Below are 144,179 nucleotides of genomic sequence, written 5' to 3'. Positions count from 1 at the left end.
TTTTTCTCGAAATTTGTGCATCCATTGATCACAATTTTTCTATGGGAGGTGCATAATGATGATAGGAACATGCTCAGCAAGTTTCAGATCAATCCGGTTCACCGTTTGGAAGCAATGGTGAAAACAAATTTTGGTCCGGTGAAAATTCAGCAGCAGCAGCTTGAAGGTGCAGATTTGAACGTGGAAACAAATGCCTGCAGCTTAGATCTGGTCAGAGGACACCTGCACAAAGAAAAACAACCAAAAATCATCAGCCAAGCCCTCATGCAACCAAAGGATCCAGGCATGCAGCAACAAAAAGCACTTCATAGCAGCCATTTGACTTCAGGAACACAATGCCAAAAGGGGGCCTCCCAACAGAAGCAGAAGGGTCCCTACCAAGTTCCTAGGAATCCTCACATCCATCCCCTCCATGAACACTCATTTTTCAGGGTTCGGTCAGAATTTAGTCATGGTTCAACCTTCTACAGGATGCTACAGGACTTTCTACATGAAGTTCTGTATTTTTACCAGAAACATCCTGTAGACGCCTTTGGGCAGGCCAGAATCAATTATGGAGAGGGATTTGAAGCTTGAAGTCTGTTGAGGAGGCATGCAACCACTCTTTTCTTCCATCCTCCACTGGTTTCATCTCCTTTCACCACCATTTCTGCCATCAGATTGAATATACTTGCACAATCATACCAATGCTGAGAATTCTCTAGAAAAAGGAGCAAGTAGTGGGAAGAAGCAAAGAGAAAAGCATGGTTTCATGACAGAGAAGAGGAAATCACTTCAGAAGCTTGGCATGAAAAGGGGGCCACCAAGGCCATCAAAGATGAGGAGATAGATTGGTTGCTCAGAGGATGAGCAACACTTTCAGTAGGGGGGTGATGATGAGCCCCAAAAATGGATAATTATTTGGGCTCATTCAACCTCCTAATTCGACTTAATCCACCATTCTCATTGGTTTATTGCATGTTTTTTATTATATTTATGCTAATAGAGTGAATTGGGTTAGTCATTATGCCAACAATTCTAATGGGTGCTTTGTGTAGCCTTTTTGGTCAATTTGGAGACAAAATTGAAGGTTTTAATGAGCACTTGGCAGCCAAATTCGTCTGAGAACAAGGGAGAGGATTTGTAGGATGGTGTCCCCTTCATTTATGGGCCCTTACCTCAAATTATCCACCATCATCTCGGAGTTCAAGGGCCATCAAATCAATTAACACAAGGGCAGCCAAGCAAGTCAAGTACGACTACTATTAACTACAAGTTTTGGGCAGCCGAGTCCCTAAAGTTTAGGAGGACTATTGGGGTCCTCAATTTGTGTAAATAAGAAGGCTTAGGGCCTCATTTTGGTTAGCTGGTGGTTAGTCATTTGGTAGCCAGTAGTTAGTCATTTTTGTATTCATTTTGTAGTTCGACTTTTAGGCAGTAGATTAGCTTTGCTTTCAGCACATTTTCAAGTTTCCCTTGTGGGCAGTTTTGATGTAACTCTTCTTTTCTTGCTCAATAAAGATGAATCCAGCTTTGCACCAGCTATAAATCTCTCTTAGGAGGCTATAGCTCTTGGGGTTGGGCCCATCTCAAGCGCCCAATACCTCCTTTGATTACTTTCATGTGTCTTTGCTGCATTCTTAGAATAAAATCTGCTATTTAGATTTAAATGTTGTGTTGTTATTTAAGTTTCTCTTGATGATTAAAAAGGTTCTTCATGTTCAGATTTACATGATTGGTTAATCACAGGGAATATATTCAGAAAAACGCTACCAAGTAATTTGGATCTCACCTCCCCCTCAGTGGAATCATGAGCTGGGACCAGTGTGACTTTGTTGCCAACAAAAACACTGTCTTTTTTGCTTCACCATGCAATTAGTAGTGTTGGATTTTTAGTTGTCGAACTTGATATCAGTTTTGATTGCATGCTTCAGTTTATGATTGCTTAGTTGCATAGTTATTTCACGTATTTCATTTCGAATAAACTTCTGTTGATTTCCTTTTGCTGTTAGGTCAGATTAGAGTGAAGTAACTAGGTCGTAGGTTTTATAAGTGTTTGTTTGTTCAGTTTGAAAAACTGCTTGCAGAGTACCTGTTATCCTTCCTTACCTGCCCATACTCCATCCAACCCAGTTTCTTCACCCTTCACTTATAACCCTTACCTTACATTTGCCTCATCCGCTTACTTTGCCATGATTCTCATATTCTTGTGCAACATCATTTCATCCCTCCTTGAACAGATCTCACCATCTACACCACTCCTCAACTCCATCCTCCAAGTCTTGAACTCCCCTACACCCCTATTTCACCTCCATACTCATTCCTCCACCTTTTTTCCTCCATCCATGCTTCAAAACCCCATTTCTGAACATCCTGTAGAAAAATTACAGAACATCCTGTAGAAATCCTAAACATCCTGTAGAACCCCTACAGACTTCCTGTAGAAGCTCACGAATGAGGTTTCTTGATAGCCAAACTCTGTGAAACTCTCTAGAAGGGTGTTGGGGACTCCTTAGACCCTCTCTGAACCTTCCCGACCTCTTCCAAGCATTTCTCCTCCTTGATCCACCTCTGCACAGTCAAAAATAGTTAAAAGCACATGCATGATAATTCCAACAACTTAATCAAAAATACAAAAATATGTTTTCTTCAGATAGAGGTAGTCTAGACACATGTATTTTGCCTTCATAGAAGTAATGGCATCTATTTCAGTAGTTTTCATGCTCTCCTTTACGTCAGTAGGACTAGCTGGTAGAATTAGGGTTTTCTAGGGTTTGCGTTTCTTTTTGGCTTTCAGTTTCTTTTTGCAATTAGATTAGCTTCCTTCGAGTTAGCTTTCATCCATCAATTAAAAAGCTTCTTCTAAGAGCTCATAGAAGTCGACTTAAGCTCCTAGTGGACTTGTTCCAGCTGACCAAGTGACAGTTGCGGCAAGAGCTAGTACTTATGCGTACAGCACCGTTGCTTCCAAGTTTGTTATGAACTACCGGGTTGATAAAATTAAAGAAGGGAGTTCCAGGAGTTGTAGCATTATTGCTACAATACTGGAGCCCACCAGCAACCTCAGGCAAATCACTTCAGCTGTCGCCGTTATTATTTACTTTATGTCTTATGGCCTTCATTGTGTTATGATTAGTAGAAAAGGGAGGTCGAAGAGATGGTGAAACACAAGTAGGTTGCACATGATGATTACACTAGAGAAGGGGACTATGGAATTATTAGGACCCTGAGGGTGTGTTCAAGGAGAAAAAGTGTAATCATTGAAGGGCTTCTCCTTGACACTATACTCGGGAGGGGAAAAGGGCTCATACCTACTTAAGATTATGTGACTAGGGGCAAGGGCATCACTTGATGAAGACTTAAGATGATGACTAATAGGAAAAAGGAAGAACAAAATATTGTACTGTTTGTGCCTTTCCAAAATCATAATCTAAAGGCTCAGGTGATCTGAACATCTGAACATAGAATCGTACTCAAGAGAAGTGGGAGCCCTATCTATTTCCTTAGTACCAAATATTAGGTCTCTTCTTAAAGGAAAATGTATCACTTCCAATTGTTCCTTTTTATGCAAAGGAAAATGAAGATTCTCCTTCCCAAGGGTATCAATGGGTATGTCATCATAAGTAGTGCCTAAGGGGAAAGTAAGATCAATATCATCCTCATCCTCCTTGTCAGTGTTGTAAATGGAAGCACAATCAAATTGAGGACCACAAATTTACCATTTCTCCTTTTCAATGTGGATATAATCTTCAATTTCATATTCCAAGGGGCTAATGAGATCATCTCTCTCAAGGTTTTCAAAAGAAGTTTCATCGGGAGTAATAACCTTGAGAAAGGTGGGGTTGGCCTCAATTCCATTTTACATATATTCATCCTTCCCAGCACAAGTGTCCTCAAAATCATCATTTTCATCATGTGGAGCCAAGGAGGACTCGTCTTCTTTCTCATTACCTAGATTCTTAATGTCTTTATGATGCGCGATGAGGGCTTCCTCTTGGATGCTTAATGCACGGTGTACTTGAAAATTCCTAAGGAAGCCATCAACAAACTCTTCAATAGATGAGATGCTTCTAGGTTTGTGATTTCTAAACCATGAGTTATGACCATAGAGATAACTAAAGAATAACAACATACGGACATCTTGGTGGGCAACCTTCTCTCTTGAATCATGTGTATTAAATATTTCTACGTGGTTAATTACGGAGAGTGGATCGCCATCAAACACGTGCATCCCACGCAACATCCTTGTCGTGATATGATTATGATGTCCAGGGATACTACCAATGTCCAAAGAGGGAAATTTATGAAAGAATGACAACCTATCTGAAGTATACATGAGACATAAGTAGTAGTCGTCAGGGTGAAATTAAAGATGCTTATAACATGCTTGCTTCACCCCATAAGCATTGACCTTAAAGTTCAATGAAGAACTAGGGCTTCGTTCTTCCAATGGAGTCACCATTAATCATATGTCAATATGTTTTATGTGGAACAAAACACATGATTCATTCCCCGAAAGTGGCGCCAGAAATGTTACCACTCAAACCAACAAGGGACCTAAAAGGGGTTCCTAAGAGGGCAACTGTTAGGTCAAGGATAATGGTGGAGGCTTAGCCCACTGTCACCACAGTTGAGTCTCCCTGCTCTTTACAAAATTTCATCAATGGGAGGAGTCCCAGTAGTGTAGGGATCAGTTTTTAAATTAGATGAGGTGAGGAGTGACCTTGAAAACCCTTTCCCAAGGATGGAGTGATGAATGGAACTTGCTTTCTCTTTAAGCGAGGTACTTGGTCCACCAGGGGTAAGGGGTGAGGATTGGAGGGTTGAGGGAGAAAGGATAGGATTATAAAGAAGTTTCTCAATGCCTATAATCCTTATAAACTTGGACTCCTAGATGGTCTTTGACAAATAGTCTTGTTGAGAAGTAGGACCACACAGGGCCAAGTGGACCCAACCCAAGTTCGGGTATGGAATGTAGCAGCCAATGATGTTCCTATCCTGTACAAGGTGAGGGAAAAAATCAAACAAAAATATTTACTTCAAAAGGGTGAATTTATCTTATTAGTTTCTAGCCTTATCGATGCCTAGGCAAATTTCGGTCCTAGAGCTAGAGCTTGGGATTCAAGAAGATTCCACCGTCAGAATGGCCCCAAATTTGGAGGAAAGGGAGGGGACCCACGAGCGTAGTAGCCTAGAGGAGATGAATTTTTTTTCCTTGGGACAATTAGTAGGAAATTAATGCCCTAGTTGGCCCACTGGGGCTAGACTTCGGAAAAATGGTAAAAATGGTGAAAAGAAGTTTAATATGATCACCCTTTTTATGGAACCAATGCCTAATTTACCTGGGGATATGGAGTCAAGGATGGTAATGAGTAAGAACTTGGATTGTTGATCAAGGAGGCCCAAAACGTTAACTTCATATAATGTAGATAATAAGAAAAGAAAAACGACTTTAAAACATTTATGCTTTAAATAAAATGATGTAAGCTTATTGAGATAGATAATATCTAGGACATTTCATTCATATAACATTGGCCCATACATTTAATAACTAAAACATTTCTCAATTCCACATTATAATAATGCAACAACTAGCTCTAATTTTAGCAATGTGCAACAACAAGAATAGCGACGATAAAAGGAACTTACAACTTTATAGAGTATATCCAACTGACAATTTGTTTGCATAATAAAGCTCCAAGATAAGATAAATATCCCACATCCATACATCAAAATTCATCTATCTCCAAAATTATCTTCCAAGGAAAAAGTGCAAAAAATCTCTAAGACTAGAGAGATCCAAATTCAAGTGATGATACGAATGAATGTATCTAACATCAATATATATCCTCCTAAGGAATTCGAATTAGTCTATGGCCCCCTAAAGATATAATAATCTGCAAATAATAACCCTGTTGGTGACAAGCCCACCAAACTAGCTCATAAATGTAAAAATCAGCCTCACAAGGGGACAAATAATAATATTGGCATGTCGTAGGGCCCTCCAAAGGCTCAATAACATCTTGAAGAGCCATATTGAGGAATAAATTCCTCGGAATATGATGGAAAAGGGGGTGGCCCCTTATTTTCCAAGTAGTAGACTTGTGGTTCACTTAGTGGGTCTGAGCGCACATTAATGACCCCATGGGTCTCCATATGAATTGGAAATGCCTATAGATCTCTTGAAATGGTCTAAGTGGTGTAATGAATGCTACCATGACATCATACAAGTGATAGGACACTTGCCAAGAGTGTGGGGCTCCTGTGGGGGCTTGCTAGGCATAGTGTACTAAGCATATAACCATCATCCCGAAAGTGAATCGCTAGTTGTCTTTTAACATCCATGAGGATCTGTGGAGTATTGTCTACTGTTGTCAAGGGCCATGGCCCTCTATGCACACCTTAGATGTGTCAATGTAGATATCTAGGGATAAGGATCCCATATAGGGAAACCAAACCAAAATGGAAACTATTTGCAATCTTGTATAAGATCCAATGTGTCCCCTAGGCCTCAAGTACAACCAGTCATTAAAATAATCGGGTAAAAGAGCTTACAAATCATGGATAGCAAAGTGGGCACTTCATAATAGCATGCCCTTCCATAGCAGGCTTTGGCATTTTTTAGCGTCTCCAAGCTTCAAAGGGGGTTAGCCAAGTACCTTATTAGGTGGTTTCAGTCTTTAGAGGGGATAGTAAGTCCAAGGTACATCCCTCTAATGGGGGTGGAAAGTGGCAAATAAGTGAGATGGAATAGGAAATAAGAGGGGCATCCTTGGGCCACATAGTGGGGCATTGGGGTAGCTAGATAAGGGAAGCCCACACATGGGTGTGTAATGTATAGGAGGGAGTAGTGTGGTACATGAGGTGCCCCGAACTTGATTTTTGCACCCTTCTTTATATGCCTTTTTCCTTTTATGAATTTTCTTTAATAACTGCTTGGGGCTCAAAGGAAAATACTACATGATGTCTAAGATATAAAGGTGGTTACCCCTTTTAAGGTAGGTCAGTTCATTGCCATCCAGGGGTTGGGACAATCATGGGTTCTTGAATGATAAATGATACTCATCTAGGGCTTATGGAACTAGAGTGATGGCCATGGATCAAGTAGAGCTCATGTATTGGCTTTTGCCCATGTGCTAATTATTTTTGTCTCGACCATCTTTTGCATTTTGTGGTACAATTTTATGTTAAATGTGACCAATTATGCTTTTTCTTTTTCTTTTAATTGCTTCAACCTCTAGGCCATAATTTTAGGCCTAACCCAAGGTGGGGGCAAGGGGATAGGGAGGCTAGCCCTATGTGGACCCAAAATGGGAGTGTGGGCCCATGTCAGAGAAATGATGAATGGGGGTATAGTGAGTGGAAAGAGAGTAATATGTGTGGGTAAAGGAGCGGGACCACTCACCCAAAGTTGGGGTTTCCCAAGTAGTACCACCCTAGAACCAATGGTCAATAAAGGAGATCCCACGGGACTAAGATCCAAGGGTAACAACTAGAAGAGATCTAGGAGACAAGATTACAAATTAAGTCCACTCTTTCCACCAAATCCCCCTATCAATCCATACCCAAAAGTATCCATGTTAAGTAAACCCAATACTCAATCATCAAATGGAAAGACATACCTTTAGATTCGGGAGGCCCACCTTCAAGCATACAATCAATATAGGTGGGTGAGGAATCACATGGCTGGCTTAGGTGGCAGAGAAGTGGCACAATGAGCTAGTAAGAGGCATCAAGGGGTTGTTGAATGTCGTTTGGGGCTCATCATGGAGAAAAAAAATCTCTTGGGGATATCACCCATAAAGTGGTGGGTAACGCGACCCATATATGTGTTGAGTCAAATTATAGACTTATAATTTGTCAACATAAATCATCAACCCAGGGCAGTAAACTTGTGATATGCTGTGTAAAATATATGCAGGATTAATACCTCGAGTGCTTACTAATCAAACCAGTCAATCATACACATAACTAATGCCTCTTTTTTGCATCAACATTTGGCAACAAAAGGCCATGGAGTGGATTTAAACATCCCTCTACAACTCTTAGTATTGCTGATGTTGATTAGAAAAGATAAGAAATCAAACTTACAACAATAAAGAAATCAATTTAACAATGTAAATCAAATCTTTGATTAAATGAAATCAACACATTAACATAGAAACTTAATCATTCAATCAATGGAAAATTGTTGCTGAAATTTCAGAAAGAGTACATCAGTTGTGTAAACAAATTATTACTGCATAAAGGAATTTAAAATGCACACACACTACAACTAAGGGAGTTGTGAGCAAAGGGGGCCCTCCCTCAATCACAACCCCTTCAAGATTAAAAGGGTTTACTCGATAGAATGGACACAACATAAAGTATTATATTAATCTGAAGATATTACAACCAAGTACAATCTGATATGTGATATCAACAAAACCCAACCCAACCCCCTACAATATGAAACATAATCAAATTTATACAGTTCAAAAGCCCATATTTGGCTCGAATGAGAAAAAATACTAAATTGAGCTATTATCTATCAATACTGGTACAGAATATCAAAATTAACTCTACCGAGTTTAATCCATGATTGAAAGCATGGATTAGACAAAATTCATTACATAGCTGGAGTTTCTCCTCATGTGGCCAACGAGAAGAGGTCTGCAAATATGGGTAGTTTCGACGGTGGATTTGAAACTACCAATAGGAAATCATCCATTTATGATGAATTGCCCAGAAAACCCATGTTCTCATTTTATAAGTGAGTGGAACATAGCTAACCACTGATTTTGTTACAAGAAATCTGGGCGGTTGCAAGAAATCCGCATTTGTAGGAATTTCGGAGCATCTGCCGGAAATGTGACCGCACGAGCTGTTTACAAGAAATTGCAGGACTATTTCGAGCCAAAGCAAATATGCATAAGATTTCTATATTATTTGGCATGATAATTCAATAAGGAAATAAATAGCTTAAGGAATGCTTAATATTAAGGTAAAATGACACTTTTTATGTTAATTTGCATACCACAAGAATATAACACCCTTTTGGCCAAAACCTAGATGATATAACTGAAATAAGCACAATTAGGGTTCAAGGAGAGTTCAAAATGGGAGAGGTAAAGTCTAGGAAAGATTTCAAAATTAGGAAAAAATTGGGTTTCAACATCTCCCCCACACCTAGCTTCTTGCATGTCCCTTCTCTAAGCAAAAATGTTGCACCCTCCGAAAAAAAATCAAATTAGTCTTGGCCCTGGGCTGTAGCTACTACAACCAATTGATCCAATTAGGTCCCACTGGATTTTGCATGAATCTGATCCATGTATATCTCATTTTATTTCTTTAGATGATCAATCTGAGCCTGCTTATTATTCATGATTCGGGACGCCCTCTGATGCCATTCCTCGTGTTCTTTCTGCATGTGTAGGTTGTTTTCTTTTAGAGTTTCATTCTCCTTATTCAAAGGCCATTCTGAAATAGTGAGCTCAATGATAATCTCCTCTATTTCCTATAGAGACTACTTTTCCTAGGGAGTTACTTCCCCTTCATGATGTCCTTGTAAAGATTGGGGCATACTAAGGTCTTCGTGTCTTCGTTATTCTTTTGTTGTTTCATTTCCACTTTCATGCAGCCAGGGATCCTGGAAGGAAATGAATTCAGCTATCTCTACCTTCTCTTTTTCTTTAGGCGGGCCATGAAGCTTTTCTTTCTTTTTATCAGATTTCTTGGGCAATACCCCCCTTCTGCAGTGTCCTTTATATCCAGCTTGACAACTTGGCTCCTTATGAATCTCTTAGTAGGGGTGGAAGTGCCCTTCAACTTAGGCTTTTTACCTGTAGTCTCCCTAGTCACCACCACTTCTTCATATTTTTTGTCCTCCTTTGTCTGTGACCCACGGGTTTGCGACTTCTTCCTTGGTTTTTCTGCAGGATTTTCTTCCTTGGGCTCTGAAGGGTCAGAGTCTTCATCTGTCATGAAATAATTCTAGGCCAAAAAATCCTCCCACATCTTCTTCTTATCCTTCAGAACCTCCATTCAGATGATTTTTACCAGCCCATGGTGATAGAGGTTTTCCTCCAAACGGGCTGCCCTTTCCTTAGCAGTCGTAGACAATTTCATTAGAGACATCTTCAAATAATGTGGAAAATTCAAAGGCTTATCTTGAAAATGTCTAAGATGTCGAATGTGAAATAAAAACATGAGCACAAAGCGACCTTCGCATGTTATATACTTCTACAGGGAACATAACAGGTGTTGATACTTATGTCTGAGGAATTACTGCGGAATCCCTTTGCTCGTGTCAGGGTTTGAATGCTCCTTCCAGAGAAAGGACATGAAAATTCCCTTATTGAAACGTTGATTCTTCAACCAACTTTCCCCCTCCTGTGGAATTTCACATGTTCAAGCCACAAAATCCTCTGTTATTCTGAACTGGAGATTCTCGACTTATGCTTTGTCACCATTCAAATTCAGGGCGAACGACTTCATAACCTATGAATTGTGGCCACTGAATTTTTGAAACAATGGTAACCACTCTACTTTCTTGAGTATCACTTTACTTCAAGGGTCGACTTCCAATAGTGTCGGGCCTTGCGGCTTGAATTGAATAGGGGCACACAGTTTTGACATAATGAAGGACGAGAGAGACAGGATGAATGCAACTCACAAAAATGTTGTGCTAAGAATTGCAATGGATCGCTCGACAAGGGAGGGTTAAACTAAAAATATTGAAGAGCACAGAGATTTTGAGAAAAAGGTCGTGATCATGATTATCATCAATATATGACCTGTGGAGTGATATCGAGAGTACAACCACTATTCATTTCAAGGTCATGATAATCGAACATGAAGCTTAATTTATGATGCAATGGTTTACGACCTTGTTTTTCTGCAAGGGTTACCATATCCTAAATCACACAAATTTTTAAAATTAAAGCATCAACTACCTCTTACCTTAAGTGTCTTGTCTTGGCTGTACCTTACTGAGCTTAACTTCCAATGGTCGAGTCCTTGGATGACGTTTGCTTGATTCTTGAAATGATAACCCACTTAAAAATTACATCAGATGTATAATATCACAATTCATGACCTCGAACAATAATAAAAATGTTAGTACTTTATCAAATAATTTAAACTAATGTTATGTCTATGACTTTTGTTCTTTAGGAAATTGAGGGCGTTGCTGCAGGAAATGGAACTGTGACTGCTAAACATTCTGCAGGAAATTCTTCTACAAGAAAAACCGTTTCTCCCCTATTTATGTATAGTTCATTGCACATGAGTGAAGGTGTTGATGTCGAATGTGAAATGATCTCATTGGATTACCAGTGATTAAGGCCAACTTTAACCAATGTGAGGCCCATCACCATTAATGAGAGTGAGGACCAAGGTACCCTAATGCATCCTATTAGGTGTGAATTTATGAGCTATTTTCGAACCCCCTATAGGATCCAACAACCAAGGAGCTATAGTGATTCCCTGTTGCTTCTGGCAAAATAGTTTGTCAATAGGGCATACAAGCTTCAAGGCATCATAAGACTCTGATCATACACCTAGATAATTTGTTGATGTCGATGGGCCAAGATTGTTGGAAGGTGTCACACGGAATCTGTCAAGGGTGCGGACACGACTGACCTTCCTAGAAGTCTAAGACATTCTAATGACAAACAAGACAAAATGGAGTGATCTTTCTCTAAATACACCTTTTACAACATGAAAACTACAAGTGTTTAGGCTTACCTTATTCCAAAACGCTGTTGTTGAAGTCCGTTCTTGACGATCCGGATGAGCTCCTCCTTCAAGTCAATTCCTGCAACCACAAACAATCAAACAATTACCAAGCACTTGCATTTCATATAATAAAACATATATTCAACATGCAGACCAAGGAACACATGAAATAACTCATTAACATAAGCTATTGAGAAAAATAAACCAGTTTGTATTAATAACGAAACAAAGAAACTCTTACAACCTGGCCTTGGTGTTGTGCAAGTTCCTCCCAGGGTCCATCAAGGGTTTTCCTCTACTTTGACAAAGCTCACCCTCTCCCAAGTAGAATCAAGTGAAGACAATCTCTCCTCACAAAGGCTCTAATGGAAGACCTAAATCCTGCAGCATTTACCCAAAGAAAATGTATAGCTCCAACCTCTCCTCCTTCTGGCTCAATGCCTTTATTTATAGTGCTGTAAAGAGGTTATTCAGGTCCACTATCAATGGGATCATCCCCCTCTATGGGTGGGATAGCTCCCTTATTGATGGGATAGGTTCCCCCTTAATAGAGATACATGAACCAACTGGAGGCGCATCCATTTCATCAAACCGACCTCTAGAATGTTCTAGAAGTAACCACAAGTAACTTTTTCAAGATAAAACTCGCGCATTTTGCCTTTTACAGAGGGACGCACCTGTCCCTTAACATACAGAGCGTCCATGGACGCATATTTTGTGAACATGATCAGCGTCCCCGCAGGTAAGGCTAGAGAGAACCTGCGACCCCAGAGATAAACATGATTTTTACAAGACTTTCTCTCTTCTTTGAGTTTGAGATGGATAACAGAGGCATGAGACTTGCCTAAGAGGGTAGCATGACTTGTTGATTGGAGCCATACTAACTGTAAGTAGTCAAGGTGACATTTTTTAGTGTAACAGATTGCCCCCTAAAGTGCGAAGCCTGGAATAGAATAGGGTTTTGTAATTCTAGGAAGGGTGAAGCGCTTTATCATTTCAAGGATTGCCTTGTGGATGGCCTGGTTGGAACCTGCAATTTTCAACACAAAATACATGGATAAGATTATATCATCACTGAGGTAGGCATTCCCATACTCAGATTCAAAACTTTAACTAATGGACTAACTATTCTGATATAGGAATGATCTTGCAGTACATCATTTTTATAGACTTTTGTAGACACAGTATGGACGCAGCCATCTGTTTATGATTAGTCTACATAGATAATGAATACAAAACTCCTCGCAGCCTGGATGGTAGAAACTAGATCCAGGGTCTTCACTTCTACTTCCCGAATTGGTACGATTCTAGCCATGTGATTAAATGATTCGATGTCGAACATGGTAGAAACCACTTGATTACCAGTCAATGATGTAAACTGTTAACAAGCGTGAGAGAAACCACCAGTAATGTCAATGGTCCTCAAAGTACCAAGCACAACCCGTGAAATGTGAATAGATGTTTTGATGTCGAACACTTCACGGAATCCTTTGATCGAAAGTCAATGATGTAAACTGACGTCAAAGGCGAGAAACCTGCCATTGATGCATGCAGACTTCAAGGTACTGTCGATTCCTAAGTCATCTTTCTAGATAATGTGTCGATGTCGATAGAAAGCGACCCGTTGCAGGCAAGCCTGCAACACGAAATCATTGTTCAAGTTGAAGAAATGTTGCTGTAAGGACTGACTCAGGGATGGTCAATGGATGACAAGTATTTTGCAGATGAAAGTTTTGCTTGCAGACCTCTTGAACACATAACGACACAACAGATGGTTTGGTGACGAATAACTCAAAGTTGATCCCTGAACCCGGTTAAAGATTTTCAAAGTGATTTAGTCAACTGTGAGGTAAAAGATTTCCCAACCCAGGTGAATGAAAAGTGTCGTGTTCAAGAGCGGTAATAAAGTTTCTTCTGAGGCAAAAGGTGACAAATAGGTTCATTCTTCTCTTTTTTCCCCCACCATTTCTGGCAAGTACCTCTTTATTTTTAACAAGCTTGAGGAGGATAACATATGCTTGATTATAAGCTCATCCTTCGGACGAGTCCAACCTAGTTTAAATGCGAACCCTAGGAAGGAGTGGTTCGTTCCTGTTTGTAATTGAACAGGTCCTTTACTGTAAAAGTTTAACGAGCCCAGTATAGGAGAAACTCGGCGTTTTTCAATTTTAGAGAGTCTGAAAAACTTAAGGAAACTCCACGTTGAACTTTTTCGTATATTTGTGTCCCTCAAGCCCGAAAAAGTATAAAATAATACCTGGGGGAACCGCTTGATCTTGCGACCAAGGAGTACTTTCATAATAGAATCGTTGACCTGAAAAGTAAAAAGCGATCAAAGACACGTCGTTTTATTTCCTTATCGAGTTTGAAACGACAAAAACCCGGCAATCTTTTCCTGATTTTACGGTCAGAAAAGAGCTAAAAGGGGACCGTCTTTTAATTCCGTTTTAACGAGTGAAAAAGAAACACTCGGCGATCTTTTCATGTTTTAGGAGTCAGAAAAGGGCTTAAAAGATGACTCTGAAATTTTGTTTGTGAAAAATTATAATTTCCCTTGAAATCCCTTCGTCCTGCACAAAAGCGACACATTACTCATACCTGTTTAAAATAGGCAAAAAATACATTTGAAAACATCTTTTCATGGTAAAAAATGAACTAATTCATCCAAAAAACCTATAAAAAGACCTTTTACCATGTCATTTTTACCGTTTCACTGTTGAGGTTGAAAAAGGAGCTTTTGACAAGAAACTTCCCGTGGTTGCTGCGGAAAATCTGACCGTCGGAATCGAACGCCACTTCACCGAGGTATTTTACACATCCCACTCTTCATTTTTATCCGTTTAGTTTTTTGTTTTTGGTCTCTGTTTCATTTTTTGGGGGGGTTTTGGGTTCAAAATGCGCCCCTCGGCGGACGCAGGTGCCCTTCGGGTGGGCCGCGTCCCCCGACTTTTTCTCACACGGGAAAAAGGTCTGGGGACGCGGTCCGCCTTCAGGCGAGCTGCGTCCGGACGCCCTGTGCTAAAAAGCCGGGGTGCGTCTTCCGCAAAGGGCGCATTTTAAAACCCTAACTCTCTCAAAAAACCACCAAATTTTCTCAAATTAATTTCTAATTGACTCTTTTGATGTGCAGGGGCCAAAACATGTTAGACTGGAGAGAGAGAGAGCACGTAGAAGACGATGAAGCTGCGATTAACCACCAACCCTCTCTGGATGCCTTAAGAACATGTGGATTGTACAAATATTGGACCATACCGGGCATGAGGGGCCAGGTAAGATTTTTGGAATGGCTAGTTGAGCGATGGAACGTTCAAGATCAATGCTTTTACATTGGAGGGCACCAGCTCGAGATAGAGCCCTCGGATGTATACTTTCTCACTGGCTTGCCAAACAGAGGTGAGCAACTCAACCTTGCGGGGACCAGGCCGGGTGGCCAATCCCTTGATGATCTCCGCGAGGAGTGGTGCAGACCAGGGACTCGCCATAAAAAGGGCGTGGAGATAAAGCACATCGCTCTGGCGGAACTTAGAGTTATTGCATTTACGGTCACTAGGATTTGTGGCGCGGCCGCCTTGCACATTGCTTCCGGATCCCAAATGCGGATGGCAGTTGACTGTTACCAAGGCACCATCTTCAACTGGTGCGAAGCTGTGTCGGCTCATATGAAGAGCCAACTAACCAAGGCAAAGAACGGACGACTAAAGACTTTTGGATATGGGCCTCTAGTCGTGAGCTTTGCCTTGGAGAGAGTTCCTATGCTGATCCCTCAGCAACTCACAGTTGATGACTTGGGTCCTCGGGAGCCAAAGCTTGTTCGATGGGTTGCGGTGATGGCCCGGCATCCTGACGAGGGTGCTGCAGTGGTTCGATTCTCTGACAGTTACTTCGACTGGCTAGAGGGCCAGCTTTTTGTGATACAAGACTTTCCATATGCCGGAATGGATTTCAGAGGTGATCCGGACATGGTTCTTCCACAGGGAGAACAATGGGATGACAGAGGTACTTTCATTTTCACAAGTTTTCTAATTATGTATTTTTTTATTTTTCATATATATCGTCTCAAAGTAACAGTAAAATTTTAAAAATGCAGATGTTGGACCACAGCGTCCAGCCAATCTCCGTCCTTACGACAGACGACATCCAGCTGCACCGGCACCGGCCTTACAGGATGCGACAGCAGAAGTACTAGCCGATTTGGAGCATGATCTAGAGCGTCTCACGGCAGATATACCTGAGACTACTATGGATGACATTCCAATGAGGCTTCAGCGCTTCGTGGTTGCAGTCCCTGGACCGTTTAGGAGATTTCTGCGCAAGATAGCCCGCGCAGTGGTGTCGTACAGAGAGCACCACCAGTGATTGACTAGTCACTTTTGTAGTCACATGTGACATTTTTGACTTTTTGCACTATCATTTTGCCGATCATAAGGTGTGTTAAACCTATGGTCGAAGACGATGTATATATTTTTGGACACACTTCTATCTATATCTATATATCACTATTATCGGCTTATCTTGTTTAACATGTATGATGAAATGTCTTTAAATTTACTTGCATGATTATTATAAATGTCTGTCCAACACTTGAGAAGCAATTGCATCTGCTAATGTATTCAAAGACCTTGGAATATGTTGATATTCAATGTAATCAAATTCACGTTCCAAGAGACGCACTCTCAAAAACAACCTTAATAACACAGGATTTCTAATGGCATAAACTCTATTAAGCTGTAATACAACAAGTTCAGAATCTAACCTCACTATCAAACGTCGAATTCCAAATGAAATAGATTCGGATAATAATTCAACCACTGCACTGTATTCTGCAATGTTATTCGTTGTTTGACCGAGGCTTACCCCATGCATAGAAACTAACTCGTCAGAGGGCGAATAGATAACCCAAGCTGCGGAAGAGATATTCCGTGTACTACGACAAGCACCATCAGCAAATCCAATGTATGTTTGGAGAGGCGTCGACATCTACAATATCAAGAGTAAAACCAAGATGAGCCAAAATAATGACGAAAAACCACACTTGCTAAGCTAAGCACACTGACTAAACTAACACACTTGCTAGCTAGAAAGGAAATCTAACCTATCTAAAAATTTCTCCATCCACCATTTTAAGCATAATACCTCTTTAGGTAAAGTCCATTTCTGGGTTTGCCCAAAGAGTCCCCATCAAAATCAACTAACTCATAAGCCCCTTTTGCTAGCTTTCGCTTTACAATGTAGGGCCCATGCCACATGGGAACGAATTTTCCAGCACCTAGCTTATCGTTTGCTTGATCATATAATAGTACTAGGTCTCCTTCCGAAAAACTTCGAGGGGTTACATTTTTATCGTACTGAGCTTTCATTCGTTTCGCGTGAGTCTCGATAGCTAAAGTAGCGTCACGTCGAGTCTCATCTAATTTAGCTAAGTATAACAACCGTTTCTCCTCTTCGGAAGTAGCTGGAAGTAATTCGACAGCCATTTGAAGTGATGGGATTTCGCACTCAATAGGTAACACAGCTTCTAAGCCATAAACTAGCTGAAAAGGGGTGAAACCTGTTGAATTTTTCACTGAAGTTCGATATGCCCATAGTGCCGAAAATAACATGTTATGCCAATTCGTTCGATGGATACCAATGATCCGTCGAATCATGACGACTAGAACTTTGTTGATTGACTCAACCAAACCGTTGGCTTGCGGATAATAAGGTGTAGAGCTATCGTGGCGCAAACCAAGCTGGCTTGTAAGTTCAGTCATCATGACATTTCGAAAATGGCTTCCATGGTCCGTAATGATTGCTTGTGGGACACCAAACCTAGTTATGATATGATTGAATACGAAAAGTGCAGCTGTCTTGCCGCTTGCGTCGAATGTAGGCATCGCCTCGGCCCACTTAGTAAAATAATCAACCGCAAGGATGATATACGCATGCCCCCCGGCCGAGTGAGGGTTACAAGTAATAAAGTCAATGCCCCATTTGGCGAATGGACCAGCGGCAATTATAGGGTGGAGAGGAGCAGGTGGAGCGCGCATCTTGCGATCAAACACTTGACAGTTGTGGCATTTTCTGACGGCAAGGATACAATCTTTAAACATAGACGGCCAGAAATAGCCAGCGCGCAACACCTTCTGAGCTGTGGCATACCCAGACATATGACCGCCACATGCTCCAGAGTGACAATCATTCAAAACTCTCTCAGCCTCATCGTGAGTTAAACAACGTCGAAAAACTAAGTCTGCCCCCAGGCGATAAAGTGTATCTCCAATAATTCTGTATTGCTGGGATTGAAACCGAATTTTTCGACGGTTTTCCTTGGAAGTTTCAGGCCGAAAGGTTTGGGTTTGGAGATAGATGATTATATCCCCATACCACGGATCTACAGTGCTAATAAGAAACAAAGATTCGTCCGCAATGGACTCCTCTGCCACAGTCTCTGTGTCAGCACTCGGGAAATCACACATCAATTCCGCAAAGACTAAAGATTTCTTAGACTTGGACTTCTCAAACTCCAAGTCGAACTCTTGCAGGATGACGATCCATTTAGAGTACTTGCCCCCTAGCAGTTGTTTTGTCAAGATATAAATCATAGGGTTGCAATCTGAAATAACAGTAGTTTTGCGGAGAAGAATGTAGTGACGAAAACGCTGGACAGCTTGAACGGCTGCCAGGGCCAATTTCTCCACATGTGAATATTTTAACTCAGTTGGATTTAAGGTTCTGCTAAGGTAATATATCACATGCTCTGCGTTGAATTCATCTTCTTGAACTAACACCATTCCAATGGTGGAATGCGAAGCCGCGAGGTATAAGAAGTAGTCCTGGTTGTAGTTGGGAGGATGCAATAACGGTGCATGGGTCAACGCGTGTTTCAGTGCATCAAAAGATTGTTGAGCAATCTCATCCCAAAAGAATTGTACATTCTGTTTCAACAACCGTGTAAAACCTTTAGTGACCTCGGCGTAGTTAGGGATGAATCGGCGTAAAAAGTTTGCTTTCCCTTGCAAGCTTTGGAGTTGGCGCAAACTCGAAGGAGGAGACAATTGGATGATAGCCTCGACTTTCGAGGGATCGACGCGAATGCCGGTTTTGGAAACAACAAATCCCAGCAATCGACCTGTTTCTATACAGAAAACACACTTGTGGGGATTCAACCGAATTCGATAATGCCTACACCTCATAAAGATTGCTCGTAGGTGGACAAGGTGATCAGCTCGGTGTAAAGAATGAGCAGGCAAATCATCGAGATAGGGTTGCACAATGTGCTTGATGTCATGAAACGCATAAGACATGGCCCGTTGAAAAGTAGCACCGGCATTCTTAAGGCCAAAAGGTAATTTGCAATAAGCAAATGTCCCCCATGGACAAATGAATGCCGTTTTTGGTTGATCGGCAGGTAGAATATTGATTTGATTATAACCCGAGAAACCATCCATGAAGGAAAACATCTCACTTCCGGCACAATCATCAATAATTTGATCGATATAAGGCGTAGGATAGTTGTCTTTTGGACAAGCTCGATTGATATCCCTATAATCGATACAGATTCTTATTGTTCCTTGTTTTTTATTGACGGGAACAATATTCGATACCCAATCCGTTAACGGGATCGGATAAATGAAACCTGCTTTCAACAGCTTTTCGACTTCGGCTTTGATTGCAGCTGCTTTTCGAGGGTGAATCTGACGCAACCGTTGCCGAATGGGTTTAGCATCCGGGTAGGTTTTGATTTCATGAACAACAATGGCAGGATCGATTCCTGGCATTTCTTTGTAGGACCAGGCAAACACGTCGCGGAATTCTTGGAATAGGGCCTTGTAAGTTTCAATTTCTTCGTCAGTACATGCGGCACCTATATGAATGTTCTCCTTGATTCCGGGCTTCACTGAAATGTCAATGGGAATAGTACGAGAAATATTCCCTAAATTCAGCTCTGAATCAGAATGTTTCGTTGGATCCTGAGCGTCTTTGACATATTCAGCGGTAAAGATAGATGAAAAATCATTTTCAAAGACATCATCCTTAGGTAAAAACGAAGATCTGTGATGGAGATCGTCCCATGGTAGATCATCTACACTGAGGATTTCGCGAAGTTGTTCGTCAGATGACACTTCTTCGGGAAACGTTATCCGTTCTAAGGGTGAGGTGAAAAGTGACTCTTCACTGACCACATTCATTTGGTCGGTTGAATGAAAGTCGGTAAAAGACATAAGAGCTTCATAAGCAATCTCATACGGACTCAACGGCATAACATTACCGAGTGAGTCTAGCTCAGAGTCAGAGGGAACATACCAAGGATCATCATAAATAATGTTTTCTGACGTGATCATATGAATTGTTGCGAATGAAGGGTCTGCATTGAGTGGAGGGAGAGGAAAAGTTCCCAGTAAACCGGAATCCTTAACTAAACCTACACCAATGTCCCTATAAGGGATCGTTGTTTTACCAACATGCTGGATAGTTTCTAAAGAGGTTGGGTCGGATGAAAAGTATGTCAGCTGATCAATAGTCACGATCTTACCGTTATGTGGAAACTTAATGACTCTGAAGACCGATGAAACGACCGCTGTCATAGCATATGACCAACTTCGACCCAAAAGAAGGTTGTAGTCTAGAGGGGCATCAACCACTTCCACATCCAGACTAACGGTTTTACCTTCGACCCCTATAGGCAATTCTTGTAGAATACCAAACGGACGGAAACCACGGCCATCAAAGGCCTTAAGGATGGTGGGGGATTGGTTCAACGAAGGAGAACCAAGCGATCTCCAACATTGAATCGACATAATACACGTAGAAGCTCCCTCATCAATCACAGTCCGATGAATAGGCCTGTTTTTGACTATCACTGGAATTTGGAAAGCCATTTGATGGGGGAGACGCGGTGTACTACTTTCTAGATCAAAGATCATTAGGTTCGGGTCCTGAACATCGACAGCTCCAATAGCCGACAAAAGCAATTTTCGTTGCGCTGGACATGATTGCAGCACTTCGAGTGCCGACATTGCTGAAGGTGAAACAGCTAAATCTTCAACAATGTTGTAATTCTGGGCTGCTCTCGCATGTGGATTGAAAGCGGACCTTCGAAGTACACCCTTGGCGGGCGGCTTAATCACTAAGTCTGGGTTAGGTTTTTCGATCTGTAGTGGATCGGAACCAGGAGCTGAGGTTGATGGGTTAGAGTTAGAAGATTCTGCTTCTTTACCATCAATAGGAGCCTTACTACCATAATCTTGCGATCGAGTCGCAATCCTGACATGAGACATCATCAAAATGGGTTCTTCACTGGCATTCGAAGAAGAACCTATCATCTTATTTTCCTGCTCGGGGAATGGATTCTTTAACACAGCAGGAGTCGGAGAACCTTTAACTATTTTCACTACCTCGGCCCGATGAGGGCAGTCTCTCGTAAAATGATCTTCTTCACAAATGAGACAAGGATAACGAGGTTTGCGCTTTTCGTCATTAGTTTCCGACTTTTCCGTTTTCTCCTTTGGAGCCTTGTCTGCTTTAGCCTTCTTCTTTCCTTTCTTCTTTCCACCGTTTTTGGATTTGGCCGTAGATGACTCTACAGCGTGAATGTCGGCGGTAAGTTCAGGAGGAGAAGACTCTCCTGTCGGAGAATCAGGCAAAGTGATAATTGGAGTATTGGAGGTCTTGGAAGACTTCTTCTTACTCTTCGTAGTCACGATACCGATCATACCATCAGCGGCATGAGATCCCGAAGGAGCAGCAGCGATTTGGTTTGACTTGGGAAGATCCGGTATTTTCTCGTGTAAAGTACCCGACTGAGTATAAACTAAGTCAAGGTACTGTGCCTGAGCAATGACTTGCTCCTCAGTAACTACGCCGGCCTTAGCTACATCTTCAGTAATTCTTGGTAATAATGATTTTACAAACCATTCAGCTAAAATTTGGTCCGGGATAAAACATATATTCAACATGCAGACCAAGGAACACATGAAATAACTCATTAACATAAGCTATTGAGAAAAATAAACCAGTTTGTATTAATAACGAAACAAAGAAACTCTTACAACCTGGCCTTGGTGTTGTGCAAGTTCCTCCCAGGGTCCATCAAGGGTTTTCCTCTACTTTGACAAAGCTCACCCTCTCCCAAGTAGAATCAAGTGAAGACAATCTCTCCTCACAAAGGCTCTAATGGAAGACCTAAATCCTGCAGCATTTACCCAAAGAAAATGTATAGCTCCAACCTCTCCTCCTTCTGGCTCAATGCCTTTATTTATAGTGCTGTAAAGAGGTTATTCAGGTCCACTATCAATGGGATCATCCCCCTCTATGGGTGGGATAGCTCCCTTATTGATGGGATAGGTTCCCCCTTAATAGAGATACATGAACCAACTGGAGGCGCATCCATTTCATCAAACCGACCTCTAGAATGTTCTAGAAGTAACCACAAGTAACTTTTTCAAGATAAAACTCGCGCATTTTGCCTTTTACAGAGGGACGCACCTGTCCCTTAACATACAGAGCGTCCATGGACGCATATTTTGTGAACATGATCAGCGTCCCCGCAGGTAAGGCTAGAGAGAACCTGCGACCCCAGAGATAAACATGATTTTTACAAGACTTTCTCTCTTCTTTGAGTTTGAGATGGATAACAGAGGCATGAGACTTGCCTAAGAGGGTAGCATGACTTGTTGATTGGAGCCATACTAACTGTAAGTAGTCAAGGTGACATTTTTTAGTGTAACAGAAGGAGGGCCTTAAGAAATCCCACATCAGTCCAACACGAGCAATCCAAAAATTGACTAAGAAACAAAATTTATTGAGAGGATCCCAGAGGATCTATTGACCTGTAGTTTTAGCGAGCCCAGGGTAGTCCATGCTCACCAGATGTCAATTTTAGAGAGTCTGAAATACTTGGAAAAGAAGAATCTAAGGGGGCACCTTTTCCGTAACTAGTCCAGTGGGCCTAGAAAAAGGGATAAACCTATACCCAATGGACATTCCTCTCATGGTTTACTGAGAATGAGGAGTAACAAAGTGAGCTCATTGTATCACCAGGAAATAAAGAAGAGATAGTGGAAGGAATGACTCCTTCTCCCACCATTTCCAGTTCTTTTTTCTTCACAATTTCTTCCACAAATTCCTCCTTAGATTAGGGTTTTTGATATAGCTTGAGTATGTGCCCATTCACCAAGAAGGTAACATTCCCATCATCAATTGTTTTAACCTGAAAAAATTCAATATCAAAAGCTTTCTCAATTTCATAGGGGCCTAGCCAATGTGTGTTGAATTTCCCTTTAAAGTTCTTAAATTTTGAATCATACAACAAAGCCCAGTCTCCCTCTTTGAATTGCTTCTTTTTAATGTATCTTTCATTACATTTAGCTCATTGTTGTTGGATCAAGTCAGTATGCTAAAAATAATCCTGCCTAATCTCATCCAACTCATTGAGCTACAAGATTCTTTGTTGCTGAGCTTCATCGAGGTCTATACCCAAATATGCTACCATCTTGAAAGTTCTGATTTGAAATTCAATGGGCAATAAAACTTGTTTTCCATACACTTATTCATACTGCTAGAAGCCAGTGGTATTTCTCCATGTGATCTTGTACGACCACAATGCTTCAGGAAGTTGGTCAAACCAATCTTTCTTATGTAATTGTATTGTCTTGGTAAGGATTGTTGAAAATAACAACAAGAAATGCTAAAAATAACATTGCTATAGATAGCATTTCAGGATATTCCAATTTTAATTTTTCCTTTAATTAAAATTGAGAATTAAAATTCGAATTTAGTCTCACCGGTTGTTTGAATAATAATTAATTAATTCATTATGGATTAATTAGTTGGAGAAATTCAAACATGAAGTCTTTGTGAAGTCATGAGAACTTGTGGTTGCAAAGGCATCTCGTCTGATTGTGCAGGCCGCCCCATTCTCTGGCAGCTATCACACTTCTAGACATACTCTTTTGCATCTTTAAAAAGACTTGGCCAATAGTAACATGAACGGAGGATCTTATAGGATGTTCGCTTGTCTGCAATGTGTCCTCCACAAGGTTCATCATAACAGGCTCTCAAGATGTCATAGATCTCATCTTCCTTGATACACTTGCGAATAATCAAATTAGATCTAGTGAAAAAGAGATCTCCCCTAATCCCAGAGTAATCAACACTTTTCCTAATAATTCTGTTTTTCTGATTAGATGAAAAGTAAGGTTGCAACTTTCTTGTAGTAAGGTAGTTGGCCATGTATGAAAACCAAGGTGTTTTGACAGAAATAACAGACAAATTTTCATGAGGAAAGCTATCATTAATAGGAATGTCCTCACCTGCATGGTTGAGCCTAGATAAGAAATCAGCTACCTCATTTTCTTTTCTTGGTCTATCTAATACTGTGATGTCAAATTCTCGCAGCAACAAAAGCCACCTAGTAATCCTTCCATTAGTGACTGGTTTTTTCATGAGATATCGAATGGTAGAATGATCGGTGTGTATAAAAATTTCATAGCTTGTGATGTAATGTCTAAACTTATTAATAGTGTAAATTACAGCAAGGAATTATTTTTTCAGTTACCGTGTAATTCATTTATGCAGGAGTTAAATTTTATCAACAAAATAAATAGCATGGGTTACAGAATCCTCCTTTTGACCCAATATTGCTCCTATGGCTGAATTAGAGGCATCAATGGAAATATGAAAGGATAATTTCCAATCTAAGCATCTCAAGAAAGGTGCTAAAGAAAGCTTTTCCTTGAGTGTATCAAATGCAGCTTAACACTCATCATTTCAATGAAATTCAAATTCTTTAGTCAATAATTTGAACAATGGCGAGGCTACTTTTTAAACTTTTCAACAAACCTTCTGTAGTTGCCTGCATATCCAAGGAAACTTCAAACTCCCTTTTGACTAGTTGGTGGGGGGAGCTTTACAATAACTTCAATCTTTTCTGAATCAATTTAATTCTTGCATAAAAAACATGATGACCCAAAACAATACCTTCAGTGATAATCATAAAACATTTTTCATTACTTAATGAAATATTAGTTTCTCTACATCTCTGCAAAACTTTCTCAAGGTTATGTAAAGCCTCTTCAAAAGTATCACCCATTACTGTAAAATCATCCATATAGACCTCTATGCAATCATGCAAAAGGTCAAAGAAAATACTAAGGACCGCCTATTGGAATGTGGTTGGTGTGTTGCATAGACCAAATGGTAATACCGTATATGCATAAGTACCCCAGGGACATGTGCATGTTGTGTTTTCTTGATCCTTTAGAGCTATCCTAATCTGATTATATCCACTGAACCCATCTAGGAAGGAAAAATAAATTTTCCTTGCTAAAGTGTCCAGCACTTGATCTATAAAAGGCAAGGGAAAGTGATCTTTTAAGGTAGCTTTGTTTAGTTCCTATAATATACACACACTCGCCATTTACCATTCTTTTTGGGAACAATAACCAGTGGAGATACCCACTGTCTATCTTAGATATGGTAAGTGAACTCTACATTTAACAATTTTTGTAATTCATCTTTCACAATTTCCCTTAAAGCAGGGTTCATCCTCCTTTGTGGTTGTCTCACAGGCCTAGAATTTTCTTCTATATAGATATGATGAATGCATGTGTATAGGTGAATTCCTCTCATGTCTGTATATTCCCAAGAAAATGTGTCTGAAAAGTTTTTCAATGCTTGAATTAATTGTTTTTCTTGTTCAGGGGTTAAGGCAGAATTAATGTTTAAATATTTTTCAGGAAAAATTTCAACTACCTTACTCCCCCATTTAGTCAAGGAATATGCAGGAAATGCAGATAAGAGGGTTGAATGTAGTTTAGTTACTGTACTATGTTCATGAAAATCCTACAGATCAGTAATGATATCCAAATTATGACTAGACTTCCCTTCTAATTGCTGTGGAAAATCAGGATTAGAAATACAACAATTTATCAAATTTTCTTCTGAATTTTCTTTAAGGCTCATGGCTTGGGCTATTGTCAAAACTAGTCGGGTACATTCTGAATCATGCTCCTCTTCTTCAACCCAATGTGTAAATTTTGATCTTGAGAGGGGCTTAACAGGGGGATACAAATTAATGTGCTTTGTTTTAGCTCCATGAGTGATGGTCATGTTTCCAGACCTACACCCTATGTAGGCATCTTCTGTGGCTAACCACAACCTTCCCAAGATCAAAGGATGCCCTCCCAAGTTGGTTTTAGGTTGAAGAACATAAAAGTATGTAGGGTACTCCCAAGAATCTAATGAGATGACAATGTCTTCTTGTTACACAAAATATTGTCACCATGACTATTTTCAGTCAGTATGGGTCTATCATCATTCATACTATCCTCCTTAGCAAGTCTCAAACCTCAGCTCTTCATGTCAAGCTTTGAAAATGAGAGAAAGACCTTAAAAATCAATAAAGCTTTGGTTCCGCACTTTCTCTCACTGTTGCCTGCGGTCCTGCACCCCCTGTTCATGTTACCTGCGGGCCTGCCCACTCTGTGTGTAAAGGAGTGGGTGCGAAACCCTGTGAAAGTAAAAAAGGCACAAGTTTATTCTTAAAAACTCACTTTGGGTTAATTATAGATGATTCTAGAAGGAATCTTGACGTGGATGGTTCGCTCCTAGGTGGTTCATGCATCCCAAAAGTGAAGGAGTTAATCCCTTGATGAGAGGAGCTTATCCCTTTAAAGGAGGGCTTTATCCCTTTGAAGGTGGACCTAGTAACTTCCCTCCATTGCACTATAAATTAAGGAATTGGGCTGGTTGCTAGGGAGGTTAGAAGTTGAACATTTTTTCGGGTAAATGCTGGTGGAATTGAGACTTCCTAGTTAAGCTTGAGAGGAGAGATCACATACCTTTTGGATTCATTGGGAAGAGAGTGAAACTTGTCAAAGTAGAGGAGACTTCTTGCTGGACCTTGGGAGGAGCTTGTATAGCATCAAGGCATAGGTTGTAAAGTTCTTCTTTGATTTGAATTAATACAATCGGATTCATTTTTCTCAACAAATTGTCTTATGTCATTTGTTTCGTGAATTCCTTGATCATCATGTTAAGTATGCTTTATTACATTGGCTTTTCAAGTGCTATTTAATTTGTGTGCTTGTTTGTGTTTGCAGATTCGCGACGAGGGAGCTCATTTGGACCAAAGGAGCGAGGCTTCCACAAACTTGCATTGGACCCAAGGTAGGCATAAAACACTTGTTTGCCTTTGTTTATAAATTGCATATTTAGAGAAACATAGGACTTGATTGGCTTTCTTGTCACTAGATATCTTTAGATACTAGGGAGGTCGATCTTGTCCACAAGAACGACTCATTCCATGTGGCAAAATGGTGACTCCGCTGGGGACGTGAATTTTTGTTTTTTCCTTTGCTTTTACTTTGACTTGAGAAACTATGTCTTTGTTTCTAGTTTTTGGCTTGATGTGTGTGGGATTGGGTAGGAGTAGATCTTGAATTATTTTTTGTTTTTCATACTTTTGGAAGAGGACCGCACCCTATGCTTGTAACACAGTGCGGACATACTCACACTTTTGCTTTACACACAAAGCGGTCCCGCACCTGGGTAAACTGGGAGCCTGCGGACCCTGTCAAAATTTTGAAAAACTTAAGATTTTCTCTTTCAGTCAGCTTAGGATTTGTTTATGTGTTTTTAGCCTCTACCCAGATCTGCACGTGACTTGTCAGGAACTTTTCTTAGGTTAATTCCATTGGCATTCATGTCTTAAGATTTTATCAATTGGGTGTTTTGAGTCTCTTTTTTGAGAAATTCTTAATTTGATTTCCTTTGGTCATTACTTGGAGGTTTGTCTCAGTCTTTTAACAATTTTTGCATCTTTTTTCTTCTTTTTTTTGCAAAACAATTTCTCCCTCATTCGCCGGGGGGGGGCTAAATTGTGTATGAGTGTTAATCGCCTTTGAGTGTTTTTATTTTTTGATCTTTGGAACTCTCTCCCAATTTTCTTGACTTGCACTTGATTGGTTCTTAGATTATATTAGAATCATCTTGTGTTTGAGAATTCTCTTGCATAGATCACATTTGCATAATTAGAATTCTCATTTTCAAAATATGAATGAAAATGTGCATATATTACATTTGCATACTTTTCAAGTGAATTGTGCATATATTACAATTGCATAGTTTACATTCTGAAAAATCAATCATAGATTTAGATCAACTTTCTTTGATTTGAATTTACATATTTTTATTCTTGTTTCAAACACACAAAAATAAAAATAAAAACTGTTTTGGAATTTATTTGCATTAGTTTTTCTTGATGGAATTAGTGCATTAGAAAATTTGTTATATTTTCTCTTAATGATCAATTTTTTGCATTATTGGAAGTGAATGGAAACTCTCTCCTTACTTTAGTTAGGATTCATCAAATTGAAAAGATTACATTATCATATTCGATTGCATTCAGTTTTGGGTCGGGTCATAACACCATTGGTTTCATATCCATTTACCCTTTTAAGTAATTACAGCCTAAATAACACAGTGCAAGTTAATTAAAATTCATCTAGTAATTTTTAGATTTTTAGGGCTCTTTCCACCAATCTAGCTTAGGCTAGTATCTTGGAGTAGGGAGTAATTAACTCTCCAAGATAGTAAAATAAATAAGTAGTTGTATCTTACGGTAGGAGATAAATTCCAATTGTTACATCTATGCTCTGGGAAAGCTCCTCTTAAAGGAGAAGCACGAGATCATATCTGAACCAGTGTGGGAATCAATCCTTCCTCATTGGGAACAATAGAAGATATTCACGTATTAAAAACGGTAAACCTTGGATTGACCATTGTCGAGGAGCCTGGGGTCACTTCTTGGTAAACCTTGGATTATGTCAAGGAGCCTTCAAGGGGATTGAGCTTGTTACTCTGCCCTTGCGTGCGTATCAGATCACAGACTATTCCCCTAGGTATATTTGTTTTTGTTGGTAACCACAGTGACCATAATCTATAGGATTCTTTCCTAAGGTGACGGTGGAGGGAAGATCCCACTATAATTGGAGTAGACGTCGATTAGACTCACTTTGATTTTCTGGGGGGTTCTCTTCACTCGAGACGGTTTAGTGGAGAAACTTGTGCCAGTCTATTCATTAAGTAGGTTGTCAGGGTAACTGTTTCAACTGCCATTTCTGTATTGAATTCTGCGACGTTGGATTTCATCACCAACTAGTGTTTTCGGTACGGAAAGTTACTGTTTGTGTGTGGTTTGACTCCTAGATTTGATAGCACGTGTTAATTTGTTTGTTTTTACTTTTAGAGACCATAGGTTTGAATTGTGAATTGTTAATTTTAGTTTTAAATTGTTAATAAAATTCACTGAAGTTGAATATAATGGCAAATGTTCCGGAATTTACCAACCAAGGAACCCCTCTTAATGAGAATCCTAGTAGTTTTCCTTACTTTGGAAATGTTGGTCCTCCTTATATGGCTACTTTGTCATTACCTAGATTTACAATAGGATTACCAATATGGTTATTTTCAACTTCGTTGGCCCCAAATACTCCAATTGTTCTACCTCAACTGAATGCTTCACCTCAACAGATTTCACCATCTCAACATCACCATCCTTCTGTTGACCCTTTACCTTCTTCGCCTAATTTTTCTTCCTCCATTTATTCCTCTTCGCTTGGTAAAAGCCTTGATGCTAGTAACCAGGTAGCTAAGAAGAAGAAGAAGAAGAAGCAAGATAAGAAATAAGTCAACCAACCAACCATGGCTGTAAGTGTCAGTTGTGTTGAGGAAACCTCCGACATGCATCATAAACCCAAATACCCTTGCAGGCTTTGTAAGGGTGACCACTTCCTTATCAATTGTCTTGGTATTCCAAAGGTCTTGGAAGTATGGTCAGAAAAATCTCATCAACTTTCCACTGATCCATCAACCAGTGATAGTCAGGTTCATGGGAAAAAGGGTAAAGTTAGGTTTCCTTGTAAGTTATGTAAAGGGAGTCATCAAACTCACATTTGCCCTCACATGGATGAAGCCTCAAAATTATTGGAAAACCTTACTGTTCCACAGAAAGAATTTCCAACTGGTTACCATAAACTTTCTCCCAACCTACCGTCAATTGACAGAGTGATTGATCTAATTTCAAGTACAATCGATCCCACTCTTCCATTGGAGAGTGAAACTCATATCGCTCAGGTTGATGATCCATTAGTTGATCAAGTGGTCGATTCAATATCACGTTCAGTCGATCCCACTCTCCCTTTAGAGACTGAACTTCATACCACTCAGGTTCTTCTTGTTACATCAGATTTTTCTATGCCGGGGGGCATTTCACCTGCTCCAAGTATTGAGGTCTTTTCCTTTGATTGGAATAGACTGACAGAACCTCATCTTCCTTCCTCCATCCCTTTCCAAATCATTGTCAAGGCTGGTAGTAAGGACATGCACCGCACACAGGTAGATGAAGTTGCTTCTGTTAGTATTTTATCCTCAACTACTTGGAAAGCTTTGGGTTCCCCTCAGCTTGCACCTATTACGCAGAATCTGAAGGCTTTTAACATAATCATTAGTGAACCTTTAGGGATCCTTCCTAAGTTTTCTATTACCTTGGAAGGTAAAACTGTCTATATTGATCTTATTGTAGTTTTAGGTCCCTTGGATTTCAATTTACTCCTTGGGCGAGACTATGTTTATGCAATGAAAGTTGTCGTATCAACACTCTTTCGCATGATGTCTTTCCCTCACAATGGCAATATTGTGACTGTAGACCAGCTTTCGTTCCCTAGTCTTGTTTCAAATACCAATAATATGACACCCCTAAATGTTCCTGATTCTAAAGTCTTACCTACCTCGCCACGGGTTAATTATGTGGCAACTGGTCCCATGTTTTCAGTTACCGATGTAAGTGAGCCTCTCACTGTTTTTTCATCTTCCTTTGATTTATATCTGGTAATTGACATGGAAAACTCTATGGGATTACTTGAACGCGATGTTCTTATCCCTTTTGATACCCTTGATGTGATTTCCTTCCAAAGAACTATTCTTCCTTCTGATGAAGATCTCTTGGAAGCCATGATCAAGGTGTGTCCATTGACATGTCATTCTTCCAGTTGGAAGCCATAATCAATTAGTTCGAGGACAGTTCTTTTCCTTTGTCAACCTCGTTAAAAAATGAATCAGTTAGTTCAAGGAAAGTTCATTTTACTGTTTCAACCTCGTTAAAAAATGAATCAGTGAGTTCGAGGAAAGTTCCTTTTACTGTGTCGACCTCATTAAAAAACGAATCAGTGAGTATGAGGACAGTTCTTTTCCTGTGTCAACCTCGTTAAAAAATGAATCAGTTGGTCAGAGGATAGTTCCTGTTACTGAGTCAACCTCGTTAAAAAATGAATCAGGTATGAGGACAATTCTTTTCCTGTGTCAACCTCGTTAAAAAATGAATTAGTTAGTCCGAGGAAAGTTCCTTTTACTGAGTCAACCTCGTTAAAAAATGAATCAAGTATGAGGACAGTTCTTTTCCTGTGTCAACCTCGTTAAAAAATGAATCAGTTGGTTCGAGGAAAGTTCCTTTTACTGTGTCAACCTCTTTAAAAAAATGAATCAGTGAGCACGAGAATAGTTTTTTCCCGTATCAACCTCGTTAAAAAATGAAACAGGCTATCATGAGGACAATTCTTTTCCTGTGTCAACCTCGTTAAAAAATGAATCAGTTGGTCAGAGGATAGTTCATGTTACTGAGTCAACCTCGTTAAAAAATGAATCAAGTATGAGGATAGTTCCTTGTCTTGTGTCAACCTCGTTAAAAAATGAATCAGTTAGTCTCAAGGAAAGTTCCTGTTACTGAGTCAACCTCGTTAAAAAATGAATCAGGTTCGAGTATAGTTCCTTGTCTTGTGTCAACCTCGTTAAAAAATGAAACAGGGATAGGTTATATAGGTAGATTGTAGAGAGTAGTCATGAGCATAGTTCCTTGTCTTGTGTCAAGCTTGTTAAAAAATGAATCAAGGATTTTAGAGCATAGTTCCTTGTCTTGTGTCAAGCTCGTTAAAAAATGAATCAAGGTTTTTAGAGTATAATTCCTTTTTAGGTAGATTGTAGAGAGTAGTTATGAGCATAGTTCCTTATCTTGTGTCAAGCTCGCTTAAAAAATGAAACAAGGGTTTTTAGGATAGTTCTTTTCCTATGTCAACCTCACTAAAAAATGAAACAACTCCCACGAGTCTTTCCAAGATCTCGAAAGTAAACCTTCATTCCATACACTTCGTTGAATGTAATGAAGCTTGGGGGGCATGTACCTTGATTTGCGTCATTACGCTGGGGGCATGCGAACTTATAACAAGCATAGTTTTTCGTTTCAAGCTTGCGTAAACATGAAACCGAATCTGAGCATAGTTCCTTTCTTATGTCAAGCTCGTTAAAAAATGAAACAAATCCTCCTCTAATTGAGTCTAGAGTTTGACTAGATCTCATAAATGTTAAGTTGTATATTTAGGTTAGTTATTTCATCTTTTTGCATAATTTTCTACAGTTTTAGGTCAAGTCTTTCAAATGATCTCATAACTGAACCTTCATTACATCCAGCTATTAATTACTTAGTTGAATGAAATGAAGCTGGGGGGGCATGCGCTCTAGTAGTTATGCTTAGGGGGCATCAAGCACAATTTTCTCTCTGTTTCAAGATTGTGTAAAAATGAAACTACTTTGAAGCATAGTTTTTCTCTGTTTCAAGCTTTTGTAAAAATGAAACCCATCTCGAGTCAATTTCAGTTATTTTCAAGACTCGTTAAACTCATGAAAATCCCGAGATTATTTTGCTATCTTTCATTCTCGTAAAACAAATGAAAATGCCGAGTTCTTTCCGCCTTTTCCTGCTCGTAAATTAAATTGAAAGTCGGCCATATGAGTACATTTTTATCATTTTTTCGAACTCATTAAAACTTACGAAAAATGAAAACCATGAGTACATTTTTATCATTTTTTCGAACTCGTTAAAACTTATGAAAAAGTGAAACCTCATAATCACCTTTAAGCTCTTTTCAGACTCTCAAAATATGAAAAGATTGTTGAGTTTTTCTTTTTAAACTTATTAAAATGGAATTAAAAAGACGGTCCACTTACAGCGCTTTTCTGACCATATAAACATGAAAATATTGTCGGACTTTTGTCATTTCAAGTTCAATATTGGTAATAAAATGACGTGTCTTTGCTTACTTTTTTACTTTTTCAGATCAAAGGCACTAATTATGAAAAGTACTCCTTGGTCGTAATGATCGAGCGGTTCTCTCAAGTATTATTTTATACTTTTTCGGGCTTGGGAGACACAAATTTACGAAAAAGGACAACCATGGAGTCTTCTTAAGTTTTTTCAGACTCTCTAAAATTGAAAAACGCCGAGTTTCTCCTATACTGGTCTCGTTAAAATTTAACAGTAAAGGACCTGTTCAATTACAAACAGGAATAGACCACTCATTCTTAGGGTTCGAATTTAAACTAAGTTGGACTCATTCGAAGGATGAGCTTATAATCGAGCAAATGTTATCCTCCTCAAGCTTGCTAAAAATAACGAGGTACTTGCCAGAAATGGTGGGGGAAAAGAGAGAAAAATGAGCCTGTTTGTCATACTTTGTAACCACTCTTGAACATGACACTTTTTATTCACCTGGGTTGGGAAATCCTTTGCCTAACAGTTGATCAAACCATATTGAAAGTCTTCGGCCGATTTCTGGGTATTAACTTTGGGTCAATGTCACCAAACCATCTGCTGTGTCATTATGTGTTCAAGAGGTCAGTGAAAATAAACCATTCATTTGTGAAATATCTGTCAACCATCTTGACCATCCCTGAGTCAGTCCTTGCAACTAAATTTCTTCAAACTTGATCTATGATTTCATGTTGTGGGCTTGCCTATGATGGATCTCTTTCTATCGACTTCAGCTCATTATCTAGAAAGATGATCTAGAAATCATCAGTACCTTGGGATCTGCATGCCTCAATGGCATGTTTCTCACCTTCGACGATAGGTTCCATCATTGACCTTCGATCAGAGGATTTCGTGACATGTTCGACATCAACACATCTATTCACATCTCATGGATTGTACTGAGTACTTTAAGAGCCATTGACATTAATGATGGTTTCTCTCACACTTGTTAACAGTTTACATCATTGACTGGTAATCAAGTGGTTTCTACCATGTTCGACTTCGACACATTCATTCACATGGATAGAATCGTACTATTTCAAGAAATAGAAATCAAGACCCTAGATCTAGTTTCCACCATCCAGGCTGCGAGGAATTTTGTATTCATTATACAGTAGACTATTCATAAACAAATGGCTACGTCCATACTGTGTCTACATGTGTCTATACTTGTGATGTATTACAAGATCATTCCTATATCAGAGCAGTAGTTAGTTTTCTAGTCAGTTTTGATCTGAGTATGGGAATGCCTACCTCAGCGCTGACATGATCTCATATATATATTTTGTATTGAATGGTTTTACAAGTTCCAACCGAGCTCTCCACAAGATGATCCTCGAAATGATAAAGTACTTCACTCTTCTTAGATGATAAATGAAATCCTCATCTACTACAGACTTCGCACTTTAGGGGGCAATCTGTTATCATTCATATTATCCTCCTTAGCAAGTCTCAAACCTCAGCTCTTCATGTCAAGCTTTGAAAATGAGAGAAAGACCTTAAAAATCAATAAAGCTCTGGTTCTGCACTTTCTCTCACTGTTGCCTACGGTCCCGCACCCCTTGTTCATGTTACCTGCGGACCTACCCGCTCTATGTGTAAAGGAGTGGGTGCGGACCCCTGTGAAAGTCAAAAAGGCACAAGTTTATTCTTAAAAACTCACGTTGGGTTAATTCTAGATGATTCTAGAAGGAATCTTGACGTGGATGGTTCACTCCTAGGTGGTTCATGCATCCCAAAAGTGAAGGAGCTAATCCCTTGATGAGAGGAGCTTATCCCTTTGAAGGAGGGCTTTATCCCTTTGAAGATGGACCTAGTAACTTCCCTCCATTGCACTATAAATTAAGGCATTGGGCTGGTTGCTAGGGAGGTTAGAAGCTGAACATTTTTTAGGGTAAATGCTGGTGGAATTGAGACTTCCTAGTTAAGCTTGAGAGGAGAGATCACATACCTTTTGGCTTCATTGGGAAGAGAGTGAAACTTGTCAAACTAGAGGAGACTTCTTGCTGGACCCTGGGAGGAGCTTGTACAGCATCAAGGCATAGGCTGTAAAGTTCTTCTTTGATTTGAATTAATACAATCGGATTCATTTTTCTCAACAAATTGTCTTATGTCATTTGTTCCATGAATTCCTTGATCATCATGTTAAGTATGCTTTATTACATTGGCTTTTCAGGTGCTATTTAATTTGTGTGCTTGTTTGTGTTTGCAGATTTGCGACGAGGGAGCTCATTTGGACCAAAGGAGTGAGGCTTCCACAAACTTGCATTGGACCCAAGGTAGGCCTAAAACACTTGTTTGCCTTTGTTTATAAATTGCATATTTAGAGAAAGATAGGATTTGATTGGCTTTCTTGTCACTAGATATCTTTAGATATTAGGGAGGTCGATCTTGTCCGCAAGAACGACTCATTCCATGTGACACTTCTAATAACCCCTCTGGCTTTACCTTAGACCTGTCTACTAGTTCTTACATGGTGGGAGTAGGTAATAAGTCAAAGGATCCTATATGAGATAAAGTCTCCATAATCATCCCATTAATGGCTGCACCTAAATCAATTAAAGTGTTATTTATGGGATATCCATTGATAAAGGTGGTAACCACATGGATTCCGGGGTTTGGATATTTTTCAGTAACAAATCTGGTAGACATTAAACTTGCAAGCTTTCCACCTACTTGAATTGTAGAAAGTTCTCTCTTTTGTCTTCATGGTTTCTCAGTACATAGCTCCCTGAATATTTTGGAGTAAATTGGGATATACTTAATTGCTTGCAGTAACAATATCTTAGTTCAGACACATTTCTTAGTTCGGACACAAGATCAAACTCGGGCTGCTTTAATTTCATTTCCGACCTCTCTAGAAAAAGGAGGTTAGACCGTATGGGATGAGGAAGGTTCTTGTGGCCTTGAAGTAGGTTGATCGGCTAGTTTAGTTGTGGTTTTATCTTTAGGCATTTCTAGAGTATCTTCCTCTACAATCCTCCCGGGCTAAGTCACCACTTTTCCCAATCTAAGCTCAAATTTCTTGCAGCAACACAAGAAATTGTTATAGCAAGGGAATAGAAATTGATCTAGGTGGATCTCCAGACACTAGTGGCCTCAAAAAGACTAAAAAGTCAATTAACTTGACATTAGATCGAAGTTCTCATCACCCTGATTCCAATGGTGCGAACGACACTCCAATATGAGTCCATATGAAGAAGATAGAAGCTGTCAAAGTTCAGGGTTGACTTACTCATGTGGCAGGCTTAAGGAGGGCGCAATTGGGCAAGAATTTGACACCACAATCTGGTTAGTTTTCCAAGAGAAATTGTGGGACTATTAATTTGTCTAATATTTTCTAAGGTTAGAGAAAATGTTCAAATAGGGCGGCAGGCCATAACCCTCGCTACCCTCGGTGGAACCGTGACTTGATATTTTGTTTAAAAAAAAAAATACAAAATAGGGCTAGCGATCATGACCTTGCCACCCCTAAGAACCACAAAACAAAAATCGCAAGGGAGCAAGCAGCCATGACCCCACCACCCCGAAACCGTCGTTGTATATATATCATATATGGCGTTGGGGGGCCGACTGTCAACCCCACCACCCCTCCACGCCATCCCACCAAACACAAACAACAAGCGGAGATGGGGGAGCGGGCCACCAGACCGGCGAACCTGCTTCCCAATAATGAAATAATTGTATGTTAAATTGGGAGGGGTGGGTTTTGATCCCTCGACCCCTCCTCAATTACTGCATATTTTTAACCAGCGTGCCACTGACCTTCATTGGTAGATCCACCCGCATAACCATATATCAACCTTTTTGCACAGTGTGCCTGGGGAGAGAAAGCGTTGCCTTTTCTTGAGGTAGGGAATTGTAGGAGGAAAAACCATGAGTAGGTCTGTGATAGGGGGCAGAACCTTGCCTAAGCACAAGGGTCAATTTTGGTCCAGTGTCAGAATTGGGCAAGTTTTATATCGATTTTTCACCTCTCAGTGATAAGAAGTCAATGGTGATTCCAGTTTTTGCAACAAAGCTCTCCATTTTTCGGCCATTTTCTAGATTGGAGGTATAAGACTCCTTTTTTAAATGTTGATTGTACTTCTTTCTCATGCCACTTAATGAATGAAGGCCTCCCCATTGATCGAGCAGGGCTCGGAGAGGTAGTCCAAATTGGATGAACTCTGTTATCAAGTCTCTTGTCTTCTGTTCATGCTTTTATGTGTTTATCCTCTTCGTCATGTGCACATTAAATTTTTATGGTTAAGCTACAATTTATCCATGTAATTCTTTAATACATCTATAAGGAAAAGATCTTGGATCAAGTGGTATCAGAGTAGGTTTTTGTAGATGTGAATTTCATTTTTGTATGCTAAAAAGAAACATGCTCCAAAGAGGCGAAGGGAAGCTAAAGTATTTTGATCCCGAAGTGAGGTGTGCACATCGAAGGAGAAACATGGCAGATGAAGAGGCTCCTTATGAAGAGGAACACAATTATTGAAAAACCTTCTATACAATGGACGAAAAGGTGGATCAGTTGATTTCAAGACTGGAGAAATCAGAAGAGAGAAAGCTAGAAGAACAAGGTTCATTGCATGGAAATGGTGGAGAAGAACCCCCTCCTTCTCCTTCCACGAGTGAAAGTTCTTCCTCTCATCACCATCATCATAGGAATTCAAGGGATGCATCTAAGAAACCTTTCTTTAAATTAGATGTCAAATTTGATCTTCCCGTGTATAACGTTGAAAGCAATGCATAAAAGCATAATAACTGGATTACGCAGATTGAAATCTACTACAGGATTCAGCAAATCGAAGAACAGAAGGCAAATATCCAGCTGGCCTCTCTTTGGCTGAGTGGCACCGCTCTCTTTTGATGGGAGAGCAAATTGCGAAGCAGTAAGAGTGTGGGTAATATTCTTTCCTCATGGCCTAATTTTATTTCCGCATTAAAGGAAAAATTTTATCCCTTGGGTTATAAGCAAAAAGCCTTAATGGATTGGCAATACTTAAGGCAAGGCAGAGGTCAGGATGTTCAAAGCTTTACCAAGGAGTTTAGAAAACAAGCACTTAATTTGGGCATTGCATTTGACTCACCTGAAGTAGTAACTAAGTATATTGGATCATTACATAGTTACATTAGGCATTCATTATTATTCTTTTAACCAACTATTATTGACTTGGCCAATTTAAAGGCCATTCACCTTGACAACATGGGAAAAAATGAAAGAGATGATCATTCCAAGAAACCACCTTTCAAACCTCCAAATGGAAAATCCAAAATGAAAGGAAAGGGAAAGGAGAAGAGGACGACATCAACCAAGGAAGATGAAGGAGAAAGGCCTTATTTCACTCACTGCAAAAAGGAAGGTCATGAAGACGATCATCGTTGGAAATTGAATCGAGAAAAGAGACCAAAGAAGTATGGAGAAAAAGGCAAGCAGAAGATAGTGGCAACTATGCAGTAACACCTTGGATTCGATTCCAGAGATGAATCATTGATCACGGTAGCAGGAACGAAAGGTACTCTTACATGTCATGTTAATTCTGAATCACATGAAAGCACTAGTTCAACATATGAGTCTCTTCCGAATGAACGAAAGAGAATTGAGTTATTTCATATTAGAGTTATCATAAATCATACAAAAGTGGAAACTCTATTTGATATTAGATCCCAAGCAAATTTAATTTCAAATTCCTTGGTAAAGAAGCTAGGCTTAGAAACCAAACCACATCCAAAACCTTACCCTCTTGGATGGATACATGATAAAGAAAAATTGAATGTAACTAAGCAGTGCAAAGTTAAATTTGTGATCGCTTCTAAGTTAGTGGATGAGGTAGAACTTGATGTGATACCATTGGATATCTATGGCATGGTGTTAGGGAGTCCATACTTATATGATAGAAAAGTAGTATTCTTCCCTCATGAAAGCAAATACCAAATCACAAAAGATGGGGTAGAATATATTGTAAGGGCTCATCAAACTAAATTCAATGCCAGCCTTGTAAGTACGGGACAAATGAAGAGGTTGGTGAATTCCAGTAAGGGTTGCATGCTTATGGTTGTAAGGGGGAAAGATGAAGAATTATCCGATGATTTCCATGGTTGTGATCATGTGCATAAAAAGGAATTATGTGAATTAATTTCTAACTATGGTGAGATATTTCAAGAACCAAGGGGATTACCTTCGAAGAGGGAAATCCAACATGAGATCCATTTGCAACATGACGCTCCTTTACCAAACATTGACATGTACAAGATGTCGATTATTGAGATGGAGGAGATCAAAATGCAGGTGTAGGAACTATTGAACCAAGGGGTCATCAGACCGAGCACTTCTCCGTGCGGCTCACCAATTGTCTTAGTGCCAAAGAAAGATGGCACATGGAGGATGTGCATGGATTACCAAGCACTAAACAAAATCATGGTGAAAAATCATTACCCTCTTCCGCACATTGATGATTTACTAGATCAATTAAAGAATGCTATCTATTTCACCAAATTGGATTTTCGTAGTGGTTATCACCAGGTCTGAATTACAAAGTAGGATGTGTGGAAAACCACCTTCAAGACCAAACAAGGGTTGTTTGAATGGATGGTGATGCCATTCAGACTTTGCAATTCTCCAACCACTTTCATGAGGGTCATGAATGATCTCTTTAGGCCTTTCATTGATGAATTTGTTCTTGTATATATTGACGATATTCTTGTCTTTAGTAGTCTCTCACTTGTTGTTTTCTTTCCACAAGGAGCCACAAGAGAGCTTAGTCATTTATCCAACCCTGCAATTCCCATTGTTTCTCTACACCAAGGGAACTTCTCAGAGCTCACAGATTTTCTCAATGCATCTGAAATATTCTTCAAAATGTCCACCTTTACTAGCAACACCTTCTTGTCTTCTATCATATCCCTCACAAAGTGATACTAAACATCAATGTGCTTTGTCATTGAATGATATGGAGGGTTCTTTGCCAAGAAAATTGCACTTTTGTTGTCATAGTCTATCCTTATAGCTCCCTGTACTAACCCCATACTTGAAAACAATCTCTGCAACCAAACTACCTTGCTTGCATGAGTGGCTGCCATGTATTTTGCCTCTGTAGTTGATAGTGCTACTACAAATTATTTCTTACTCATCCAACTGACTGCACCTCCAAATAGGTTAAACACATACCCACTTGTAGATCTTCTTTGATCTAGATCTCCAACCCAATCTGCATCAACAAAGGCACGAATATCCAACACTCTATCCAATCCTGGTCTTCCTTGGTAGCACAAACCATAATCACTAGTGCCACACAAATACCTGAAAACCCGCTTCACTGCTGTCTAGTGCTCCTTCCCTAGTTTTGACATAAACCTGCTCTATACTCCCACTGCATGTGAAATGTTTGGTCTAGTACAGACCATTACATACATCAGGTTATCGACTGCACTTGCATATGGAACATGAGACATGTCCTCTTCCTCTTCTTGTGTCTTGGGACACTGTTTAGAAGATAACCTCACACCTACAGGAATAAGAATCTTCACCAGTTTACTATATTGAATATTAAACCTCTGCAGTATTGTGTCAACATACTTCCTCTGGTTTAACCAGAGCTTCCTCTCTCTTTTAATTTCCATGCCCTAAATTTAGTTTGCAGTACCAAGATCTTTCATGTCGAATTTGGAGGACAATTGATTCTTCAAATCCTGGATAATTTCTTTTTCATTTCCAACCAACAACATATCATACACATACAAGGCCAGATAAATAACACGGTCACCAATTAATTTAAAAAACATAATGATCTTCTTTGCTTCTAGTGAAGCCAAGTCCCTGTATAAATTTATCAAATTTTTAATACCACATCCTTGGTGACTATTTTAACCCATACAGAGACTTCTTTAACTTGCATAACAATTCTTTCTTACCCTTCACCACAAAGCCTTCAGGTTGCTTCATGTAGATTTCCTCTTCCATATCCCGTGAAGAAATGTTGTCTTCACATCCATCTGTTCTACCTCAAAATCAAAAGCAGCAGCAACAGATAAAAATAATCTAATAGAAGTGACCTTGGCAACAGGAGAAAAAATATCACCAAAATCAATTCCAAGAACCTGGGAATAACCTTTTGCTACCAACCGAGCTTTGTATTACTCCATCTTTCCTTATGCATTTGTCTTCTTTTTGAACACCCATTAACTGCCAATGGGTTTCCTTCCAACCAGAAACTCCACTAGATCCCAAGCCTCATTTTTGTGCAAAGATCCCATTTCATCAACCATGGCCTCTTTCCATAGTTTGCCATCCTTTGAATCTACTGCTTCCTTCACAGTTATAGGATCATCGTTAGTAATAGATAAAGAAAAATTACAGAAAGAAGATGGACTATACCTTTTTGGTTGCCTTCTTTCTCAAACTAATCTTATCACACCTGGAGTTTGTGGCTCTTCATCTTCTGGTTCCTCCTTTATTGTAGAGTCTGATTCTTCCTCCTTAAGCTCAAACTCTATCTTCTCAGGTTCCTTTGGTTGGAATTCATGTTTAATAAAATATTTTACCTCTCTGAACACCACATCTTGGCTGTACACAACCTTCCTTGTTATTGGGTTCCAAAGCTTATAACCCTTTAAACTATCCTTATACCCAATAAAGATTCACTTTTCAGATTTACTATCCAACTTGGTTCTTTTATCCTTTGGAACATGTACATATGCATCACATCCAAATACCCTCAGATGTGAAAGAGAGGGTTTCTTACTAGTCCATACCTCTTGTGGAGTCTTATCCTCGAACGCTGATGAAGGTGGTCTGTTGACCAGGTAACACGCAGTATCCACTACCTTTGCCTAAAATTCTTGTCCTAACCCGACACCACTGAGCATGCTTCTTGCCCTTTCCATCAACATCTTGTTCATTCTTTCTGCAACTCCATTTTGTTGAGGTGTATATGGAGTAGTCTTCTATCATGCTATACCAAACTTCTTGCAAAATTCTTCAAATTTCTTACTGCAAAACTCTCCACCGTTATCTGTCCTCAGCACCTTTATCTTCTTCTCTAATTGGTTTTCCACCAGAGCCTTAAATTCTTTAAAAACGTTAAAGACTTTAGATTTCTTCTTAAGGTAATATATCCATGTATTCCTTGAGAAGTCATCTATAAATAATACATAGTACACAGACTTACCCAGTGATGGAACCTTCACAGGTCCAAACACATCATTGTGCACAAGCTCTAATATTTGTTTCACCCTCTTACCACTAGAGAGGAAACTCACCCGATTCTACTTCCCATATACACAATTTTCATAGAAATCAAAATCCAGAGAGCTACTAATCATACCTTATACCATACCTTTACCATGAAGTATTCGAAGGCCCTTCTCTCCAATATGTCTAAGACTTTGATGCCACAACATGGTCTTCTCTCTAGAGACCACTAGATTTTTTGCTCCAACCACGGAACTGTTGCACCCATCAACAATAGTGCTACCTTGCAGCTTGTACAGAGTTCCAATTAGAACTCCTTGCATTAATACTAGTGCTCCAACCATATTGTAGATATCCTTCTCAAACACTATTTTTACACCTGGATCATCTAGCGTGCTTACGGAAATCAAATTTCTAGCCAATGCAGGAATATGTTGAACACCCAAAAGCGTTATAACCCTTCCACCTTGCAACTTCAACTTTACTTTTCCACGACCAACAATTCTAGCCTTTCTATCATCCCCCAAGAAGACATCACCACCATCATATTTCTCATACTCGCAAAACCACTCTCTATGGGGAGTGAAGTGAAAGGATGCACTTGAGTCAATCAACCATGCCTCATGATATACATGTGTACTTGAAGAAGCCAAGTACACATCCCCACCTTCATCTCAAGTAGTTTTCGCCTCTACAGAAGGAGCATCATCAGATCCCTTTCCTTTGTCAGGAGCTTTATATTTACAATCCCTTTTTTAGTGCCCTTCCTTTCCACATTTCCAACAAACCACCTTTACAGGTTTTCCTGGAGATTTAGATCTCCCACTCAATGACTTATTTTTGTTTCTGTTCTGGGACCGTCTTCGTACAGACAAGGCATCACCATTCTGGCTCTCCATATTTTTCTGTCTCATCTCCTCCATAAGCAAGGATGAGACTATTTCATCAAACTGCAAGGTAGTTGCATTGCTACCTATTGCAATAACCAGACTATCCCACGAATCTAGTAGAGAACACAAAAAACTGATGCACTTATCTTCATCTGAAATTTTAACATCAACAGAAAATAACTGACTTACCATAGTATTAAATGTGTTCAGATGCTCTGTCATTTAGTCTCCATCTTTCATCCTTAGGTTATACAACTTTTTCCGTAGGAACAGTTTATGCACCAGAGACTTAGATTGGTACAAAGTCCCTAACTTGTCCCACAAAGCCTTCGGTGTAGCTTCCCCTGATACATTCAACAACACAGAATTTGAGACACACAAGCATATTGTGTTCTTTGCCTTATGATCCAACTTCTTCCATTCTTCATTAGACACTCAAATTAGTTTAGTACTCAGATCTACTGCGATCCACTGATCTTTATCCACCAACAGATCCTCCATCTTGAGTTTCCACAACTCAAAGCTCTGACCATTAAATTTCTCAATCTCTATCTTTCCACTGCTCGCCATCTTCTTTCACCACCAGAATTGATCTCGCAGATCTCCCACTGAACATGTTCTACCACAAGCTCAAGCGAAACCCCTTAGCAACAAATGCATATGCATCCCCTTGAAGCCAAAACAACTATGATACCAAATGTAGGTTTTAACCTCATACAGAAATTACCTGCATATGAATTCTAAAACACAGAAAATAAACAATGCGATAGCATAATACATAAAACACATATACACAGAGATTTTCCCCTCGATCCCAAAACCGGGACTGCCAGCTTGATTTTTCATTATGTTCCTTTCAATTTTACAATACATATTTATACATGCCGAAGCATCCAATACCATGGACCGAAAACCATCGTGTCCAAAACCATGGACCGAAAACCATCACGTCGAAAACCATGTGCGAATAATCATGGACAAAACCATAGGTAGGTCTGCCCAACCTAATATAGGGTTCAAAAACAAAATTTTCCCGGGTGCTGCCCTAGACCCCATAGAGTGGGGTTACCTACACCCCTCAAACCCCCTGTGACCCCCTTGCTACACAATCGGAACAACGAAGGGGGGGCTTCACGCCCCTTCTAACCCCCTGGTTAACTACGTGGGCTAGTCATGGAAAGAATATAACACAACCCAACAAGTAGAAATTGGAATGAACATGTATGCCATGTAAAGAAAGTGCTTGATGTACTAAAAAAAGAAAAACTCTATGTAAAATTGTCAAAGTGTAAGTTTGGGAAAACCTCTTTGGTTTACTTAGGTCATATTGTTGGTCATGGTAGGTTAGAAATCGATCCTTCTAAAGTTGAAGCAATTGTAAATTGGCCTAAGCCTACTAGAGTAACCGAGGTTCACATCTTTTTGGGTGCAGTACAATATTGGAGGAGATTTATTGCCAATTTCTCTATTATTGTAGCACCTCTACACACATTGACAAGTGTAAAGTAAGTCTTTCAATGGGGAGGAAAGCAACAAAATTCCTTCGAAGCATTGAAACAAAATATCAGCACTGCACCAGTCTTGGCCTTACCAGATCTCCAGTAGCCATTCGAGATCGAGACAGACGCCAACGTATATGCCATGGGAGCTATACTGATGCAACAAAAGAAGCTGATATGTTACCATTCAGAGAAATTATCTCAGGCTGTGATAAACTATCCCACTTATGACAAGGAATTATATGCCTTGGTCTAAAATGTGAAAAAGTGGAAACACTACCTAATTAGCAAGGAGACCATCATCCATACATATCATCAACCCTTGCAGTATCTTCAGTCACAAACCAAGTTGCCACAAGCTCGTCATTTCAGGTGGATGGGTTTTCTTCAACAATTTCACCTGGTAATAAAGTATAAGAAGGGAACTAGCAACAAAGTGACCAATATGCTATCTTGCCCTCCTATTTCTGCTTCTATTATTTTGCATAATGCTTCATTATCTTTTCAAAATTATGCTGAACAATATGCTAACGATGATGACTTTAAGGAGATTTATGTAAAACTAACGCATGGTTCATAGATGGAAAAATATCACTTGCAAGGGAAACTGTTGTATCACCTTGGTAAATTGTGCATATCCATAGGGGAAAGGGTACATGTAATTCGGGAGGCCCACACCTCCCTTGTGTCTGGTCATTTTGGTGTTGAAAAAACCTTGTTTCATGTACAAAGATTTTTCTTTTGGCCTCATATGAAGAACATTGTAACTCACTATGTAAAGGGATGTGTGATGTGTTCTGTTTCAAAGCCCTCTAATAAAAAACTCAGGCTCTACACACCACTACCTATTTCGAGTCATTCATGGGAAAGTGTGTCGATGGACTTTGTAGGAGGTTTGCCTTTGTCTAGAAAAGGTCACGACTATTTGTATGTCGTCGTTGACCATTTTAGTAAAATGTGTATTTTAATACCTTGTAAAAAGTAGATCAGTGTAGAGCAGACTACTTATCTTTTATTTTATCATGTTTAGGTCCATTTTGGGTTGCCCACATCGATTTTCTCAGATCGAGACTCTCACATTCTCAGAGAGTTTTGGACCAGGTTGTGGAGGATGATGGACACCAAGTTGAAAAGAAGCACAACCTTTCATCCACAGACTGGCAGACAGACAGAGGTTATCAATCCCACTGTGGTACACTTGTTACGAGGATATTGTGGAAAACATCCTAAGTTGTGGGATGAGCATCTTCCATATGTGCAGTATTCCTACAATCGAGCAGTGCACTCATCTACGCATCGTTCACCATTTGAGACATGTTTTCCCAAAGATACTTTTGATATGGTCTTTGGAAGGGAACATGACTCCAGTGGACATGATGATAGGGACAAAGCACAATGGTTCATTTAGCGGATCCAGTTGATTCACCAAGTAGTACAAAAGCAGTTGGAGAAAATCCAAGCCCAGTACAAGGCTCAACATGACAAACACCAAGTCGATCATCAATTTCAAGTGGGAGACAAAGTGTGGTTCCATATCAGCAAGGAAAAAATGAAGGGAGAAGGGAAGAAGTTGTGACTAATCCGGTATGGTCCATTCACCATCTTGGAGAAGATTGGAGACAATGCCTTTCGTCTTGATTTGCCGACATATATGCAAATGTACTCCATAGTGAATGTGGAAAACTTAAAGCTTTATGAGCCACCATTGATTATGGACACCGAAGAGGTGGGATCAGTTCCTATAGTTGATGATTTTGCACCAGAGTATCTCGATGAGTTGCCTGAAGATATCATCCTTGACAGAAGAACCAGGACTTCACGATGGGGAGATGTGGAATACCTTCGAGTTGGTTTCAAAGGGATACACCCTAGCAAGGCAAAATGGCTGGAAAATAAAGAGTGAGGGAATAATTCCCTCACTTTCCAATTGAATGATAAAGCTTTTGGCAGTCAAAAAGTTCCTTAATGGGGAGGATTGATCCAAGTGGATCTCCGGACACCAATGGCATGAAAAAGGCTCAAAATTCAAAGTGGTTGAAAGTCGATTAACTTGACATCAGACCAAAGTGCTTGTCGCCCTAATTCCAACGGTGCGAATGACACTCCAATACGATTCCTTATGAAGAAGATAGAAGAAATCAAAGTTCATGGTTGACTTACCCATGTGGCAGGGTTAAGAAGGGCGCAATTTGGCAAGAATATGGCACAGGAATCCAGCCAATTTTCCAGGCAAAATTGTGGGTCTGTTAATTTGTCTAATATTCTCTAAGGTTCAAGAAATTGTTCAAATGGGGCGGTAGACCATAACCCCTACCGCCCTTGGTGGAACCGTGACTTGATATTTTGTTTTAAAAACCAAAAAAAAATACAAAATAGGGCGGGCGGCCATGACCTTGTCGCCCCTGGGAATCACACAACAAAAATTGCAAGGGAGCAAGCGGCCATGACCTCGTTGCCCCAGAACCACCATTGTATATATATCATATATGGTGTTGGGGGGCGGGCTGTTAACCCTGCCACCCTTCCACGCCATCCCACCAAACACAAACAACAAGCGGATATAGGGGAAGCAGGCCACCAGACCGAAGGACCCACCACCCAAAATAAATAATGAAATAATTGTATGTTAAATTGGGAGGGGTGGGATTTGATCCCCCGACCCCGCCTCAATTACTACATATTTTTAACTAGCGAACCACCGACCTTCATTGGTAGATCCACCCGCAAAACCATATATCAACCTTTTTGCACAGTGCGCCTGGGGAGAGAGAGTGTGGCCCATTTTTCAAGGTAGATGAATTGCTAGAGGCAGAACCACGAGTAGGCTTGTGACAGGGGGTGGAACCTTACCTGAGCACATTTTCCAGGGGGTCAGTTTTGGTCCAGTGTCAGAATTGGGCAAGTTTTGTATCGATTTTGCACCTCTCAGCGACATGAACTTAATGGTGATGCTAGTTTCTGCAACAAATATTTCCATTTTTTGGTAATTGTTGGGTTGTGTTATATTCTTTCCACGTAGTAAATAGAGGGTTTGAAGGGCGCCCGTAACCCCACTTTATGGGGTCCGGGGCAGTGCCCCGAAAAATTTTGGTTTTCGACTATATGTTATGTTGGGCGGACCCACCTATGGTTTTGTGCATGATTTTCGCACATGTTTTTTTTGGACGCGATGGTTTTTGGTCCATGGTATTGGACGCAATGGTTTTTGGTCCATGGTATTGGATGCTTCGGCATGTATAAATATGTATTGTAACATTGAAAGGAACATAATGAAAAATCAAGCTGGTAGTCTCGGTTTTGGGATCCAGGGAAAAATCCCTGTGCATATGTGTTTTATGGGTTATGCTCTCGCATTATTTATTTTCTTCGTTTAAGAATTCGTATGCAGGTAATTTCTGTACAGGATTAAAACCTACATTTGGTATCAGAGCTGTTTTGGCTTCAAGGGGATGCCTTTGTTGCTGAAGGGTTTCGCTCGGGCCTGTGGTAGACCATGTTCAGTGAGAGATCTGCGAGGTCGATTCTGGTGGTGAAAGAAGATGGCGAGCAGTGGAAAGATAGAGATTGAGAATTTCAATGGTCAGAATTTTGAGTTGTGGAAACTCAAGATGGAGGATATGTTGGTGAATAAAGATCAGTGGATCACGGTAGATCCGAGTACTAAACCATCGGGAGTGACCGATGAAGAATGGAAGAAGTTGGATCGGAAGGCAAAGAGTACAATACGATTGTGTGTCTCAGATTCAGTATTGTTGAATGTATCAGGGGAAGCTACGGCAAAGGCTTTGTGGGTCAAGTTAGGGACTTTGTATCAATCTAAGTCTCTGGTGAATAAACTGTTCCTGCGGAAAAAGTTGTATAACCTGAGGATGAAAGATGGAGACTCGGTGACAAAGCATCTGAATGCATTTAATACTGTGGTAAGTCAGTTATTATCTGTTGATATTAAAATTTCATATGAAGATAAGTGCATCAGTCTGTTGTGTTCTCTACCAGATTCGTGGGATAGTCTGGTTATTGCAATAGGTAGAAATGCAACTGCTTTGCAGTTTGATGAAATAGTCTCAGCCTTGCTGACGGAGGAGATGAGACGAAAAAATATGGACAACCAGAATGGTGATGCCTTGTCTGTATGAGGATGGTCCCAGAACAGAAACAAAAATAAGTCATCGAGTGGGAGATCTAAATCTAGAGGGAGATCTAAATCTCCAGGAAAACCTACAAAGGTGGTGTGTTGGAAATGCGGAAAGGAAGGGCACTTCAGAAGGGATTGTAAATCTAAAGCTCCTGATAAAGGAAAGGGATCTGATGATGCTCCTTCTGCAGAGGTGAAAACCACCTCAGATGAAGGTGGGGATGTGTACTTGGCTTCTTCAAGTACACATGTAGATCATGAGGCATGTTTGATTGACTCAGGTGCATCCTTTCACTTCACTCCCCATAGAGAGTGGTTCTGCGAGTATGAGAAATACGATGGTGGTGATGTCTTCTTAGGAGATGATAGGAAGGCTAGAATCATTGGTCGGGGAAAAGTAAAGTTGAAGTTGCAAGGTGGAAGGGTTAGAACACTTTCAGGTGTTTTGCATATTCCTGCATTGGCCAGAAATCTGATTTCTGTAAGCAAGTTGGATGATGCAGGTGTAAAGACGGTGTTCAAGAAAGATACCTGCAAGATGGTTCGAGGAGCACTGATATTAATGCAGGGAGTTTGGATTGGAACTCTGTACAAGCTACAAGGTAGCACTATTGTTGATGGGTGCAATAGTTCTATGGTTCCTGAAAATGGAGTAGAGAATCTAGTGGTCTCTGGAGAGAAGACCATGTTGTGGCATCAAAGGCTTGGACATATTGGAGAGAAGGGCCTTCGAATACTTCATGGTAAAGGTATGGTAGAAGGTATGAATAATAGCTCTCTGGATTTTGATTTCTGTGAAAATTGTGTATATGGGAAGCAGAATCGGGTGAGTTTCCCCTCTGGTGGTAAGAGGACGAAACAGATATTAGAGCTTGTGCACAGTGATGTGTTTGGACCTGTGAAGGTTCCATCACTGGGTAAGTTTGTGTACTATGTATCATTCATAGATGACTTCTCAAGGAATACATGGATATATTTTCTTAAGAAGAAATCTGAAGTCTTTGACAGGTTTAAAGAATTTAAGGCTCTGGTGGAAAATCAGACAGAGAAGAAGATAAAGGTGCTGAGGACAGATAATGGTGGAGAATTTTGCAGCAAGGAATTTGAAGAATTAAGTAAGAAGTGTGGTATAGCATGGCAGAAGACTACTCCATATACACCTCAGCAAAATGGAGTCGCAGAAAGAATGAACAAGACGTTGATGGAAAGGGCAAGAAGCATGCTCAGTGGTGCTGGGTTAGGACAGGAATTCTGGGCAGAGGCGGTGGATACTTCATGTTACCTGATCAACAGATCACCTTCATCAGCGTTGGAGGATAAGACTCCACAAGAAGTATGGACTGGTAAGAAACCCTCTCTTTCACATCTAAGGGTATTTGGATGTGATTCATATGTACATGTTCCAAAGGAGAAACGAACCAAGTTGGATAGTAAATCTGAAAAGTGCATCTTCATTGGGTATAAGGATGGTTTAAAGGGTTATAAGCTTTGGAACCCAGTCACAAGGAAGGTTTTGTACAGCCGAGATGTGTTGTTCAGAGAGGTAAAAGATGTTATTCAACCTGAAGTCCAACCAAAGGAACCTGAGAAGATAGAGTTTGAGCCAAAGGAGGAAGAATCAGACTCTGCAGCAGAGGAGGAATCAGAAGATGAAGAGCCACAAAATCCGGCTCTGAGAAGATCAGTTCAAGAAAGAAGGCAGCCAGAAAGGTATAGTCCATCTGCTTTTAGTTCAAATTTTGCTTTGTCTGTTACTGATAATGATCCCAGAACTGTGAAGGAAGCAGTGGATTTAGAGGATGGAAAACTCTGGAAAGAGGCCATGGTCGATGAAATGGCATCTTTGCACAAAAATGAGGCTTGGGATCTGGTGGAGTTGCCTACTGGAAGGAAACCCATTGGCAGCAAATGGGTGTTCAAGAAGAAGACAAATGCAGAAGGAAAGGTGGAGAAATACAAAGCTCGGTTGGTAGCAAAAGGTTATTCCCAGGTGCCGGGAATTGATTTTGGTGATATTTTTTCTCCTGTTGCCAAGGTAACTTCTATTAGATTACTTTTATCTGTTGCTGCTGCTTTTGATTTTGAGGTAGAACAGATGGATGTGAAGACAACATTTCTTCACGGGGATTTGGAAGAGGAAATCTACATGAATCAACCTGAAGGCTTTGCGGTGAAGGGTAAGAAAGAACTGGTATGCAAGTTAAAGAAGTCTTTGTATGGGTTAAAACAGTCACCAAGGATGTGGTATCAGAAATTTGATACATTTATACGGGGACTTGGCTTCACCAGAAGCAAAGCAGATCATTGTGTGTATTTTAAATTAATTGGTAACCGTATTATTTATCTGGTCTTGTATGTGGATGATATGTTGCTGGTTGGAAATGACAAAGAAATTATCCAGGATTTGAAGACCCAATTTTCCTCCAAATTCGACATGAAAGATCTTGGTGCTGCAAACTATATTTTGGGCATGGAAATTAAAAGAGATCGGTCAAAGAGGAAGCTCTGGTTAAACCAGAGGAAGTATGTCGAGACAATACTCCAGAGGTTTAATATGCAGGATAGTAAACCGGTGAAGGTTCCTAATCCTGTAGGTGTGAGGTTATCTGCTGAACAGTGTCCCAAGACACAAGAAGAGGAAGAGGACATGTCCCGTGTTCCATATGCAAGTGCAGTGGGTAGCCTGATGTATGCATGGTCTGTACTAGACCAGACATTGCACATGCAGTGGGAGTATTAAGCAGGTTTATGTCAAAACCTGGGAAGGAGCACTGGACAGCAGTGAAGCGGGTTTTCAGGTATTTGCGTGGCACTAGTGATTATGGTTTGTGCTACCAAGGAAGACTAGGATTGGACAGAGTGTTGGATATTCATGGCTTTGTTGATGCAGACTGGGCTGGAGATCTGGATCAGAGAAGATCTACAAGTGGGTATGTGTTTAACCTATTTGGAGGTGCAATCAGTTGGATGAGTAAGAAACAATCTGTAGTGGCACTATCAACTACAGAGGCAGAATACATGGAAGCCACTCATGCAAGCAAGGAAGCAGTTTGGTTGCAGAGATTGTGTTCAAGTATGGGGTTAGTACAGGGAGCTATAAGAATAGACTGTGACAGCCAAAGTGCAATTTTCTTGGCAAAGAACCCTGCTTATCATTCAAAGACAAAGCACATTGATGTTCAGTATCACTTTGTGAGGGATATGATAGAAGACAGAAAGGTGTTGCTGGTAAAGGTGGACACTTTGAAGAATACTGCAGATGCATTGACAAAATCTGTGAGCTCTGAGAAGTTCTCTTGGTGTAGAGAAGCAATGGAAATCTCAGGGCTGAAAAAATGACTAAGCTCTCCTGTGGCCCCCTGTGGAAAGAAAACAACAAGTGGGAGATTGTTGGGTTGTGTTATATTCTTTCCACGTAGTTAATAGGGGGTTTGAAGGGCACCCGTAACCCCACTTTATGGGGTCTGGGGTAGCGCCCCGGAAAATTTTGGTTTTCAACTATATGTTATGTTGGGCGGACCCACCTATGGTTTTGTGCATGATTTTCGCACATGTTTTTTTTGGACGTGATGGTTTTCGGTCCATGGTATTGGACGCAATGGTTTTCGGTCCATGGTATTGGATGCTTCGGCATGTATAAATATGTATTGTAACATTGAAAGGAACATAATGAAAAATCAAGCTGGTAGTCTCGGTTTTGGGATCCAGGGAAAAATCTCTATGCATATTTGTTTTATGGGTTATGCTCTCGCATTGTTTATTTTCTTCGTTTAAGAATTCGTATGCAGGTAATTTCTGTACAGGGTTAAAACCTACAGTAATTTTCCAGATTGGAGGTATAAGACTCCTTTTGTAAATGTTGATTGTACTTCTTCTTTCTCATGCCACTTAATGAATTAAGGCCTCCCAATTGATTGAGTAGGGCTCAAAGACGTAGTCCAAATTGGACGAACTCCATTATCAAGTCTCTTATCTTCTTTTCATGATTTTATGTGTTTCTTCTCTTCTTTCATGTGCACATTAAATTTCTATGGTTATTATCCATGTAATTATTTAATACATCTATAACCAAAAGATATTGGATTATAAATTTCCTGCAGCGGCTATGGTGCAATATAGTAGGTAGGAAAAATGGGATAATTGACCAATCCAAGGTTGTGATCAAATTGGATGGTTTTATTGTTGGGGTTAGACATTGGCTGAGAAGAAAGTTGTGTGGGATGAGGTTGATTTGGTGGGGTAGGCAATTGAAGTTGCTGCTATTGAGGTTGAATCATTTGCTGCGGTGGATAAAAGTTCTGAGAGGGAAAATTTTGTGCAATAGGGTAAGAAAAGTTCTCCCGTGAAGGTTGTTATGGAGGCCAAGACTTCCAAGGCATTGGAATATTCCACATCTGATTCTGAGTATAAGGAACTTGAAAATGCGATTGAGACATACCTATAGGATGTGGTTGCCATGGTCTTTGACAAGCCTGGAAGAAGTATTTCTTGTTCCACCTCCAACTTTATCATTTCATCTTGAATATTTCCGACACAGCTCACACACATCATCATAACTTAAATCTGATATGTTACCTCCTCCCATTAAGTTGAAAATCTCCAGAGATTTTGGTCTAATTTCCTTGAGAAAAATTGTTCTCTTGGTGTCCATGCTTAGTTGATTCATTTTGGATCTCTGTAGATTGTATTGAAATCCTTCCACCAAATCCTTGAGACTCTCCCCTTCCTTCTGAGTCATTCCAAAGATTTCTTCCTTGAGGTACCTAGTTTTTCAATAATCTTGGTATTTCTTCAAGAATAACTTTTCATGTCATCCCAGGTTGTAATGGAGTTTGAAGCCAACCCCATAAACCACTTGAGAGTTGCATCCTTCAATGTTGCAGGAAACAACTTTAGTTTCTCAGCATTGGAAGAATAGTCATAGCTCCTGCATAATACGTCGAGCTCGAACAAAAATGCATTAGGATCTTCACTGGAAACTCCATGAAAGTTAGACAAGTTTGAGGGAGGCATATTCTTCATCTAAGTTGCTCCACCAGTCTCCTTGATAGGAAATTCAAATGTGAGGAGTTCCTCTTCCTTTTCATCATAGCCTCCATCTGTATTACCAATTCCTTCTTCATGAGCCATATTGGACCAAAAAGGAGTAGGACCTTTGTAAACTACAAATTCTTTAGAATCAATGGTTTGAAATTATAGTTCTTGAATAGGATTAACGAGGAATTCCTTTTCAAACTGACCACTGAGTAGAGAAGTTGTCTTCCTTGTAAAGGGAGGTTCTAAATGGTTGGAAACAACACAAGATTCTACTGTGGAAGTAGGAATATGCTCTGAGCTCTTTTCAGGACCATAGACCTCCTGTTTGGACTCTTCTTTCCTTGTTGCCTTGTTTCTTGTAGACTTCCTTTTTCTTGCTAGTTTATTAGTAAATGAAGTGGTTCTCACACCACCACAAGAGACATTTGTAAATATTGGACCGTACCATCTACTATGCAAACAAATTCAAAGAAAAACTACTTACCAAGCAATCATGACACAATATTGGTGAATTTATGGCCTCTGTAGGTGCGTAGGCTTTGGCCTTCGTCTTACCACTTCGACTCCCCCAGTCCTGAAAATTTCAAACAATACACATGATACTAAAACACTTTTAGTATTATCCCTTAGCACTTCCCGACAATGCTGCCAAAATGTTGAGACAAAATATAGACTTATAATTTGTCAACATAAATCATCAACCCAAGGTAGGTAAGCTTGTGAGATGCTGTGCAAAATATATGCAGGCTTAATATCTCGAGTGCTTACTAATCAAACCAGTCAATCATACACAAAACTAATGCCTCTTTTTTGCATTAACATTTGGCAGGAAAAGGCTATGGAGTGGATTTAAACATTCCTCTACAACTCTTCGTATTGCTGATGTTGATTAGAAAAGATAAGAAATCAAACTTACAACAATAAATAAATCAATTTAATAATGTAAATCAAATCTTTTATTAAATGAAATCAACACATTAACACAGAAACTTAATTATTCAATCAATGGTAAAATTACTGTTGAAATTTCAGAAAGAGTACATCAGTTGTGTAAACAAATTATTATTGCATAAAGGAATTTAAAACGCAAACACACTACAACTAAGGGAGTTGTGAGTAAAGGGGGCCCTCCCTTGCTCACAACCCCAAGATTAAAAGGGCTTGCTCAGTAGAATGGACAGAACATAAGGTATTATATTAATTTGAAGATATTACTGCCGAGTACAATCTGATATGCACTATCCGAAAAATCCAACCCAACCCCCTACAATATGAAACATAATCGAATTTATACAAGTTCGAAAGTCCATATTTGGCTCAAATGAGGAAAACTACTAAAATGAGCTATTAGCTATCAATACTGGTACAAACTGTCAAAATTAGCTCTGTTGAGTCTAATCCATGATTGAAAGCATGGATTAGACAAAATTCATTACATAGCTGGAGTTTCTCCTCATGCGGCCAATGAGAAGAGGTCTGCAAATTTGGGTAGTTTCGATGGTGGATTTGAAACAACCAATAGGACAACATCCATGTATGACAAATTCCCCACAAAACCCATGTTCTCATTTGATTTGGAAGTGAGTGGAACATAGCTAACTACCGATTTTGTTACAGGAAATTTGGGAGGTAACAGGAAATCCGCATCTGCAGGAATTTCAAAGCATTTGCAGGAAATGTGACCGCATGAGCTATCTACAGGAAATTGCAGGATTGTTTTGAACCAAAGCAAATCTGCATAAGATTTCTAGATTAGTTGGCATGATAATTCAATAAGGAAACAACTAGCTTAAGGAATGCTTAAGATTAAGGTAAAATGACACTTTTTATGTTAATTTGCATACCTCAAGCATATAACACCCTTTTGGCCAAAACCTAGATGATATAACCGAAATAAGCACAATTAGGGGTCAAGGAGAGTTCAAAATGGGAGAGGTAAAGTCTAGGAAAGCTGTCAAAATTAGGAAAAATTGGGTCTCAACAATATGCATGATTTTCTCGCATGACTTGAGAATGGGGCCAATGTTGAAATTTTTTTAGTTTGTGCTCATATGCACTAAAATTTCACATGGTTATGGTAGATGCATGCATTGACGATATGGGAGGGTTTTGAGACTCAAATATGACTCACAGAAAGAATTTGACAATCAAACGTCAAAATTATAACATATATAAATGTCAAGGAGATGAAATTAATTATTATATTTACTAGTGGCGGGCTTATAATGTACTTCATTGTCCAAAGGTTGAGAAAACTCCTTACCCTTCCATTTGAGAAAAATTCTTACCATTCATCATCATCTTTGTCATCATCGTCATTATCATCATCACCATCATCTTTGTACCTGGTGAGTTGGGTGACGGGTGAACCAGGCAACACGACGGTCAAGCATATGTGGTTTAATAAAGCTTTAAAAACTAAGACTTGATAAACAATGTCCCATAAAAAATTTCATGGTATGAAACCTTGTATAAATATTTATTAGTATTATCCTATTATATCTAATTCTAGTGTTCACTTTATTGATCACGTAGAATATTTATTCAAGGTTTCATTAAAAGTCTTTAAAGGTGACTTACTTCTTCTCATTATTACTTGCAGTAATCAAATTCCTTGAACAAACTTACCCTCTAAAACTTGTTTGGAGTTCTCCAAATACACACATAGTTGATATGATTCACTTAGTTTCCATAGGATTTAGGAGTTCAAGTGGAATTCCCCCCAAATGTTGATCTTAAATTATACCCATCCTCAATAAACTCCTAAACTTGACATGTTATAAGCTAAATATGGCATATTCCAAGCCTAATATAACCAATTTAACAACTCATATCCATTCACAAGCATAAATTATTAATATACCCTTATAATTCATAAAAAATGTAAGCATAAATATAATCAATTAAACAGCCATAAATAATGAACACGTTGAATTTTCAGGAAAACTCACCATAGAAACATTATACCAATTAACTTATTAATCATATATTGACAATTGTTGGTGAATATTATATTTTTTTCAACACAAAAGTTTATAGTTATTCTATTCTATTTCTTTGTATGTATTTTTAATTATGATATGTTTTATTTGTTTTGGAAAAATTACATGCATGACACAGTAAAATGTTGGCTTGTACTGTGGCACAAGGCTATCCACTCTTCTATAGGAACATTTTACAAATCTCAACATTAGGTTCAATACACTCATTAGGAAGATGGCTACTGTTACATCTCGAATTTTTATTGAATGTTACATATGCATGAGAGAGATAAACACAAGCATGCACCCATGGGACATATATCAAAAACCTAATCTAAAGTGGAAACCCATAGTTGGGAAAACTACAGAAATATATATTCATTACCCTTGGCCAATTTAGTGAACACCAATCACTTGAGGTTATCTACAAATGAGACAATATGCCAGTTAAATAGGTGTCCTTCACATGAATATCATCTGCCACCATAAACAACTTACAATAAATTGACCCCTGATTGAAGTAAGGTTAACCCTAGAATCCCACCTTTAAGTTTATTTGAGAATCTGGGATTGTTAAAATAGCCCCAGATGGTGGCTTGGATTATGTGGTGTGGGTGGCCAGAGAATGCCATTGGATGGACATACTTCAAACCTAGGACATGCCTTTGAAAAAACTTGCTTCTTTCTTAATGAATGCTCAGTTGGTTGGTACACCATTACTATAACAACTCCAGTTCAAAATTCATGTAAAAAAAATATAAGACCAAGGTCATGCGACATTTATTCCCAACTGAATGGTGGGAAAAACATCCTAGTGGGTGTTCATTTGGTTTATTATGGCTAAGTAAATTGGAAAAGGCAAAGGAAAAAGCTTTTGGAAAGACAAAGATACATTAATTGGCATTTTAGTTATGCAAATAATGAAAAATAGGAGAAAAGGAAGGTGAAAGGTCATAGGTTGCATGTGAGGAGGAATTTGAAGGAAATTAATGGAAATTGAAGAAACTAGAGTTCTCAATAATAAACGGGCTTTTGAGGATAAGTTCAAATACATTTTTTTAGTTTTAGCTTGGATCTTTGTCTCTCTCTCATACTCTTGCAAACTTAGAGTTTTCTTAGAGCACTCTTGGAGGAGTGTGGCATACTTTGGATTTGGAGCAAGAAGGCAAAAGAAGAGTAGGAAAATGCAAGATGACAATGGGATTAACAACTATAGTTGGATTTCTTTGCATATATCGAGTTGCATGTATGGTTTCCTTGCTAGTTTTGGCATGCATGGCACATGCATGTGGTTTTTTTATCATGATATGTTATTGGCATGGAGGATTTCCTGGATTGACAGTGGTTTTCCTAGCCTTGATAATTCTTGGATAGCCATGGTGTTGTGGGTTTTACTTTTTTTTTTCACTTGGTTCTCATGTTCCTTTGGTTGTGGGTTGAGTTACTAGTCCTAGAGCCTTGGTTGGAAAATTTCTCTAGAGCTTTGTAATAGCTTGGGTTGAGTTACTAGTCTTGGAGCCTTGGTTCGAAAAATGCTTTAGAGCCCTTAGTGGGTTGAGTTACTAGTCTTGGAGCCTTGGTTGGACAAACGCTTTGGATCTCGATAGCAGTTGTGGGTTGAGTTACTAGTTCCGAAGCCTTGCTTGGAAAAAATGTTTTAGAGCCCTAGACAACTTGGTTAGAGACTAATCTGGTGATGGTTAGTAATATACAACTGTTAGGTGGAATCACTAGTTGAGGGTTGAGGTGGTTTGGTCTATGGAAGCTCTAGTTCGGTTTTGTTTGGGTTGTCCTATGAGATCCCACATTCATGCTTGGAATATGGCACAGGAGTGACTGGTTGAAAGAAATATTTGGTTCAGTCCAATCTGTGGTTACATGGTATATGGAAGTCCCTGAATTGGTTGGTATTTTCATATGTTAATAAGAGATATTTTTTATTGTGATTTATGATCATATGTATTGATTATGATGGTGACATTATGTTTGAGTTGCCATGGTCTATATATTGGTAATATATTGTACAAGATTGGTAATCTCTGCAATATTTTTCCTTTGGTAAGTTCTTTCATAAGAAAAGCTACTCTAATCTTCTCCTCCCCTTTCCTTTATAGCCCAAGTTTTATGTATTATATACAATTAGTTCATAAGTGCAAGTCTGCACACCCACAACTTTCACCTACGCAGTTTTTGGGGTATTTCCGAGTATTTAATTATGTGTGGATTTTTTGCGTTGCTTTTGCTATGCATGCTTTGTTTATTGCTATTATCTTTCCTTAGGGATATTATAGAATATATTTCCCAATGTGCCTCCCTTGCAAAAAAATGCTACCCAAAGAAGGTTATGATCTAAAAATGTAGAATTTGTACTTCCCAGTGAAGTTTTGGTCTCTAAACACTGGAAATTTCTTCAAAAGATCCCAATTTTTGGTCTCTAAATGCACCAAAACATTTGACAACCCAAAACCCTCATTGAGAATCTAAAACAGAGACAAATGTGAAGAATAGACAAAAATCAGTTTTGAGTTTATAATATATAGTGTTGCTGGCTGAGTTCACTGCACTGTGGACTCACCAAGTTTGAGGAAACTTGAATCTGGTTATATTTTCCGAGTTTGGTAAAAAATCAACAAAATTTATAGAAATTGTCAACTTAGCTCACCAAAGGGGCAAGTGGAATTGACTCACAGAAGCTCACCGAGGAGATACTTGATTTTCCTAAACAATATTTTTTGTATCTAGTAGGATTGTTCACAATCTTTCCTTGTCATTTTTATCTGCTAACAAATTTTTCACTTAGCTCATCTATATTAAATACAATAAATTAAGATTCAAATCTACTCTACTTGGTAGTTGGATGTTTTGTTTTCATGGCAGGGCCTTTCTTGGATATATAATATTTTTTCCTGGTTGACTTAATTGTTGATTTAGCATGTCCAATACTAATTTTGCATAATATTTACAAGTACTTAGAGAAGATGGTTCATTAGAATTTAGAAGCAATAATTGGTTATCAAAATAAATGTAATTTATCCAATTAAAAAAAACTGTCAAAATATTTGTCATCTATGATTTTGTATGTGGACTATGATTAGATCATATGCAATGTCTTTCCAATGTGAAGCTACATTTTTTGTTAGCAGGTGGAACATGTCTTCAAGGAGCAGAACATATTGGATTCATATTTTCTCATTGAAGTTTTTTCTATCCTACGACTGAAAGAATCATGGCCATTGAAAAGCAAAAGTAATTGATTTGTGATTCCTTGAATGTATTTTTGAATTTTAACCTGTTATTTGATTTTGTATATCACAAAGACCTATAAATATTATGGTTATTTATAAAGTGGTTGGACCTTATAACTAAATGTGTTTATCTAGTTTATGACTATTTTAGGACATGCCCTAATGATTTGAAAGAAGCCATAGCAATTTTAATTTTTGTTGCACCGAGGTGTGCAGACTTGCTAGAGCTTCAAGAAGTTCATTTAATTTTTTTCTGCAAAGTATGGCCCTGAGTTCACTACAACTATAGTTGAGCTACGTCCTGATAGTGAGGTTAATAGGCAGGCAAGTAAACATTATCACTTCAATCCTTCTTGAGAAATTAGCTCATTCAGGCTTCACTTTTTTAGTTGAAAATTTGATATTAAATTTGTCGTAGCATGCTAATTTGTTATCATAGATCATTGAGAAATTATCAACCAGAGCACCGAGCATAGAGATAAAATTACATCTTTTGAAAGAAATTGTTGTTGAAAATGGATTTGAATGGAATTTGGAGAAAGATGAGAGGGAAATGCTCAAACCGACACAAGACTTATTGGCAAGCATCCTAACTGCTTTTTGTTTCTGATCATCTTCATTTTAGTTGAATCAATTAATTTATATGTTGCATTGGGGCTAGTGCCGCTAGTTTGTTGTTAGGTCTAAACTAGCGAGTGTGGAGGATTGATAAGGTTGTTTAAGACAATCTATTCCATTGCAGATAAAGCCGCTGATTCATAGGTAAGAGTGAGGGTTTTTGTGCTTGTTTTTATGTGCTTTGGTACTCTGTTTAGGGCCACAAAAAGTACTGCTACACTAGCTTGTGTAGAGGGTTGGTTGGGGGGCTGTGAGGCCTAGAAAATGCCTTCTCTCTAAGCTGTAGATGTACAGGATGATGCGTAGTAGAAACAGAGGGTGTAACCCTTGCTAGTGTTGAGAAATCTAGGGCATTAGTATTAGATGATTTCTCTTCTTTGGTGACTGCTTGTGAATTCTTTTTACATGATTAGGTTAGGATCTTCTTTACATTAGATTCTTAGTGTTATTCTTCATCAAATAGTAACCAATGCAAGAACATAAATAGACAAGAGACACAACATGTAGGCTATGAGCCAGGGCCAAAACCTCTCACTCTTTGAGAGGAAAACCCACACAAATTCTTCTTATAGAGATTCCAATTGACGAATACCAAGACCAAGACCCCTGACCTATTAGCCACTCCATGATCAAGACACGAGTCCTCTTCTGCTTTTGTCTTCTAAATTCCTTATCCTTTTCTTTGATAAATGAATTATTAATACTACCCTCTTCTCCACTTGGTACAAGTGGAGGGTAACATTTTATTTTTTATTTTATTACATCTTCCTCAAGATCAGGTTTATTATTTTCCTTATCACCTCCCTTTTGTTTCATGTTTTATTAATAAACATACTAATATAGTACTATATGTATTGTTTCTCGGAAAAGCCTTGCTGGGAAACTCTTGTGCAGTCCCTCGAATTCATAGATGGCACCTAATGCAAACTTATTGGCGCTGATTTCAATGGCTGACCTTACAAAGACATTGAGTGAGGAAAAAAACATAGACAACCATATTAGGGTATCAATCTCAAGACCCCTTGCATGAAGCTCAAAGGACTCAACTGCTTGAGCTAGCCTCAAGATATGCCACCAATTTTGGATATGTTCCCATTCAATTGGGGGTATGTACCTCGTGGATTCAAGGACATCCCTGTGACGATGGGCATCTGCCACCCAAAAATTACCAAAAGTAAGGTAAAAAAATCCTAAAGGTCTTCTAAAATAACCTATCCCTGAAGCCATATTTTGAAGTTATAAAAGTGTGTATGATCTTTGTTTTCCATTTTTTACATTTTCATTGTGTGCAAAAGGTACCAAATGTGAGCACTTGTGTGAAGCAATATTTGGTTGAGAATTGAATTCTCTTGTCTATTTATGTATGGTATTGAATATGTTTTGCATATTAATATTTTGCATAGGGAAAGCCCATTTTGTGAAGAAAAAATTGGACATGGGATAAAGTTTAAAAACCTGTCATAATTAATAACAAAAACTTCGGACTCAGGAGTCTGCCAAGTGATAGAAAGATTGATAGTTTGTACTAATGAATTAAGTGATTTTGACAGACTTAAGATATTTCCAATTCACCAAAAGCATCGAACAAAAATGGTTGTTTTCTTTATAATTTTATATCAAACTAGTTTCATTTTCTTGGCATGTTGAGGTAAAAGGCCATGAATCCCAAAAGAAGGGGTGTGAGTGTTAAAATCCTACTAGTTCCCCTCGGTGTGCCCTGAAGAAACAACAAGCTCTGATCATGTAGGAATTGGCTTACTTGTATGATGAAAAATGATTCATTATGAGATCTACCCTATTACTCGAGTTCAAAAGAATCTCTCTGTTAAGGCCCCTGATTTTCACACTAGGAACACACTTCTTACCTGCCTGACTTTACATCAAAGGTCACATTTTGTATGATGGAGGTAGTTTTTGACACAAGGCTGTTAATATGTAATCACCCCAACTTTTGTTTTTAGAGTGTCAATTCTTTATAATCTTTTAAAAAATTTCACCAAAGCATGCTATGTGCATAAAAAAGTGACTCGAACTTTGTTCTTTTAGATTATTTTTTGTGTAGATATTATATTTTGGAATATTTAATGTGAATTGTGAGAAATTATTGGGACTAGTAATGGTGATTGACATTGTTTATTTGAATAATTTTCCAGGAGAAACTTTTGGATCCCTTGTCAAAGCAAGTCATTCCTTTAGTTCAACGAGCAACCATACCTACATATGCCTTGTTAATGCTTTCAATAGATACTGAAAGCTTGACATCATTTGAATGTTAGTATTTTCCTCACTCTAGTGATATTTGCATTGAATTGATAGGGTGTTTGTTTCCAAGAATTCTATTTTTTAAAAATAGAAATTCCTTAAACTATGGTTTTGGACATATACATTCCAGATATGTGGGTTAAAGCATTCTTTATATCTTTATATTTAGTCAGAACTAACTAGATGACATATTTTACAAGCTTTGACCTTGATTTAAACTCATTTTCTTAAAAGGGTTTAAAAAGTATTCAATTAATGCATAATCTATCCCAATTTTTTCTGTCAACTCAACTTATCATCTCTGATTGAACTCGTGATGTTATCAATTGACCTGTACACATTTTTTAAGCCAATACACCCATGTCACGAAAATGAGGTATGCATGATATGGTCAGCTACAGTGGCTGATATCATTTGCTTTTCCAAGAAAGGCGTGACAATATTTCTATAAATTTTAAGTTGAAAGCATTACCTATTTGCAAATGTTACATCTTGATATTTATTTTCCCTTACATGCATTCTTCCATGATTCTAATCAGAAGAAACAAAGCTTTAAACCCATTCGTTATTAAATTCATGAGTTAAAACCTGTATGTCAAGATTGTGAACAACAAAAGAGAGAGAAAAACATGTATATCCATCAACATATAGGGATCCTAAAGAATCTAGGGGAGATGCCCCAGATTCTTCTTCATCAATCTCCCATGTACCCTTTCATATCTCTAGTACTTTATTCGCTTGAGTGTCTAATCCAAAGTTGAGCTCTTTATAGACGTGTGCTTATAAAATGACCAAGAAGAATATTTCCAGGGCCTTTACTTGTTTGAGTAAAAGCCTCAAGATAGGGTTCTGCATCTCAATAAGTTCACTTACCCAATCAGTGACCAAATTTGGCCCCCCAACACTTGAATGTGAGCAATGCCTATTTTCTATCATTTGCTTTTCCAAGAAAGGCATGACAATATTTCTATAAATTTTGCAGGTTTGCTTAGAGGGACAAATATCAAAGGATTCAGTGTTAAAAAGTCTGAGTGATGGGTATCAACCTTCTGGAGATCAAATACCATGGAAGGTTTCATAGCAGTTCTAGGATATGAATTTCCCAAGTCTTTCAAGGGCTCGTATTGTTCGTATAGTTGTTCATCCAAATGTCCTTAGGGTATTATTAAAAACTCCCACCCATTTTGAATTTGGTTTCACTTTTCTTAGTAATGTAATGTACTTCCCATCTTGTAACAAAGATTTTCTATTCTCTAATTGTTATTTTTTTGGTTTTCCTAAAGGCTGGCTATGGATTAATTGTTGTGGATCTGCTCACAAGGTTTATTTCTTTTTGACCTTTCTAATTGCCTATGTTATTTTAAAATTTTATAGGAGAGTTGTGCTATTATTTATTGTTACCCTATTTTAAGCAAAGAAAACGAAATGTGAGAGAAACAAAATACTCATGGGGTGAACTTTCAATAGAATCAATATATAGTAAGCATAATACACTTGAATCTTTTTAGATCAAATACGTTATTATGAGTGAGATAGCATAAATTATTTAGTTTTGTAACTTCTAACCCATATTCTTGAATGATCGACTAAGGTATTAATTGGACATTTGATTTATTGATCATTAGGATTAGCACTAAAATTTTTGTCAATAGTTCTGTTGATGAAAATGTTTTAATTTATATTTACGTGAGTCATCATTCAACAACCTATTTTGATGATGAAGGGGTTGTATTGTTTATATTTATTTTTTCCTAGGAAACAATTGTAAGCATTTACATTAGTATGAAAAATATATACATTCATGAAGAGCATACAACCCATTGATATTAAACCTCAACAAAAAATTAAAGTCCGGCCTAAAAAATACACAACTATTAAACATTCCTAAAATGCCCATGAGCATAATTTTCCCTTTTTATTCCCAAAGATTGCATAAGATTCCCTTACATGCATTCTTCCATGATTCTAATCAAAAGAAACAGAGCTTTAAACCCATTCGTTATTAACTTCATCAGTTAAAACATGTATGTCAATATTGTGAAAAACAAAAGAGAGAGAAAAACATGTATATCCATCAACATATAGGGATCCTAAAGAATCTGGGGGAGATGCCCCATTTTCTTATTCATCAATCTCCCATGTACCCTCTGATATCTTTAGTACTTTATTCGATTGAGTGTTTTCTCCCAATTTGAGCTCTTTATAGATGTGTGCTTATAAAATGACCAAGAAGAAGATTTCCAGGGCCTTTACTTGTTTGAGTAAAAGCCTCGAGATAGGGTTTTGCATCTCAATGAGTCCACTTACCCAATCAGTGACTAGATTTGGGCCTCCCATCACTTGAAGGTGAGCAATCCCTCTTTTCTTTGAAAATCTCAATGCCTTCCATTCAGAATTGTTATTTGCAGTGTTTTGAACATCTTGATAACACCTCAATTTTATCTCCAAATCACGATTTCTATCATTTTATTTTCCAAGAAAGGCGTGATAATATTTATATAAATTTTAAGTTGGAAGCATTACCTATTTGGAAATGTTACATCTTGATATTTATTTTCTCGAGGAAGTTTTTATGTAGCTTTCCAATTATTATATGAGTTTCAATTCCTAGTTGTTAAATAAATCATAATAGTATTGGAAAGAAGAATTCAAAAATTTCTCTATAATTGTTTTCTTATGGTTAGAGTACTATCAATACTCAAATGAGTGACATTTCCATCAATTAGTTAGTGTTAGTGACTTAATGTTTAGCCAACATGGAATGTTGGTTTAGATGGTCAATTCTGAGTCCATTTAATAACCTCTGGATAAGAGAATCAATACGTGTTTGATATCAATGTATATTACATTAATAAAATTTTACATCACTTGCATCCCTCTCCCTCTTTCTTGTGAATGTTTATGTGTTCATTAACCAAAATTGGTATAAAGAAATAATGGTTTGAACTAGTGATTTCCTTGGAGTTTGTGTTGAGAAATAATGATCTGTAGTGGTCCCCACACATGAGAATTTATAGCCATAAAGGTGAGTGTTTCTAACTTTTTAAAGAGATAATTTATTTAAAAGTTTGTAAAGTTCAAGCCTATATTTACCTCGACACAAAGTAGGCATGTAGGTTAGCGAGCATGGGAAAATTTGGTTGCATCACTGACATGATGATGCACCAACATCACTTATAGATGATAAGGCATCTTGTATACCCTTGGCAATTTATGATGTGGTCAAGCTACCAAAAAGAGAAAATGATGGTTTGGTGTTGTTGGTTTTCAATTAGCCACCTATGATGGTTGGATAACTCTCTAAGCCCAACGTTGATGACATTTCAAATGCTACATCTACAAAAACATCATGTGCTATTTGTTGTTTTGTTTTGTGCATGTTTAGTGCCTCTTAGGGCATAACATAATTTTTATAATATGTATCTTATGTATTGTCTTAGGGCCATTATTAGCATTTTATGGGTTTGAAATGGTTGGAAATTTTGTATTTATTTCATACCTTGGAATTTTAGTTTTTTAAGAGTTTGGTGTTAAATCCCTCTTTAGTACTTTGCTTTAATTTCCGCCCATTGTTTTTTTTGGTTGGTTTATTTAGTATTCTGATGGACATGAGAAAACTACAATTGCCTTATTTTTTTATCTTTAATGGACAGAAACATCTTTCCATGCTACATACATCACCATTCGACTACGAGGCTGCTAGGGGGGGTTATATTTCTACCAAAGTTTCCTAGGACATGCACCTAGACCCAATTGTCTTCTACAAACATAGGGGCACACAAGCATGATCATAGGCTCAAGCATGTCATTGTATAGACATGGACCTAATCCACTAATATGTTGGACAATGAAACAATCGACCTTTCTACCTAACCTTGCAGTGGACACATTCATCTTGAATGTTATCTAACCCTTCTGAAAGTGATTCATCTAATTTCTTGTGACATGTTGTTTGCTCCCATTTGGAGATATTGCAAAATGATTCAACCCGTCCCATCTCTTGTGACACATTATTTTCTCTCATTTGGAGGTATTTCAAGATTCAAATATTTTGTAAGATGCTTGATATTTGATTGTTTAGCATCCACAACCAATCAAAAGGTGGGATTTCATGTTACAATTTAACATGGAAAAGAAATCTTACTAAATACAATAATACCACCTGAATTTCATTGACCCCCACCTTGCTTTCAATCGACATCACTGTGTTGTGGGCACGTCCATCCATCTCATTATGCAATATTTAACCCAATTGCTAGTGGTATACAAATTGTTAGGTTTAATGAATGTCATTGTAAATGATATATACACCATCAAATTCAACTATTCAAATCAAATGATCTGTATATCACCTTTCATAGCACTGAATGTTACAAAGCTTGGTGGATAGAGGTGGTTGTGAATATGAGGGAAATTCTCCACAAATTATTTAAGATTCTTAACTACTAAATAAAGTTGTTTAAACTGATGAAAGGTAACATGCATCTCCCTGATATGAATAGACATACTATCCTTACAAATGGACCATGCAAGGGAAGATACACCCCAAGAGGCCAATAGACTATTGCATGAGATTTTAATAAATGTTTGACATGACACTCTAACATATTCAGCAATGAAAAACAACCTCTGTAAATATATTACTACAAGGCTACAACACTTCAGGAAATACTCAATTGTGAGTGATTTGTAATTGATGAAGTGTCAGGGTGATTTTTGTAATAATACACTAGCAAGCTATCTGAAATAGGTTTGGCATCATAGCTTAATAAAGTGATATGAGTGGAATTTCCAGGATTACACCTGATGTTTATTCTGCAAACACATTTGGCTTAGAGTTTAGTGGGTTGCACATCCTGACTAATGCACCAGTTGATCAATCTAAAATGGATTTGGCTTAACATTAGTGTGTTAAACTTGCAACTGATGAAGCGACCCAAAGAAATTTTATTGATATTGTTCACAAGAATAATCTATAATTGGTTAGATAAAATGGTTAGTGGCTTGTGTTCCATAAAGGTTGAATCAATTTTCGTTTTGAACACAAAATACAAAGATTTTCAAATGTGGAATTTCACAAACTAGTTAAATGTTTGAACAATGTAATCCCCGATCAATTTACACAGATTATTTTACATTGTCTTTGCCCATATATGTACATCATATAAGTACACTAATCCATGTAGATATAGGCATGGAGAAGAGAGATTTTTGTCAGCCTCTCCTCAGCCACTCTCTGCAGAAATGATGTAAATAGGGAAAATGTTGTCAAAATGCTGCATTAATTTTTCGCTATCATGCTTCCTATAGATGCTCACTGAAATGTAATGGATGATGATTAAATTCATAATTATTTTTTGTCTACAAATCCCCCATTAAGCCAAGGAAAATTGTCTAGATCATGAAGCAATAATTCCACACAATGAGTGGCACTGTGACACAAGGGATGTCATCAATTATTTTAAATCCATCCATGACCAGCTTCTTAACACCCAGATAATTTAAAGCACCATCCATAACAACCTAGGCAACACTTTCTTCTCCAACCTTAAGTAATGCTTCTAAAAGATATTGAAAATATACTTTGTGTTCTTCATTCAACTAATTGTGTCCACTGTCAACCGCATGTTAAAAAGATACCCCTCAATAAAAAAACACTACCATATTAATAAGAGACTTGTCTAACATATCTACCTAAGCACACCTTAAAATCACATGCCCTGTTTGTTGCCAAGTATCCTTAATATTAGGTAATTTTTTTTTCAATCTGTGACTTTTTGAAATGCAATAAGATGGTAAAGAGATTAAGCCACACTAAATTGGATAACATCTAAACTTAAAATTTATATAATACATGAAAAAATTATATACACACGTGCACAAACCTATGTGCACACTTATATTATCCACTTATAATGCCATTGACAAAGTGCTGACTAAGACATAGTAATGCTAGTAGAAGCTTCATGATAACTTTGAACTTCATCTCATCTAAAAATGAAAGGATAAGAAGTTTCCATTTTAGTTATCTCAAACCTGAATAACTTATGGGCCTTGGATTAGAGGCCACAAATGATAAATATTTATCGTGTTTACATTTCCCTAACACTCCCATCACGTTGACTTTCTAGTTTCACAGGATACCATGTGCCTGAGGGGATATATTTCATAGAGTGTTTCTTGAAATCAAGGAAGGATAGATATGCATTTCACTTGAATTCTTAAAAGTTGGAATCAAAAGAAGAATAAGAACATGAGAAGGTGCAATTGAATGGAATACCAGGGATACACATATAAAGGGGTACAAAAAATGTTAATGAAAAAGTGTATACCTACAATATATAGTGAAATTAGGGGTTTTTTAAATTGGGAAGGTGTATTGGGTTAGTATTGGTAGAGGGTTAAATAAAGTGATTTTTAGAGGTATTTTCCAATATGTAGTCAAATTAAGGGTATTGTTTAGTATTCCACGAATGCACATGCTTTGTCAGAGGTTCATTGTGTGAAGCCCCTGTGGCCACACCAAGGACAACCAAATGAAGCTATGATGATCAAAGGAGAATCGAGATGAGGTATGTATGCATCAAAGTTTATTCATGTTATCATGTTATTGAGTCATGGGAATGGTTATATGATATGATCAAGTAGGAAATAATCTCTTTCACCAATGACATGCTCGGAGGCATGTACTACAATGCAATGAAGGTCAAAAAAAAGGAGTACTCACATAAGGATTATAATATTTCTGACTAAGAAGCAAGTGAATAAGAAATGTCTACTAGTCCTAGAAGAAAGCAATGAAGAAGTGTCCCCACAAGGAGCATAATGTGTTTGAAAAATATATCCATGAAGAAGAAAATAAAGAAAGAGATCAAGCATGTGAATAATACCATGATCACAAAGAATCTCTATATCTCACAAAGATACTTTGAAGACATCTTCTGAAAGAAGGCATAACAACTCTAACAAAGGAAGAAAAAGATCAAAGGCCCCTTGACATCTATGAAGGCCTTGGAGATATGAAAGGTGCAGATAATTGATTCTACTCTATGAAGATGTCATGATGAAGAATCCATCCAATAGAAGCACCATTGAACGTTGAAGCAATATCAAGATGAAGTCATGAAGGGATACTAGATCAAAGCATGGGAACAAGGAAGTACAAAGAAGCATCCATGTGAAGAGCAGTCTGAAGCATAGACAAGATGACAAGGAGTAACCAGATGACAAGAGAACTTGATATATGACAAAGAAGGCCACTTTCCACTAAGGAAGAAATGACATGACAAACCAGGAAGGAAATTGATCGATGGATGGTGCCCTACCTAGAAGAAGTTCGAACAAAGATTTCATGAAATCAAAGAAAGGAAGGAGATCAAGCAGCTGAAGGACCCTCGAAGAAGAAGTTGTTGATGAATGAAAGAGTCCATAGTTAAGAGGAAGCTCATACAGGTCCCTGATCAAGAGGGAGTTTTGGATCACCCCTGATTACAAAGGAGTGACCATTGTGTTTTTCCATTTCATGTGGCATGCACTAGACTAGGACTAACGACCATAAATCTAGATAAAGGCCATGAATGGAAATGTAGACACAAGATAGACACAACATTCTTATCTTCACTTGGGAAGAAAGAGTGGGAGGATTAGGTAATCATCTGGCATCCGATACTCTTTGAGGATGTGCAGGGCATCCAAGACAAGAGTAGGCAAGAGGACCGATATTCTTTAAGGGCCGGGAACCCAAGATAAGAATAATCCTAGAAGGTGATACTTAGTGAATACCCAGGTGGGTATGTACCTTGAGAGACAATGGCTAAGCTGTCTATGAGTCATTGGTATCGCCAACATTGTGCTTTGATCTATTGAGAGACAAAGTTGTCAGTTAAGGCCTTGTTGTGGAAACAATGCTGGTTATTATGATGCTATAACAGATGGATTGCAAATCCAGTTTCTTTGATGTGAATTATTCAATATTGATAATAGCTAAGAACCTTGTAATGTTATATGAATACCTCTCTAGTTAAGAGGGAGTGTTGAAGGAAATGTAACTAGGTTTTGTCTTCATAAATGTACTTTTGATATTTGTATTTATTCAAGAAAAGAAACATTATTTTTATAATATATGTCAATGAGTTTCTTTCTCATTGAAATAGGTCAAGCACATGGTTAAGTTCTTTTATGAAGTAAAAATGTTAATGTATTTATATAACACCCTTAGAGGGCATGCTACACTATGTATAAGGTCAAAGGAATACCTCCAAGACAAGTGCAAGTCCTCTCCATGCAACAACGTCCTCCAAAAGAAGTGAAAAAAAGAAAATAACAAAGAAATAGTCAAGTCGGCCTAAGGACAGCAAGTCGACCTCAAGTCGGCCTAAAGGAGGGACAATACTCTATATATAGAGGTTGTCCACTCCCTCTCAACATCATCAATCAAGCTCTGAAATCAGCGAAGGTAGAAGTCGTGGAAAGTGAAGGGAGAAGGCAAGTCTAAGGGTTTCCAAGACAAGCGAAGAAAGGAGGAAGAAGACCAAAGTGTAGAGGATTGTTTCTAGGGCTAGAAACAGTTGCACGTGCAAAGAAAGGAAGGCAAGTCTGCAACATAACAACATCTAGAAAATAGTTCATGAATTATCATTGTTTTGGGTAAGAAATCAAGTCTAAAAGGTGTCCCAAGTCTAGCGAAGGAGTCTCTCTCTCTAGCGAAGGAAAAGAGACCTAATTCTCTAGGGTTCCTACCACACGTGGGAAAGCTAGGGTTGTTGTTCAATTACATTATTTTTCATACCTATCTCAAGAAGAACCTCGTTGGATCAAGGGAAGGGTGCCTATTTGTTATAGACAATTTTGTGCCTGGCAGCATCGGGCATGAATTGTCAATAATCCAAGGGATCCAAAGTCCCTAAACATGATGTTCCTACCCCTAGAGGAACAAGGTCAGCAAACCAACAGCTCTCAGATCAGTTCTCCACCTGAAAACGCTAAAAAACAAGCAATCCTGAAATCAAAGCAGGTGCTCCACTAGGCTTCTGCGCTGAAACTCAACTCCTCCATGGTGTACCTGCGTTGCAAAGCAGGTAGAACAAAGGCCACCTGCGCTGAGCGAGATGGGACAAGTGGCACACTGAGTCATTGCTCTGGAATCTTCCAAAAATGACACTTGGATCAGGGATTTCGCCTTGTGATGAGTCAGAGGCTCTGTTTCTCCAAGTGGAAGCAAGGTTCTCCAAGTGGACTCAAGAACTGAAGATCAACTGAAGAGAGAGAGGACACAAGGCAACTACACATCAGTTGCAAGCTGACTCATCCTTTCTCAATTCATCTATATATTGAGCTCTCTCCTATGAGCTCAGGAGGCTGAAATTTTGTGCAAAGTAATGATATGCTATTGGTTTCACTATAGAACTATTGGGTGATTGCTTGAAGGAGGTGAAGAGGAGAAATTCTTTCTGTTGGGAGGTGTTGCTGGATTGGGGCCTTCAATGGTTGTAACACTCTCAGAACTTTACTTCTTCCATTAATAAAAGCTATTGAGGTTCTTCTATATGCACTTGTTTCAATGATGTATTTTGATAATTGTATATTTGATTTATGCTAATCCTTGAATCAGTTATGATTGCATGCTTCTTGTAGTTTCCTTCTTTGTTATTTTGCAGGATCTCATTGTAGTTGGGCCAGCAAAAGAGCAAGGGGCTGGGAGCAAGTAGCAAGGAGAAGAGTTTGGATTCAACATTAAGCGCAAGGCAACGGTTAGTGCATTTCTTCATTCTCTCTTGCTTTCGTAAAGAAGTAAACCTTAAGTAGTTTTCTTTACAGTTGTTGCTGAGGTACTATCACCCTTAGAGTGGGATTGGGTCATCCGAGTCGGATACTTTTCCCTACAACAAACTGGCGACTCCGCTGGGGAACGTATCTGTTTGATTGTTTGTAGTATTTTGCTATTCATTTCCTGAACAAAAGAGTACCAAATCGAAAAGCTTTTGACTATATCAAAAGCGAAGTAGAGGGCAGCTACTCTAGCTCATTTCTGAGCATGTTCATGATTTGAAGAGCTGATCTACAAGGATCCTTGTAAGCTCTTAGTGATAGCTTTTCATCTTCCTTGTCATCCCTTAGTGTGTGCTTGACTGATAGCTTCTGATTTGAGCAAAAACTGTGAATTTTTGAGAAAATTGTGACCCGGAAACTGAGAAAACGTAACTTTCGTTTTCCAAAGCAGGTAGTACACAGGCTACCTGCTTTGCAACGCAGGCCCCGAAGGGGCTACCTGCGCTGAGAGGCAGACTGGCTGTGCAGCACCTGCGTTGGCCCAATTTTGCCTTGTGCATTTGGGGTTTCCTCCCTTTTCTTGCCTGTTTTCACTATAGATTTTGCAGCCAGTTACCAGTCTTGTACCTGTTCTGAAACCAACCTTACTTGCCATCATTCCGCCTCTGTTATATAATGAAATTGTACTTGTTCTTTTGTATTTCTTACATCATTTACAATTTCCCATAACGAAAGTGAACTAGTCTTGCTTTGGCCTCTTAGATCTGAACCTGTGTTAGGCATTTTGCTGGTCTAAAGAGTTAGCTTGTTTGTTGTCCATAGCTGATTAGTCTTTTTACTTTCGTCATTATGGTTTGATTTCATGTATTTCCAGTGATTAAACAAGTAAATCTTAAGGTGTCTTTTGATTTTGGACAAGCTTGTTTGTTTTCGCTTTAAATCGAAATCAAAGTTAAATAACAACTTTCTTTTTGTAATACATCAACATTAAGAAAGGGAAAAGAAAATACATGCATTGTGCATTTTGCATTTGAAAAAGTTTGCATGATGATTTAGGAGAAAGTGCATTAGTTTGTGCTGTATGAACTGTGTGAAAAGATATGCCTTTCTTCTCCCTCAGTAGTTAAGATTTTCATCAGTCAAAAAGATTTGAAAAAGCTTGCTTCTCATCTTAGACTGCATTTAGGAATTTGTATCAAACATCTCGTGGTGAACCTTGAAAGGCAAACTTTAAAAAAGATCAACTTAAAATATATTGAATGAACCTAACAACGCTTTGAAACATAACGCAAACACATAGAGGTCTAAGTTAGAGACGTGTTCCGGCGTCGTTAAACATAGTGACTGTCGATCTCGACGAAGGTGGGTGATTCCTCCTGAGAGTCGGTGGCACTAATACGGACTTGTGCTCCCACGTACCGTCGCGTATATATTGGGAGACCCCTATAGGCATATATCTTTTATCCATAGGAAGCCGTGTCGGCCGCCCTACTGATCGCAATGCAGTGAACACAACATTCACGAAGATCGACCACCCGTACCGTAAAACGTATTCTGTGGTTTTGCGAAAGGTTTGGCACACCCTCTGCCTAGATCTCCAAAGCAGTTTCTTTTGGCCTTTTTCAAACTCTATAACTGAAAAAGTCCATCCGAGCATTTTTCACTTCGGGCTCGTTAAAACATCGAAGGAGACTAGAGTCATCTTTAGCTTTTTCTCGACTCTTTAAAACTGAAAAAGCAAGTTGTGTCTAAAGCGTCGTTATAAAATTTATTTTAAGCGGAATAATCATCACCCTTCCCTCGTTGATCTTCGAAGTTAGTCCACCACAAGTGGAAGTTCCTGTAGAATCACTAAGAAATCTTTTGGATAGACTAGATATGTCTGAACAACCGTCAACATCTAGGACTGTGTCGTCCGACACAGCAGCAGCACAGCCTCCTGCTACTACTCCAACGATGTTCGCTGGTATACCATCTGTCCCGGCAAATTGTCAACAACAAGCCGGAGTCCCATCAGGGACGATGACATGGTTAGTTCCTATTTCTTTGTCCAGATTATCATCTGGTATTTCTTATGTTGAAACTCAACAAATCAATCCAACGTGTCTTCAAAGGCCAATCTACCCTTTAAGTACTGGATTGCCACCATATGGAGGACAGTATGCCTTTTCATTGTTCCCCCCTGGAGAACAACCATATGGGAGTTTACAACAAAATTCAGGTCAAACTGGAATTACATCCAGCGGTTGGGTACCAATACTGCCTCAGCAACCAAGAGTTGCATATTCAATGCAACCAGTCCACCCTGTGTCGAATGTTGCCACTATACCTGGTATGGTGATTGCGTCGCAAGTACAAGCGCTGCCTACTGTATGTCAACCCCAAGTTTCTCAAGTTGCCATACAACAGCCTCTTGTCTCGACATCTCAATCGCAACCTCAGGTCAGTGCCTCCTTATTCGGAGCGACTCAAGATCAAACAAGTACTGTGACTCCTCATCTTGGTCAATCATCTAGTATTGGGCATCAGCAAATGGTCCAACAACCAGAGCTGGTTCAAACTCAACAACCGCCATTCCAGCAATCATGTCAAGGACCTGAGCAACAAGTCTTTGTAAGTAATGGGCAACCATACTATAATGGTTATGCCCATCAACCTTGTCAAAGTTGCCAACATTATGCTGGTATGCGAAGACCCACTGCTCAGGCGATTCCATCTTATCCTGGATATGCTTCGCCTAACCTGAATCAACAGTTGCCCTTTGTAGCAACTCTAGAATTACCAGATCTAAACCGGCTGACGAATGATCCAATTGCTTATGCCCCTTGGTGGCCAGCGATTCCGCATAAACTTCCATCAGACATTCCTAAATTTAATGGAAATCCGGGTGAAGATCCGTCAAATCATGTGATGACATTCCATCTATGGTGTTCATCGAACACCCTAAATGATGATCCGATAAGACTTCGCCTCTTTCAGAGGACGTTAACGGGTCCAGCGGCAAAATGGTACATTGAATTGCCTAGAGCTTCGTTCGACAACTTCAGTACCTTAGCCACAACCTTTTTAACCCATTTTCAATTACCGATAAGGTATGAAACGGGAACAGAACTCCTTACCAATTTCAAACAGACGACTGCCACCCACATATCTGATCATATACATGAGTGGCGACGTCGTCCTAGGATGGTAAAAACGTACGTTCCTGATCAGCTATTAGCTGAATGGTTTATCAAGTCATTACTTCCCGCTATAACGGAAGACGTGGCAAAGGGAGGAGTCGTAACGGAAGAGCAAGTTATCGCTCGTGCGCAATATCTAGACTTGGTCTATACTAAGTCTGGCACGCTCTACGATAAAATACCTGACGCCCCTAGACCGGAATTCTCTATTCCTCCTCCTCCTAAATCAAACAATGACACTCGCACCGGTAATGGCGTGATTGGAAAGCACAAAATTTCTAGTCAAAATGCAAATGAAGAACTTCTTGCCTCGGAAGTAAATGCCATGTCGACCGACAAGGGCAAAAAACTGAAGCAACCAGGGGGCAAGAAGAAAAAGACAGGGAGAAAAAGGAAACCCCCGGCAGGGTGTCATATATGCGATGAGGATCATTGGACGAAATATTGTCCACATATAGCTGAAGTTAAGAAACTCTTCAAGAGTTCAGAAACCCCAGCAGTATTGACTGATCCGTTTCCTAATCCAAGTCAAAATCTGGTTGCTAATCAAAATGCTTCCGGATCCCAAGTGCTTATGTTGTCTACCTCAAAGCAACAGAATAATGCTTTGACAAGGAGTAAAGATTACGGGAATCCAAAGCTGTCGAACAACAAGGTTAATGAACGACCTAGTAGTTCAACAACAACTTTGACCGAAGTTGTGCCACCCATCGTTCCTGAGCCAATGATAAAGTCGCCAAAGGGAGTAGTACACAAATCGACATTTAATCCTCGTGCCAAAGGAGCACATAATTATAATATAGTAAAGGACCTGGCCCAATCGCCGTCCACCATGTCGACACTTGAGGTACCACAAAATTGCCCCTCCCAAGAGCAAGCTTTATCATCAGCAATAGGTGGGATTGGCCCAATGGATTCCAATCTTGTGGCCTTTGATCATAAAGGATATGACCCTCAGTTACCAACTCAACTAGCTTTCCTTATTCAAGTGAAAACCCTCAACAAAACTGTTCATCGAACAATTATTGATGAGGGGGCATCTACATGTCTTATGTCGATGAGTTGCTGGAAAGATTTAGGCTCACCACCCTTGTTGAAATCGTCAACGACGTTAAAAGCATTTGATGGACGATCATATACTCCATACGGGATTTTCAGTAACTTGCAAGTTGAACTGGGGGGAAAAACAGTAGGAATTGATGTTGAAGTAATTGATGGAAACCTCGATTACAACATCCTACTTGGAAGACCATGGATCTATGCCATGGCCGCAGTTGTGTCGACCTACTTCAGGAAGATTGCATTTCCCTTCCAAGGAGGAATTACAATCGTCGACCAACAAAATTTTCTCCCCGGCAGTCCACAAGTTACGGGAAGCATTCCAATGATCCATGGAAGGAATCATTCGCTCCAAAATATCGAAGTAGGCCTCCTAAAAGACCCTGCCTTAATGGGTACTTTCGCCCTACCGCCTCCAAATAATCTGGCGAGAGTGGCCACGGTGGAAACCTACAAAATGAAATCTAATCCAATATTCTGGTTGGATTCAGAAGATTCCTAAATATTTTGTCGGCATGGATCATCGCCCTAATAGAAATACTGTAAATACAGTGGGCTCCGAGGACGGTTCTTATCTCATGTCAACCTCGTTAAAAAATGAAACAAGGATTCAGAGGACGGTTCTTATCTTGTGTCAACCTCATTAAAAAATGAAACAAATCCCCTTTCTCAAAGGTAAACCTTCATTCCAACCACCGAGTTGAATGCAATGAAGCTTGGGGGGCATGCACCTCGATTTGCGTTATTATGCTAGGGGCATGCGAACTTATCACCGAGCAGTTTTAGCACATAGTTCATGCTCGTTAAAAAATAAACATAAGATTGAGCAGTGTTTTGGCGCATTCAAGCTCGTTAAAAAATGAACCCATCTCGGTAAATAACCATTAAGTATGTAACCTGATCAACCATAAAAGCCTTGGTCGTGTTTTGCACCTGCCACCTCCACTTTCATTTGGCCGATCGTTCACCTCCATATGATTGTTTACCCATTTTGAGGAACAGCTGCGAAGAGTGATTTCACCTAGCCATCCTTGTGACACTGCCGTGATTGGAAAATTCCAACCTGTACCTGGAATCAGCTGCTATCCCTGTTCATCACTCGTTCCTCAAAAGACGAGTCTTCTTTAAGCTCTTTTCAACTGACTCGTAAAATATGAAAAGATTGCCGAGTTTTGGCCTTCCAGCTCGTTAAACGACCGGAAGTGCTATCCCTCCTCTAGATTTTAATCTTTTTGGACCTGAGGGATTATTGCACAAAAAGATCGAGCGCTTGTTTTGTTCGGCTCGTTAAAACTATCGAAAGCTCATCCCTTCTGTATTGTTTTATACTTTTTCGGACTTAAGGGATTAGATGACGAAAAAGGAATTTTGGAGTTAACTTTATGTACCTTTTCAGACTCTCTAAAAATGAAAAGGACCGAGTTTTCCTTGTCGTTAGACTCGTTAAAATGATTAAATAGCGACAAACTTGTCTTTAGACGAGAACGAGTTTCCCTATCGCTAGGCTCGTTAAAACATAGCGATGGGCTTGCCCGAAGGGCAGGTTATAGAACAAGCATATGTTATCCTCCTCAAGCTTGATAATAATAAAGAGGTACTGGTCAGCAATGACTGGGGAAAAATTGGGAGAACCTCACAGCTTTAATGGTAGCAAGTCGCTCTTGAACATGACACTTTGTCCTCCGTATCACATCGGGTTGGGTTGTTTCATTCACCGGTCTCATCACCATGGTCCTCGCCACACCATCCACATTTGGGGTAATGCTACCAATCCATCACATCAGTGTCGTTATATGTTCAAGAGATTTTGTTCTGCAAAGAGTCAACCGTGTCCCATCCACTGCCATACATTGTCCTTCATCCATTTCATGACCGCCACCCTGAATCATACATCACAGTTTGTTTTCACCTCATCACAATCACTAGCTCCGTTCCGTGTCACTGATGTGGGATTCATTAAGGCCCTCCTTTGACGGATCGCTCCTTGTCGACATCAGCTCATTATCCAAGGAGTTGATCTAGGAACAACCCCTTCAGTACATTGAAGCTTGCATGCCTCAATGGCAAGTTTCTCACTTCTGGCGACAGGTATACATCAATGACCTTCGACCAGAGGATTTTGCATGGTGGTCGACGCCAAGTCCTTTATTCCCACCATGTGAATTGTACTGCCGTACCTTGAGGGTCATCATCCTTATCGGTGATTCCTCTCGCGCTTGTTAACGGTTTACATCATTGACCGGTAATCAAGCGATGTCTTTCCATGTTCGACTTCAAGAAATTCTCACATGGATCGACTTGTACATCGAGTGAAGATCGGAAGAGATTGAAGACCCCGGATCTAGTTTCATCCATCCGGACTGCGATATATATTCAGGATATAAAGACATTTGATATGTACATCATTGCAGCAGATGATCATCCTTCTCAAAGGATGATAATTTCAGCAGAGAATTATCAGTCTATCATCAGACGATCATCTGTGCTATGTACCAAAATGAATTTATAAAGCTGAGCATGGGAATGCCCGCCTCAGCTAGATCATGAAAAAGAATGAAAAATAATGTATTGTATTGTATCTTATTACAGGACACTTCTCAGCAGATTGAATGAACTTTGAATCCTCCTAATAAAGCATTTCACCCGATAAACGACCTCATACTTTAGGGGGCATCTGTTATAGACAATTTTGTGCCTGGCAGCATCGGGCATGAATTGTCAATAATCCAAGGGATCCAAAGTCCCTAAACATGATTTTCCTACCCCTAGAGGAACAAGGTCAGCAAACCAACAGCTCTCAGATCAGTTCTCCACCTGAAAACACTCAAAAACAAGCAATCCTGAAATCAAAGCAGGTGCTCCACTAGGCTTCTGCGCTGAAACTCAACTCCTCCATGGTGTACCTGCGTTGCAAAGCAGGTAGAACAAAGGCCACATGCGCTCAGCGAGATGGGACAAGTGGCACACTGAGTCATTGCTCTGGAATCTTCCAAAAATGACACTTGGATCAGGGATTTCGCCTTGTGATGAGTCAGAGGCTCTGTTTCTCCAAGTGGAAGCAAGGTTCTCCAAGTGGACTCAAGAACTGAAGATCAACTGAAGAGAGAGAGGACACAAGGCAGCTACACATCAGTTGCAAGCTGACTCATCCTTTCTCAATTCATCTATATATTGAGCTCTCTCCTATGAGCTCAGGAGGATGGAATTTTGTGCAAAGTAATGATATGCTGTTGGTTTCACTATAGAACTATTGGGTGATTGCTTGAAGGAGGTGAAGAGGAGAAATTCTTTCTGCTGGGAGGTGTTGCTGGATTGGGGCCTTCAATGGTTGTAACACTCTCATAACTTTACTTCTTCCATTAATAAAAGCTATTGAGGTTCTTCTATATGCACTTGTTTCAATGATGTATTGTGATAATTGTATATTTGATTTATGCTAATCCTTGAATCAGTTATGATTGCATGCTTCTTGTAGTTTCCTTCTTTGTTATTTTGCAGGATCTCATTGTAGTTGGGCCAGCAAAAGAGCAAGGGGCTGGGAGCAAGCAGCAAGGAGAAGAGTTTGGATTCGACATTAAGCGCAAGGCAACGGTTAGTGCATTTCTTCATTCTCTCTTGCTTTCGTAAAGAAGTAAACCTTAAGTAGTTTTCTTTACAGTTGTTGCTGAGGTACTATCACCCTTAGAGTGGGATAGGGTCATCCGAGTCGGATACTTTTCCCTACAACACTATTAGGCCCCTATAATACTAGTGATTCCCCCATTACTATTGTTATTGTATCCCTTATTGTTATTTTTGTGCCCCTATTGTCCCTAATTGTCCCCATATTATTACTAGTATGCCCCATAGAAACCCACTATTGTTATTTTTGTGCCCTTAGGTTATTACTGTTATGTCGACTTGATTATATTGTGACCCCTTAGACTCCTATATATAGAAGGGAGGTTTAGTCATTTGTATCATCCAAGAATTGTTCATTTGTGTAATGTAAAGGAGGTTTCCCCATCGAAGAGGCTGAATTCTAAGGCGTTGATCTATCTTTTCTATCTTTTTGTGAGCTAGTTTCCTAACATTTAGTATCAGAGCTTTGGATTCTAGGGTTTTGCTGCTCCAAACAAGTCATTGTGGAATTTTCACTATAACTTTGTTTCTGCGACATTTCAGAAGCTACAAAAAAACCCATTTGAGCCGAAATTGTTTTGAACTTTGGGTCCAAATTTTAGAGTTTGTATCACTATATTTGTAGAAATATGATCTAAGGAAGTTAGGGTTTTTTCAAACTCCCGAATTACATTCCAAACAGGTGACTTGGGGAAAATCATCATAATTTTTGTTTTGAGCATCAGATTGAAATTTCGTAAGAAGTTTCAGAAAGAGGATGGCCTGTAGTTTTCTGTATATCATTTTTAGGTACTAAGGTCGAAACAATGACATGTGGCACATCATACAAGTTCACTCTACTGAACTAGTTTATAATTAGGTCACCGTGGGAGATTTGACATAAATCTTCCTTGGAGAATCCAATCTTGATTAGATTTGTGGGGTTAGAAAGAAGATTCAAAGGGCTACTGCAGGACAATATTTCAGATATTCAAGATCTGAAGTTACAAAGATACAATAGATTCAATAGCGAGCTCTTACAAAGTGAAAAAAAGGTGTGTATTTTTTTTTAAATTTTGCATAAGATTGGTTTGAAAAATTAGTTTGAAGGAATTCAAAGGGAATAGTGAAGAAATATTAGCATTAATTAATGTCCTGAAGAAAGAAAATAGAAACACCTAGTAAGCAACCTAAAAGCTCTAGCATGACTCGCGAAGAAGAGGAAGAAATGCAACATGATATATCAAAATTACAAGACCAAGTACAACAAATTTCACTCTCACTAAAGCTAAATGAAGCCAAGATGAATGGAGTGGAAGCTAATATGAATGGCATGCAATTTAAGATGGATGGCATGGAAGCTAAGATGAATGGCTTGGACGCTAGGATGAATGGCATGGACGATAAGATGGAAGAATTGAAGATAAATTTGAATAAGTTTCTACAAGAAATAATGGAAGAATTGAAGATAAATTTGAATAAGTTGCTACAAGAAATAATGGAAGAATTGAAGATAAATTTGAATAAGTTGCTACAAGAAATGGTTACTAATGGTGAAAAGGTAGTAAAGAAAACTCATGATGAGAACAAAAGAAATTTTAATCATGATTTCATAGACTCTAATGTTGGATTGAAGACCCACCATGTTCCAAAAATTGATATAAGGAAGTTTGATGGCAAGGATCCCGGAACATGGATACTACAAATGGAACAATTTTTCAATCTCCATAATGTGAAAAACACACAAAAAGTACGAACTGCAACTTTATATTTGGAACCAAATCATTTTGTATGGTATCAATGGATTTTCTCTCGTAAACAAATTGTCACTTGGGAAATTTTTACAGAAGAAATGATAGCACATTATGAGGATACAAAAGGCAACACCTTTTTTAGCCAATTGATAAATCTCAAATAAAAGGTTTCAATGATGGAGCACATTGAGGACTTCCAAAAATTGAACATAAGGGTAAAATATATTCCAAAGGAGCATAGAATTGATGTGTTCATAGGGACTTTAAAGGATAATATCCAACATGAGGTTTGCCTTTGGGAACCTGATTCATTGGAGAAGGCATTCATGTTAGCAAGAAAAATGGAAAGCAAAATTATGGCAACCAGGAAGCCTACCACTCACAACTATAAATATGGAAGTGTTGTTGCCCCTAGCCTTCCACAACCTACAAGGTTGACACCACAAAAATTGGAAGAAAAAAGAGCAAAAGGGCTTTGTTACAGTTATGATAGAAAATACACTAAAGGTCATAAGTGTGTTGAGAAGAAATTATTCTACATAGATTGTGAAGAGGAGGAAGAAAAGGAACAAGAAATGTCAAAATAGGAGGATATACTCTAGGACAAACCCTAGATAAAGAAGAAATGAATCTTACCATATCTTGTAATGCATCGGCTGGAATTACCACTCCTCAAACTATCAAGATAGAATGACATATCAAGAAGAAAAAGGTAATAGTGTTGATTGATTCTGGAAGTACCCATAATTTCATTCATTTTAAGATAGCAAAGGAATTGAATTTCTTCCTATATCCAGCACCAAAGTGTCAAGTGATGGTTGCAAGTGGAGGAACCATAAATTTCTCAGGAAAGTGCCATAATATCAAGCTATCCATGGGCGAATATGTATTGAATATCCCAATGCTTTCCATTCCAATGGGTGGTGTTGATGTTGTACTACGAGTCCAATGGCTACAATCCTTGGGTACAATAGCTTTTAATTTTCAAGAACTTTTCATGAAATTTTGTGTGGAAGGAAAGGAAGTTGAATTAAGGGGTGTTGTAGGGAAACCGGGAAAGATAATAAGCTCTAACAGTATGACAAAGCTTCTAAAGAAGGAACAACAAGGTATAATTGCACAATTATGTTCGCTATAGGTTCCCACATCGAAATCATCTATTTCTCGAGATCTACAAAAAGTATTGGAAAATCATTCCAAGGTATTTGAGACTCCCAAAGGTCTCCCAGCTATTTGTGATCATGATCAAGCTATTCATTTGATTCCAGGAAGTGTTTCTCGAAACATCAGGCCGTACAGATATCCCTATGTCCAAAAGAGTGAAATTGAATGTATGGTTGCAGAAATGTTAGAGGTTCGTATAATTCAACCTAATCAAAGTTATTTCTCTACTCTAGTAGTATTAGTGCAAAAGAAGGATGGATCATGGTGTCCGGATTATAGGGAGTTCAACAAGCTCACTATTAAGGATAAATTTCCCATTCCTATCATTGATGAATTATTGGATGAATTGCATGGATCAATTTACTTCACCAAGTTGGATCTTCATTTAGGATATCATCAAATCAGAATGAAGACTGAAGACATCCCGAAAACAACATTTAGAACTCGTGAGGGTCATTATGAATTTTTGGTCATGTCGTTTGGCCTTACCAATTCACCTTCTACATTTCAAGGTTTGATGAATTCCATTTTCAAACCCTTCCTTAGAAAATTTGTGTTAGTATTTTTTGATGATATACTAATCTACAACAAGTCTTGGAGGGATCATGTTGAACATGTTGACAGGGTGCTCAAACTATTGGAGGAGAAACAATTATATGCAAAAAGCTCAAAATGTTTCTTTGGAGTACAAGAGGTGGAATATATGGGTCATATTGTATCTCATGAAGGTGTTAAGGTAGACCCTAGAAAAATTAAATCCATTAAGGAATGGAAAATCCCCACATCCATAAAGCATCTTCGAGGATTTCTTGGGTTGACAGGGTATTATGTGGAAGCATTGTTGTGCTCCATTTCTATTATCCAACTAGACTAGATAAACGAAGCAAGGGAAGAATGGAAGAATGACAAAAAAGTGTGGGCACTCATTTGAAAGATACAACAAGATCCCAATACATCTGATACATTTAGTTGGAAAAATGATTCATTATGGTACAAAGATCGTTTATGCCTATGTAAGAATTCCCAACTCAAACAAAAGATTCTTATGGAATTGCACACTTCTCCCTTAGGAAGGCACTAGGGATTTTTAAAAACTTACCACAGGGTTAAGAAGGAATTTTTTTGGGGTGGCCTTAAATCATATATTCAAAAGTTTGTGGCGGAATGTTTGGTTTGCTAGCAAAATAAAGTTGAAACAATTAAGACCCTAGGTCTATTACAACCTTTATCCATTCCAAGCCAACATTGGGAGGAGGTTTTATTGGATTTTATCATAGGTTTACCCAAGTCTGAAGGAAAGAGTGTCATTATGGTGGTAGTTGGCAGACTTACCAAGTATGCACACTTTTGTGCATTATCATATCCATTTAACGCCAGTACAGTTTCTACTGCATTTATGGAAACAATTCAAAAGCTACATGGAAACCCAAAGATTGTTGCAAGTGGCAGAGATCCCATTTTCACTGGAAATTTTTGGACATAATTATTTTCTTGTCTCGGCACTCAGTTAGCTCATAGCTCATCTTATCATCCTCAATCTCATGGGAAAACTAAGATAGTAAATAAATGTTTGGAAGGATATCTTCGTTGCTTTGTATCTGATAAACAGACACAATGGGTCAAATGGTTGCCTCTAGCTGAATGGTGTTATAACACTTCCTTCCATACTGTAGCAAAAATGACCCTATTTATGGAACTTTATGGATATCATCCACCATCCATCACATCATATTTAAGAGAAAATTCTAAGGTTCTGTTGTGGCCAGCAACACCCCCCCTTATTCAATTAAGTATCAGCCATGATACTGAATGAATGGGGACCCTTAGTTAATTTTTAGGAAAAGCAAGAGTTTCTTTTTGAAGTCACAATCATACGCTTGGAAAAAGCCTCTTAGATATTTTAAAGCCTAAGTCTATGATAAAAGAGAAAACCTTAAGGTCGCATTGCAAAAGATATGAAAAACCTTCATTCCCCTTTTTATGCGCACCATCCTCATGTTAATAATGACATCGCATCGCAAATTAGTAACGCTCATGAAGAAAACTTAAAGATCCGCCGATCTGCGATAACGCCGATCGCTAGATCGCATATCGCAGAAATGAGCCAGGCAAGATTTTGTGAACATCAAATTCCTGCGATCTGCGATATTGCGATCGCTGCGATGCCACATCCATGTGATTTGCGATGATGCGATCGCGCGAGATGCGAGATTACGTCAGCAAATCATAAATCACTTCGGTACGAATCCTTCGGGCGCGCCATTCAAAGAAAAAGCCACTTACTATAATCTGACCCGAAAGCATGGGCTTTTAATGAAAGTAAATGAATTAGTTGTCAGTTATTAAATGGATTAAAGACGCGTGCCTTGGTAGAGACTTGCTTCACGTAAGGTGTCATATTTGATTTATCTCTTGCATTTAAAACTCTCCCATCACCTTTCTGGATCAGTCATTTCCATTTCACTCGTAATCTGCAGGAACAAAACTCGAAGACGACTCAGACAGAAACGCAAAGCGAAATGGGAAAGAAGAACAAAGCTCAAAGCTCCGAAGCAAGAGAGAAGACCAAGGAGATGGCAGCTCTGTACACAGACATAGCCTGCAACAAAGACGCAGGGATATCAACATGGGACGGTATGTACAGGCTGCTATAGGAAGAAAAACCTAGAATAATGAAGGTGACTGCTGTCGCGGGCGCACCACGCTCTTCTGAGGCGTCTTTGGAAGACCTAGCATGTTCATTCCTTCACAGAATAGCGGCAAGACCCAAAATTTTACCATACACAGATATGATCAAATGGATATTGGATGATGCAGAATTGAAGGGCAGACAATTCAAAGTTCATGGACATGGGCTTGTAGGATCATTTGCTGCGCAATATTTGAAGCTTATGTATCATCTTCCTGAACCGCAAGCGACCTATAATGCACAATTCGTTAAGAAGTTTGCGGCGGACAATCCAGATCTATCAGACACCACTAAAGAATGGTCTAGAAGAGACGAACCGCTAAAAAAGGATAAAAATGGTATGTACAGCACTGGTTCCCTCACCTCTCCATATTGTTTTGCTACGGCTATGCTCTGTAGGTTATTTGGGATGCCAGATATCAACAAGTTTTCATCTGAGTGGCTGCCATTAATTGATGCTGCCACTAATTCTGACATCCTAGATTGGGCCAAAATCCTTTCAGATACTCTATACACGGCTGTTCTCAATTACCGGTCTAAAAGATCCTTCTCTCAAAGGGTCTATCCTCCTTTTTATCTGTCTGCCTATATTATGGATTCTGTTTGTCTTGTATCTAATTTTCCTATTATGGGTTGGAAATGGACTACCCAAGACCCATTGCCCATCCATGTTTATCACAAGATCTTATGGGATTCCCAGTTTGCCCCTCATTTTTACCAGATTTGCCATGGGGTTATTTTGCCCCTATATAGAATGATATACGATAAGGACCCCCCAAGGTGCTCCCCCGAGGCCCAAATTGACATCCTCCCCGTCGCAAGATGGTTTGGGGAAGAATGGTTTACTTACATTAGAGTTTTTGGAAGCACTGTACCTCCACATGTCCTACCCCTATATATCCCTGATAAACTTTTGGCCCGGGAAATCGCTTATCAAACCTGTTCTGAAGGCGGCTTAACCAAGGACCTAAAGGACAAGAAGAAGGCCATTTGGCCTCAATTTCCCGTCACTTGTGGGGCCTTCTCTTTGTTCGATGTAGGACATGCTTTTGGCGAGGTGGAGAATGTGACGTGTCTTCAATTATTTAAGTTCCCAGCGAGGCCATTCGACCCAAATGATGTGGCCCAAGAATTCACAACGAACGTCAAGATAAGAGTGTTCTCTGGAAAGAAAGATCTGTTTGATGATCTCTTTCAGAGTAAGAGCTCACTCAAAGAAATTTTGTAGGAAGCTCAGTCGAGGTTGTCTTCGGGTGACCTCCAGAAATTCACGTTATACAGGGAAAGAAGGCTGGCTAGTATTCCACTAGAGAGGCTGCGAATACCTACTAGAGAACCGACTCCGAGCATCAGCCTCAGTGAAAACTCCAGCACTTCCAGGTCTAAGTCCAACGCCGCACAAGAAGTATCTGAGCATCCTGAAGAGTCTGGTCACAAGCAAGGAAAAAACAAAGAAACGACCAAAGACACAGCTCAGTCGAGTGCAATGTCTCAGCAACAAGTTATCGCCTCACCACCAAGAGATGTCCCCCCTCCTGTCATCGAAGCACCTTTTGTCACAACAGAGCTAGATAAAGAGTGGGAAACCTTCAATGAATTAATTAATCTTGAAGGGCAAGTCCCGAAGTCACTTGTGAGCAATACACAGGTGGTGTAAGAAGTCGTTTCGACCATGGTCAGTAGCACCACAGAAGCTGAACGCCTTCCTATCGCTCCAACCTCAGAACTTCTACTTAACGTAGAAGAAATCCCCCCACTGGATGTATTCTACAGTCCCCAACACAAAGCAGTCGTAAGGAGACAGAGAAAGAAGAGAAAGCTTGAGAATACACTGTCTCAAGGTGCTGAACATTTGGACGTCTTATGGAAAGACCCCAATAATAATCCGACTGAAAATCTTACGAAGCTGTCTCAGATTGCAGGAGCATATGCTTCTGCAACTATTGACAAGGCCTCTGAAGTTCAGCAACTTTTAAAGGAACAAGAAAATCATATACAACTGCTACAACAACAGTTGCAACAAGCCAATGCGAACACTGAAGCTTCCAGACAGCTCGAAAAGCTACAGGAAGACTTTCAACAGATGCAGATAGGCTATCAAAAAAGTCTTGAAGAAAAAGAAAAACAACTGCAGACGGTGCAAGAAATGCATAAAGATGAGCCTAAACCGGCAGAGTTTATTTCAGAGTCCATTGGCTTGAACGAGCAACTACTGCAGAAACAAGAAGAGTTGGGACGTAAAATATCATAGTGGAGGCACTTTTGTGAGCTGAGCGACAAAATCACCAGTCAGGTGGTGGAATTGCGGAGCGACTATGATCAGAACGACAAGAGGGTGACAGAATATCTAACTTGGCAAGATGATGAGGAAGGGAAAAGAGCAGGGGCACCCAGGATTAATGAAAATCATAAGGAGCTGCTCTTTAATAAATGGGACGAACAAATCACGCAGGCGGAGCAAGCAGCAGAGATAGCGGCGACACAGGCGAGCATTCTTATTGACTGTGCAAATGAAAATTTACACAGGGCCAATTTAATTACGGAGACCACCCTGGGGTACCTACCAAGCAAGTTGCAACTGGAGACAGAATGGAGGCAGAAAGCGCAGGCAAAAGGGAAAGCAATCCAAGCATTGGCTAGGCTGAATTGGGAAGGTTACTGGATGTACTTGGTTAAACCACACAGCCAATGGATGACGGTGAAGTGCATTACGAACGCAGCCGAGAAGGTAGCGCCAGCTCTCATAGATGTCGTTTTCGCAGCCCAGCTCAGCACAGAAATCAGCCAGCCGACTCTTCTCAAGCCTATGCTGGACACTTGCAACTTCAAAGACCAAGTTCACAAATGATTTCATTTAGAATGTTGTTTTTTCTCTTTTAACTAGATTAGAAAAAGGACGGTCATTTGAAAACCGTATCCTAAAATTTTGTAATGATACTATTATTAGAATTAGGAAGTAGTATTTTAACCCTTCTCATTGCATTGGAGAAGGGTCCAGAAGTTTGTCAAAAACTTGTCCTCGGAACATGCACTTCTGCACCCTCAGAGGAGGTTTTGATGAATGGAAGGATCGAGATTTATTTATGTTTTCATTTTAATGTCTGCTACTGATGTTGCACTTCTGTACTCTTGGTAGATGTTAGAAGGAAGTAGAGATGAATCGTTATTGCTTAAAGTTTGTGAGTGAAATCAGTCATAAATGGTACTTTTGTCTCTTGATTAATTTCTGCTCATATTCTTAGAGTGATATACAGCTGAGTTGTTTATATGTTAATGTATGAATGTGTGGGTTACCATTTGGCACTTTTGTACGGTGGAGTCATTTGTTTGTGCTTGACATATGAATAACTGATTATGCGATATGTTGTTCACAACTGTTCTGCCTAACTTCTTATGCAGAATGGTTTATCTTAATTGATTTATATTCTTATGATAGCTGAATGATCTTTATTACCAGTTATTGTTCGAAATCTTTTTAGATCGCATGATAGAAGAGTTATATCCCGGGTTAGCGTAGATTAGATACGTTGTTCTCATTAGATTATAATAACATAGATTTAGTTTATAAGTAAGATTTGAGTTAGCTCTAAAGTACTTCCAGAATCAACATAATCAAACTCTACACACACACACACACCCTTTAGATTGGGAAGCTGGTCCCATTATCCCCAGTCGGACCCGCTACACCAAACGGGCAAGGAGCCGCCAACCAGGTTCCCGACCAGGTGGGTATCCCCCTTGTTGTTGACCCGATCTCCGGGCCATCAACAGGTTCATGTAGTGGAACATCACATCGAGCATCAACAACAAGTTCTCCAACTCTTAAAGGATAAACTCACGTTGGCACATAATAGAATGAAACAATAGGTAGATCAACATTGTATCGAAAGAAGTTTTGATGTAGGTGACTAGGTATTCTTACGGCTACAACCATAAAACAAATGTCCCTCAAGCAAGCTAAGAAGGATAATAAATTATCCCCAAAGTATTATGGTCCGTACAAGGTGTTGCAAATATTGGTACTATGGCATACAATTGGAGCTTCCTGCAGCTTCTCGAGTGCACCCAGTTTTCCATGTTTCATGTTTAAAGAAGGTTATAGGTGAAAATCTCCCAGTTCAAACAATATTGCTAGAACTTTATGAGGAAGGAAAAATCATATTGGAATCGGAAGCAGTCACAGAAACAAGAACTCGACAACTACAAAATCGATCAATTTCAAAGTATCTCATCAAGTGGAAGAACTTATCCGTTGAAGATTCCACATGGGATGATGAAGATTTTATACAAAAGCATCCAAAAATACTCAAGTGTTGAGGACAACACTTTTCGGAAGGAGAGGGGCATGTTAGGCCCCTATAATAATAGTGATTCCCCCATCACTATTGTCATTGTATCCCTTATTGTTATTATTGTGCCCCTATTGTCCCCATATTGTTATTAGTATGCCCCATAGAAACCCACTATTGTTATTTTTGTGCCCTTACGTTATTACTGTTATGTCGACTTGATTATATTGTGACCCCTCATACTTCTATATATATAATGGAGGTTTAGTCATTTGTATCATCCACGAATTGTTCATTTGTGTAATGCAAAGGAGGTTGCCCCTCAGCAAAGGAGGCTGAATTCTAAGGCGTTGATCTAACTTTTCTATCTTTTTGTAAGTTGGTTTCTTAACAGTGTATTCATAAGTGAACATCATCTCTAAGTAAATTAGAATCATATTTCATGAGCAAGGACTATTTCTAGACAAAGATCGAAGAAGGAGCACAAAGTGCTGGGAAGCAAAGTGTCGAAAGAAGGAAGTCTATGTGCCAGGAACAAAGTGATGAATAGAGGAAGGAATTGACTTCTACTTGGAGGACATCCTAGTCAAGGGTCTAGGGTTTGGCATTGATCAATAAGAAGCTCCAATAAGAGAAACTTACCAAAGGGTTTTCCTCTCTAAGAGAGAGAGGTTTTGGCACTAGAAAAGAGCCAACATCTGTGTTCTTATCTTTATGTTTTTGGTAGCAGTTTGATCAAACACATAAACTAATAATAAGAAGAAGATCAAGCTAAGATAACTTGTAAAAAAGGCTTCACAAATTGTTATCAAGTCAAGAAGAATAACACTACACCTAATTTGCCTAGATTCTTCAACACTACGTAGGGATACTCATAGCAAGGACTGACTTGAAGCGGAGAAAAAATGGTTTTCTTCAGTTAATCAATGTCGATCCTCAATCATTGGGATTTTCCTTCATCCTAATTCTTTTCAGTGTACAACACATTCCTCAACTTCTTCATGGTTTCATGCCTTTTTAGTAGTCTATGTCAGATAGTTGGCCTCAAGAATAGGTGGGAAATGTCGGAAAATATTGGTTGTTTCCTCTTCCCATTCCTTTGTTGGCATCCTTCCTCTCAACGCCCTTGTTATTTGGATAGTTAATACTTTATCCAAGTACACGACGCTCTGTTGCTCCCACCAATGTGAGCTGAAAGCACGATATAGTCCTTTAGGAGAGCCTCCTCTAAACGCTGACTGTCCTAAAGAACCCACGTATGTTGATACTTTTCAGTTATTTATTCTTACTTATAATTCTAGGTTTGGTCAAGGTTCTACTTCAATTGTTATGATCTTAGGAAGGCTTAGCCTCTAGGTGGTATCAGTAAGTCTCAAGGGCTAATAATTTTCTTCTCCACAAATTTTGACCCCCTCGCACTTGTCACATCACCCTCCTTCTAGTTGGTATCCCTGCCCAGGAAAAGACATAGAGTTAGGAAATGTTAATTTTAGATAACAGTTAAGTTATTCTTAGCACAATTACTTCAATGTACTTTAGCAATTGTTGTAGAAAAACAACAACCCCCCATTTTTAGTTAGTTTCTAATAAATAATGGGGACCCTTTATCTTTATACTTAATTTGTTTAGATAAAATGCTTTGTTTTACTAATAAGGAGCATAAGAGGTTTTTACACAAGCACTTTCAAAACAATACCTTTATTAAAACTTAAAGTCTTTCCCTTTACCGAAACTCACCTTATCGAAGTTTTATTTTGTAAACATTACGAAATAACGAAGTTTCGATGGGCCCACCCCAAAAGTTCTCTTTATATCGAATACCCTTTGTTATTGAATCTTCCCATTTCTAAACGTTTTATTAATAGGTGTTACGAAAAGGTTTCTTCCTGATGTCTGACCTCCCGATGCCTTTATTAGTCCCTGCCATCTGGCAATGGCCAGGGACTATTGTAATCGTTCCGGTCGACTTAACATTAGTTCGGTGCTCTTATACCGCTCTTATACCGCCCTTATCCTAAAGTCTAGTGACCTGTTCTCTGCAGTTAACCAAAGTCGATTCCGCCGTTCGCCTTTGTCATCTTATTTGGCCTCTTCCCGAGGCGGAAGAGGCCGGAGCATATGGTAAAATGATATTTAACCACTATCATCTGTGCTTGACTGTGTGCGGTTTACTATTAATGCTGGCATTAATTTGTTAACCTTTAATGTTAAGTCTACCACCGGTTCTTCACACTCAGCCCTAGTTCTTTAACGCCATGGGTTGGTCCGGTGTTTGTTCTTTCGCAGGTGAGCATGGCCACCGTATTAGTCTTCTCGACACGCTCTTTTGCTTGCTGCATGAATAATGGACGTGTCACCCCTCTTGCACGCAGGCTGCCATCTGGAAGGTAACCTCCGTTTCGTAGCTTTCGTTTTTCGCCTGTAAAAGTTGCCCACTGCACTTCTAAGATAGGTTTCCCTTCGGCCTCCCGGGCGGGGGTACTGGGTACTCTCCTGGTTTTGGCTTCCTTTGAGTGAATGCCGGATGATGGTAATCTCCGCTTCGTAGCTATAGTTTTTTTTCCTTAGAATGCTGCACACTGCACTCTGAGATAGGTCTCCTTTCGGCCTCTCGGTCGGGGGTTCCGGGCACTCGTTCTGGTTTTCGGCTTCAATTGGGCTGATGCTCGGTATATTGGTCTCTTCCGGCTCTTTCGAACCCAAAAGTTTGTGTATTACCTCTGCATGACCACTCCCTGTGTTCTATCAGTGATGCACTATTCCTTGCTGGAGTTGGCTAATATAAAGGAGAAGCATGACAGTGTGAAATGCAGGCAAGGGGACATTGTGGGCATGCCCTCTTCTTTGCCTCCCTTGGATGTTGTCTTCATAAACTGCCTTCCTGCCTTGAACCACTCTCTTCCAAGAATTCTTGACGCCGTAGTCCGACGCTGTGTACCAGGTAAGCTTCTTCATGCCTTTCCGAGGCTCTGCGGGATCACCCACAATCTTGAAGCACATACCTGTGAATTTTCTGTGATTATGTTCTTCCCAATGTCGCACAGATGATTGTGCATTCTTATCTGTGAATTTTCTGTGATTATGTTCTTCCCAATGTCGCACAGATGATTGTGCATTCTTATCTTTGCCTTCCCCCGCCAAATAGCAAGCAGCGTCCATGAACAGTGATTTCTCTTGTTCATCAAGTGCTTCAACTGTGATTTTCAACCTTTCTTTGATATTCCAAGGCAGAATTCTAGAAATCTTGCCCAATATAGCTTCCCATACTTTTCTATCAGCAAAATATACCGATTCACTGGGAACTGGTTGTTCATGCGGGCCCCTGCATTCAACCTACTCTCTGCAATATCGAATGCTGCCATGAAATAGATGGCACGCCATGCCATTATCCAATAAAACTTTCTATTTGAATAGAAACCGTTGCCATGAGGATTAATGAAGAAGGGTAGTTTCATGGAAACCCTAGTCCATGCATTGGACTCTGAATCATAAATCTGCAACACCATTACATACCCAGTCCGTTCTTTACCAGTAATTTGACCGAGCAAGACAGTGCAACGCCTCAGGGTAGCGTCGAAGTGCAGTGCATTGAAATGCCAATGTGGGTTAAAATCGGCAGGGCGAGGGAGTTGTCTCCAGGTTCTGGTAGCAGGATTGAATAGGGAAAGATTCAATCTGTCTCCATTTCTCATACAGAGGCAGATGCTCCGGCATGAATCCACAATGATTAGGTTATTAATTGGAGAAAGGGCTTTATAAATATTTATATCCGAACCACCACCGTGTGCTAATTCTATGACCCACGGCTCCTGATATAGGGGATCCCAATAGAGTTGAATGAGAAATGCAGGGATTGAATTCACTGAAAAGTTTGGATCAATTCTTTGCAGGGCATCGCCAGGAAGTAACAGATTTTTCCATCGTTTGCAGACAATCCTCATTCTGGCAACATCCCGAACAGGAAGCCTAGCTAAAATCGAACACAGTAAACTGTCGGGCAGGGCATCCCAAATATGCGTTTCTGTTTCCATCTTTTGATTGACAGCACAAAAAAGTTTACTGTAAAGGATACATCAATCAAGAACAGAGGTTTCTGTTTCCATATATGTGGGCAATATATTACCCTATGCCTGGGTTGGAAATTCCGAGCAGCAATGCCCGGGGACTTGCGCATATCCATTCGCAATTAGCAGAGATGGCTTCCAGTTCTCTTATTAATGCCTGGTATGCCGGTAACTGGAATCCTACTCCAGGGTAATAAAGCTATGCAATATCGATTTTTGGGTGTGGATGTGGGCGTGGCGGTGGCGGAGGCGGAGGGGCGTACGGTGGCGGTGGCGGGGGCGGAGCGTATGGATCAATATCCGTCCCAACTGAGATTGCAGATCCGTGTGAAGGAATCTATGGCACTGGTGGAGGTGCAGGTTACACAGGGCAAGTGATGAATGATGCCCAGGGAGCTTCTTTTAACTTGAATATAGTGGACAGGTTCAACTTGCTGCAGGGACTCGCTGCGTCGCAGCTCCCCTTGTTAATATTTACAAATGACTTTACTTCGATGCCCAAATCGTAAAATCTAATTTCGTAACTCTTCCAAGGTTTCAACCTTGAAAACTTTATATTAAAATATTTGTTTGAGGACTTATCATATTGGAAGTGTATTCTTTATTACATCCACAAAAACAAACTCCTCCAAAATTCTTCAAATATTTGAGATACTTTTATCGGACCTCCTTCATTGGAACTTATTTAGAAAGAAAGTTACGATAATGAATATCTCTGATAAACTATTATTATTAGAATATTCGATTTTGGGTTGTTAGACACAACCATGGCGAAGACGAAAAATATGATAGATAATCATGAGGATCCTTTTATTATTCACAAGATGTACATTTATAATACATTGGTGTGACTCTTGGATTCATCTTCCAAGATCTCTTGGAATCCCATTGATTGTTCAACTTCTACACCATTACCCTTAGCAGATTAGGTGTCCAACATTACCCCCTTAATCTAAAGGGATATATATGAATCCAAGAAGAGAGCTATAATACAAAATAAAACAATGCATGACAACAATAGGTTGAATTTTCTCTCTAAGATGATCACATAAGGTGGGAGAAATCGAGGTCTCAACTGGCAATGGTTTAAGGATGAACTCCAACACTAGAACGCTTAGTGCAGTTCCCGAAACTCTTCCGAATTTTGCAAGAAGATGAATTATTTTGTTAGAGGAAGTGTCCTTAATGATTTAAGGAGGGAGATCTTCAACTTGGAAGAAGAGATTTCTACAAAATGCAATGGTTTAAGGAAGGCCGCCAACCAAAGGAACACTTAGTGTGATTCCCAGAACTCTTCCAAATCTAGAAAGCATATGAAGTCTTATGGTAGAGGAAGTGTCCCTAATTCTTTGGAGATGGAAACCTTCAACCTGGAAAAGGGAGGCATGCAACTTGTGGTGGTTTAAGGAAGGCCACCAACCAAAGCCATGTTCAAGGGCTTTTGTGTCTCTGGCTACAACCATAAGTTTGAGTATGGTTGTCTCTGGTTGTAGGCTTAGAAAACATGTTCAAGTTGTGGCTCAAGCTTGCTTGGTGTGTATATTTGAAACTTGTAGATGACCATCATTCCCCCTTTTCATATACAAGGTGAGAAGAGAGAGATAAATCAACTGCAATAATTTCCAATAGTCAAGAACAAATCCTATCGTATGAGTGAAATATATTCCTGGTTGTCGAAGCCCATTGCCAAGAAGTGATCCATCCAAGGCGAATCTTTGTTATTGTAGGATACCTATTTTTGAATAATGTATTTGAAGAATGAGTGTGTTGATCACAATTCTTGCACGGATCAAGATCAAAACAATGATCCTTCACATGGCCAACTCGGTCACAATGTTTCCATTTCACAATATATTGTTGTGGAGGAGGAGCAGGATGAAGATGGATCATTTTGAAGAAATTTGACACTCTGAAATTCGATGGGTTTTAATAATAGGGAGTATGAAAGTACACCTTTTTAATTTTAGATAAAAATGGTATGTTTTATGCTTAGCACAACTTACTTCAATGTTCCTTTAGCAACCCAATAACAATTTCCAACTATTTCTAGTAGCAATCACATTAATCATTAATCACATTGACAATAAATGTAGATAAAACATAAAACAAAGTGCAGAAGACAACCCTGTTGGGTGTGGAGCCTGATTATCTTCTATAGTACCGGCATTTTGGACCCCAGTTCAAAATGGGGCGGCAACGCCGCCTGTAAAATAATCGCTGCCGTGGGGGGTCCAGGGGGGGGGGCGGCAGTGACTTTGGGAGCCCCCCCCCCACCCCCCCCTGGCGGGGGGTTTCGGGGCAGCGCCCCCGAAGCTAAAAACAGCTGTAAAATTTCCTTGTAAAAGTATAGTAATTTCTAGTCAATCTGGGCCGTTCATTAGGCGGATGATCTGACGGTAGAACTTATGTTTAGTTTAGGGTTTTTTGCCCTAGAAAGCAACCCCTCCCTTTATATGAGGGCATTGTATTTGAGGCTGGGATATAGATGTGTATTCGGTGAGCGAGAAACATAGAGGTGAGACTGTGAGAGAAAACAGAGGATATTACAGTGGTTTTGTTGTAGGTTGTATCTCTTCATTTTGCTGGATAATAGAAAGGAAGGACTGGCTGTTCGGGGTGGACGTAGCCCAAACTGGGTGAACCATGTATATCTATGTCTCTCTTGTTTTGTACGTTTTCTGTGTTTATATTTCTGCAATATTTTATGTGTTCCATTGCTCCGTAATATATAATTTTCTAACAAACCCAAGACAAGAGAACATGGATTTGGCAGATGCCAGGGAAAAACCTCATTATGGGGAAATCCCTTTGATCAATTCTTCTTATTATCATTCAAAAGTTTAGCAGAGAGAGAGTACATATGTCAAATTGACTAGCCTATTACAAAGTCAAATATGTCCTGTCAAATTCTGTAGTCAAATGCAGTCAAAATTTATCCCTAACTAGAAAGTCAATCTTGGTCAAAATAGTAGTCAAACACCTCTTTTGAATCTCGGTCAAAGGTAGTCAAACTCAACCTCCAGCAGCAGTCAAAGTCAACCCAAAACAGTCACAAAAATCTGGTCAAACTCAGTCAACTCTGCGGTCAAACAAGGCTACAGTCAACGTAGGTCAAACAACCCAGAAAATATGAATTCTTGTTCCAGTTAATGTGGCTTAGAAAAATTGAAATTTTGTCACAAAAACCCTAGTTAAAATAGTCAAAATCAGCTCGGTCAACATTGGTCAAATTGTCTAAAATTTTGCGATTTTGGTTTTGCAATTTAGCTGAGAAAACTTCGACCTTCTTGCCACATGTGTGATATAGACAGGCTACCCAATAGTTGTACGAACCAACCTGATGAAGAGAGAGAAGAACATGTGAGTGATGATGATCCCAAATGAGGTGTGAGGTCACTTCTATTTATACAATTCGTTGTGGGTGAAGAGACACGTCCATTGGGATCCTTGAACCTACATTTAGTTGAAGCCGACCTGAAAAATTTTCACATGTGTGGGCATAAATTCAAAATCACACTTCTTCTTGTCTATATGAGATGATATTTAGATCAATTTTGGTCCTCTCGAAAATAGGAATTTAATGCAAACATCATCTCCATCAAATGAGTTGTCCCAAGGTGGAATTTGGCCCTAGTTTCCAATTTTAACACTCCCTCTCAACTAGGGAGAATTCCACCTGCCAATACACCTGTCGTCATGTACCATCTCTGTCATCTTTCATCTGCTGAACCATGAAGTAATAATGAAGAATAATTGATCGATATTGAGTCATAAGAACTTACCACTCTCCACCAACAAAGGTCAGTCCTCAAACGATCTCAGATCAAGTTGTTGAACACCATACATCCTAGACGTAGGGAGTACAACAGTACATGATGAGTCCATCGATAGTGTTATGGTCCCTATCCACGTTTCCCAAATCAGTGGTGAAATGAGAGGTATTTTCCATGAGTCTTGGACTACATGGGTAGGATGTATGACGGGGCATCAACAGGAGAAGGTGAACCACTCATCCTGCTCATATGCCATAGGAGAAGGTGAACCACTCATGCTATGCATATGTCAATCATAGGGGAAGGTGAACCACTCACCCTACATACATGTGTTTGAAATTGTAGGAGAAGGTGAACCACTCACCCTACACACATGTCAAACTTCAAGGTGTATCATAGGGGAAGGTGAACCACTCACCCTACACACATGTCAACCTTCAAGGTGTATCATAGGGGAAGGTGAACCACTCACCCTGTACATAGCGCACCACTAGGGGAATGTGAAACACTCACCCTATGGTCACTGATAGCTCCAAGAGGTACCCCAAGCCCTCAAGAGCTCCCAGAGCTCAGTGTCCTACTCATGGGACCCTCATAGGAGGGTATTTCCATGACTTCAAGTCTCTCTTGGAAGGCTAAGAATTTGAACTTCCTTAAGGGCTTCATGAGAATGTCTACGACCTGCTCATCCATCATGATGTGAGGGAGCCTTATTGCTCCCTATTGTACCATATCCTAGATAAAGTGGTACATGATATCAATATGCTTGGAGCGGTCGCGGAACACGAGATTCTCTGAAAGGTGAATCCCACTATGGTTGTCACAGTGGATCACAGTTGTATCCAAAACATGCTCAAATAGCTCACTAAAGACCTTCCTCAACCAAACAAATTCATAGCAGGCCATATTAGCAACAATGTGTTCGACCTCGACGATGCTTAAACCAACTGATTACTGTTTCATGCTCATCCAAGATATTGAAGCAGAGCCCAATGCGAAGCAACATCCATATGTGCTCTTACGGTCCACCACACTACCAACCCAGTCAGCTATAGGTTTTAAGCCCGTATAGAAATTACCTGCATACGAATTCTAAAACATAGAAAATGAAAAATGCAAGAGCATAACACATAAGACACATATACACAGAGATTTTCCCCTGGATCCCAAAGTCGAGACTACCAGATTAATTTTTCATTGTGTTCCTTTCAATGTTACAATACATATATATACATGTTGAAGCATCTAATACCATGGACTGAAAACCATTGCGCCCAAAACCATGCACAAAACCATAGGTAGGTTCGCCCCACCTAATATAGGGTCCAATTTTTTTTTTTCCCTCAAACCCCTTGGATAGGGGGGCTGCAGCACTCCCTGTGACCCCACCCCCCCCCCCCCACTGTGCAATTGGTGCAAAGAAGGGGGGGGGGGGGGGGGGCTCCTCCCCCCTATAACCCCCCAGTTAACTAGGGAAGATATAGTCATGGAAAGAATATAACACAACCCAACATTCTCCCACTTGTTTTTTTCTTTCCACAGGGGGCCAAGGAGAGCTTAGTCATTTATTGAGCCCTGCAACACCCATTGTTTCTCTACACCAAGAGAACTTCCCAGAGCTCACAGATTTTGTCAATGCATCTACAGTATTCTTCAAAGTGTCCACCTTTACCAGCAACACCTTTTTGTCTTCTATCATATCCCTCACAAAGTGATATTGAACATCAATGTGCTTTGTCTTTGAATGATAAGAAGGGTTCATTGCCAAGAAAATTTCACTTTGGCTGTCACAATCTATCCTTATAGCTCCCTGTACTAACCCCATACTTGAACACAATCTCTACAACCAAACTGCTTCCTTGCTTGCATGAGTGGTTGCCATGTATTATACCTCTATAGTTGATAATACCACTATAGATTATTTGTTACTCATCCAACTGACTACATCTCCAAATAGGTTAAACACATACCTACTTGTAGATCTTCTCTAATCCAAATCTCCAGCCTAGTCTGCATCAACAAAGCCAAGAATATCCAAAACTTTGTCCAATCTTGGTCTTCTTTGGTAGCACAAACCATAATCACTAGTGCCACGCAAATACCTGAAACCCCGCTTCATGACTGTCCAATGCTCCTTTCCTAGTTTTGACATAAACATGCTTAATACTCCCCTTGCATCTGAAATGTATGGTCTAGTATAGACCATCGCATACATTAGGCTACCGACTGCACTTGCATATGGAACACAAGACATGTCCTCCTCCTCTTCTTGTGTCTTGGAACATTGTTTAGCAGATAACTTTACACCAACAGGAATAGGAACCTTGACCAGTTTACTATCCTGCATATTAAACTTCTGCAATATTTTCTCAACATACTTCCTCTGGTTTAGCCAGAGATTCCTCTTTACCTGATCTCTTTTAATTTCCATGCCCAAAATATAGTTTGCAACACCAAGATCTTTCATGTCGAATTTGGAGGACAATTGGGTCTTCAAATCTTGGATAATTTCTTTGTCATTTCCAACCAACAACATGTCATCCACATCTAAGACTAGATAAATAACACGGTCACCAATTAATTTAAAATACACACAGTGATATGCTTTTCTTCTGGTGAAGCCAAGTCCCTATATAAATGTATCAAATTTCTGATATCACATCCTTGGTGACTGTTTTAGCCCATATAAAGACTTCAGGTTGCTTCATGTAGATCCTCTTCCAGATCCCCGTGAAGAAATGTTGTCTTCACATCCATCTATTCTACCTCAAAATGAAAATAAAAAACAACAGATAAAAGTAATCTAATAGAAGCTACCTTGGAAACAGGAGAAAAAATATCACCAAAATCAATTTCCGGTACCTGGAATAACCTTTTGCTACCAACCAAGCTTTGTATTTCTCCACCTTTCCTTCTACATTTGTCTTCTTATTGAACACCCATTTGCTACCAATGGGTTTCCTTCCAGCTGACAACTCCACCAGATCCCAAGCCTCATTTTTGTGCAAAGATTCCATTTCATCAACCATGGCCTCTTTTCAGAGTTTTCCATCCTTTGAATCTACTTCTTCCTTCATAGTTTTGGGATCATCATCAGTAATAGATAGAGAAAAATTTGAATAGAAAGTAGGTGTACTATACCTTTCTGGTTGCCTTCTTTCTCGAACTGATCTTCTCATAATTGGAGTTTGTGGCTCTTCATCTTTTGATACCTCTTCTGCTGTAGAGTCCAATTCATCCTCCTTTAGCTCAAAGTCTGTCTGATCAAGTTCCTTTGATGGGGCTTCATGTTTAATAACATATTTCACCTCTCTAAAAACCACATCTCGGCTCTACACAACCTTCCTTGTTACTGGGTTCCAAAGCTTATAACCCTTTAAACCATCCTTATACCCAATAAAGATGCACTTTTCATATTTACTATCCAGCTTTGTTCTTTTCTCCTTTGCAACATGTACATATGCATCACATCCAAATACCCTCAGATGTTAAAAAGATGGTTTCTTACCAGTCCATACCTCTTATGGAGTCTTATCCTCCAACGCTGATGAAGGTGATCTATTGACCAGGTAACATGTCTCCACCGCCTCTGCCCAGAATTCTTGTCCTAACCTGGCACCACTAAGCATGCTTCTTGCCCTTTCCATCAACGTCTTGTTCATTCTTTCTGCAACTCCATTTTGCTCAGGTGTGTATGGAGTAGTATTTTTTCGTGCTATACCACTATTCTTACATAATTCTTCAAATTCCTTGTTGCAAAACTCTCCACCATTTTCTGTCCTCAACACCTTTATATTCTTCTCTGTCTAGTTTTCCACCAGAGCCTTAAATTATTTAAACTTGTCAAAGACTTCAAATTTCTTCTTGAGGAAATATATCCATGTATTCCTTGAGAAGTCATCTATAAATGATACAAAGTACACATGCTTACCCAGTGATGGAACCTTCATAGGCCCAAACACATCACTGTGCACAAGCTCTAATATATGTTTCGCCCTCTTACCACCAGAGGGGAAACTCACCCGATTCTGCTTCCCATATACACAATTTTCACATAAATCAAAATCTAGAGAGTTATTACTCATACCTTCTACCATACCTTTACCATGAAGTATTCGAAGACCCTTCTCTCCAATATGTCAAAGCCTTTGATTCCATAGCATGGTATTTTCTCCAAAGGTCACTAGATTTTTTGCTCCACTTTTAGGAACCACAAAATTGTTGCTCCTATCAATAACAGTGCTACCTTACAGCTTGTACAAAATTCCAATCCTAACTCCCCGCATCAATACCAGTGCTCCCTGAACCATCTTGCAGGTATCTTTCTCGAACACTCGTATTACCCCTGCATCATCCAACTTTCTTACAAAAATCATATTTCTAGCTAATGCAGGATTATGTAGAACACTTGGAAGTGTTATAATCCTTCCACTTTGCAACTTCCACTTGACTTTTCCACAACCAATGATTCCAGCCTTCCTATCCTCCCCCAAGAAGACATCATCATCATCATATTTCTCATACTCGCAAAACCACTCTCTATGGGGAGTGAAGTGAAAGGATGCACCTGAGTCAATCAACAATGCCTCATGATCTACATGTGTACTTGAAGAAGCCAAGTACACATCCCCACCTTCATCTGAGGTGGTTTTCACCTCTGTGGAAGGAGCATCATCAGATCCCTTTCCTTTGTCAGAAGCTTTAGATTTATAGTCCCTTTTGTAGTGCCCTTCCTTTCCGCATTTCTAGCATACCACCTTTACAGGTTTTCCTGGAGATTTAGATCTCCCTCTAGATTTAGATCTCCCACTTGATGACTTATTTTTGTTTCTGTTCTAGGACCATCCCGGTACAAACAAGGAATCACCATTCTGGCTCTCCATATTTTTCTGTCTCATCTCCTCCGTCAGCAAGGATGAAACTGTTTCATCAAACTACAAGGCAGTTGCATTGCTACCTATTGTAATAACCAGACTATCCCACGAATCTGGTAAAGAACACAACAAATTGATGCACTTATCTTCATATGAAATTTTAATATCAACAGATAATAACTTATTTACCATAGTATTAAATGCATTCAGATGCTCTGTCACTGAGTCTCCATCTTTCATCCTTAGGTTATACAACTTTTTCTGTAGGAATAGTTTATTCACTAGAGGCTTAGATTGGTACAAAGTCCCTAACTTGTCCCACAAAGCCTTCATCGTAGCTTCCCCTGACACATTCAACAATATTGAATCTGAGATACACAATCGTATTATGCTCTTTACCTTCCGATCCAACTTGTTCCATTCTTCATCGAACACTCATGTTGGTTTAATACCCGGATCTACCGCGATCCACTGATCTTTATCTAAAAACAGATCCTCCATCTTGAGTTTCCATAACTCAAAACTCTGACCATTAAATTTCTTGATCTCTATCTTTCCACTGCTTGCCATCTTCTTTTACCACCAGAATCAATCCCATAGATCTCCCACTGAATAGGGTCTACCACAAGCCCGAGCGAAACCCCTCAGCAACAAAAGCATCCCCTTGAATCCAAAACAAATCTAATACCAAATGTAGGTTTTAACCTTGTACAAAAATGACCTGCATACGAATTCTAAAACACAGAAAATAAACAATGCGAGAGCATAACACATAAAACACATATGCACAAAGATTTTCCCCTAGATCCCAAAACGGGACTACCAGATCGATTTTTACATTATGTTCATTTCAATGTTACAATACATATATATACATGCCGAAGCATCCAATACCATGAACTGAAAACCACTTTTCCCAAAACCATGTGCGAAAACCATGCACAAAACCATAGGTAGGTTCACCCCACCTAATATAGAGTCCAATTTTTTTTCCTCAAACCCCCTGGACAGGGGGGGTTGCCGCACCCCTGTGACTCCCTTGTTGTGCAATTGGCGCAACGAAAGGGGGGGGCTCTACCCTCCCTCTAACCCCCCAGTTAACTAGGCGAGCTAGTCGTGGAAAAAATATAACACAACCCAACATCAGCATCAATATCCATGTAGCCTCAAATTCCTGGCAATGTATCTCAAACCATAATTGATTGTGCCACAGAGATATCTCAAGAGATTCTTGGAAGAAATCCAATGTATGTGATGAGGCTTAACCATCAATTGACTCAGTGTATTCATAATGAAGTATATGTTTGAATGGGAGTTCACCAAGAACATTAGGGCCCCCACAGGTTGTTGATACTAGAAAGGATTTTCCAATTCAGGCCCAATAACACTTCCACATAACTTCTTGAATTTGAATTCCATCGGAGTAGACACAAAATTGCATTCCACCATCCCACATCTCTCGAGAAGCTTCACAATGTATTTTCCTTGAGAAAGGAAAATCTCACTTGGATTTTATTAGACCTCCAAGACTAGGAAGTAATGCATCAAACCTAGATTCTTCATCTTGAATTTGAAGCCAACTCCCTCTTGCATTGATAAATGAGAAGGTCTACACTTGTACGAAAAAATCATCCACATAAAGGACCGGAATGAGAGGAATGTCCTTTTCAACCTTGAAGTATAGGTTCGAGTCAACTTCACTCCATGTAAAACCCAACTTCATATGATAGTTATCAATCCTCTCATATGAAGCCCTAGGGGCTTGCTTCAACCCATAGAGGGATTTATTCAACCTACATAGATGTGTCTTATGATCTTGAATGTAGTGCTCCGCTCTAGTTGGCTGATAGTGATATGACATTAACATTTATTTAGCCCTAAGGCACACACTTTATTCTTTGAGGACTCCAAGTTGAGGATCCGGGCGGATGACTCTATTATTAGTGGTTGTGATGTTTATGTATGTTCTACATTGATATTATGATGAAAATAGCATTAATGATTATGCATGTTCAATAGCGATATTATGATGATCGTAGCATTAATGGTTATGCATATTCTCTATTGATATTATGATGATCGTAGCATAAATGGTTATGTTTGGTCTCTATTGAATGTATGATGATGGTAACGGTAAAGGATACGTATGTTCTCTATTGATATCATGATGATGATAGCTTTGATGGATAGGTATGTTTTCTATTGATGTTATGATGATGATAGCCATGAGGGATGTGTCCCCTATTTCACCTACTTGCATTAGTTCTAGTTCACAATGAACAATGATGCAAATTATTAGGTGATATTGATGATGATATTATGACAATGACTAACACTGAGAAACATTGTTATTGATGATTATTGAGTATGGTAGGAAACCACCAGAGGCACTCGCATATGACCAGTTGACGACACCTGGTTTGATGAAAATTTATATTTTGTCGTTGAAATTCTAAGTCAATTTTGAAAACCTTCTATATATGTTTATCTATATTCTGATGATATGTTAGTGGTTGCAAGCACAAATTAGTTGGTTGGCCGAATGACTTATATATGGGTGATGGGGTTGTACAAATTGGATGGAACTGCATGGGAGGGTTGGGACAATGTCTCTGATCTCACCCACTAGCACTCCTGCCGTGACTTGAGTTGCAAAGGTTGAAACACCTTCGCCTTGAAGATCATGATGTCATGAGGGCAGGTCCCAAATTTGGTTCACTCATGAGGATTTTACCGGGGGGCACGCATCAAGGCGGATTCCTTGATCCCCGATACCATTAGTCTTACTATAGCTAGCAACATAAGAGATGATAGTGGTCTCTATCGTTGCACCTATACTTTCCCCTCGTAGCCACTGAATGCTTAAAGGACAAGTGGTGTGGCACCCTTGGAACTTTAAGGGAATTTATTGAAGGGCATGACCAACTTGGCACCCTTGGCATCACAAATAAACGATTAGGCGTGGCACCCCTGAAACTGCAAGGGAAGTTCTTGAAGGGCACGACCAAACCTGGCACTCTTGGAATCAATAAAGATAAATAAATTAATAAATGTAATCAAGATATGAAAACCAATTCACATCAAATGGTAAATGATGAGTAGAACTGAGGCAATTAAATCAAGAATAAAACTTGGGTTAAGGGAACCATAGGAAGAAATTAAATGTTTTACCTTAAAAACTTTACCCTTCCCATGTTGGAAAATTTTAGGTAGATAATGTAATTTAATCAAGTAAAAAGGGGAAAGAGGGACATAAATGTAAGGATAATTATTAATCTTAAAATAGTTAAACCTAATTCAGAGAAGAGGATGGTGAATTAAAATAGGATCAATAAATTAAATTTAGAGAACCTCCATGTGGCAACAACCAACAAAAGCATATCCATCTAAGAGATAACTTGAGTTAAATTAGGGAATAGATAGGGGATCAAATCTTGACTTACCAATTGACCTTAGTAATGAACACAAATTAAGGAGTAAAAAGGGGGATCAAGAGAAAACTAAGAGATGAACTAGGAATCTTGTTGAGGTGAGGAAAATATTAGTTTTAAATTAAAATTTAAGTAAATAATTTTGGAGAACCTTGATAAGAGAATGACACATGGGTGGGTGAATAATCAAAATATTTAATTATAAAAAATAATTAATTATGCATGACATGCCAAGTGTCACCTATGAGGACTCCTATAAAATAAGGGGCAAGCCATGGGAGAAGGGAATATTTTGGGGACCCTATTGTTGGATGGATGAGACTATGTCAGAGTAGTGACTATGAACTATAGTGAGTTTGGTGAGGTAGAGGACTTTAGAGAGGGGACTCTTGAGCCAAGGAGTGCTCTCCTCTACCAGCGATTACATTCCTCCATTGTACAACCCCATTACAGCTCGAGGGTCCACAGGGAAGAAGAGTTCCCAAGGAGTAGGTTGTAAGGTCAACCGGTGGGTCATTGCACTCGGATCAAGTAAGTCGTCATTCACACTCGGAGGTGACCAACAACAAAGGAAGACAAGTAACGGCAAATCAAGTGGAATCTCGTCTTCTGGTGAATGGTACCTATGTGTTACAATATTCTTTTATATGATTTCTTTATGGATTTAGTTAAATATATGTAAATTTTATGATACTTTCAGTGAAATGAAATTCAGGGATGTGTTAGATAGTGCTTAATAAATTTGAATTCCCAATGTTTTTCTCTTCTGGTTGTATTTTATTTTGATAATAAAAAAATATAGTATAGGACGGACTGGTCCCTACACTTGGTATCAGAGCTATGTTGAACCCTTGAGACCTATGGGCCCATGCATGCATGACTATTTAGTTAAATATCTACTACATTCTACCCTAAAATTATAAGAGTAAAATGCAGATAATTATAAACATAAATCTAACTAATATGTTTTAGTTAAACACAAGTCTAGGAAAAACAGAAACAACCAATGCGTGCCAAAACGTACTTCATATATTTGATTCGAGTATAAAAACAAGTCTGGTACAATATGAATGTTTGGTACAACTGAATCTTTCTGACTGCATCCTTAAATTGAGTAACACATAATAGAAGATACTTTGCTTGTGCAAGCTTTACATCTGCCCAATCTGGATCCCAGTAAATATGTGTGTTTGCAAGAACAATCACATGGTGCGGGGGCTCTAGAAGTTTGAATGTTGTTAATAGTCTAACACAATCCTGCTTCAATCTCACCCCAGGGTCATTTGGATCTCCCTTGTCTTCTGGTAAATTAGTTTGTGGGGATCCTGGCAGTCTACCTTCGCTGTTATTGGTACCTAAATTTTCTTCATCTTTCACCTTGTCTGAAATTTTATGAATCTTCATTAGAAGGTACAAGGTCATTGTAATCACTGGTCTCTTCTAAAATTAGCTCTGCTCACTCACGCTTATAAAAGATGCCACAACCATCACGCTTGCATCCACTTCGTTGGATATATGCACTTGAATACCCTTCTTTGTCCATGTTTCCTTCATAAAATGTTTCAAATTCATCTAACTCTTGTAGACATAAGAAGTTAGCCTCCAAACTTTTTAGTAGTTGTTATAGCTACAAATCTCACTCTTATGGTTTGTGATGCTGCACTCATGGCCTAGGGAAACCCCTCCTTCCAGACCTGGTCCAAAAATTTAAAAAACAGTGTTTTATTCCCTATACGAGACATTTCCCTGAGTTAAACGCGTGTACACGCGGGTCTGTTATACCCAACCCGCGTGTATCTATTAAAACACTTAAAAAATAATAAATTCCTCTTTTTCGGGCGGAGATCACGGGTTTTACCTGCTGGATCACCTGTTATTGCCCGTGGCCCAACTGTTCCCAACTAACTCCTAACTAAAAAACTACTTTGGAGAGGGTATAAAAAGACATCAAAAGGAAGGCCAAGGAGAGAGAAGAGAGCAAGATTATTATGCTGAGATTTTTCCCTTAGACCAGGTCTGAAGTCCTTGGTGTTTTCTGCACTTCCCCCATTTTGCATAGGAAACCCTTGTTTCCATGTGTCTTGGTGATCATTCATCCTTGATATCATCATTTGAGTAGGACTTGGAAGGAGCTCTTGTTGGAGGCTTGAGGTTGGAACGAATCCGGGAGGAAGCTTTGCTTGGAGCCTGCTGAAGGTGTTCAGGTGATATCTTTCCGATATATGTACTTTATTTGCCTTTATATATAAAGAAACACGTCTTTGTTCCCGAAAAAATCTTTCTTTATGCTTATGAGATTCTTGTCTTGAATTCTTATGCAAGTGGTTACTTAAAGATTTTTATAACTAACTTTATAGCATAAAGATGGTTTATACATAAATATCTGTACATGTACTGTTGTGTTCCTTGATTTGTTTGACTTGCAGATCGAAGGAAGAAGAAGGGAACTCCAAGAAGGGTTTGGACCCTAAAGGCCTTCTCGAACGTAAGACCTTAGGTACGTACCCTAAACATTAGAATTTGCTTAAAAGTAAAAATGATGGCTGTGTGTGTGTTTCTTTGAATAAGCAATTTTCAGTCTGGTAGAGTCTTAGCCCAAAGGACCCTAGGGGTACTTTCCCTTCAACCAGAATTGGCGACTCCGCTGGGGACAACACTCTTGTTGTTCCTAGTTTGGGTAGTCTTCAAGCCAATCAAGGCTCAGCCCCTCTGTTTGTTGGCTCTGACTGTCTGATCTTTTCTTGAACTCCAAGTTTGTCCAGTTTTTCAGTCTGTTATTTTTTATTTTTCTTGAAAGACTTCAGATACGCTCTTTTTCTGGATTACAGAAGCGTATATACGCAAGTTGCACTAAGTGAACCCGTGTATACGCAGGTTTCCTTAGTTTCAGTCGCGTATACACGCATTCTGCACTTAATTGCAGGCGCGTATATTACATAAATTTCAAGATTTATAAATTTTCTTTTTGCTGAATGTTTGTCTGGTGTTTTGGGTCAGTGTCAAGCAGTTATTTCTCCAGTAACAGTTCTCTGTTTGACAGGGGGCATCTTGTTTTGAACTCTCTCTAGTCATAAGGAGTATTAGTCTTGTTTTCGTTGATTGCAAACGTCATTGATTTTTGACACACAAGATTTCTGTTTAAGAATCTTGATTGCTCTGTTTCGGCAGAGTGGGAAGATTAGGTTCAATCTTTGTGTCCATTTTTGCTTTCATGACACTTTTTGTTTGCTTAACGAAATCATTTTTATGACCATTTACTCCTTCGTTTCGGGAAGTTTGTTTGTTACCATTTTCTTGAAACTTGTCTTTTGATATTTAGGACTTTCATTGCTGCTTTTGATTGTCAAAAGCGATTTCGAACACATTTTATTTTTGTTGAGTTTTCATCATTTGAAAGGTGTCAATTCACAAAAGTGTTTGGTTGCTTGTTTATCAATCATTGGTGTCAGTTTTTGGGAGCTTTCCTTTGAAAAAGACTTTTTTGGTTTGATTGAAAGAAAATCTTTTGAAAGTTTTTGAGTTTCGCTTTCTTAAACTTGCTTCTCATTTGATTTCCTTTTTTGCGAAGTGAAAGTGCTTTGTTTTTTATCTTAGAACTTGTTTTTATTGTTTGGACGAAATGATTGGTAACACATCATCTTCTATCTAAGCATTTTAGTGGCAAGACAAAATTTGGTAAAGCAGCAACTTTCCTTCTTTGTTTTTAGAGTAGTCTTTGAATCTTGCATCCACATATAGTTCTTGCATTAGGGTAAGATTTTCATCTCTTTTTAGGCATATTTAGTTTTGTTAGTTTTTGTGAGTGTGGAGTCTGAAAAGAAAAAGAAAAATTTGTTTATATTAGAAGTACCTCTGAACCTCATAGAAATTGTTTTTCATCGAAAACAAAAGTGCATGTGCATGTAGCTAAGTTTTATTAATTTCTTTTGCGTCCATAAAAACACCACAAGTTTCATCTCCATAACCCTGTGACTTAAAGAACAACCTAATAAAATCAAGCGCTTAATTAAAATCCACTAGAACTTTTTGTTTTAGTTATTACACCAACAAGTTTAGGATTTTAGGGCCTTGGAATAGGCGAGTGGAGAGTTAACTCTCCAAGGCCACATAAAACGTCAAACATAAGAGTCTGATTAACGAGAGTAAATCCAATAGCGTTAGGAAGACCAGGAAAGCTCTGGATCTAGGAGTTAAGCACGAGGGTCTGTGAAGACAGGGAAGAGAGATACCCCCTCTCCTACTTGTCCGAACTTACCTCACGACTGTTCCGCCTGGCTTCTGCGACGATTTGGTACCCATATTTGCCTCTCCTAGGGATCTGCATAGGTGGCTACAGAGGGGAATCCCGTGGCACCTGAGGTCGACGTTGTATCACTCTCGACAGTACTACTGGAGGGCACCCTTGCGAAGCTTGGGGGCTTGCACCGGCGCAGGCTGTTGTTAGGAGGTCAGCGTAACTTCCTCTGATACCTTCGCTGATAGGACTGGGCCCTCATCATCCCAGACTATCTTCGGAAGGCCCTTTGATTCACTTTCTCGTATTTTGGTGTCCGGTCCTAATCACCCGGAGCGGAAATACTTGAAAGTTGTTTGACTGGCTGTTTCTTTAGGAACTTTATAGTGTGTGCTCTGTGCTCCTAGTCGGCTTAGCTTTTAATTTTTTGAGTCTTTTAGTTAGATCATAACAAAAAATTCAAAGTGGCTGACCGGTCTCCAAGACGGTCTCGAAGACTTCGTGGTCTCTCGCCACCTAGTTTAGAGCCTTCTCCTAGAAGGCGCAGAGGGGATACTACCGGTAGGGCCCGTCCCACGCCGGTTGACGCATCGGGGATTGATCCTCCTCTCGGGGATATTAGCGGCCAAGCAAGGCCTGGCACTTCTGAGCAAGAGAGGGACACTCCAATCCCTTCTCGAATTCGCTTTCAAGCGGAGAATAACGTAGAGGTAGAAGAACTTTCAGAATCATTAGTGATTCCAAATTCTCCACTACCATCTAGTTATCCGGACGTATTGCAATACGTTGGGACTCCGTCACATAGACCAGCGAGTCCAGGTTACGCTACGCGCTTACCATTTATGATCACTACTGGAAGCATGGCTTCTACGAGTGCTGCGACTATGCAAACCCCAACATCGGTGCAAGGGGGAGGAACAATTTCCATCCCCTCCGCTTCCTTGTTCGGATCGTTTGCTAGCACATCTTTGGTGGGGTCTACCTCCATTCCGTCCACGAGTGGAAATGCCCAAACCAATGCTTTTAGTACTGGTTCCTTCCTTTTTGGCACCCAATCACAGGGTATTCCATCAGTTCCGTTCAGTGCCGCTACGTCCATGATGGGCGGATCGGCTTCATTCCAGGGTTTTCCTTTCGGAAGTGGTCATATCCCACATTCCAACCCAACGGTAGGATCCATGCCTTTTTCTTCAATAGGACAAAGCAGCAATCCTTTCCAAGGTTGGAATAACCCTGGGGTTAGCAACGCAGGAACTGTGAATCCATTTATCGGCCAACAAGGAAGTAGGCCGTATTCCACGGTTAGCATATTTCAAAGTATTCCTCCCCTTGCTTCGGCTTGGAACCCATATCAGGGGTTATCAACTCCTTACCATTCTTTAGGAGGGAACTTTGCAGGCTATGGAGGTTATACGGCAGGAGTTGGTCAAACTCCGAATTTTGCTGGACCACAAGGTTTGCCTTTTGGTTCAGCCGGTTCTAATGGTCACTTCGGGCAGCCTGGTGCCTCCCAAATCCCAGGACAATCTTTTCAGAATTTTGGGAGTTCTGCCCAGTCTGGGTGGAATCCCCTAGGTCCTCCTAGGCTTCTGTTTCTGGCAACGTTAAACTTGCCAGATCTCAATAAGCTAACGAACGACCCTATCAGATACAATCCAGCCTGCCCTCCGGTCCCAACCAAACTCCCTTCGGACATTCCAAAATTCGAAGGGAAGAGTGGTGAAGATCCGGGCGATCATGTAACCACATTCCATTTGTGGTGCTCATCCAACTCCCTCATCGAAGATTCGATTAGGTTGAGACTCTTTCAGCGCACCTTGACTGGTAATGCGGCTAAATGGTATATAGAGTTGCCAGGGGGCAGCTTTACATCATTCACAGACTTAGCTAATATCTTCTTGAATCACTTCCAGTTGCCTGTCCGCTATGATGCCGGAACTGAACTTCTGGCTACCTTTCGTCAAGATAAGGCAACCCACATTTCTGATCACATTCAGGAATGGAGACGGAGAAAGAGGCTCATCAAAGTCGAAATCCCTCCGGAGTACCGTCTAGAGTGGTTTTTGAAGTCTTTGCAACCCGAGATCTCCAAGGATGTCTCCATGTCTGGGGTCTATTCTGAGGAGCAAGCCATTTTCAGGGCCCAGCATTAGAACTGATTTACTCTCAGTCTGGGATCCTCCAAAAGTACTTGCCAGATGCTCCTGGATCTAAGGTTGATTTAGCTAAGCCGAAGCGCCGTCCTCACGCAGATGGCATTGTGGGGTCAGTAGACTCGACTACAGTGAACTTGTTGAATCAATTGCAGCAGTTGTCATTACAAATTGCTCCTAACAACCAAGTCACAATGTCTAATCCTCAAGCTTCCCAAAATTCTTCCATTAACGCCGTCCAATCCGATAACCCCAAAGGAAATCAAAATTCCAATGGGAAAAAGAAAGGACGTGGTAAGAAGAAGAATTCGGAGGGGAAGCCCGATGCAAATAAATCCGGCAACAACGCTGGTGGTGGTAAAGGTGAGTCGAGAAAGAAAGTTAAGTTCCCTTGAAAGTTATGCAGTGGGGACCATCTAACTCATCTTTGCCCTAGAATTGAAGACGCTCAGCGCTTGTTAGGACAGCAAGGGACTTCTAGTTCGCAAGCTGTGTTAACTAACCCGTTTCCCCAAGGGCAGCAACTTCTTGCTGGCGCGAATTCAAACCCTGGTACCTCCGCAGGGGGCAACCAGGAAGGGGACAAGTCTTCAAATGTATTCATGATGGGTGCTCACGCTAATGTGGCCACACGGTCACGCGATTATGGCGAAGGTGAAAATTCTAAGGGCAAATCAATTCCCGAAACTAACAACCCACTTCACATTGAGCGACCTTCTGTTGAGACTATACCTCGGGTCCCGAAAGGTTCTGCTAAACGCGCGACTATCAACCCTAATATTAGGGCAGCCCAGAATTACTCCATTGTGGAGGATCTGGCCCAGAGTCCATGTGCTATGTCCGCGTTAGAGGTTCTCCAGTCGTGTCCTGCTCAGCGAAGTGCCTTGCTATCGGCAATGGGGGCAGTAGATCCAAGTAACTCCTTAGCTCTCACTTTTGATATGAGTAATGTTAAAAAGAGACTTCCTCATCACATGGCTTTTCAGATAAAGTCTACCTACCAGAAAACGAATATTTTTCGGACAGTTGTAGATGAGGGAGCTTCCACGTGTGTCATGTCTACGTCATGCTGGAAGGCCATTGGATCACCGTCGGTTGTTCCTTCGCCCACCCTATTGACAGCATTTGATGGTCACTCTCATAGGCCGTATGGGATTATCCCGGCCTTTCCTATATGTGTTGGAGGAAAAGTCATTAATATTGAAGTAGAGGTCATAGACACTAACCTAGACTATAACCTCCTCTTAGGAAGGAACTGGGTATACGAGATGGAAGTCGTTGTTTCGACTCTGTTTCGTGTCATTTGCTTTCCTCATGAGGGGAAAATCGTTAAAGTTTACCAATTGGACTATTGTCCAGCTGATCCTCAAGCAAACTCTGACTCTACTATTCCTTTAGTGGGTAACCCCCGTCCGCCTATTAAGAGTCTAGGAGTCGGGATGTACTCTTCATTGATGGGTACGTTTAATCTTCCCCCTCCTACAGTTGGTATAGATACAATTTCATCCTCCAGGGATCCTTTACGGAGAGAGTTTGTCCAAAATCCTTATTCTTCGAACCCTGGAACCTTAGCTTCATCTGTGACCACATCAGGTGATGACAAGGTGGATGGAATAGAATCTCTTATATCTACAGTGGAACCTAGATGTGAGTCTATCGATAACTCTGTAGATAACCATTCTACTACTTCCTCTGGAAAGGAAATAGATGGTGATGTGGCTCATTTTCAGACCCTTGATTCCACCTCTGCATTGGATTGCTCGGATATTGTTTTTCCATCGGATGAAGCAATATTCGAAGCAATGACGGTCGTAGATCGACCTTTGGAAGATTTGCATCGTCGGTTACACTTTTATGTCCCTTTGCGTGAAGTCGAATCTCGGTCCTCCAGTTCGACTAGTGATGTTTGTACGGTCCCTTTGGCTCCAACACATTCATTTGCCGAAGAGAGTATATTGATTGGTTCGATCGTCGTACCTATAAACATCCCTAGGAGTCAGTTGGCGGAGCCCCCTGGCGGGCTCTACCTAAAGAAGTACTTTGCTTAGTTCAGGCTGGGCGATGACTTCTTTGTATTTTATGTATATTTGTACATATATTGTCGAGCGTTTTCTGATATCAGCACTTTTTGGTCTGCCTTGGCAGGTGTTGATGGATGATTTGGTTTATTTTGGGTTCGCCGATGGTGCTAGTCGGCACACTCGGAATCTTGCTTCCGCAGCTTGGGTACTTTATTACCCAACTGGTCAGTTGATGATATCAAGAGGTGTGTGTATCGGTCCTGCTTCAAATAATATGGCCGAGTATACAGCTGTTATCAATTTATTATCCGAGGCAATCTCTTATGGGATCGACTCGTTAGTAGTATACCTTGATTCTCAATTGATAGTGTCTCAGTTAAATAACATTTATCGGGTTAGAGATCCATTATTATATCGCCAATATTTAAGGGTGAGGTTGTTGCAAAGATCATTTATTTACATTAATTATTTGCACATTCCAAGATCTCAAAATTGGTTAGCTGATTCTATCGCTAATCAAGCATTAGACTGGCATATCAATCATTCATCATCATAAAATCATGCATCAAAGAGTCAAACTGTATATATATATATATATCGCAAAGCGTCTCGAGTGTACATATGTGTGTCCAAAAATATAAAAAATTGGGACTCAAATGCCCATAATCATGTCAGGCATATCTAACGCCTCGGCTCTGGATGAGCAGCTAAATAAGTAATAATAGCATTGGCCACGCGCCGAAAGACGCGAACCCAGTCACGTGGCATCCCAACCACATGACGCTGCATATCTGGAGGAAGGTCCTCCACCTCGGCCATTGGTACTTGGCAGCTCAGTCTCGTCAAGTGTCGCTGGACGTTGTTGAGGGTCCTTTCCACATCCGCAGCCGTCTCTTCGGCTCCTCGGCCACGCCGTCCATGCCGCGGGAATCCATCTGGTCGCACAGGCCCAATGTCTGGAACATGATCATCATATTTGAATCTCATCAAAAAATATTTTTCAAAATTTATCATTATATTTGAAAAATCCAAAAAATCATAAAATCATAAAAATCAAAAATCTTACCAATCTCGCCCCATGCTGCATCCGGTGGTAACACTAGATCAGGATCTCCTCGGAAATCCAGTCCAGCATAGGGGTAGTCATCTATGGCGATGATCTGTTGCTCCCACCAAGCAAAAAATTCATCGTCGAATGCATTCCTAGGCACTTCCCCACCCCCCAGACGTTTCATCAAGTCAGCCCACCGGCCCATGCATGGATCACGTGGACTACTGATGGGAACTGCTACCCTGGGGCGGAGTGTGGGAACCTTCTCGAAGAAGAAAGTGCATAAAATAGTTTCGTACCCAAAGTTCTTGGTCCGTCCCCTCCTGATAGAAGCAAGTTGTTCTTTCATGTTGGCGAGTAGAGGAGTACACCAGTCAAACACCGTGGTGAGACAGTCCACTGCTACGCTCATGTTTACCCGTGATGCCTGATGTAGCGAGGATGATCCATTCACTCGAGCTATGGTGAACAAGATTATCCGCAGTGACAAACTCGCCACGTCTGGGATAGAGATCTGGCTCCCGACCTTCCGATGACCTGGGCAGTAAATTTGAACATAGTCGTCTACACTGAGGCTATTCCGGGTCCTGCCCCGGGAGTGTACTACCTCTCCCCTTCGGGAAAGGCCCGTGATGAAATATATATCTTCCACTTCTATCCTTAGTGGCATCTGATCAATCACAAAAGCTTCTTCCTCGACATCCCAATAATCAATGAGTCTCTCGAGTAGACGCACGTTTGCTTTCATATTTGGCAACTTGAAGAATTTTAACAATCCGCATCCCCGCAGGGCGTCTAATGCCTCATCATTGTTCATAACTTCATTATCTACAGCTGAGTGCTCTCTTTCACGCCATGTGATAGTCATCCTGGAAGAAAAAATCATTTTCATCCATTAGTTTTATGTATAAAAAATTTTCGCTGCGCACACGCGGGTTACCCTATACACAGTTGCGTGTAGGGCCGTCGTATACGCGAGTTCTATACATCCAACCCGCGTGTACGCCGCAGAGCAATTTTTTGCAAAAGTCTAACGGTGAAACATTAATTAAACTTCCTAAAAACTATCACAATCAATTGCAAGACAAGTTTAGTGCTTACCTGGAAGTTTTCGGCAAGTTTGAACGGTTGAATAAATCACGGGGAAGTTTGCTCCTTTTGCTCCACAATTTTTGCTCTCCAAGTCAAACGGTGAAAATGGTAAGTCCAAAATTTCTTTTTATAAGTTTTGAAAATGCAAAATTTTTTCAAAATTTTATTTTGTTTGGTTTCATGTCACTTTTAACTTGGGAGCTTGGAATGTCGAGATTGGGTTGTTTTTTAGGACATTTTGGACATTTTTCGACGGTTCGAGACAGTTCCATGACTGCTGACCCGTCATGGCAGGTATCGTGTTCTCACTGACATATAGGTTAGGGACACCATTTTTCTGTTGCATTATGCATACTAGCCTCCATTTGACCGATACATCTGCCGTAGGGTCGACCCCATCATGTTATGGTCGTAAGCCATTTTCACTCGCTGATTCTTTAAATCATGACATGATGGTAGAGCCATCCTTTTACATGGGCATCCTAGTTAGCACCTCACTGACATTTGTTGCCCATGCTACTTCGTTTTGAGTAGGCTCGAGAGTCCTCTGTAGTCCCGCCATGACTTATGCATTGAAGACTCATTCCTCTGTGCTTCTTCGTTTCGTTCTGGCCTTATACCCTAGAGGCTCCTATGTGTGTTGAGTTGTACTTCTGCATTGCATGTTGACCATTTGCACCTTTTGGCCTATAGCCGGCTTCACTTGGACTCGTGTTTAAGCCTACTTTTGACCACGACGTCTGCAAAATCAACCTTGCATACCCTTGACTTCTGCAGCTTGACATACCCAGATCCGTGGAAGGAACCTACCTCTGAGTGTCACTGACCAGTTTTTCACCTCCCTGCATTGAGCATAGGAACGTTCCTTTCCCAGGAACTAGATCATCTGTTTCACCGACACTCGTTCTTTCCACTGTACCATAGCATTATTTTATTCTTTTTCCGGCTTATCAGAAAAAGACAAAAAAAAAATTAAATATTCCAAAAAGAGCGGGAACAGGGACATTATTTCCATTTATTGTTGGCAGCTAGAGTCAGTCATGTCGCCCTTGAACAAAGCACTCAAAACAAAGTCTCCTCCGCATGGGTGGGATTTAGTTTGACTTAGGTACGCCATAACCTTGTTATCGAGTCAGTTCTCCCCCGATTGGTTATCTCTTCCAATCATATGGAGGGTTCGTTTGTGCCTCCTGCATGACGAACTTATACAGATTCATCATATGCTGCCACATAGTCACATTGAGTCGTGCTTTTGTTCAAGGGAAGTTAGCCTGAGTCGGCCTTTCTGCGGTGTCTCTTGACTCATTTTTCAGTCGGCCATCCCTGGTTGTCAGTGTCATGTCTATCATCACATCAGTTATATTGGTCCTTTACTCATGCCGGTTTGAGAAGGTCCCCATTGACTTCTTGCTGGCGGGTCTTGTCCTTATCGACGACGACACATTGCTCTGAGGACAGGCCTAGAGCCGCACCCTGGCCCTATTTTCATTATTGATAGGTTACCTTGTGCTCAGCATCGATCATTATCATGGGTCTTTGACTGAGTGGTTTCCCTTGTGTTCGACATCAACATACATTATCACACATTGGGATTCGTGCAGTACCTTGGTTTCCATTTGACCCTATTGGTGGATACCTCGCCTCTGTGTCGGCTTTCATTATTGGTTGGTTCAGAGGGTTTCTGCCATGCGCTAGCCACATCTTGTGTACGCCGGAAACGTACTTCGGTTGGGTTACTACATCTTTTTCGTCCGATTCCTTCCACATTATTGGCCTATGGGTTACACTCGTGCTAGATTGATGAAGGATGCCTTAATGCCTTCCTTCTAGCGGATCTTTCCCTATCGACTCCGACTCATTGCTCTGGGGCAAAGATCTAGAGTCCATTTGGCAGTACCTTGGGGTTTGCAGTCATTAGTGGCAGATTCCTCGCTATCGATAGTGGGAAACCATCATTGTCTCCTGATTGATAGATTCTTACAGGTGTTCGACTTCAGCTCATCTATTCACACTTGTTAGATTGTACTGGGTACCTTGACGCTCATTATCATTATCGGTGAGTAGTCTCGCGTTTGTTAACGGTATACATCAATGACCGGTAATCAAACGATTTCTCACATGGTCGACTTCAGATCATTTATTCCCATGATGTAGAAATGTACCACGGCGGTCGGTGAAGACCTCAGGTTGTATCAGCATTCATTGGTTCACTTGACAGTTGCTCCTGTTGCTGCTAGTTGATACCACTCCACCTTATATGTTGCAGTCAGTCATGGCGACATTCTATATGCTGGCACCTGAGTTTACAGTGTAGTACCATCCTATTCCATCATGTTCAGTTGGTACCTTATGGGATCAGTCTTTGATTTCAGTGATCCGTTGCATCTTTCAGCATCATTGACAGTCTTATATGTGATATTCAGACATGTACTTTCTCATTATGATCAGATGATCCATTATGTATTTTCCAGTCAGTTATACTTGTATACTTAGTGGATCCGCTTGTACTTGATATGCGGACATGCTTTACTTTTCCTAAGCATGGGTATGCCCGCCTCAGACAGTGTTTCTTTCTGATCTCCTTTCGGTGGCTTGGCAGGCTGAATTCTGGTGAAGTCCTCCTCGGTTTTTTGGCAGAGTTCCTTTCCTTGTACTTACTTAATATATTTCGGCCATCATGTTCCCCTTCTGACCTCATACATTAGGGGGCATCTGTTATAGCTCCAAATCTCACTCTTATGGTTTGTGATGCTGCACTCATGGCCTAGGGCAACCCCTCCTTCCAGACCTGGTCCAAAAATTTAAAAAACAGTGTTTTATTCCCTATACGCGACATTGCCCTGAGTTAAACGTGTGTACACGCGGGTCTGTTGTACCCAACCCGCGTGTATCTATTAAAACACTTAAAAAATAATAAATTCCTCTTTTTCGGGCGAAGATCGCGGGTTTTACCTGCTGGATCACCTGTTATTGCCCGTGGCCCAACTGTTCCCAACTAACTCCTAACTAAAAAACTACTTTGGAGAGGGTATAAAAAGACATCAAAGGGAAGGCCAAGGAGAGAGAAGAGAGCAAGATTATTATGCTGAGATTTTTCCCTTAGACCAGGTCTGAAGTCCTTGGTGTTTTCTGCACTTCCCCCATTTTGCATAGGAAACCCTTGTTTCCATGTGTCTTGGTGATCATTCATCCTTGATATCATCATTTGAGTAGGACTTGGAAGGAGCTCTTGTTGGAGGCTTGAGGCTGGAACGAATCCGGGAGGAAGCTTTGCTTGGAGCCTGCTGAAGGTGTTCAGGTGATATCTTTCCGATATATGTACTTTATTTGCCTTTATATATAAAGAAACACGTCTTTGTTCCCGAAACAATCTTTCTTTATGCTTATGAGATTCTTGTCTTGAATTCTTATGCAAGTGGTTACTTAAAGATTTTTATAACTAACTTTATAGCATAAAGATGGTTTATACATAAATATCTGTACATGTACTGTTGTGTTCCTTGATTTGTTTGACTTGCAGATCGAAGGAAGAAGAAGGGAACTCCAAGAAGGGTTTGGACCCTAAAGGCCTTCTCGAACGTAGGACCTTAGGTACGTACCCTAAACATTAGAATTTGCTTAAAAGTAAAAATGATGGCTGTGTGTGTGTTTCTTTGAATAAGCAATTTTCAGTCTGGTAGAGTCTTAGCCCAAAGGACCCTAGGGGTACTTTCCCTTCAACCAGTAGTGCGAGGAGAGATTGTGAACGTGCCTTCCATTTCAAGCAATGTGATGGAGAGCGTGGAAATAACTTGCTCTTTACATATACCTGAGCAAGAACATTGTATGAGACAACGCGGATAATGGACCCCTCTGATATGTTTTTGACAGCCCATTCCTTATTATCCACGAGAATAAATTCAGGAAAGCATGGTGAGACTGATCCTGTCATCGGTCTTGAAAAGGCATAGGGATTCAAGAAGTTAAAAGAAACCGCTCAGACCACATTAACTTTGAAAGACATTTAAGAATTGTAAACAAATTAGAAACTCACAACTGCGAAAAAAAAAATACACACAAACAAACAAACAATGCTAAGTTTCAGTTGTTAAGTAGGAAAACATGCTCAATTACTTTTCTGTATTACACATGCCAACCAAATTGTTGCGATGAAAACGCTCAAAATTGTTTGAAATAACAGCTTTCACACCCTGCAACATTGGACCCTTTGCAACCCAATCCTGAGAACTTCCACTACCATATTTAGTGCCAGCAAGAGCATATGCAACTACAAGTGGAGGAGAAGCAAGGTAGTTTGCCCGAGTCAGAGGATGAATACGGCCTTCAAAATTTCTGTTGCCAGACAGCACAACTGACGCAACTAAATCACTTTCAACAATAGCAGAGCTCATAGATTCATGAATATCTCCTTGATATTAATGTGATTAAACGTGCCAAATTTACTGCTCTTCCTTCGTTGTGGTCAATCGTGAATACACTCAATTGATCTCGTCGTGGTCATAAAAGATCCAATAATCCATTTAAGAGTTGGAGGTGGAGGTCAATTACAAAGAGTTATTTTATGTGTAAAAGCATTGCAGAGAGGTCGCTCCAGGGGAGAGAGAGACAACAAATGAGTTCCGCGTGACCCTGTTTGGGGAGGGTAGTTACACAAAACAACGCCAAAATTTTTCCCCTTCATTGATTGGGGCCTGGCATATGAGGACCATTAATGTTCAACATCTCATAGGACTCACAATTAATGCCGATAATTCCAAAGCATACAAAACCTTAAATCGCCCTACAATAAATAAGAAATAAAATAAATAGAAGACATTGTTGTTGTATTAAAATATTTTAAAAGTATACTATCGGATTTTTGGAATTGAAATTTTTCATTAATTTTTATCGAATCGAATTCCAATCTGTAATTGGTAACTATGCTTCTTCCTCATTGTTGGTTTGTTCGAACTTTATTAGTACGTAATAGATTCTTTTATAGGTTGAAATAAGGAGTAAAAGCCTTACATCAAACGAATGAAAATATAAGAAATATAGAAAAATCCATAATAGTGCAAAGGTGAAAAGGCGGAAACAAATTTAGCAATGAATGCGGGAATTAACTAAGTTAGGTGGACTGTAAGTTGAACTATAATTATTACTGTACTGGAATTTAATAAGTTAAGAAAATTAATGCGCTGGATATTAACCAAGTTAAGAAAATTTGTAGGTTGAACTACAATTATTGATGATGGGCTACTCTCCAGATCTTTCTTTTTGGAGATTGTTCCTATCCTCCCCAATTATCCACTTAATATGTAGATAAAAGTTCTTATAAAATTCATTAAATATGCTCTTTAATAGTGAAAATAAATTTTTTAGAGGGAGTAGTATTAATTTTTAATTACAAATTACAAATAATATAGATATATTAAAATGACGTGTTTCTTCTTTTGGTTTTTGTTTGAATATTTTAACTTTTTATGACTCGAGTTTAAAGTTGCAAAATAATGCTGAGTCTAAAAGTTTTTAAGGAATCTATTTTTACTAAATTGTTAATTATGGTCATTCACAAATTATAATATATTGTATTTGATATATATGGTAATAATGTCTAAAAGTTTTTAAGGAATCTATTTTTACTAAATTGTTAATTATGGTCATTCACAAATTATAATATATTGGATTTGATATATATGGTAATAATGTTCTGGAAGGTAAGTTAGTGCTGAGCCTATAAGTTTTTATGGAATCTATTTTTACTAAATTGTTAATTATAGTCATTCACAAATTATAATATATTGGATTTGATATATATGGTCATATACCAGGACTCCTTTAAATATAACATCAATAATTTTCTCATCTTAAATTACTCAACAACTTGCATAAATTTTGGTGGGCATTAACCATGGTAATTTGCATAAATAATGGTGGGCAATAACTCATACTTGACATTTTATTTATGAAAATAAAGAAAAATGGGAGAAAAGGGATATGAAGGGTCACAAATTTGCATTAGAGGGAAATTTAAGGAAAATTAAGAAAATATAGGCCTCAGTGATAAAAATGCTCAATTCCTGTAGGATACAATTATTGCTTCACTCATTTCTGTAGGATAAGGTTTTGTTGTCCAATCCTGTTACATAGATTAGTCGTTGTTCCATTTCCTGTCATTTGAATAACCATTGCTTTGGTGTAGATATGCTTCTTTACGTGAATGTAAATAATAACTCAAATAACTCTTGCACTATTCTAGTCATTTACTCCTGATGGTTGTGCTAGTTTAACATTCTCAAAATCATTACATTCTTTTAATTATTTAATTACTTTTCCATATAAATAATGGAATTGATCATTATATATTCTTTCATTATTAATACTTGTTCTTAGATATCTTATATACTAAGGTATAACATTGTGTCATACCATACACTTTTAGCTATATAAGCATTTATATATAAATAGTCATTAATATAATTACAAATTAATTATTGTTTTGAATTGGTATCCCTATCATACATGCATGTAATATAATAATTACCCTATTCTAGTCGTATGGTATATAAAACAATATTGATCTATGCTTATTATTAATATTAGGGTTTTTGGTACTTCCATTATTAAAATCATAAAACATTAGAAACTTATTCTCTTTGTCTTTTTACTAATGACAATCTCAGTTTATGTTATGATAATGATACCAACCACCTCTACCATTTACATGACATAATGTAGTCTAAGCCTACTATGCTGAGTAGATTGATTGTATTCTTTTGATTAAATCTTATAGGAATGTTTGAAATTGATAGGTGAATAATATAATCAAGAACCTATAAATGCATAAATTGTTGCTTTGGAAGTATACTACCGAGCTCCAAAGAAAGAACACGAAATTCATTTGGACTGAAAAATGTGAAGAGGCATTCCAAAGGTTAAAGGTGTTATTAACAACGACACCAATTTTGAAATTTTGAAAGTGCCGGATATGGAACAAGAATTTTTGGTTTGCACTGATGTCTCCAAGGAAGGGTTGGGTTGTGTGTTGATGCAAGAAGGAAGAGTAATAGCTTATGCATCAAGGAAACTTAGAACCAACGAAGAAAACTACACAACCCATGATCTAGAAATGACAGTAATTGTTTATGCACTAAAGATTTGGAGACACTACCTTCTAGGAAGGAAGTTTGATCTTAGGACTTACCATTGTGGGCTACAACACATATTCACTCAAGATCACTTAAATGCAAGACAAAGACGATGGTCTGAGCTAATTAGTGAATATGATTTTAATATCACTTACATCAAAGGAACGATAAATAGGGTGGCTAATGCTTTAAGTAGGAGGCCGCATATATTTTCAGTGATTCCCTTAAAGACAAATTTGAGGGAGAAGCTACTTGAATTACAATTTAAAGACACCTGGTATTAGGAGGTTAGAAAAATTTTGAGGGAGGATGAAATGAGGGTCCCAAAATATGAAGAATACTCCCTTGATAATGATGGGCTACTACGATTTCGGGGAAGGATATATGTACCACCAAATGAAGATATATGCTAGTTAATCTTGAATTGCGCAGTATACATGGCACATCCTGGTGTCAAGAAGATGAGTGTGGACCTAAAATCACTCTTCTTTGGAAAGGGATGAAGAAGGACATCATAAACTTGGTAGCAAGATTCTTAGAGTGTCAACGAGTAAAAGTTGAACATAAACATCCAGCAGTGGGACTACCAATGACCTCTAGAAGACATGATTCCATATTTGTAGTGGTGGATACGTTGACCAAGAGTGCCCATTTCCTACCAGTTAAGATTACATATAAGGCACCAGAAATAGCCAGAGTTTTTATTGATGAGATTATGAGATTGCATGGAGTTCCTAGGAAGATCATATCTGATAGGGGAGCAGTGTTTACAGGGAGGTTTTGGACCAGATTCGAAGAAGCCTTGGGAACCTAGTTGAACTTCAACACTGCTTATCACCATGAGATAGATGGGTAGATAGAGAGGACTAATAAAATCCTCGAAGACATGCTTTGGATGTGTGTGATGGACCAACAAAAGAGATGGGAGGGGTTTTTACCTGGAATTTGATTACAATAATAGTTATCAGAGTTCCATCAAGATCGCGCCATTGAGTTCTTATACGGAAGACCTTACAGAACACCTCTCAGTTGGGACTGACTAGAGGACCAAGTATTAATAGGACCAGAAGTGGTACTAGAGATGGAAGAACAAATGACTCGGATTAAGGGAAGTCTAAAAGAAGCATAAGATCAACAAAGGAGCTATGTGGATGCTCATCGGATAGACCAAAGTTATGAAGTGGGAGATAAGGTGTCCTTGAGAATAAGGCCCCAAAAAAAGCTCTATAAGATTTGGAAAGGGAAAAAAATTGTCTCCACGGTTTGTGGGACCTTTTGAAATCTTAGAAAGGAAAGGGTCTATTAAACACACATGGGCAACAAGGAATTGAAAAATAAAACATGAGAGTACTTTTATTATTAACAAATCATATACATTTATAGTACACGGTTTGACCCTTGGGTTCCATATCCCAAGGTCTCTTGGACTTCCTTAGTCTATTCCGCTTCCACACTAACCCATAGAGGATTAGGTGTCCAACATTCCCCCCCTTAATCCGAAGGGTTATGTATAAGTCCAAGAAGAGCGCTGTAATAAAAAATGTGCAAAAAATGCATGGTAGCACTAGGTTGAATGTGCTCTCTGAAATGTTGGTATAAAGGGCAGTGGTTTAAGGATTTCCACCAACAATGGAACGCTTAGTGCAGTTCCCGAAACTCTTCCAAAACTAGCAAGAAGTTGAAGTCTTTTGCTAGGAAGTGCTCTTATTATTTTGAAGAGGGAAACCTTCAATCATGAAAGGGAGGTCTCACCTCGCATAAAAGGGAGAAATTTAACCTAAAAAGGGAAGTCTCAACCTGTGATGGTTTAAGGATGACCAACAACTCTGGAATGCTTAATGTAATTCCTGGAACTCTTCCGTAACTAGCAATAAGCTGGAGTCTTCTGCTAGAGGAAGTGTCCCCAATTTTGTTCCTGGAATTCTTCCGAAACTGGCAAGAAGCTGAAGCCTTATGCTAGAGGAGGTGTCCTAGATTCTTTGAAGAGGCATTACCAAATGAAGGCATGCTCAGGGGAATCTTTGTCTCGGGCTACAACTCTGAATTTAGTGTGGCAGGTTGTGGCTCAGGCTCAGGTTGTAGATGACCATCATTTCCCCCCTATCAGATACAAGGTGAGATGATGGAGAAAACTCAATTGCAAGACTGTCCAATACTCTGGAACAAGTTCTGACATGTGATTGGAATATCTTCTTGGCTATTGATGCCCATTGCCAAGAAGCGATCCATCCAAGATGAATCTTTGTTCTTGCAAGAAATTTGTTTCTGAAGCATCTGTGTGAAGAATGGGTGGTTTTATGACAGTGCTTACATAGATGAAGATCAAAACAATGATCTTTCAAATGGCCAACTTGGTCACAGTGTTGGCATTTCATAATATGTTGTTGTTGCTGTGGAAGAAGAGTAGAATCTCGAACAACTGGAGGTGAACTGTCATGAAGGAATCTAGCATTTTGAAACTGAATGGGCTTTCAGTAGTCTGGAATATGAAAGGATAAGTCCTTCTCATATCCAAGACTAGTTATGTGTTTGTTGTGGACAAGCTCTTCCCAAGGTCTGATGATGGGCTTGGGAAGTGCAAGTTGAACTTCTACATATGCATGTAACCTTGCTGCTTTATGGGAGTTTGTTTCAATCTTCTGAACAGAAACAGGTTTAGAATGACTCCTCTGTTTTAATTATTCTTGCTGTAGCTGAGATTCGAGCTACAAAAAATCAATTTTCTTTTGTGCATTTTGTAGACAGACCTGAATGTATATGAGAGAAACTTTGTTGATTTTTAATGTATCATGAGTAGTAGACAATATCAGAGTTTTGAGGAACTCTAATACTTCATTGATTCTGGCCATTTTTTTTTAATGTCATAATTACACCTTAAAAACTGATCATAACTACTACTCAATGCAGAAAAGTAATACCCACTAGCAATATCCTTTATAAATGTGCAGCAAATGATCAGTGTGCAACCAGCAAGCACCAATTACAATCCATTACATAAAAAATAAGAGTTTACTCATGACCAGCAATATGTTCTGACAATACAACTGACTAAACTTTTCTCCACAAAAGACTACTTTTATTTGTCAAAACAATCATTTTCTTTATACAACCCAGCAAACTCTTATGCAGCAGTTGAATCAAGGAATCAATGCTTATATATGTAGACAAAAGCTATAGTGATTTTTAAATACAATGCCACAACTGGGGAAACAATAACTGCAAACTTGCTTAGATCCTTCAAATACTCCTTCACTTTCTCGGCCAGTGGAAAAGAATAGTCAAGTTCAATAGCGACTGCTAATACATTCTTGTAAACATTGATGATACCATGTGAACAACAGATCGCCAGAGAAAGAGCTGTACATAATCTCATAACAACATAATCAATTTCTTCATATAAAATAACCAAGACTGTAGTGAATGGCAGCATGCAAAAACTTAGCACATTCAAGAGGCCATCACTGATAAGTGCCTCTTGTGGTGTCTATGTCAGCTCTTACAGGAAATAATCATATTTTCTCCACGAAATGAAACTATTGATCTTCAGTTCAGTAGCGGGCAATGAATTAGCTTGCTCGAGATCTAAGAGGTCCAACAACATAGACACAACATTATTTAAAAGCAACGCATATCAAAACAACAACTATGAAAACAATGCATAGGTTCCCTCACCCTAAACATAAACATCTTGACCAGAACCTTGACTTGAAGAACTAGGGGCACTTGAAACACTAATTCTGAAAGCTTCTGAAGAAATGCCTTTCGCTTGCATCTCTTAAATCAATGCAATTTGGTCTTATACAGACACTTGTTTGAATTCGGCCATTCTAAATAATTTAAAATAGTCTTTGATAGAAATGTAGCCTTGAACTAGATTACTGAATCTATTGACTGACATTCATTTGAAGTCAGTGTTATCATAGGCCTTTTGGAATGTAATCCCTCAAAATTGCACTGTTATCTGAATTCCTCACCTACAGAATCCAGACAAAGGGTTTGATACAAGCTCCACGCAGCCTTGGCTCAGCTTCTTCTAATTAGCATCCTGCATTCATTTGTCACAACTATCTTCTGAAATGATTCTGTAAGTCTATAAATGACTAATGAATGAATTTCATAAAATTATATCTGGCATTTTAATACATCACTAGCTTGCATCGCAGCAGTTCATAATGCATCATCAGTTCCCTCTCACTTGTCTAATTTGCAGTGTTGTTGCTATGCAGCTCACAGGTGTGCCTATTGGACAATGCTTTCGGTGTACTACTTCATGAGTGCGCATAGATTTAAATCATGCCAGTCTTCACATTATAACAGAGTGCAAGTATCTAGAGTGCAATTATCCATAGTCTTCACATGATGAATTGACCCAAATCCGTGAGGACCAACTACAAGAGAAGGAATGGTTTCTCTGTCGAGTGGTTTCAAGCCCAATCCACAATCACAATGTTTCCATGCATCACATAAAATCCAACAAGTTTTGCAACCAGTGGTCATCCAACACAACAAATTGAAAACAAATAAAACCCATATGAATCAAGACAATTTGATCGAAGGCAACAGGTTGAACCCTCTACAGACTGATAAACACAACCATATCTCACCAAACCAGCGCTCGGTGCTTCTCACTTCTCGGAATTCTTTTCAAAGTTGCAACACAAGGAGCGATGTTGGAATCACAACACATTTGATTGCTAGCTGGAATCGCAGCACAATCCAAGTGATGTTGGAAAATCAGTCCAAGCAATGTTGGAATCGCAGTAGTGATGTTGGAACAAAGAGAAACTACAATATATGCAAAGATAACTCTTTGCCTTCTCTTAATGATCTTTTGATGGCAGGAACGTTCTCCTCCACGAATGATGCGCTGACATTTTCTGCAACTAGAAGAGGCGGACAATGTAATTGTTATGATAGTGGATAGTGGACAGCGTAATTGTTATGATAGTGTAACTGTGAGTATTATGGAAGGCGTTATATTATAGCGCCGGTGCAATGTCACAAAAGAGAGCCACGGGGTATGAGGAAGTGGTATGGGAGGTGATATAACCAGCGTTCAACGTAAACTACGACTGTCAGGTCATACAACAGTAACCGAGAGGTATATATATGCAGCGATGGCGTTCAATGTAACCAGGATTCAATAGGTAATATAACAGTGAAAGCAGGTTGGTAATACAACGTTATATATTATGACAAAACTTCATAACCTCACAGGACGCAAAATTGATGTATGCAGGTTTGAGACGTAACAACGATGCCACGAATGTAATAAATACCACCAAGCTTCCGTTGTGCAGGATATCATTCAACAGAAATCAGGAATATGAAGGAGCAGCGTAAAGGTCGGCGCGTAGAGAGGAAATTGCTCATCATTTTATTCCAATCGGTGCATTTTTTTTTGAAACAAATCTCTGCTCATACTCAGAGCCGCGACTTCCCGTCTAATATTTTCCTCTCATATCGACATCTGGGCAACTGTGCTGCTTCTCTGTTATAAAATTCATTGAACTCGCATTATTTATGTAGGTAACGCTCCTTCTCTGGAAATTAGTAGACTGCGTTGGATGCCCAGTATTGGTCCCGCGAGAGGTTCGAGGAGGAAAACACGCTCAGGCATCAACAGGTTCAAAGTGAGGACATAAATTGGCTGTTGGAGAATGTATGGAGTGCAAGTCTGGCAAGGGTCAGTGTTGGTATTTCTTAAGTGCGCAGAGAGTAACTGCAACAAAATTACCAACGTTTCTATTGCATAAATAAAGCAGAGGCGTAGAGAGGTAGACAGAGAATCCACAAACATGTCAGAACGGTTTATTTTCTACACAGAAAGGCCATAAAACAAATGGCTCAAAGTAATTATGCAGGGCAAGAATACGCCTACTCTGATACCATGTTAAACACACATGGGTAGCAAAGGAATTGAAAGATAAAACATGAGAGTACTTTTATTATTAACAAATCATATACGTTTATAGTACATGGTTTGACCGTTGGGTTCCATATCCCAAGGTCTCTTGGAATTCCTTAGTCTATTCCACTTCCACACTAATGCATAGAGGATTAGGTGTCCAACAGGGTCGGTGGCATATAGGCTTGCATTACCTCCATATTTAGCGTGTATGCATGATGTGTTTCATATTTTTTTTTTACATCATTATATTTCAGATCCTTCGCATGTTATTGACTTTGGTCATTTGCAGGTTTCGAACTAGGGAACAATAATGGCCGAACCAGTTCACATACTGAACCAACGAACTTTGCAACTTAGATGATGGTTAGTGGACTAGGTTAAGGTCCAGTGGGACAATTATAGTCCCAATTTAGCTACTTGGGAGGATGTCGAGGAGATGCGTCATTGTTTTCCTTATCTATTCCAAGGACATTGAGATGAAGTCTATTATTAAGAGGGGGTGTATATAGTGATCCGCTCTAGTTGACTAGTAGTGATATGACATTAACATTTATTTAGCCCTAAGGCTAACACTTTATTCTTTTAGGACTTCAGGTTGAGGATCTGGGCACATGACTCTATTATTAGTGGTTGTGATGTTTATGTATGTTCTACATTGATATTATGATGAAAATAGCATTAATGGTTATGCATGTTCTATATTGATATTATGATGATCGTAGCATTAATGGTTATGCATATTCTCTATTGATATTATGATGATTGTAGCATAAATGGTTATGTTTGGTCTCTATTGAATTTATGATGATGATAACAGTAAAGGATACGTATGCTCTCTATTGATATCATGATGATGATAGCTTTGATGGATAGGTATGTTTTCTATTGATGTTATGATGATGATAGCCATGAGGGATGTGTCCCCTATGTCACCTACTTGAATTAGTTCTAGTTCACAATGAACAATGATGCAAATGACTAGGTGATATTGATGATGCTATTATGACAATAACTAACACTGAGAAACATTGTTATTGATGATTATTGAGTATGGCAGGAAACCATGAGAGGCACTTACATATGACCAGTTGACAACACTTGGTTTGACGAAAATTTATATTTTGTCGTTGAAATTATATGTCAATTTTGAAAACCTTCTATATATGTTTATCTATATTCTGATGATATGTTAGTGGTTGAAAGCACAAATTAGTTGCTTGGCCGAATGAATTATATATGGGTGATGGGGTTGTACAAATTGGATGGAACTGCATGGGAGGGTCGGGACAGTGTCCCTGATCTCACCCACTAGCATTCCCACTGTGACTTGGGTTGGAAAGGTTGAAACACCTTCGCCTTGAATATCATGATGTCATGAGGGCGAGTCCGAAATTTGGGTCATTCATGAGGATTTTACCGGGGGGCACGCATCAAGGCGGATTCCTTGCTCCCTGAAACCATTAGTCTCACTATAGCTAGCAACATAAGATATGATAGTGGTCTCTGTCGTTGCACCTATACTTTCCCCTCATAGCCACTGAATGCTTGAAGTGCAAGTGGCGTGGCACCCTTGGAACTTTAAGGGAATTTCTTGAAGGGCATGACTAACTTGGCACCGTTGGCATAAAAAATAAACGATTAGGCGTGGCACCCTTGGATCTTCAAGAGAAGTTCTTGAAGGGCATGACCAAACTTGGCACACTTGGAATCAATAAAAATAAATAAATTAAAAAATATAATCAATATATGAAAACCATGTAAATTCACATCAAATGGTAAATGATGAGTAGAACCGAGGCAATTAAATTAAGAATAAAACTTGGGTTAAGGGAATCATAGGAAGAAATTAAATGTTTTACCTTAAAAACTCTACCCTTCTCATGTTGGAAAATTTTAGGTAGATAATGTAATTTAATCAAGTAAAAAGGAGAAAGAGGGACATAAATGTAAGGATAATTATTAATCTTAAAATAGTTAAACCTAATTAAGAGAAGAGGATGGTGAATTAAAATAGGATTAATAAATGAAATTTTAGAGAAATTTAGAGAACCTCCATGTGGCAATAACCAACAAAAGGATATCCATCTAAGAGATAACTTGAGTTAAATTAGGGAGTAAATAGGGGATCAAATCTTGACTTATCAATTGAATTTAGTAATGAACACAAATTAAAGAGTAAAAAGGGGGATCAAGAGACGACTAGGAGAAGAAATAGGAATCTTGTTGAGGTGAGGAAAATATTGGTTTTAAATTAAAATTTAAGTAAATAATTTTGGAAACCCTTGATGAGAGTGTGACACATGGGTGGGTGAATAATCAAAATATTTAATTAAAAAGTAATTAATTATGCATGACATGCCAAGTGTCACCTATGAGGACTCCTATAAAATAAGGGGCAAGCCATGGGAGAAGAGACTTTTTTGGGGACCCTATTGTTAGATGGATGAGACTATGTCAGAGTAGTGACTACGAATTATAGTGAGTTTGGTGAGGTAAAGGACTTTAGAGAGGGGACTCTTGAGCCAAGGAGTGCTCTCCTCTACTAGCTATTACATTCCTCCATCGTATAACCCCATTGCATTTCGGGGGTTCACGGAGAAGAAGAGTACCCAAGGAGTAGGCTGGGAGGTCAACTGGTGGGTCACTGCATTCGGATCAAGTACATCGTCATTCACACTCGGAGGTGACTGACAACAAAGGAAGACAAGTAACAGAAAATCAAGTGGAATCTTGTCTTCTGGTGAACAGTACCTATGTGTTACAATATTCTTTTGTATGATTTCTTTATGGATTTAGTTAAACATATGTAAATTTTATGATATGTTCAGTGAAATGAAATTCAAGGATGTGTTAGATAGTGCTTAATAAATTTGAATTCCCAATGTTTTTCTCTTCTGGTTGTATTTTATTTTGATAAAAAAAAATATAGTATAGGATGGGACATGCGGGTGCGGGGTGTGAAAGTAGGATAGAGTCATAGGGTTGTCCACCCTAGGTTTTTGATGTAATGTCGGCCTACCCATGGTCCGCGGACCATGGAAGTGTATAAATAGAGCAAGGCTCTAGGTTGTAAAGGACAATATATATGTTTCATATGATGAATAGATAATCAGGGAAAGAGCGATTTTGAGTGTGTTCTGGATCATAAGGTAGAAGAAGGCTCTGCAACTAAGTCCACAGAGGCCTAGTAGTACGTAGCTGAGTGAGCGGGCCCCTGCAACTGAGTGCACAAGGTGGAGTCGATTTTATAACCAAGGAAAGATATAATAAAGAGAATTTTTCGCATAATTATGTGTATATGTTCTTGGGTTAATTCTTGACTGTTATTATTTGCAATTGTATGGTTTATTTACTACGCACATCTATATGAATGGTTATTGCTATTAAAAATACTTAAAGCACTCATTTAACTAATCTTGGAAAGTATAAGTAAGATCTGGGGTAATAACATACCGCACAACGTCCAACCCTGGGGTAAGGGCTGCGCAAAGGCTGGATATCAAACATCGAGGTACAAAAGAGTGTGCAAGGCGAGCTACATAGAGTCAAACCATGAACCAGTTGACCTCATCAAAAATCTCCAGGGTGCAGAAACCTGGTTCTAGCACTCTCCCATACTACTTCGGGTGAGACCTCAGTTCATGCACCACAGACTATTGCCGAAAGGGCCAGTAGTACCGTGATTTGTTTGGCTATTTAGCTCTGAACCTAAGTTAGGCCTAACAAGCCAACAAATGGTTCTGTTGTCGAGACCAGGATCTTCATAAGAGATGTCTGATGTCGGATCATGGGAACCCAACAAAGAAAGAAATTGAGAATTGGTTGGATCGAAAGATTCACGAGTTCGCGACGCAAGAAAATAGGAATCCACGGTTATCAGAAGAAAATTGGTTGGACTGCTATCTGTATACAGAGGTCCACGAAATATTTTTTGCATCCTTCCCAACTGAGTTGTATGAGTGGGTTGTGAAGCTAGCAGACAGTCAATGGAGGTGCAGACTTGAGAAACCTATTGTGTGGACCCCAGAGTTGGTGTGCAGATTGGAAGCATCAGAAAATAAGATCGCGCGCATTGTGGATCACTGGCTCAACCGAATTATTGGGGTATTTATCAATAAGTTCCCGGTAGACATTTCAGTTAGCTATAGCAAGGTAGAGCGACGGTTCCTCAATGGACCGCGGGGTAAGTACGTTAAATCTTTGAACACCTGGATTAAAATGCTATTGTGTGAAAAGTAGGTGATGCGAATAAATTGATGTTTGGGGCTACGCAAAGCAGGAAGATCTACAGAGATGAAGGTAGCGCAGATCTAGAAACCAACCCCTTGATTTCACCACTGCGAGAGAGAGAGGAAGAGCTCGCGAAGGTCTCACCAAGAAGTGTGATCAATTTGATAAGGCAACGAATTCTGCGCTCACCACTCCCACCTACACCACCGCCAGTCTCACTATCTTCAACCCCCTCTTCGCCCACACCACCTCTGCAAACACCACGAAGCAATATGGCGAGTGCGATAAAATTTCCAGTATTCAGGGGAGTAGGGAATGAAGACCCGGATCAGTTTTGGTTCGTGGTAAAAGTTGTATGGGAAGCACAGGGAGTCACGAATGATAATATAAAGAAGGCAACATTGGTCAGTGCTCTGCAGGATCGCGCGCTGACTTGGTACATTAAACACTCTAGTGATAATCCAAATGTGGGGATCATGGTTATCCAAGCAGCGTTGATCAAGGAATTTAGCAAGCCGAATTTGGAGGCCCAATCAATTATTGGATTCAAGGAGATCACGATGTTACCAGGCGAAACCCTATGGGATCTAGATCAGAGATTGAAGTGTAAGATTCGTGAAGAAAACATGACACTAACAGATGGGCAACACCTTGTTTGCTTTGTAGCATCATTAACACCGCACCTATAGAACATGCTAACACAACAGAAGCTCACTGCCCAAGCTGATGCCTTGGAAGCTGCGATGAGGTTACACGAAACCCTGATGCAGGATACCAACCTGGGAGTTTAGCAGATCCATGTGCAGCTGTAGAACTTGTGTTTGGAGATGTAGAGTTTGAAATAAGACAGGACAGCTCGCTTGGAAGCACGCGAAGAAGTGTGGTGTGTAAAATGTAAGGGCCGGGGACATGACAAGGACCACTGTCCAGTATTCGAAAACTATTTGGAGAGAGGAGGATTGATGCCACTGAGACTAGAGGTGCAAGCAGGACCCAATGCAGCACCTGCATTATGGTGCGCAATTTGTCAAATCGGAGGGAAGCATGCAACAAATAACTGCCATATATTAAAGAAGTATATGCAAAACTCTCAACAATTGTTTTGTAATTTCTACAGATCAATAGGTCATGATAAGTGCACCTGTCGAAGTTATGAACTAATGATGGATCAGACTCCCACCTACAAAGTTCACACTGAGACACAGGCTTTTGATCAAAATGCAAATACAACGCGCACTGGATTTCAAGGGCGCGGATGAGGGCGAGGTGGAATGGGACTAGGAAGAGGTCGAGGATAGTTAATATGTTACAACTGTGGAGGACCAATACACTATGCCCGAGATTTCACAAATCCAACGTGTCCTTCATGTGTCTACGCAATGTTTGATCATGAGGTGGAGGACTGTTCCACGCTGATAGTAAGGCTGCACGATAAAGGGGCACTTCAACCGCCCCCAGCATAAAACCTGCATATGATGTGGTCTGAGCCGCGCGAGGAGGACTTAAGCGTAAATATAGTGCTTCGAAGTGGGATCACGACAGGCCATGACAGAGGGAAGCAACCCGAAGAAACCAGTTGGGTTCACAAGGCTCTAGAGAAGGAACTTGAATTCGATTTAGAGCGCACAAGGAAACCTTCGCAGAAGCCAAGAAGAGCTTCGAGGAGGCCTCCACCTCATGCAGCAAAGACCAATCGGAGTTTGAGATGGACCCGTCAATTCTTACTACCTTCTTGGAAACATGTATGAAGTTTTTGCGCGATAGTAAGGTGGTAAGGGGACTGCAAGAGCTCATTACTAGATGCACTGGGACCGCGCCAGGAGAACCCTACGTAGTCCGAAAGCTAGGAAAGCACGTGACACGAACATGAAGGGAAATGAGACTGACTGCACAAATCGGGGAATATGAAATGGATCAAGTGATTATAGATCTAGGGTCAGACATGAACGTTCTTCCAAAGCAGACATGGGAGCGCATGGGTAGGCCTCCTCTACAATGGTCACCTATCTAGCTGAGAATGGCGAATCAGTAGAAGATCATACCAATGGGAAGATTGCAAGGAGTTACAGTCGATATTGAAGGCGTGAGCGCTGTGGCAGATTTTGAAGTAATAGAAATTGTAGATGATAGTAATCCATACCCTGCGCTCTTGGGGATAGATTGGGCCACTGACATGAATGGGGTAATAAATCTGAAGAAGCGCAAGATGATTTTTGAGAAAAAGGCACTACGCATAATGATCCCTCTAGGCCCTACAGAAGGATCGCGCTACACAGAGCCAATGTGCGACTACGATAGTGACAATGATTTGGACTGCATCTACCAGATAACTGCGTGAGAGCAGGATCAGGTGAACCCCACTGAGGATGGACAAGTCTCTTGGGAGTGTGAAAGCTCCTGCACCTCGGACTCTGACGAAGAAATGGAACGATGGCAGAACAGGCTACACGATGTAACCACACTCAATTGTAATATGATGACGCGGTCGTTGCGCTGCATTACAAAAGAGGTTAGAAATTTGCCTACGTATAATGGGCTAAGCAGGCTGGATGGCTTCTTGAATAGATTCAAAAGAGAAGTACCCGAGCCACAACAGTTTGACGCACTAAAATGGGCACTGCGTGACACACCCGCACAATGGTGGGATGCGCACCGACAAAATTTCAAGGACTAGAAAGAATGCAGAAGGATGATATGCACACGGTTCAGGGAAATACCAAGGCAACTTACAAACAACATTGGCATGTTCTCCTATTTGTCCAAGTGGATACCGGTGGGTGGTGTGATCAGAAACGAGATCAGTAGGTAAGCGCGAGTAGGGAAATGGCATGAACGACCCTTCTTAGCAGAACTAAAAGGTATTGAAAGACCCGGTGCGCTGAAGGGCATCCACACAGAGGTCGTTGGCAGAGTATGTGAGGCACTGAACAAGGTATATAGCGGGGAAAGAACTGACTAGAACTTGCACATACCAGTAATTCTCTGGTCTTATAGGACCGCACGCAAGTTCCTAATGGTGTAGGTAGACGAAACAACCGCGAAATCCTCTGTGGAGCATAAAGCGCATAGGACAACATTATTGGTAGTATCGACCCGTGGAGGATTGAACGAAGGGCTCACGTAGCATAAGGAAGTTGAAGGCTTAGGAATTGAGGAAGAGGTCCAGCAAAGCAATGTCAAGCTCTAGGAACTCGAGAAGGAAAGAGCACGACTAAGGAAGAATAACGCGTTGATTGAAGCAGAAGTCAAGAAAATGGAAAATGAGATAGGGAAATATTTTCTCAACAAGAAAACCAAGATGCCCAAATAAGGTGTGCAGGACCTCACCAATAGGTGTGGGAACTATCAGGGTGAATTGATCAGCCTGATGCCTTGGCTTGGACCACAGACTATTGAGCGAATCAACCACTATAGCACATGGCCAATGGTACAGGGTGCACTGCAATTTGGAACAGTGAAAGGAAGGTCTCTCCCTAAGGCCAGGGTGAACATTTCCACGGGGGGTGCGGCCACCTCACTAAGTCAGGAGGATAGACTCTTAGTGTTCCAAGTAGTTGAAAGGGAGCACGGGACTATAAATTACTCTGTTGGAGGAGTGAGCGATGAGAGCGTTGCATGCAGAAGCACAGAGTCACAAGGCTCACACCTGCGCTCGGGGGGATGCGTGGCCACGTGGGTTGGCCAAAATGTAACCATTGAAAACACTGTTCATGATGGGATGCTTGACTTGAGGCAAAATGTTGAAGGTGGCAGACATTTAAGACACGAGTTATGGGCAAGATTTGGGAAAATCTGCTGCCAAGGAAGAAATAATGAATCAGATTTGGGGGGAACGGTTGAATTCAAATGTAAAAGGCGCTATAAATTACAAAGGGTTGCCCAACAAGCAAGACTTGATCATTTGCGAATTGAGCTGTTGAGAGAATCTTGGGTTGATTTGTGTCGAGAGCTAATTAAGTTTGAAGATTCGCAAGTGCTAGATTTCAACAAAACCATAATTTCCACCCCCGAGGAAATTCAAGTAATCTCAGCACTGACCGCCGGAGAAGCTGTGCAGACCCTGACTGTGGGGGATGCACCAGAGGGCATTGGGACTCTAGTAGTGATTCTGAAATCACTGTGGATGCCACGACCCAAGAAGGATAAAAAAGCATTGGTCCCCGTTTGTATATCCCCACGGAATTTTGCGCATGCCAAGTTAACCATGGAAGAAAAGGGAAAGGCGGTTACCGTGGAGTCGAATGATGAAGAAATAGACCTAGAGGAATTCATAGAGGAAGAGAATGTGGATGAAGGCATGGAGACGGAAGCAGAGCTCATGCCCCGTTCAACAAAACTTCTTGCCTATGTTCCCCTGCGGAAAGGAAAGGTGAAAGTCCCTAAGGACTTGGGCGAGACCAAGAGTTAGCTCCAAACCCCGCTCCTCCTAGATGTGATCTTGTTTGAAGGAATGCGACTGGGCCTCGTGCTGAACCTGAAATTCGAAGATTGAGACCTTGCTAACCACGAGAAGTTCCCACATCTTGCAACTGGCAACCTCATGAAGAAGAACACTATGGGAGGAGTGACAACCTTAGAGCCACGAAAATGGTTGCGCAGAGTGGAAAAGGTCAGGTTGATGAACCTACTCTGAGTGCCACATTTCCACCGCACCCCAATCACCATTTTCATGATTCAACAGTTATTATGCCTGGTGCATGATGGGTGCATATGGTTGGAGGAGCCCATCCCTATCATCGCAGAATTGATCCATCGAGTCTCCTGGCTTCTGTACAAAGGGGTGAACCTGGTGGCGATATCAGATGGGAAGAGCAGTGATTTGGCCATTGTAGAGGCCATGAAGAAGAAGTACCGACTGGAGAAAAAGAAAAGGGGCTATGCCATCTCCAGTATCATGGATAAAGCAGTATGCATAGCCACCCAAATATTGCCTGGGAAAGTCATACGCAAGTGTTGCACTGTTGGGTCCCTATAATACTAGTGATTCCCTCATTACTATTGTAGTTATATCCCTTATTAATATTGTTGTGCCCGTATTGTCCCCATATTGTTATTACTAAGCCCCATAGAATCCCTCTATTGTTATTTTTGTGCCTTTATATTATTATTGTTAGGTCGGCTTGGTTATATTGTGAACCCTTAGACTCCTATATTTAAAAAGGAGGTTTTGTCATTTGAATCATCATGAATTGTTCATTTGTGTAATGTAAAGGAGGTTGCCCCCTCGAAGAGGCTGAATTCTAAGGCGTTGATCTATCTTTTCTATCTTTTTGTGAGCTAGTTTCATAACATTTGGTATTAGAGCTTTGGATTCTAGGGTTTCGCTGCTCCAAATAGGTCATCGTGGCATTTTCGCTATAAATTGTTTTCTGTGACATTTCATAAGTGAAAAAAAACCCATTTGAGACGAAATTGTGCAGAACCTCAGGTTCGAATTTCAGAGCTTTTTAAGCAATATTTGCAGAGATATGATCTGAGGAAGTTTGTCTTTTTGAAAAATCTTGAATTACATTCCAAATATGTGACCTTGGGAAAATCGTCATAACTTTGGTTTTGAGCATCAGATTGCAATTTCGTAAGAAGTTATAGAAATAGGACGGACTTTAGTTTCATGTGTATATTTTTTAGACCTGAAGGTCAAAACATTGACAGATGGCACTTCATACAAGTTTTCTCTTCTGAAAAGGTATATAATCAGGTCATCTTGGGATATTCTGCATAACTCTATCTTGGAGAATCTAAATTCAATCAGACTAGCAGCATTGGAAAGAGGACGTAGAGGGGTACTGTAGGTCACAATTTCAGAACTGGATGATCTGAAATTATAGAGATACATCAGATTCAATATCGAGCTCCTACAAAGTGAAAAAAATGTGTGTAATTTTGTTTTAATTTTGCATAAGATTGGTTTGAAAAATTAGTTTGAAGGAATTCAAAGGGAATAGTGAAGAATTATTAGCATTAATTAATGCCCTGAAGAAAGAAAATGGAAACACCTAGTAAGCAACCTGAAAGCTCTAGCATGACTCGTGAAGAAGAGGAAGAAATGCAAAATGATATATCAAAATTACAAGACCAAGTACAACAAATTTCACTCTCGCTAAAGGTAAATGAAGCCAAGATGAATGACGTGGAAGCTAAGATGAATGGCATGGATGCTAAGATGAATGGCATGGCTGCTAAGATGGAAGCTAAGATGAATGGCATGGAGGCTAAGATGAATGGCATGGAAGATAAGATGGAAGAATTGAAGATAAATTTGAATAAGTTGCTACAATAAATGGTCACTAATGGTGAAAGGGTAGTAAAGGAAACTCATGAGGAGAACAAAAGAAATGTTAATCATGATTTCATAGACTCTAATGTTGGATTGAAGACCAACGATATTCCAAAAATCGATATGGGGAAGTTTGATGGCAAGGATCCCACAACATGGATACTACAGATCGAGCAATTTTCCGATCTCCATAATGTGCAAAACACACAAAAGGTACATATTGCAACTTTATATTTGGAACCAAATCAGTTTGTATGGTATCGATGGCTTTGCTCTCATAAACAAATTGTCACTTGGGCAATTTTTATGGAAGAACTGACAGCACATTATGGGGATACAAAAAGCAACACCTTTTTTAGCCAATTGATAAGTCTCAAACAAAAGGGTTCAACGATGGAGCACATTAAGGACTTCCAAAAATTGAACATAAGCGTAAAAGATATTCCAGAGGAGCATAGGATTGATATGTTCATAGGGACTTTAAAGGATAATATCCAACATGACATTCGCCTTTGGAAACCTTATTCATTGGAGAAGGCATTCAGGTTATCAAGAAAAATGGAAAGAAAAATTATGGCAACCAGGAATCCTACCACTCACAACTATAAATATGGAAGTGTTGTTGCCCCTAGCCTTCCACAACCTATAAGGTTGACACCACAACAATTGGAAGAAAAAAGAGCAAAAGGGCTTTGTTACAATTGTGATAGCAAATACACTAAAGGTCATAAGTGTTTTGAGAAGAAATTATTCTACATATATTGTGAAGAGGAGGAAGAAAAGGAACAAGAAATGTCAAAAGAAGAGGATATACTCCAAAAACAAACCCTAGATAAAGAAGAAATGAATCCGACCATATCTTGTAATGCATTGGCTGGAATTACCACTCCTCAAACTATCAATATAGAAGGACATATCAAGAAGAAAAAGGTAATAGTGGTTATTGATTCATGAAGTACCCATAATTTTATTCATTGTAAGATAGCCAAATAATTGAATTGCTTCCTATATCCAGCACTAGAGTGTCAAGTAATTATTGCAAGTGGAGGAACCATTAATTGCTCTAGAAAATTCCATAATATCAAGCTATCCATGGGAGAATATGTATTGAATATCCCAATGCTTTCCATTCCAATGAGAGGTGTTGATGTTGTACTAGGAGTCCAATGGCTACAATACTTGTGTACAATAGCTTTTAATTTTCAAGAACTTTTCATGAAATTTTCTGCGGATGGAAAGGAAGTTGAATTAAGGGGTATTGTAGGGAAACCAGGAAAGATAATTAGCTCTAATGGTATGACAAGGCTTATAAAAAAGGAACAACAAGGTGTAATTTCACAATTATATTCGCTAGATTTTTCCACATCGAAATCGCCTATTTCTCCAGATCTCCAAAAAGTCTTGGACAATCATTCCAAGGTATTTGAGACTCCCAAAGGTCTCCCACCTATTCATGATCAAGATCATGCTATTCATTTGATTCCATGAAGTGTTCCTCCAAACATCAGGCCATACAAATATCCTTATGCCCAAAAGAGTAAAATTGAACGTATGGTTGCAAAAATGCTAGAGGCTAGTATAATTCAACCTAGTCAAAGTTTTTTCTCTACCCCAGTAGTATTGGTGCACAAGAAGGATGGATCATGGCACATGTGTCCAGATTATAGGGAGCTCAACAAGCTCATTATTAACGATAAATTTCCCATTCCTGTCATTGATGAATTATTGGATGAATTGCATGGATCAATTTACTTCACCAAGTTGGATCTTCGTTCAGGATATCATCAAATCAGAAGGAAGATTGAAGACATTCTGAAAACAACATTTAGAACTCACGAGGTTCATTATGAATTTTTGGCCATGCCTTTTGGCCTTACCAATGCACCTTCTACATTTCAAGGTTTGATGAATTCCATTTTCAAACCCTTCCTTAGAAAATTTGTATTAGTATTTTTTGATGATATACTAATCTACAACAAGTCTTGGAAGGATCATATTGAACATGTTGACAGGGTGCTATAACTATTGGAGGAGAAACAATTATATGCAGAAAGCTCCAAATGTTTCTTTGGAGTACAAGAGGTGGAATATCTAGGTCATATTGTATCTCATGAAGGTGTTAAGGTAGACCATAGCAAAATTAAAGCCATTAAGGAATGGAAAATCCCCACATCCATAAAGCATCTACGAGGATTTCTCAGGTTGACAGGGTATTATCGCAAGTTTGTTAATAATTATGGGAGAATAACAACACCTCTAACAACATTATTGAAGAAAGATGCATTTTCATGGACTCTAGAAGCAACAAAGGCCTTCAAACATATTAAAGAGGCAATGTGCCAAGCACCGGTCTTAGCTACACTAGACTTCACAAAAACCTTTATTGTGGAATGTGATGCTTCAGGAAATGGAATTGGTGTCATTTTAATGCAAGATGAAATACCCATTGCTTTCGAAAGTCGTCTAATCAAGGGAAAGTATTTACACAAAGCTATTTATGAGAAGGAAACATTGGCAATACTACATGCACTTAAGAAATGGCGACCATACCTAATGGGAAGACACTTCAAGGTAAAAACAGATCATGATAGCCTTAAATAATTTTTAGAACAAAGATTATCCTCTGAAGAGCAACAGAAATGGGTCACAAAGATGTTGGGTTATGAATTTGAAATCATCTACAAAAAAGGGAAGAAAAATGTTGTGGCAGATGCACTCTCAAGAAAGGATGAGGATGTGGAAGCATTGTTGTGCACCATTTCTATTATCCAACCAGATTGGATAGACGAAGCAAGGGAGGAATGGAAGAATGACGAAGAAGTGGGGGCACTTATTTGAAAGTTACAACAAGATTCCAGTACATCTGATACATTTAGCTAGAAAAATGATTCGTTATGGTACAAGATCGCTTATACCTCTGTAAGAATTCCCAACTCAAACAAAAAATTCTTATGGAATTGCACACTTCTCCCTTTGGAGGGCACTCAAGATTTTTAAAAACATACCACAGGGCTAAGAAGGAATTTTTTTTGGTTGGCCTTAAATCGGATATTCAAAATTTGTGGCGGAATGTTTGGTTTTCCAACAAAATAAAGTTGAAACAATTAAGACCCCAGGTCTATTACAACCTTTATCCATTCCAAGCCAACATTGGGAGGAGGTTTCAATGGATTTTATCACAGGTTTACCCAAGTCTGAAGGAAAGAGTGTCATCACGGTGGTAGTTGACAGACTTACCAAGTATACACATTTTTTTGCATTATCACATCCATTTAAAGCCAGTATAGTTGCTATTTCATTTATGGAAACAATTCAAGAGCTACGAGGAAACCCAAAGATTATTGTAAGTGACAGAGATCCCATTTTCACTGGAAATTTTTGGACAAAAATATTTTCTTGTCTTGGTACTTAGTTAGCTCATAGCTCATCTTATCATCCTCAATCTGATGGGAAAACTGAGATAGTAAACAAATGTTTGGAAGGATATCTTCGTTGCTTTGTATCTGATAAACAAACATAATGAGTCAAATGGTTGCCACTAGCAGAACGTTGGTATAACACTTCCTTCCATACGGCAGTAAAAATGACCCCATTTATGGCACTTTATGGATATCAGCCACCATCCATCACATCATATTTAAGATAAAATTCTAAGGTTCAAGTAGTGGAACATCACATTGAGCATCAACAACAAGTTCTCCAACTCTTAAAGATAACCTCATGTTGGTGCAGAATAGAATGAAACAAAAAGCAGATCAACATCGCAGTGAAAG

At 39.5% G+C, this 144,179-nt stretch overlaps 1 protein-coding gene and 1 pseudogene across 1 annotated transcript; both read right to left on the bottom strand.

Moving 5' to 3' along the window:
• Positions 1-93,371: 93,371 nt before the first annotated feature.
• LOC149144529 (uncharacterized) lies at positions 93,372-94,199 on the bottom strand. The gene has a single exon (XM_089452184.1). The coding sequence runs from the start codon at positions 94,197-94,199 to the stop codon at positions 93,372-93,374; it is 828 nt and encodes a 275-aa protein (XP_089308310.1).
• Positions 94,200-107,294: 13,095 nt separating this feature from the next.
• LOC149144528 (carbon catabolite repressor protein 4 homolog 4-like) lies at positions 107,295-120,801 on the bottom strand (annotated as a pseudogene).
• Positions 120,802-144,179: the final 23,378 nt, after the last annotated feature.

The sequence above is a fragment of the Pinus tabuliformis genome, chromosome X (assembly GCF_031772625.1).
Source record: "Pinus tabuliformis cultivar Carrire ecotype Pingquan chromosome X, CPIR1, whole genome shotgun sequence".
Taxonomy (NCBI): Eukaryota; Viridiplantae; Streptophyta; class Pinopsida; order Pinales; family Pinaceae; genus Pinus; species Pinus tabuliformis.
The sequence above is the reverse complement of the archived record's forward strand: the minus strand, read 5'-3'. Positions and strand labels throughout refer to the sequence as shown.

Coding starts and splice junctions, on each gene's coding strand:
- LOC149144529 (XM_089452184.1), bottom strand. CDS start 94,199: ATGGAAACAGAAACGCATATTTGGGATGCCCTGCCCGACAGTTTACTG.